Below are 144,179 nucleotides of genomic sequence, written 5' to 3'. Positions count from 1 at the left end.
TAAAGGGGAAAATAGGGATTAATTGGTAATGGGTGAGGGGTTTCTCTTGGGGTGGCTAAAATGTTCTAAAATTAGATTTTGCTGATGATTGCAGAACCCTCTACATATACTAGAAAAAGTAGAAATGGACACCGCAATTGGTTAAATTATATAGTATGTGAATTATGTTTCGTTAAAGTACTTTTATAAAATACATTTGTGCACATATAACTTTGCATGTCTTCATGATAATAGCCTTAGGATAAATTCCTGGAAATAGAATTACTGGATCAAAGAAGCATATTTTTTAGAACTTTTAATGCAAATGGACAAATTCTCCTCTTTGAAATTATATCAGCTTATACCTTTGCTAGAACGAATTGCACTCGGACAGTATCCTTTTTAGAAAACTATCTTTTGATGAGGGTATTATCATTTTTTATATTGTGCAGATATTGTTCAATTTTATAGATTCTAAATCTGACTTCTATTCAGTTTTTAGGTTTTTGAATTTATACTTAACATACAAATCCAACTACAAGAACAGATAAATATTAAATTATGTATTCCTCTAGTTCTTTTACTTTTCTAACTTTTGATCTTGAATTCATTTGAAATTTATCTGTGGGTAGACACAAATTTATCTCTGGATAGATAGAGCTCTAACGTAAATTATTCTAACATGACTTATTACATAAATCATGCTTTTAATTTTTTATTTGAAGTGCCATTTCATCATAAATTTATGTCATTTGCCATATTGAATTGGTGTAGGCATTCTGTTCTCTCTTTTGGTTTTAATCACATACTTAACAAAGTAATATGTCATTTATTGTATTTTTATGACATTTTAACTCGATGCTAGGTTCCACATCATTTAAAAAATGTTTAGGGAAATTTTTCCCTTTCATTTTTCCAGGTACATTTTTTTCTTTATTCATTATTCCCCCACAATTTGACTGTTTTGTGATGTAATAATAAAAGTATAGAAATTTATAACATTTGATCTTCACATTCATAACTGTCATTTGTTACAAAATGATTTTCTTTTTTAATACATTTTTTGGTTGATTCTCTTATGTTTCCATTAGACAATCATGTCATGTACAAATTGGGATGAACATCATTCTGTCTTTTACAATATTCCTTTCTTTTAACTTTTTAATTAAATCTGCTCAAGTTAATAGGGAAATGTTAATAGTGGTTATGTAGGCATTCTTATCTTTCTGAATTTAATAGGAATATTTCCATTTTGGCATTTGTTTTAATTAATTTTATAGAAAACTAGTGCCCAAAACTGCTCCAAAATGAAAGGATATAGTCATCAAGTAAGGAACAATGAGTTTTAGAGCCACTTAATTCTCTGTCCTTTTTGTGACATGTGAAAACACATTTGGATGGCAAACAATATGAAAAGGATTGCTATTTGCCAAAATTTGTTAAAGCTGTCATTTTCATATCTATTGTAACAGAAATTTTTGATGACTAAATATATTAAAATTGAAGAACGGTTTGGAAAGTGGTGTCATGAAAATTTTATTTCTCATATTAAGAAATAAGTTTGACTTCTAATAACTATGACTCTTTTTTTTAAACAATGGATGTGAAGTTTTATTGAAGGCTTTTTGGGCTCTACTGAAAGTATCAGTTATACTTTAATTGAACTTTTGAGGACAAGGTATTATATTATAGATTTCCTAATTTTAAAATATCTCTTATCTTTAGGGAATAAACCCTATTTTTTCATAGTCTTATTATTTTTTAAGTGTAGAATTTGATACTTTATTTAGGATATTTTCCTGTGTGTTCACAAGTGAGATTGATAGCACAGCAGGTTTTGTTTTTGCTGTGATTTTCTGTTGTAAAATTTTGTTAACATGGGTTATGTTAGTGTTGTGATTTGTGATTCAGTTTTATTTTTAACAGACAGTTCTGAATGTTTGAAAGCCTCATAGGATCCAATGAATAATATGTGATCCATAGAAAGTTTATGTATACTCAATTGTAAATTGTTAACTCATCTATACATCTAGGTTCAGTTATGAATTGTCAGTGTCCGGCATTGTCAGACTTTTTAAAAGCATTCAGAAGAATGTGTAAATTAATTTTGTTTCTTAGGTTGCTAGCTTTAGCAATACAGGAGGATGGTGGGGCTGTGAGACACATGAGACATGGGGCAGGGTTAGATTCCAGGATTGCAGAAAAGGTTGAAATGATTTACTTGAAATGAGAGGTCTTGGGTCTCAATGGCTGGAGTTGCTTTGCAGTCAGTCTCATTTATTCAGTAGAATTGGAATTAATGAATGGCAGCTCTTTTTATTCATGCCTTCACTCTGTAACACAACTCAAATTCTAGGAAGAAAATAAGTATTTGCCATAGCATGGATTAATGTTTCTCCCTTTGGTGCAGCAGGCAGTACCCCTTGTTATCAACACCTGTATCATACATTTTCAATTGCTAAGGGGGAATTCCCAAAATTGAAATTTGATTGCTATTGCTAAAAGAAGATGGACTAGATACCAGGTAGTAAAAATTCTGAGAATATCTAATAAAATATGTATCTATGCTAACTTCTTTAGGATACGATTTTCTTCCCATTACCAAATTTCAAATTTATAGTGTATATATATATATATATAAACAAATATATATATATTACTTCTTATGACTGTTTGCAAAATTTAGTTAATTTTATTGGAGATACGACCAACAAAAATGCCAAAAGAAAAGAGAATTTGGTTCAGATGGTATAAAAGTACTTGAAAATACTGAATGACCCCAAAACTTGATGCCTGTTCTTGTTATTTCAGAAGTACAGCAAGATATTTAACACAAGATCATAGAGGCTACTTATAATTGTTATTTGAGTGGGTGAACTATTTAGCCCAGTTGCATTAAGAGAATCCCTGCTTGGCTATATTTTAGCTGTATGACTGTAGAAAATGTCTGTATGTTAGCTTCCTTATATGGAAAATGTAGAAAATAATAATAGCACTTGACTCTTAGGGTGGAGATGAGGTATAAATATAAATTTAGTTGTATCAGTATGCTATGCCAGTTAACTAGTGCTGCATAACAAGTTGAAATTTAGTAGCTTAAAATGCCAAATACTTATTTGCTCATGTTTACACAACCTGGACCAAACTCAGCTCATACTTGCCTTTACTCCATCATGGAAATGGATGTGGGCTCCCTTAGCCTGTCTCTTTTTTGGGGTCTTTTATCCTTCAGGATTTCCATTTCTATATATATGGCCTCTCATTTTCAAGGGCATTAGCCCAAGCTTCATTGTATGGTATCTCAGGAAAGCAAGAGAATGAAAGCAGAAGCCATATGCTTGAATTTAAAGAGACCATTTTGTAGCAATTTATCAGAAGAACCTAGCAGAGCACCTGGTATATCATAAGCACAGAATACATTTTATCTGTGATCAGCAGTATTTATTGAGTATGCACTAAGTTTTAGGGGGTCTGACTTTCATTGTATTGTTTAATTGTCACAAACCACTTGAACATGTTTACAAATGATGAAACAGACTGAGAGAAATTATGTAATATCTTCATACTGCATGGCTGCTTAAGAACAGTTCTGTGATGTCACCCTGTTCTGATTCCTAAAGACTTACTATTGCTATTACATTGGCTTCTGACCTCATTCTCTTTCAGCCTGACCCAAGGGCTCACAAAATTGAGTCTCATCACATGAGGAGAGGTCTATTGGCCTTTTCCCTTTTCCTCAGCCTTGGACTAAAGCATGCATTTGCCCTGTGTTTCTGTAATGAACACACTAGACAGGTTCTCACAGAACTAAGTCTGTTGAGTCCTGTGTAATTGTTTTAGGTAGAAGAACCTTCTACTCTGTGACAAATGTGCAGAATTTCTGAATTTCTGCTTCAATGTTTCTTATGCTATGAAATCATGAAGTATTAATCCAACTTTGTATGTCCATTATGTCTTTTAATCAAATTTTAATATCTCACATGACATGCTTTTCTATGCAGCTCAGTGAGAATATAAAAAATCACATAATTTGTGTGACTATCAAAAATCATTCTTGCACTTCTTAAATATATCAGGAACCCTGTGAAATTGCAATGGATATGTGACTATATTTTTCCTTCAAGTGTATGATTGCTTAATATTCTCTGGAAGCTATTTGAAAGTTTTATTTTTTTAAGTAATGAGATTTTTTTCACCTGTGGTAAGAAAACAGCTGTGATAATTAAAAGGATGTTGTTAGATATCATAGGTTTCCACGCAGTGTGTGAAAGTTATTTTTTAAAGAGATTCCAAGTTATTTAACTGGAGGAATATTTATTATTAGAAAATAGGTGCTGTCAGAAAGGAAGTATGTAATTTTATTGCTGTCATGTGTTTTAAAAATAATTTAAAAGAATCATAGTGACTTTATTTGAGACTTAATAGGAATCTACATGATACCACCTAGTGGGCATAGTCATAATTTTAAGTATTTACAAAGTTCACTTAAGAAGAATAATTGATAAAGTAGTATCAAATATTATATATATATATAAATATATACACACACATGCATACTTACATGCATATTGTGTTTGTGGTAAATACAGGAATGAAGCATGGTAAATATTGCTTCAAAGTATTAATATAAAATGTAAATACATAACTAAAGAAATAAACAGAAACCAAGTACTACATTTTGAGCTTAAGAGCAGTGCAGAAGTGAGATGCCATACAAAGCACAGAAGAGACTGTTCCCTTCTCCCCATCCATGTTTCCTCTCCCCTGTCTTCCCCAGTCAGATCTTAAGCCTCATTTAAGTTCTGGTAAAGAATAAAAGAAAAAAAAATGACCTAGAAGGAGTATAATGCTTGATAAGATACAGTAAAGATATTTGGAAAGAAGGCCAAAAAAATCAGAAAGATCAATAACTGAAGACAGTCCATGTGTCCATCAACAAGAGAATGGATAAACTGATATAGTCTAAAATGGAGTACTGCCAGCACCAAGGAATAAGATAGAAAAATATTTTAAAAATTATGTTGTGTGAAAGAAGCCTTATACAAAAGGCACATACAATATGGGTTATCTTTGTGAAATTCTACAACAGAAAAAATAAATTTATACTGTAAAAAAATAACAGATCAATGGTTGCTGAGGTGGGGTGGGGAGCAGGATTGACAGAAAAGATGCAAGATAATTTTTCTGGGTTGTTGGTAATTTTCAATATCTTGATAGTGGTTTGGTTTACACAGGTATTTGCATTTGTCAGAGTTCAGTGAAAACATTTAAAATTTGTTCATTTCCTTGTTTTTAAATTGTATATCAAATTAAAAAGAAAATCCCATATTAACAAAAAGTATATTGTCTTCAGATTTATGTTTGAGTTGTGATCTATTGTTTAGCAGCTGTGTCATCTTGTGGAAGCTACATACATAACACTGTGCTTCAGTTCCCTCTTCTGAAAAACTGAGATGATAATATTGACTTCTGAAACTTACTGTTTAAGATAATGTTGTTTAAGACAATGCAGATGATGTGTATAAAGTTCTTACCACTCATTGATGATGCTTAGGACAGATTGCCACTCTATAGAAATTGTTCCATCTTTCTTGTCTTGATCAGTGAAGAATAAGGGACATGAATGAATATCTTTAAAATGCAGATGGCAAAATCCTGAAGTGTTCAACAACTGGCAGCCAAAACCGGATTGAGAGAAGGCTGTGTAATGTACAAATCTGACTCTCCTGGAAGGTTCAGAGGTTAACCTGAGTAATGATAGATATCACAGAAATAACAGAAAAGGGACAGAGAAGAAGGTGGGCCAGTTACTGTAACCCCATGGCAGTTACAATTTTAAAAGGAAATAGAGAAAAGTCAGGCTCACAAGGTGACCTATTTTAATGTGTTAGATTACAAGGGGTAGAGCAGCTGGACATCCACACTTGCATTTACCCTAACCTGAAAATTACAGAAAGATGACTAGAGGCCAAAGAAGAGATGCTCATCAAATGTCCATAAGTGCACTTAATTTCACCATCAATTTTCTACAGTATTTTTTGATGTGAGATTTTCCAGTAAGTGATATCATCTTCCTTCAGCTAAAAATATAGAGAGCCAGTGCAGTCTTACCTCCTTAGAGCCAAAGATGACTTGTGTATATTTACATATGCCTTCTTTCCCTCAGATAAACTGGAGTGAGAAGAGAAGTAAGAATAGTGCTAGGAATAGTCAACTGTTTCTCTTAGACTATTTTTTTAGCTCCAGACACTGGATCATATAGAGGATGAGCAATGGAAAGAATGTTTTTCACTTTCAAAGGCTGGGGGTGCTACATGAATAACAAAAATGTCATCCTGTTTTAAGGAGGTGATATTATTTTAAATGTACTTTTAATAGTTTCCTTATGTTCTTTATCTGGAGTCAGACTTGTAATCATTATCGTATGTCCTGATGGACAGACATTTATATATCTTTTGTTCAATGTGGTCATCAGCCTGAAAAGTCTTCTTTTGAAAATATTCACAGGCTTATTGACCCCTGCTGGGCTCCAGGACTCACCTTTCCAAAATGGCAGCTGCATCAAGCCATGATCTTCCAGAATGCAGAGTTGGTAGACTGTTTTCTTTCCAGACAGGACTAGATCAATGATATCAAGAGTAGCAATGTCAATAATGGCTGCACTGTAATAGTCATTGGTCTAGGCATATAAAAACTCTCTGCATCAAAAAACTATGAAAGTTCTGCAGTTTAATTTGCATTTTCCCAGAAGCTGACCCTGAGCCTATATCTTGAGTATAAGCAAGCAATTTGTTGGGACACAGGTGGGACAAGGGTAGTTAAAGGAAGAAAGAAAGGCATCTACCACTGTATACCTGCTGTTTCTGGTTCATTTTGAATAGATTTGTTTTCTACTCTGGGAATATGGTGCACCCTGGTTTTCATACATAGTTATATAAGGAATTCTGCTTTCTACGGGGGTGGCAAAAAAGTCAAGAAAAGGTTTTAGATTAATTTCTTGGCTAAGAATTCCTGTATTTAAATAGGTACTGCAGGTACATGGGGACTCAGACATCAAGTTTTGATTGTTTAGGGAGATATATTCCCCCCCAACTGACCAAATATTGGAATTTTTTTTATCTCTAGTCAGTCTTCATTCAAGGCAGAATTCTAGACTCCTGGAATATTAGGATGAGATTTGGGTGCTTTTATCTTCTTTACACTGTTCCTTTCAATTTTAGAATCATGATTCTACTAATTAAAATTAAACTGTTGTACTTTCATTGTCTCTCTAACCTCTGGAATACTCTTTATATCTATTTAATAGTTATTATTTTTAATTGATTTTTGTTGAAATGATTATAGATTCATATGGATTTGTAGGAAATAATATAGAGAGGTATCTGTGCCCTTTACCCAGTTTCCCCCAATAGTAACACCTTGTGAAACTATGTATAATGTACCTTGATGCAACCAGGATATTTACATTGAATAATTCACTGACCTTTCTCCAGATTTCCCAAACCTTATATAGACTGTTGTGTATATCTCTGTATGTGTGTGTGTGTTCTATAGAATTTTATCACATACCTAGAATTGTGTAGCTGCCACCACAGCCAACATATAGAACACTTCCATTACCCCAAGGATCCCTCATGTTGCCCCTTTACAATCACTCTTACTTGTCCCTCCCCAATCCCTAAACCCCAGCAACCATTAATGTATTCTCCATTTCTGTAATCCTCTGGAGATTCATCCAGGTTGTTGCATATATCAATATTTCATTCATTTTTATTGCTGAGTAAGCTTTCATGGGATGAATGGAACACAGTATGTATAATCACTTACTCGTTGAAGTTTATCAGCACTGTTTCCAGATTTTGGATGCTTTAAATAAAACTGCTATGAGCATATATGTAAATGATTTTGTGTGATCATATATTTTTGTTTCCTGGGATAAGCATTCACTTGTGTGATTACTGGGTTTCATGGTAACTGCATGCTTAATTTAAAAATACCTGCCAAACTGTTTTCCAGAATGGTTGTACTATTTTACATTTCTAATAGCAATGTACAAATTTCTCAGCATCCTCACCAGGATTTGGTGTTTCTACTATTTTTCAACTTAACCATTCTGAAAGGTATACAGTGTTATCTTATTTTCAATTTTTGTTTCCCTGATGGACAGTAACACTGAACAAATTCTCTTCTGCTATTTGACATCTTCATATTTTCTTTGGTGAATTGTCTTTTCAAGTCATTTGCCCATTTTCTAATGGAATCATTTGTCTGTTTGCCGTTGACATTTTGGAGTCTTTTATATATTGTAAATATTGGACTTTGTCAAGTGTGGTTTGCAAACATTTTCTCCCATTCCATAGTTTTCCTTTTTGTCCACTTTACTGGGGCTTTGGTACAATTTTGATGAGGTTGAATTAGTCAAAGTTTTCTTTTGCAAGTTATTCTTTTATGTCAAATTTAAGAACTTTCTGCCCAACCTTAATTCCAGAAGATTTTATCCTATTGTTTTTTCTTTAAGCTTTAAAATTTTATATTTGCATGTGATCCATTTTGTGTTGCATGTAAAGCATGAGGTTTAAGCTGTGGTTTTTTATGCCTGTGGAGATCCAATTGCTCTGGCAGCATATGTTTAAAAGGCCATTCTTCTTCCATTGAGTTGCATTTACGCTTTGCCAAAATTAATGAGCAAATTTGTATAGGTCTACTCCTGAGTTCTGTATTCTTTTCAATTGACCTACACATGTATTCCTTTTCCAATAACACACTTTATTATTATTTATATACCTTTAATCTTAATATTGTGTAAAGTGATTCCTCCAACTTTATTCTTGTCAAGATCACACATGATTATCTTATTTATTTATTTATTTTACTCCGCTGATTTTTAAAAATTTTTGAAATATATAATGCCTTAAAAAGCATGTAAAATGAAAATGTATAATTTACAGCACAATAATGAAATGAATAATTGCATATCCACTTCCAAGTTTTGAAATAGAACATGATAAGATAGTCATTGTGTTTCCTTCATGTTTGTTTTCCTTTGATTCCACCACAATCTCTCTATTTAGATTTTTTTCATTTTTGATGCGTACTTCATATCTTTGTATTTTATGGCTGTATGTATCAGTAATGCACTGTTTAATTATGAACAATCAAGCCAACAAAATCTATGCAATAAGAAAAGGACATTTTCCCATTAGATAAAACCTCCCAGGAAAAGGTAGTCTTTTGTCAACTTCCCTGAAACTTTACAAGAATACTTTCTGGAGATGTCAGTGGGCCAGGTTGAAATTAGTCTTAGGAGACTTCAGAATCATTATAGTCAAGGTATGCTGTGATGTAGGTCAGATTCTCAATATCCAACAGAATATAGTCAGGGATTTTTATTGAAAACTTTCCATTTCCTACTGCCAATTCCCATCAGTAAGTAAAATATCCCCTGCATGCAGTGAAATGAGTGTCCTCAGGGAATACAAGCAACAGGCATGGATAGGGAACAGAAATTTTATCCTTCAGCATATGGTGCTGAAAGCCAAGTAGAAATATAAATCTGGGCCAGGTTCATCCAGAAAATTTTGTCCTGAGGTTATAAAAATAGCATGTTACAAGTGAGGGTTTTGCCAATGACTGTCTTCAACCTATGTCTCAATAACATTTCTCCATCTGCAGTGCTTGCTTTCTACATCAGTGCATTGTTGGCATCCTTGTCTCTCTTTTTACAGTCTTTCTCAGAATTTCCTTTATCACTCACCCATATTGTATGCCTTTTACTATTCCCCACGTGCTCCTCTTTCTTCATCTATACCAGTATACTTCCTATGAAAGACTGAATGGCAGACAGATTTTTGAGAACATGTCTGAACACGTCTTTTTCTCCCCTCACACTTAGTTAATAGAAATCTAAGTTTAAACTAATTTTCCTTTAGAACTTTGAAGGCATTATATCTTTGCATCTATTCTTGCTGTAGAGATGTCCAGTACAACTTTGATTCCAGGTCCTTTGTTTGTGCCCCTGTTTTTCTCCATCTCTGGATACTTACGCAGTATTCTCTCCAAACTCAGTGTTCTGAATATTTACCCTAGTATACCTTTGTGAGAGTTTATTTTCAGCTATACACGGACATTTAGTAGTCCATTAAATCTGGTAATTTATATAATTTGAAAATTTTCTTGGAATTGTATTTTTGATGATTTCTGCCCCTTTGATTTTGGAACTCATTTTTTGAATGATGGATATCCTGGATTGGTCCTATAATTTTTATCCTTTTTCTCCTAATTTCAATCTGTTTTTTCTGTTTTCCTGGAGATTTCTTCAACTTTCTCTTTAAGCCTCTGTTTTCTTGAATTTTTCATTTATGGTATTGCGCATTTATTTTCTAAGATTAATTTCTGTTTGTTTTTGGAATGTTTTTTGATGCATGGATTCATGATAAATGAATCTTATTTCTGCCAGTAGTAATGATTGAGTTTTTGTTTGTTAGTTCAAGAAGCTTTTTCCTTCCCCCATGTAGTTTGATTCCTTCAGTTTTTTCCCCTATGTTTGTTTGTCTAAGTTTCTATTTTTCATATCACAGAATTTTCTTACATGTCTTGCATACCTTAATTTTATGTAGGATTAAATTATAAAAGTTTAGGTTTAGACTGATTGTCAATTTTGAGCTGCATTATCAAGTTATCTCTATTGACCATTTGTTAGTTGAAGAAGCTCCAATATTAGTTTCTTTTGATCTTTCTTCTTGGGCTTGTGAGAACCTAGAGAGAAGCTCATTTCTCCATTCAGCCTAGATAGTAATTGTCTCTTTGCCATATTCCAAGAAGACAAATGTGGGAAGAAGACTTGAAAAATAAGAATTTGGCTCTGAGAATTCATATAGATATTTAATCCCTCTTTTTTCTGTATACTATATTGTGCCTGATATCCCCAAATATAAAAAAAACATCTACAGAGGATAAAATTCAGAGAATAAGGTCTTTTGGAGGGAAGCATTTGTCTCATGTCATGGAGTTAGAGAGGTATCTAGGGATCTACCTGCTTCTCAAATAGCTTTCACATTTCCTTCTTATTTTAGACCCTCTGATAATCTGACCTTCCAGTTCTGAACAGCTTTTAGCACTGCCAGTTGCTATGTTGGTAGGTTTTATATTAAAAATCAGTTTTTTTTTTTCCTGGCGATTATTCATTATTCATCAATTTACTTGGAACTCTCAAAATTTTATTTTTGTCTTCTCTCCTTTTATCACATTCCTTAAGATTTTGTCTTTAAAAAAATTCTTAAATGTAATTACAGCAACATTTCCTTAGGGACACACTGTTAAGAAGTATGTGTTCAAGCCTCCTTAAATGAGAAACAACTGGTGACTTACTGAGAAATGCATTTTTTGACTACTTTCACAATTTATTCTATGATGTGATTTTATTTGATGGCATTCTCTCCTTAATTCAATCTAGATAATTTACAATTTTACAGTAAAATAGGCCATTTTATATTTTTCATTTATATTTTCAAAATTTTGTGATCCATTCATTGATGTCTGCATCTCTAATTTTATTCCTTTTCTTTTTCTATATGCACTTTTTCATTTTTCAGTTTCTTTTGTGAATAATGATTTAACTTTTGAGTTTCTTCATGAAAATTAAATCTTCAACTTATCTATTATTTTTTCTAATTTATTAATTTATGTTTTCATACTTTTACAATATCATCTTCTATCTTTCCTTATAGTACAAGATTTTAATCCCTGTACTATAGGAATTAAAGTCATAATGGAATGCGAAAAAGAAAGATTTTCTTCTTCTTTCTGTCCTCTTCCAGATCCCAAGAGGTACTTTCTGCCTGAAGTTGAAGGATATAGCAGAAAGGGTAGGGAAGGTTCAGAAAAGATTTCTCTAACAAACCTTTAAAACTGGACTTCACCTCCAGTTCCCTATCATAGATCTCAGACATCACTGTTTCCTATTTGCTCACTTTTCAAACTGATAAATATCAGTTATTACCTCCACCTCTTAATGGTGTAACAGGTTGTTTTTGTTTATTTGGTTTGCAATAAATTATTTTACTCCATAGACTGAGATTTTTTTTTTTGGTTTGAGAAAATCTATCACTTTTGGGAGTTATTATTTCATGTTGTATATTAACAGTTCTCTTTTATTTAGGAATAGCAGTTTTGACACATTGTACATTCATTGTCTCTTCATTATATTGAATAACTTCTACCTTTATTCTATCATTTTTCATTTTTCTTTTGTGTTGTTCCGCATGGATCATCCAGTCTTTTATCCATGCCATTGTTTTTTTTCTAAAAGGATTATCTATCTCATTTTTAATATTAATTCTGAAAGTTTGTTTCCTTAAATTCTTAGCCCTAGCCATCTATTTCCATCTCTATGCACACTAATATATGTGTGAATATGCACTTTTTGTCTTTGTTTTTTTTTGGTCAAGTCCATATTATCTTTTATTTTTTTGAGTAAGTGAAGCAGTTGCTGTCTAAAATGTTCTACATAGAGTAGATTATATTAAAAACATATGCTCTTGATTTTTCTTTTAAATTGTAGGCCTAATTTCTTATCTTTCTTACTACAAACTTTTTCTCTCTTCTTTCTGGGTATCTATCTGTGAATAATGATAAGTCCATCCAAGTTATTATTTGTCCCTTTATATTGGAAGGTGTGCTGTCTTTGGGACTCTTTCTGTTCATCTGAGAGACATTTGAATTCTCATCATTGAGATAATGTCTTGTAGTTTTTTTATCTTTGGATTGGGAAAAATTTTTTGTCTCACTACAAGGGTATCTTTTTGGATTAGGGTGAATCACCAAATTAAGATGAGCTGGTTGCCTTGATAAAACTTTGGATTAGAGAAAAGGCCTACAATTTGCAAGTTTTCTGATTGTAGCTTTCCTTTCTTCCATCCTTGATCATCCCAACCCACATCAACTCTTTTTTCTCCTTTTGATGTTAAGGGGAGAAAATCGTTCTGAATTGATTAGTTCATATCTCTCTCATATTCCTTTTCCTCTTTAGATTGGTTCTCAACTGTGATCGAGTAAGCTGAAACTACTTCCAGAAGGGCAGTCTTGGTTTACCTTAAAAGAATGACATCTGTGTTAAGTACACCAGCTCTTGAGTCCTAAGCTTGTCTTCTAATCCTAACTCAAAATGAGTGAAACCAGAATCTTAGAAGTGGTTAAATGAGTGACCTATTGAGAGCATCTTTGTGAAGGAAACCAAGTCTAATTTATCACTTTTACCCTAGGATAATAAATGCCATCTTTTTGTGTTTTCCCTTTCTATATCCTTTCTGAATAATCTGCAAAGCTGGCAACATAGTGTGTCTCAGAGGTATATAAAAAGGAGGAATGAAATAATGTTTACCAAGGACTTAATCCAGTGTGTGAATCATAATAAACATAGTAATCAATCAACATTACTTTTTCCTATAAAAGGAATGGAGACATTTTAAAATTGGCCAATATCTTGCAGATGAGCTGTGGAGGTCTCCTCTGAGGGGCAGAACTTTCCATCTAATGCACTGAACCAATAGGGCTGCTTTGATGACAAGGGTGATGTCTGAGATACCATGGTAGATACAAGGCTTGATGGAATCCAGAAATTCCATTCTTATACTGGCTCAGCTTCCCAGCACTCAGTTATAATTCATATCTACAATCATTGCCTCCCATGAGAGAAGGCATCCCCACCAAAGGGAACATCTCAGCTTTTGGGAGTAGATAGTGTTTGTCTCAGGCATCCTGGAGGAGGAGTTTCTAATATATAAATCCAATTGCAAAATAGCCATATCATTTCAGAACATTTTAAAATTATAGATTAAAACTCACTAAGAGCATCAGAATCTTCTAAAGGTCGAGGCTGAGATGAAGGATTTATTAATAACTCTGCTTTTATTGTATTGATTTCTTAAGAAGAATATAGAGATTTGCAAATCAAATGTGGATCTTAGACTAGCAGTAACAATATCACCAGGGAGTTTATAAGAAATGCAGAATCTCAGGTCTTACCTCAAACTGATTTAACAAGTCCTTCCAGTCATTCATATGCATGTTAAAGTTTGAGGAGCTCTTGTATAATTTAGTGTTGAACAAACTGCCTGTGTGTTTAAGTCACCTGCAGAGCTTAGGAAAGTGCTGCCCAAGCCCACCACCAGATATTCTGATTTAGTTGTTTGATGGGGAACCCAGTCATGAGTATTTTTTAAAGGCTCCTCTGCTGATTCTAATAACTAGCTATGATTAAGAACTGCAGGTTTAATCATATGGTAGGCAGCCACTGCATGATGTCAGAGGTTCCTGACTCTGTTGAATTCAACCCAAACCATATAAGCATTACCTTTGCCCTTAAAGCAGAGAATATGTTGAACTGCTTATCACAAGGCTGGCAAGCAGCAAAGTCCTAATGGACCCCACAGGGCTAGGATTGTTCTTGGTTACAGGAGATGATAGCAACCAACAGCAAAGGATGTCTCATATGCCCAGTGCTCTTCTGAGGATCTATATCTAGTGCCCTTCAAAGGGCAGAGCAATGAAGATTGTCCTGCTCTTAGCTGTCTTTATTTCAAATTTCTAGGGTTTAACTTTTATATATCTGATTATGTCATTTATACCTTCACTAATGACACTGTCAGAAAGGTCTACCCACCCTCTCCAAGACTGTCTTCAGTAACATAAGAAAAATAAAATGTCACTGATTGATTGAATTTTTAAATTCCTATACTTCAAATTCAGGGTGGGAGAAGTTACAAAGCAACTTTAAACTGGTAAGGAAATGGTTTAAACTGAGCTTTTTACAGTTATGCAGACTTAGTTCCAGGTAGACAAAGTTTAGAGTCTTCTTGAAGGCAAACAAAAATGCCATTATATTCCAAAGAAACTTCTCTCAACATCCCAAAGGAAGGGATCTCTTTTCTGCCTGAGAATTCCTATAGAAATTATTGCTTGCACACATTTGTTTAATCATTAATAATGAACTGACTTGCAATATTTCTTTTGTTAATCTTTTGGGTTATTTTTTAAGTTTTATCATTATTTCACTTTTCATGTTTATACTTTGTTTCTCCAAATAGGTCATAAACTTAAGACAGGGACTTTATCTCCTATTTACTGATATCCTACCATTACAGAGTGGATCATTTTTTCCAGCACAATGAAATCTAAAATTTAACATGTTTTGACTCTTTGGCTTTTCTTGTTTTCCTCATGGAGATTTCCCCATTTTTCTTGCATATGTATATATGTATGTACATGTAAATGCATGTACAATGCTCTTTTTATGATATTAATTGTGTACATTAAAATGTTGCACATACACTGAACCGATCTTCAAACTTTTAACAAGCCCTGATGGTTAGACCATAGTGAACAAAATATCTGTCCATCTTTACAGGAAACCATCTACCTTGTCAGTACTCAGATGTGAGCACATAGCAAAGGGAAGGTCCTCATCCAGGGAGAGGTGGCTCCAACATTCCCATGGGAGAGTTCTACTTTGCATTCCACAAAAATAGAAGGCAGATTGACATATTAAAAACCTATGCTTTTTTTTATACATGGGCAGGCACCGGGAATCGAACCCAGGTCCTTGGGCATGGCAGGCAAGCACTCTTATCTGCTGAGTCACCATGGCCCGCCCCAAAACCTGTGCTTTTTAATGCATTTTCCATGAAAAGGCACACCACATTGTATTGAAGGGATCACTCAGATTTCCACTTCCAATCTTTCTGATGCCATGATGACATTATATTTAGAATGATTTTTAAAATATGAATTTATCCTTGAAGAATTAGGTAGCTCTAGAACAAATTCAGATCTCAATCAGGTCAGATAATGTTCTACTCTCTCTTTATTTCTTGAATTATATATATGCCACCACATAAGTAGCTCTACATATATTTAGTGTTCAAAAACATCTCTTGGGTGGGCCATGGTGGCTCAGCAGGCAAGAATGCTTGCCTGCCATGCCAGAGGACCTGGGTTCAATTCCTGGTGCCTGCCCATGTAAAACAAATAAACAAACAAACAGACAAAAAATCTCTTGATTAGTGATGGGCATTCTTCAGCAAATGGTGGAGTACAAGATTAACACAAAAATCAATAAAGTTTCTGTAAAATATTAATAAACCATCTGAAGAGGAAATCAAGAAAATAATTCCATTTACAATATGAACTAAAGTAATCAAATATCTAGGAATTAATTTACCCAAGGATATAAGGGCCTTGTATGTGGAAAACGACAAAACATTGTTGAAGGAAATCAAAGAATTCCTAAATAAATGGAAGGATGTTCCATACTCATGGATTGGAAATCTAAATATTGTTATAAATTCTATTATATTCAAAGTGACTTAACATATTAAATCGCAATCAAAATTTAAACAGTCCTTCTTTGAAGAAATGGAAAAGCCAATCATCAAATTTATATGGAAGAATAAGGGGCTCTCAATAGCTTTACCACCTTCAAAATGAAGACTCGATTTTGGAAGACTCACACTCTTTCCAATTTTAAAAGTTATTACAAAGCTATGTAATCAATACAGTGTTGTATTAGCATAAAGACAGATATATAGACCAATGGAATCAAATTGAGAGCTTAGAAAAAAGTCTTCATGTCTGTGGCTATTGATTATTTTTGTATGCTGTATGGTGGGGGTCACTTTTCGCTCCTTTTCCATTATTGCAGCACCATTGTTTATTATTATTATTATTTTGCAGAGGTGGGGGGGTGAAGTGCATGGGCTGGGAATCAAACCCAGGTATTTCCTCTTGGCAGATGAGAATTCGACCCCAGAGCTACCCTTGTAATTGATTACCCAGGCTAATTGATTTTTGACAAAGGTGCCAAGTCCACTCAATGGGGAAATAATAGTCTTTTCAACAAATGTTGGTAGGAAAACTGTATATCATATTCAAAAGAATGAAAGTGAGTACCTACCTAATACCATATATATATATATGTATGTATATAAAAACTCAATATGTATCAAAGATCTAAATATAAGAACCAGAAATCGATAAAACTCCTAGAGGAGAATAATCTTTAGGACTGTCCTAAAAAGTCAATATTTTCTTAGACTTTGCATCAAAAGTGCAAGTAATGAAATAAAAAATATAAGTGAGAATTCATATCTAGTGTGCATTAAAGGCCTTAATTATGAAATTAAAAACACAGCCTACAGAATGGTAGAAACTATTTGACAGGGGTTTAATATGTGGTGTATATAAAGAAATCCCACAACTCAATTGCAGAAAAATAGCCAACCTAGTTATAAAATGGGCAAAAAAGTTGAATAGGCATTTCCTTAAAGAAGATATACAAATAGTCAAAAAGTCACATCATTAGCCATTAGAAAATTAAAAACCCAGTGAGATAACATTTCACACTCACTAGAATGGCTAGTATTAAAAAGAAGGTGGGAGGGGAGAGGAATAACAAGTGTTGGAAAGGATGTGGAGTAAAGGGGAAAATTGTACATTGTTGATAGGAATATAACGTGGTACTACCACTGTGGAACACAGTATGGCATTTCCTTAGAAAGTTAAGTATAGAATTATATGACCTGGCAATCCACTTATAGGTATTTACCCAGAAGAACTGAAGTCAGGGACTCAACCAAATATTTGCACACTGTTGTACATAGCAGCATTGTTCACAATCACCAAAATATTGAAGCAACCCAAGTGTGCTTAACAGATGAATGGATAAATAAAATATGAAATATCCACCTGTTTAATTTTCTAGGCTGCTCAGAGCAAATACCATGAAATGGTTTGGCTTAAATAATGGGAATTTATTCACTTACAGTTTTGAAGCCAGGAAAATGTCCAAATCAAAGTAATGCTTTTTTCTTGAAGGACAGCTGCCAGCCATACTTGGCTCATCTGTCACATAGTAAGGCACATAAATGCTGCTCTTTCCCTTTTTGTCTGGATTTCATTGATTTCAGCTTCTTTCTTCTGTGGTTTTCCCTCCCTCTATTTGAATTTCATTAAATTTATAAGGAGTGCAGTAATTGGATTAAGATCCACCTTGAAGGCAGGCCACGGTGGCTCAGCAGGCAAGAATGCTTGCCTGCCATGCCAGAGGATCCACGTTTAATTCCTGGTGCCTGCCCATGTAAAAAAAAAAAAGATCCACCTTGACTGAGGTGGGTCACCCCTTAACTGAAGTAGCTGCATTAAAAGGTCCTACTTACAATGGGTTCAAACACACAAGAATGAATTGACTTTAAGAACATGTTTTTCTGGAGTACAAACAGTTTCAAACCACCAAAAATGGAATAGCATTCAATCAAAAATGGCAATGAAGTTCTGGTATACACAACCACAGTGATGAACCTTTAACACATCAAGTTGAGTGAAATAAGCCAGACATAAATGAAAAAATGCTGTATGGTCTCACTCATAAGAAATAGGTAGAATATGCAAATTCATCTGGTTAGAAACTAGAATGAAGGTTTCCAATGCAGATGTAGAGGTAGTGAATAAGAGTTAAAGCTTAATTTGTGGAGTTTCTGCTTGGGGTGATAGGAAAATTTTGATAATGGATGGTGGTTATGGTAGCACATTATGAACGCAGCTAATGCCACTAAAATATGTGGTTGAATGTGGTTAAAAGGGGAAAGTTTAGGTTTTATATGTGTTAACAGAAGAAAAAATTATAGAAACCTGAAACTGTGCAACGCAAACAGTAAACCCTAATGTAAAATATGGACTGTAGTTAACAATAAAAGAATTAATGTTATTTTATCAATTGTAACAAGCATACCACACTATTCCAAAACATTAATTACAGGGGAAATTGAGTGTGGTGGGAGTTGGAATATAGGAAGTTTGTACTTTTTGTATAATTTTTCTGTAAACTTAACTCTTCTCTAATTATTAAATAATAATAAAGTAAAAGAATAAACTAGGAGCCTAGGAGGAAGTGGAGATTCTTAAAAGTGTAAGTATGTTTAGTGGAAACTTGTGGGTTGGAGACTTACAAGAGATGTCAGTCAGGGAAGATTTCAGAGAGAGACCATGTTAAGGCATGTGAAGGAGAAGAGAAAGGAAATCAAGAAATTATGAGTGGATTATTCAGAGTAGGATAGATCTATAAGTGAAATTGGAAGTTTCTGGGGTGATAGAATTGGGTTGAGATAGATAGATAAAGGCATTAAGCAATACATCATTATATCATATATGTTGCAATATGATTAGAGGGTGCCAGAACACGCAGCTGCTGACCCCCATTTTCCTATGACTGTGAGGTGTCCAACCTTGGTGCCATTTACTATCAAAATGTCTGTTTTTTCAGCAAATAGAGATAACACTAGACCTACTGTTGTTCAGGATATTTTCACCTGAACTGGTACTCATCTAATACTTTAAAGTCACACATTATTTTTTTATTTTTTTGTTTGCTATCTATATACCTTCCTAACTGCCATTTCTTCCATGAAGCTTTCCTTAATCATCTTTGCTGAAATTATTCTAGTTTCCATTTAGTTTTTCTGACCTTTATATCTCTGGTATAATATTAGTCATAGTTTCTCTTATGTTCTGATTATTTATAGAATAATATATGTTTCTTGAAGATACAACTTCATCTTTTTCTTCCCCATACCTCTGGCACATTGTCTTGTGAAAATCAAGTATTCACTAAATGCTCTTTGAATTTAAACATTATCTCCTTATTCTTAATAGTTTGCAAGATTTATTGGCTATCATTTAGTAAAGTCTAAAGCTTACCAGGTATTAGGTATGCATGAGAGGAATTGGAACTGAATGGTCTAGTCACTTGAAGAATTTTCCTCTTGATTCTGAGAAGCTGGGAAGAGTGTAAAACCACTGAGCACTATGGAAGGGACTACAGGAAAAGAGCCATGAAGGATATGTGCCCAATATCTGTACCAGCATCACAATTTTAAATTGGGAAAAAATTATTTCTACAACCAGTTTTCTACATGAGTCTATGAATCCATTGGGATTGTTTAGAGAGGAAAAATTATGTCTGTGTATATTTATGCGTGAGTGTGTGTGAGAGAAGGGCAGAGAGTTTCATTTCTCTGAAGCTTCTGTCTTTGTTTCACTGTAGATTGCTTTTTAAAATCTCTTAAGTGTTTATTGTAATTTTTCCATTCATTGCTCTACCCACCTCACCCTTACCTAATTTAAGAAATTGGTCTTAAGCTTGTCCTAGGTCCTTAATAACACTAATTTAAATGCCCCTCTTTTTCTTATTGCACATTTTACAGGAGGTTCACTTTAATCAGGTTACATTCATGGGGAAATAAATCCTGTAACTCTCCCCTAGTTTGAGCTCAGTTAAGTGCCACAGGCCTCTTTAAGCAGCTGATGGGCACACTTCTCCAAAATTAATAGCTGCTTTGACACTGGACAACAGGGTCAGAGTAGCCGTTAGTCTGCAGTCCTCTCAGAGCCTCTGCTTCGAGTTTAACTCCTACGACACCTTTGTGAACTAGACAGAGCTTTCATGTACTTGAGGGTCACAGATTAACAAATCAGAAAAAAAAAAACCTTTGTTGTCTCATAGTCATTTCCTGGTCACTTTTTCACAGCTTGTCTTAGTTTTTGATATTATTATGTGTAACTTAACATCATATTTTATAATACAGAGAGTACCTACATTATGATATCCTGTTTATATGAAGTGTGTATTTTAAGATCCATCAAGGATTTCCAAATATGGACTTTGACTAAGTAAATAGATACCTTTAAGTTACAGTTGCTAACCTAAAATTATATCCTAATTTTAATGACAAGTCTGAATCATGTTATTAAACTATGATAGCAAACAGATTTTAAAAATTTAGTAGTCTGAACCATCATCCTGAAAATTGCATTCAGATAAACATATACAAAGATTGATCTACTTATCTATCTATAGCTCTCATCCATCGTCTATTCATCTATCCATCCAACTATATATCTAATCTATATTGATCATCTCTACTATCTATCTTCTATCTCTCCAACCATCTGATCTATCTATATCTGCCAATATCTATATATTCAAAATGATAGATAATGTCTTTAACTGTTTTGAATAGAGTTAAATGGAACACAATTTCTGGCTTCAAAGAATGTAATATTGAGAACCACAAATCAGAGGATACAAAGTACACTGCAAAATCTGTTTTTGCTTTTGTTTCCATTTTAATTTGTTTTAATGTGTGGTAGTTAGGTTCAGGTGTCAACTTGCCAGGTGAAGGTGCCTAGTTCTGTTGTTGTAGACTGAGCCAATGGCATGTGAATCTCATCTGTAGCTGATTACATCACTGGTGGCCTAGGGGGGTGCCTGCTGCGATGAATGATGTTTGACTTAATTGGCTGGCTGCTTAAATGAGAGAGGTCAATGTAGCATAGCCCAAACAGCTCAGCATACCTCATCTCAGCACTTGCAGTTCAGCCCAGGCTTTTGGTGATGTAGAAAGGAATCACCTCAGGGAAAGCTACTGGAACCCAGAAGCCTGGAGAGAAGGCCAGCAGAGATCCCTGTGCCTTCCTGTGTAAGAGAGCACCTCAGATGAAAGCTGCCTTTCCTCTGAAGAATTATATGTTGTTATCTAAATAAATCCCCTTTTATTAAAAGCAAATTCATCTCTGGTGTGCTACATTCTGGCAGCTTTGGAAGACTAAAACATAATGGAACCCTATTTGGGGCAGATATCTGATCCCATATTGGCTTCTTTTTAATGCAGTCCTCACAGTTCATGCTACTGAACACATCTGAGCCTGACTCATATTAGGAAAAAATCTCTTATAATATTACCTTCTTGCCATGAGGTTTACTCAATGTGAATTCCCATCTAGATTGCCTAATGCTATTATTCCTGTCACATACCACAATTTCTCTTTCCTTCCCCACCTTCATTTTTATATATATTTTTCTTAACCCAAAGTAGAATAATTTGAGTATTGATTCTAAAATAACCAAACTATAACTTCTGTTGATAAGATCTTGTTGCTTTGTTTTCTAATACTAAAAAAAACTATTAGAGCAAAGTAGATTACTGACAATAGAGGAATGGCCTATCCACTTGAGGTAGAAAGGTGATTCCCAGCCTGCAAAAACACGTTGTGGGCTATAGCTACATGTGCAATTCATTTTACACCACCGGTACAAACATATCATGATACATTCATTATCACTATTATTTCTTGTATTAGACTCCCAGATACCTATAGAATATGTCAAATTCAGATTGACCCAAACATTAGATTATTTCTTAGATATTTATTTTGGATTTATTTAATTTCCTTTCCCACTGGCACAGGCCTATAACAGGCGGGAATAATTTGTGTAAATTAAGGCCACAGCTGCCTGTAGCTCTTTTCTTTCTTTCATTTATTTTATTTTACTTTAATTATTTTTTTAATTAAAGAAGTTGTGGGTTATTTTATTTAGCAATCATTTAAAATACAGGATTTCTGTAAACTGCACTATTATTAACACCTCACATCTTTTTTGGTGTAGTACATTTATCCAAATTGATGAAAGAGCATTATTTTTCCAACATACCACTCTATTACTAACTTTTTATATATATGCTTTCAAAAGACCATTTTTATAGTTGTACTGTTATTTGTAGTCCATGATTTAACTCTGGGTCCACAGTTTTTGTAGTGAGGTTTCATGGATTATTTTTTTTCCTTCTGTCTTCTAATTCATTCTTCAACTGTTCCTGAACAAATCTTCAGAAGATTAATTTTCAGAGAAGCAGAATATCTGTATAAGGTAAACATTAATAAATATAATTGATCATTAAAATTAAGTTTAAAAGGGTCATAGTGACTTGTCACATACATAAAACATATAAAATGCAAAAATTGGAAATGTGGCCTAGTTTAACTTTAAACTTATTTGTTTACTCTCTTACAGTCTTCTGCCTTTTCTCTTCCTCCCTCCATAACATATATTTCTATTCCAGTTTGAGAGATGATGTCATAAATTTACTGGGTTTATTATTTAGGTCTTCCTTACTTAATGTCACTATCTCTTTCTTAGTTCTTTTTAAGAGAAAATAACCAAATTTCTTTAACATTTACTCAAATGTTATACTTTTTAAAAATTCTTAGTTATTTATATGCTCTTTTCAGTATCTTACTATTATTTCCTTTGCAAGTAACTGAAAGACTAACTGGAATTTGATAACTCAGTAAACAGTAGGTAATGACTTATAACAAGAGCAGGGGAAGTAATTATACCAGAGCAGGAGCTCACAGTCTAAGCAGATGCTGCCCGTGTGGTGGAAAAACAGCCACTGGTAGCACAGAGGATACATGTTCCTGGCTCATTAACTAAAAGCAATAGAGGTGAATTTTACCCCCGTATTTCTATGTATCAAAACTCACAGAACACTCCATTTGTATTTCCTAATACAGGAAATATATTCAGGAAAAATAGGCTTTTGAAATGCACAACCTAAGTTGTGCCCAGTTCTGGAGATTGAATGGAATCATATTGATAGACCCATGGATACTCATGAGGAGAGGCAGGGAGGGTCTAAGATAGACAGGATCCTGTTTGACATAGAGTTGTTTGTCCTCTTCACTGATGTGATGATAGCATGGTTATGTTGTTCTCTGTACACCAAAATTGGCCAACCTACCCACCACCTCTGTGCTGACTCCTAAACTCCCCTAGCTCAGTCACAGCTAATACTTTCCTCATTCTTCCACAGCATCCTGGACCCTTTGTCTTACCTGATTCTATTAGTGTAAGTGTTAAGTTTCTGTGTACATTGTAGGTGTATTTGCCGAGTAACTTAATCTTAGATACATTACCCAGAAGAAAATTGAGTATATTTCAATACTTTTCTCATAATAAAATATGCCCATTCTTAACATTTGCCAGGAAGGGATACTGGTTTAATTTCTAAGAATTTGTGATATGGATTTTTAATTCCAGCATGAAATAGATAAAGGTATTGCATTTTACGGTCTACACAGGATCAGGGATTGTATGAACAGTATGCTCATTTACTAGAATAATATATCCTAAATGGCTTCAGTGTGTTCATAGACAGAGAACACTGAAAATAGTAACTGAACAAATGCATTACCGGTCCAAATGTTCTTGCAGTCTTGGGTTGGAGTCTTATCTCACTAGTCTTTTTGTAGTCAGAATAGAATATGGTGGAATCATTCACTGAGACTCACATTTTAAGCAGATTATATTATGAAATATAAAGCATACACATGGACCCATATCTTAAACAGAACCAAATAGTCTTAGAATCTCTCTTTTTTGTCTTTATAAGAAAAGTTGTGGGTTTACAGAACAATCATGCATAAAATACAGGATTCCCATGCACCACCAACTCCTTGCATTGATGTGGAACATTTATTACAGTTGATGATAGCACGTATTTATAATTGTATTATTAACTAAAGTGCATGGTTTAACTTGGGGTTCATGGTTGTATAGTAAAGTTCCATGAGTTTTGTTTAAATTTTTTATTCTGTTACCATATATACACTCTAACATTTCCCATTTTAATCATATTCACTTATATTTTTAGTGCTGTTAATTGCCTTCACAACATTGTGCTATCATCATCATCATCCATTACCAAAGCATTTCCATCATTCCAAATAGGGATAATTCATAATTTATGCCATAATTTACTATTCCCCATCCCCACCCCAAACCCTGGTAACCTATATTTTTGATTCTGACTCTGTGATTTTACTTATTCTAATTATTTCAAATCAGTGAGATCATACATTATTTTTCCTTTTGTGTATGGCTTATTTCACTCAACATGATATCTTCAGGGTTCATGAATGTTGTCAAATGCTTCAGGACTTCTTTTCTTCTTACTGCTGAATAATATTACATCTTCTGTATATACTACATTTTATTTATCCATTCCTCAGCTGATGGATACTTGGGTTGCTTCCATAATTTGGCAATTGTGAATAATTCACTTCTTTTGGGTATACTCCAGGTAGTAGGATTGCTGGGTCATGGTATTTCTGTACTTGGGTTTCTAAGGAACCACCAAGATGTCTTTCCCAGTGTCTGCACCATTTTACATTGCCACCAGCAATGAATGAATGTCCATATTTCTCTGTATCCTCTCCAATATTAGCTATTTAAAAAATATATCAGTAATTCTAATAGGTGTGAAATGTTATCTCATTGTGGTTTTGATTTGCATTTGCCTGATGACTAATGATATTGAACATCTTTTCACATGCTTTCTGCCCATTTGTGCATCTTTTCTGAAGGGATGCCTATTGAATTCTTTTACCCATTTTTAAATTGGGTTGTTTGTTGTTAGGAAGAATTTCTTTTTATATTCTGGATCTAAAACTTTTATCAGATACCTGGTTTGTGAATATTTTCTCCCATTGCATAGGTTGTCATTTTACTTTTCTATAGAAGTCCTTTGAGGTTCAAAAGTTTTAAATTTTTATGAGGTCCTATTTATCTACTTCTTCTTTTGTTGTTTGTGCTTTGCTGTAAGAAACCAGTACCTAACACAAGGTCCTGAAGATGCATCCCCATGTTTTTTTTCCAGGGGTTGGATAGTTCTAGCTCTTATATTTAAATATTTGATCTACTTTGAGTTGATTTTAGTATATGATATAAGGTATGGATACTACTTCTTTTATTTGCAAATGGAGATCCATTTTTCCCAGTACCATTTTTTGAAGACACCATTTTTCCACATTGAGTGGTCCTTGCACCCTTGTCAAAAATCAATTCACCATAAATATAAGGGCTAATTTCTGAGTTCTGAATTCAATTTCTTTGGTCTAAATGTCTGTCTTTGTGCCAGCACCATGCTGTTTTGATGACTGTAGCTATTACAAAGCTTTGTAATAGCTTTGTAATATGAATCTTACAACCCCATTCTTCTTTTTCAAGATGGCTTTAGCTATTGAGGGCTCCTTACCATTCCATATAAATATATTGATTGACTTTTCCATTTTTGTAAAGAAGGTGGTTGGAATTTTGACTGAGATTATATTGAATCAATAAACTGCTTTGTGTAGGGTCGACATCTTAATGATATTTAGTCTTCTAATTCGTGAACAGAATATCCTTCCATTTATTTAGGTTTTCTTTGATTTATCTTTGCAAATGTTTTGTAGTCTGTGGGCACAATTCATTTACATCCTTGGTTAGGTTTATTCATAGATATTTGATTCTTTTTGTTGTTATTGGGAAAGTAAATTTTTTTCTTGATTTATTCTTCTGATTTTTCATTGCTTTTATATACAAATACTACCGATTCAGCCAGTTTGCTGAATTTGTGTATTAGTTCCAGGAATTTTGTTGTGGATTTTTCACAATTTTCAGTATATAGGATCATATCATATGCAAATAGAGGATTTTTTTACTTCTTCCTTTATAATTTGTGTGCTTTTTACTTCTTTCTCTTTCTTAAGTGTTTTAGTAAGAACTTCTAATACAATGTTGAATAACAGTGGTGATGGTGGGCAGCCTTGTCTAGTTCCTGAAACTTAGAGGGATAGCTTTCATTCTTTCATCAAGAAGGATGTTAGTTGTGGGTGTTTCATATATTGTATTTATAATGTTAAGGAAATTTCATTCTGTTCCTAGTGTTCTAAGTTTTTTTTTCAAGAAAAAGTGCTGAATTCAGCCAGATGCCTTTTTTGCATCAATTATGATGATTGCTCTTTTCCCCATTCATTTGTTAATGTGGTTTATTACATTAATTTATTTCCTTATATTAAACCAATCTTGCACACCAGGAATACTTCACATGATTGTGACATGCAATTATTTTAATATGCTGTTGGATATGTTTTACTAGCATTTTGTTGAAGATTTTTGTATCTATATTCAGGAGAGATATTGGTCTGGTTTTCTTTTCTTCTAGTATCTTTATCTGGCTTTGGTATGAGTGTGATGTTGGCCTCACAGAATGAATTAGGGAATATTCCCTCCTGTTCAATTTTGTTGAAGAGTTTGAACAGAATTGGAGTTAGGTCATCTTGGAATGTTTGGTAAAATTCCCCTTTGAAGCCATCCGGTCCTGGGCTTTACTTTGTGGGAGGTTTTGACCACTGGTTCAATGTCTTTACTAGTGATTTGCTTGTTGAAATCTTTTGTTTCTTCTTGAGTCAATGTAAGTAGTTTGTGTGTTTCTAAGAATTAGTCCATTTCATCTAGGTAACTATTTCATCTAGATGACTAGGTTACACTTCATCTAGGATACTGTGGTAGTTAGATTCAGTTGTCAGCTTGGCCAGGTGAAGCTACCTAGTTCTGTTGCTGTGGGCATGAACCAATGGCACATGAACCTCATCTGTTGCTCATTATGTTTGCAGTCAGCTAAGAGGCATGCCTGCTGCAATGAATGATGTTTGACTAAATTGACTGGCACTTAAATGAGAGAGCACAATGTAGCACAGCCCAAGCAGCTCAGCATACCTCATCTCAGCATTTGCAGCTCAGCTCAGGTCTTTGGAGATGCAGAAAGAAATCACCCTTGGAAAAGTTGTTGGAACCCAGAGGCCTGGAGAGAAGGCCAGCAGAGATCACCCTGTGCCTTCTTGCATAAGAATGAACCTCAGTTGAAAGTTAGCTGCCTTTCCTCTGAAGAACTAATGAAATAAATCCCCTTTTATTAACAGCCAGTCCATCTCTGGTGTGTTGCATTCCAGCAGCTAGCAAACTAGAAGAGATAATACTGTTCATAGTATTGTTCATCCACTTATAGTCCTTTTTATTTCAGTAGGGTCAGTAATAATGTCTTGCATTTCATTTCTGATTTCAGCTATTTGAATCACTTCATTCTTTTCAACAGTCTAGCTGAAGGTTTGCAGTTTTATATCCTTTCAACAAGCCAACTTCTGGTTTTGTTGATTCTCTGTGTTGTTGCTGTTTTTCCTATTTCATTTATTTCTGTTCTAATCTTTGTTATTTTCTTCCTTCTGCTTTGTTTGAGTCTAATTTTCTCTTTTTCTAGTTTTTGCAGTTTTGACATTAGGTCTCTGATTTAAAGTTTTCTTCTTCTTCTTTTTTTTTTTTGGCATGGCCAGGCACCGGGAATCGAACCTGGGTCTCTGGCATGGCAGGCGAGAACTCTGTCTGCTGATCCACCCTGGCTTGCCCTCTTCTTTTTTAAAGTAAACATTTAGAGCTACTAATTTCCCTCTCAGAAATGGCACTTTTTTTTCATTTTCATTGACCTCAAGATATTTCCTAATTTTTCTGATTTGGTTGCATGCTTTTCAATTTTCTATTTCTTGTTCTGTTTTATATTTCTAGCCTCATTCTGTTGTGGTCAGAGAGTATATATATTATTTATATCATATATATTGAAATATGTATTATTTCAATATGTTTGAATTTATTAAGACTTCTTTTTTGACCTAGATATGGTCTCTCCTGGTGAATGATCCATATGGACTTGGAAAGAATGTGTTTTCTGTTTTTGTTGTGTGAGGTTTTCCATATATGTCTATTAGGTCTAGTTGATTTAGAAGTGTATCATTCAGTTCTTGTATGTTTCCATTACTTAGAGTGGTATTAAAGTATCCTACTATTAATATAGTATTTCTCCCTTCAAAGCTGCCAATATTTGCTTCATATATGTTGGGCCCCTGCTGTTTCATGCATATATATTTATAATTCTTGTATCTTCCTGTTTAATTGTCTTCTTGATCAGTATATAGTGGCCATCTTAGTCTTTGATGATGGATGGTCTTTGATTTAAAGTTTACTTTAGCTGATATTAGTATAGGTACCCCAGCCTTCTTTTGGTTACTGCTTATATGGTCTAGTAGTAGTAGTACACACATGCATACACACACATGCACACACACCCCTATACACATATTTACATTCATTCACTTTCAACCTACTTATAACTCTGAGTTTAAGGTGAGTCTCTTGCAGGCAGCATGTAGTTGGGTTATATGTTTTTGTATGCTGTATGATGGGGGTAACATTCCATTCTTTTTCCATCTGAGTATTCTGTTATTGCAGCACCATTTGTTGAATTTTTGTTGTTAGATTTTTTTGTTTGTTTGCTTGTTTTTTTTTGGAAGTGCATGGACTGGGACTCGAACCCAGGTCTCCTGCATGGCAGGTGAGAATTCTACCTCACTCTCCTGGATTATATATTTTATCCATTTTTTCAACCTCTGCCTTTTGACTAGAGATTTTAATCCATTTACACTTAAAGTTACTACTGATAACACAGGACTTTCTTCTGTCATTTTGCTATTTAGCCTATGTAAATATTATAATTGTTCATCATTTCTTTTAATGCCTCTTTTGTATTTCATTTGTTGTGTATGCCGTACCATAGTGAGTGCCTTCTCATTCCTATCTGGATATATTTTTCATTTGTTTTCCTATGGTTTCCATGGAGCTAAAATTTAACATCCTAAATATTTAGCAATCATGTTTGGCTTGATACAAACCTAACTTCAACAACATGCCATATACTTTTCTTATACCTATCTGTTTTCCCACTTTTCTTTTTTATACTTACCCCTATATCCTTGCATATTTTATGCCCAAAACCTTAGTTTTATCACTACTTTATATGCATTTGCCTTAGCACCTGTAGGAATTAAGAAGTGTAATTACATATGAAACATTCACTACCATGAAATGCATTTAAAATTACCCTACAGGTTACCTTTACCACAGGTCTTTATTTCCTTACATTGCTTTGAACCTCTCTCTAGTGTCTTTTCCTTTCAGTCTGAAGAACTCCCCTTAGCATTGCTTCTGGGGTAGATCTAGGGGTGTTGAACTCCATTTTCTTTTTTTTTTTCATCTGAGAATTCTTAATTATCCCTCATTTTTGAAAGAAAGTCTTATGGATTTAAATTTCTTAGAAAGCATTTTTTTTCTTTCAGAACTTTAAATATTTCATTTCACTGCCTTCTTGCCTCCATGGTTTCTGATGATAAATTGGCACTCAGTCTAATTGGGACTCCCTTGTATATCACACCTTGTTGTTTTCTTGCAGTTTTCAGAACTCTCTCCTTGTCCTTTGTATTCAATAGTATGATCAGTATATGAAGGAGTACTTTTTTCTTCATGTTTATCTTGGCTAATATTCTTAGATATGCATAATTATGTCTTTTGCTAAGTTTGAAAAGCTCTCTTTCTTCTCATTTTTTTTAATATTACCTCTGCCCTTCTCTCATCATCTCTTCTGAAACTCCCATAATGCATATATTGGTGCCTTTGATGTTATCCCAGAGGGGTCTTAGGCTATTCTGACTTTTCATAATTCATTTTTTTTCTTTCTACTTCTCTGTCTGACTCATTTCAAATGTCTTGTCTTCAAGTTTACTGAATCTTTTTTACTACCACCTGCAATCTGCTCTTGTAAACCTCCTGCAAATTTTTCATTTCAGTTATTGTGTTTTCAACTCCAGTAGTTCTTTTTTGTTACTTTTGAAAAACTTCCCTCTCTTCCATAAGAGTTTCATATTGCTCATTCATTGCTTTCCTGAAATAGTTTGGTTCATTCTCTGTATTTTCCTTCATCTAGTTCAACATTTTTAAGCTCATTTATTTAAAAGCTTAGTTTGGTATGATTACCTTCTTGTCTCCCTCTTTTGTATTTCCTGGACCCTCTTCCTTAGGATGGGCCATCATTTCCTGTTTCTTTCTTTGTCTTGTATTATTTTGTTGCACTCTGTGCCTTTTAATATTTTAAAATGTTAACTCTGGGAGTTATTCCCTGACATGTTTATTTCTTGATATTGTAACCAGCTGACAATAAGAAAGAATTTCTTGAGCTTCAGCGCTCCTATCAGGAAGGTCTGCTGAAGTCAAATGCAATGTGTAGGATCTCCCTGCCTTTCTTGGCTTCTGTCTGGTCCCATGCTTTTGCCTGTGAGTTGTTATTGGAGTCCCCATTTCTGGGATTCTGGTAGTTCCCTCTGTTTCCCAGGAAACAGACCTCCAGTTCTGGTTCTCGGGTGGTTGAAGCCATGAAGCCTTTGCCCCAGGCTACCCGCCTCTATAGTTTCTTACATTCCTTTCATTTTCTTAAGAGGCTTTTGCCTGAAGAACAAATTCTGGGAAGAGGGGCATGCCAGAGACAGTTTTCCCAGTCAAAACAGGGTCAGGGACCCAATAAGGGAGTGCAGACCTGCTCCAAAGTGCCCTGGAAGAGGATTGGAAGGTCATAAATAGCTTTTCCACTGGCTCTCCAGAGCTGAGCTTTCCTAGTCTGCCCAGCAAATGCAGCCCTTCAGCTGTCTCCCTCAGGCCTGGGAAAGTTTAGTGTCTAGGTTTCTCCATTTTGTGCCTCTGTCCAGGGAGGGCTGAAATTAAATGCTGCTGCTTTTGTTCATAGAGGTTGAAAAAATAGCTACTCTTACATCAGTGATCGCCAGTGCTCACTCCTGTTCTTGCAGAAGAAGATTTTTATGTTCCTTTCTCTCATCAGCAAGATGGCCAAGGACTGAACCTCAGGACATTCTGCCAGAAAGGTGGGTAATCTGTGCAGGTGGCCATAGCACAGAGAGAAATTTTCAGTTTGTAAATATATCAACTTCTTCCTTCTTTCTCCTGCTCTTTCCTGGATGTTTATACATTATTCTTCTTCCCTCTGGAATTTCAACATAGTTGCTACAGAGAGTTTCTGCCTGTGTTGGTGGAAGGACTGAGTCCTGGAGCTCCTTATTCTGCCATCTTCCCACAATCCTCCTCTATTAGACTCTCTTAATTTAATAATTTTATTGTTTGTCATGTTATTCATCTAAAAACAGTTTTTGTATGAGTGACATAATAGAACTCTAAGGACAGAGTTTGATATGCTACCATAAAGTGGAATGGATATGGAAAGAAGCATGAAACATTGAGTAATGGTAGGAATAATTGTTTTGTTTTTGAGTGAGCAGTGTATGTTTGCCCCCATGATTCAAACACATCAAAACCATGAACATTCTGAGTAGATAACATCCTGTGAATCTCATAGTACTAGTTAGGTCATGCAAGCTGTTGTAATGGAGAAGACCCTTGAATCCAGAATCATGGCTTAATAAAATGGAAAATTGTATCTTGTTCTCAAAAAGACTGGAACAACTGTTCTTAATTGAAGGCAGCAGGAATTTTCCTCCATTAAATTTTGCAAGGAACCTGGCTGAAGGGGCTCTGCCATCTTCAACATGTGGCTTCCAGGTTATACCTGGGGGTCAAAACAAGAATGTGACCCTTAAATTCTCAACAAAGGACTATGGACATTGTGCATGTTACATAGCAACTCACATATCCAGGGTAGAGTCAGGGTAGAGCCTCTGGTTCCTACCTGGCTCTGAGCAGCACTTTGCAAGTAACCTCAGCCTTGATGGTGATTTTGATCTTGCTGGGACTCAAGCCACCACTGACATGAAATGTCATGAAGATGATGAAGTTAAGAAGAAGTAAATGACTGTCACTGGAGATGTACTTTTCTAATTGTCTAAGATCTGGCTACTTTGTTTGGCACAATATGGTAGAGTAATAAAATTGCTTTTTGTATTAATTACCCTAGGATGCATATTTAAATGCTTATCAGTTCTCTTTGAAACCATTTTTTGACCTTACCATTTGGCAAGTGTGTTTGGGTTTGGAGATTTAAGAAAAGAGTGAAAGTGACATGGATCATTAGAAGAACTATTGAACCCTTACCATGTACCAGACTCTGTATTATGTATTTTGTTCAAAATATTGCATATAAATCCTCACTAGATTTTGAGTAGATAGTATTATCACCATTTTATAGATGAAGAAACTGAATCTCAAATCTAAAGGAAAATTAATGACTTTCTCTTGATTGCTTAGCTTACAAGTGCAGGGCCTTGTTTCAAACTTAAGTTATACTTACTCTAAAGTGTAGATTCTTAGCCATTAAAGTAAAGACTCTTTTTTTTGTGTGTGGTCAGGCACCAGAAATTGAACCCGGGTCTCTGGCATGTCAAGCAAGAACTCTGCCTGCTGAGCCACTATGGCCTGCCCAAACTAAGACTCTTAATTAAGTACTTAATAAATACTAGATTTTTTTCACATAAATTATCTAATAATCACTACAGCTTGAGAATAGGGAATGTTAACACAGATGCAAGTAGAATTTAAGTGAACATTCTAGTAATAAATGCTTTGGCCAGTGACCAAACCCAGACCTGTTTGATTATAGGGTCTAAATCTTTCCCTTACTATATTTCTTCTGAGGCTTTTAACTAAGATCTTAAAGATGAGTAGGAATTTACTAGAAATGACCAGCATAGGGTGGAAGGGGAACATGTTACACATTCCAAAGAGAAATTTCTGCTAATTCCTGAATGATTATTAGCATAAACTTGTTCATTGGGTAATGAAGCCTCATTTTATAGTTAAGCTTCTTGAAAAAATTCTCATGGATTGGTCACATCAATACCTACAGCTGTATAGGCATCTGCACATTTAGAAGCATGACATTTCTTAATCAAATAAATGTCCAACCCTTATCCAACAACCACAATTATTGTCTGGAATTATTTTTCAGTCTGAAATAAAGTTAGCAGACTTTATATCATTTTTAAAGAAGTTGATGAAATTAAGAGTATAAAATATTTTATTTGGAGCTGAATAAGTACATCCATGCAGGAACCATTAAAGAATAACAACAAATAGAACTTCACATTTCAAGAGACATTGGAATATTGATCTCTACTAAAGTATTTGACATTTATCTGATAGTCCAGAATCATTGTGTTAATCATCATGTTGAGTATATTTGTATAAGGAGCTAGAGAATTATATAAGCTTCATATATTATAAATTATAGTGGTTTAGAAGCTGTATATACCCCAGAATAAACATGTTCTTAAATTGAATCCTATGATGTTAAGTGTGTGGCCTAGTTCAATCAGAATAAGACCTAATCCTATTAGTAGCACCTTTTAAAAACAGAAAGAGACAGAGTGAGAGAGAGAGAGAGTGAGTGGGTGCTCAAACATGAGCACATGCCATGGAAGCAGGAAGCTGAAATCATAAAAGAATAATTTTCTTCAATAAAAGAAGGAGAAGGAAAAGGCCAGCAGATGTTGCCATGTATCTTGCCATGTGAGCAGCCAAGGATTGCTGCCAGTCAGTCTTCAGGAAGGTAGCATTGCCCTGATGATGCCTTGATTTGGGCATTTTCTCAGTCTCAAAACTATAACCTAATAAATTTACATTGTTCAAGCCAAATGATTTTATGGTATTTGGTTTAAGCAGCCCAGGAAACTGAAGCAATTATTAATTTAATTGGTATCTTAAAGCAAGTTTTGCTTATATGAAGAATTCACTTTTATGCCACATCTAGATAAATGAGATATTATTGTGTAGTTGAGATGTTTTCTGTTTATATTTGTGATATTTCCAATATTCCTTGATATAAAAATACTGTACAGATGAGTCATTTATAAGTATCCAGTGGTATACAGCTTTTGATTTGGAGTAAAATTCTGGAAGTTTACCACTTAAGGAAAACTTGGAACATGATCTCAGATACCTCACTCTGCTTCCCCAATATATAGGAACTACACAAACAAAAGAATATTCAGTTTTCTAAAGTTTGAGTCAGCCAAACATGCTTATAGACATCTCAAGAAGCTATTTCTTTAACACTGAGTTACTGTTATCAGCAAACTGGAGTTACAAATTTAACGACAAGGAAATCAGTATTTGAAAACACAGTTGACTAAAGCCAGTTAACAATGCTCAACTTGGCATCTTGACTTCATATAGTGTGAAATAAAACCATGAACAACAACACCCAATTAGAAATATCAAGAATATAGTGTCTTAGCAGAACCTTGTTAAATTTTACAGTTATTATTACATGAGGGAAGATGCACTTTCTCAGGAATGAGTAGGGCAGGAAAAAAGTCTTTTCCTGGCCTTGGCAGAGAATCCATCAATGTTCATCTGTGTTAGAATCCTTGAAAATATAAGAATAAATGACATATGCAAAAGATAATTGGTTAGTAATAAAATTCTGTTTTGGTTAATTGACAGTAGCATGATTGCCATTATTATCAATTTTTCAAAAGCATTGTGGAAAACTGGTTTATCTGAAGCAAGGAAATAAAAATGATCTGTCTGTCTCAGAGCCAGTTTGGAATCATCACTGTTATTTAAACTCAACAGGAGCAAATATGGCCAGATGCATGGTGGCCTGGAAGAGGAAGTAGATTCCTTTTTCACCCAGACCCTGAAAATGTTAATCTGGAAGTAACTGGTGGAAGACAAAGCAACTTCACAAACAAGTGCTGTGCATGAGGGTGATTGGGAGGACTGGCTAGATAGTGTGAACTCCTCTTCATTATTGCTTGTTGCGATGAGTGCTGCCCCACTAAAGGAGAGTCAGACACATTTTCCTCTCAGACATAGATGGGTACATAATCTTTAGTAATTCAGTCAGCTGATCAGCCTTGAAACTGTTTTCAGGTATGCAAAGAAAAAGAAGAGTTAAACAGACAGGTAAAGATGATCATAGTGATGAGGCATTGGCAAGGGTCAGCTTGATGCTGCAAAATTCATCAGATGCTAAGGAAGCTTTCTTTATGGATGCTTGAACTATGCATGGAACATATGTTGTAGGTGTGCTTATTTTTGTCTTCTGATTATTCATGTTTTAGTTTTCACTTGTGCCTTCCCATAAATGAAAGACTATAACTTTTTTATTTCTGGATATAAATGCTTTTGCCATAAGTGTTCAAATTATATGTTACCTTGATACATGTGATGGAGAGTAGTTATTCTTGTCATATAACATCAATTTCTGCCAATCTTGTTTTATTCAAAGTTCCCTTTAGTTGATGTGAAAATGTAGATTATGTTTACTTGAAATGGGGGGGGTGAAAAATATATTTAAGAACATTTCATTAGGTCTTTATTTCTGCCTTCTTATTTCCATTTATTCTATTGTACTTATTAGTGAATGGGTTCAGAGTATTTCACTTGCAGCCTTTTCTCATCGAGGCATATACTTCCAAAACCCCATTTTCAGAATGTGTCTGTTTTAATTGCATTTCCATGTGGTGATAGATGCAGTACTATCTGCCAGTCCCTCCCCAGACTCTATAATTCTCAGCACAGATGGTTTTTATTACTATTTCTTCCTCCTACCTTTCAACACTCTGACACTAAATACTGATACAGTACCCTGAGATATTCATTCATCTCTCAGACCTCCAGATGAACCAGACACATAGCTTGGATGAGTGACAGTGGGAGGACAGGATCATTACAAGAAATTTGAGCATACCCAGTCACCACCCTTGGGAATTGAAGCAGACAGTATGAGACAAAAATGGATCAGCTCTCACTCCAGTCAAATTTCGAGCTTAGTGCTCCTTAAGACTTTTTTTTTCCATTCCTAAGAGTATAGAGTGAAATGGAATACAATAAGAAAAATGAACTTTGAAAGATTCTCAGGAGCATGTGTGTTTCAGGAGGATTGGCAGAGAATATGGAAGAAGCTGTGGTTAGTTGGTGTGTTAGGGGGATTTATACATTTATGTAATGGTAATGGAGAAGAATTAACCATGGGAAAAATAGTGAGACCTGACTTTGAGTGCTTTTCAAACCACATTCTGTGCCTCTCTTTACCATCACCAATATGTATCAGTCCATTAGGGCTCTACTCATTCATCTTATCCATTCAGCAAATATTAGTTTATCAGCCATTCCTGGGTAGATATAGAGATACAGTGGTGAGCAAAAACATTTACCATTCTCATGATTTTTCATAGCAGATCATCACATATAAATTCACTCTTGAAAACCATGATGAATGTCATGTAAGAAGGGAGCATATTTTCATAATAACATGAACAAGGATTCTAATCTGGAGTGAGGAGAGAGTGATCTGGTCAGGCTTTCCTTCCTGAAGTTTGAAGGGTGAGTGAAATTAACTAGGTATATTTATTATTGGAATGGAGAAATGAGAAAGCATTTAAGATGGAGGGAACATTATAATCAAATGTTTAAGTCCTGATGGGTAGTCCATTATCAAATCTGATAGCTTAAGAGCACAAAAATTAAACAAGGTGAAAGTGCTGCTTATGCATATATGTTCTAAGAAGTGGAAGTATGATGCTGCAAAGATGGCTAGTCTAGCCTAGGCTACCCTAAGTGTCCCCTAAAATGCTTTGAAGAAATTCAAGGAAGGTAATTATTACCTGCCATGATGGATTTCAGTGTAAAGGAAATCAGATACGATTGGGGGTAGCAGGATATAAGATAGCATGTGTTTATCATAAAATCAAGAAGAATCATATTTTTTTAAATATCTAAATGATTACTTAAACTTTTACCAAGTAGAAATGTATGCAGGGATTTTAAAAAATAAACCCCACTGGTTTTGCCAGACTGACTGTCTTTTAAAAACTAATCTAAATCCTGAGAAGCACTAGAATTATTGTTGAAGATTGTTTTCCATGTCTTCATTCCTCAGTTTGAAAACTATTGTAATCAGAATAAGTTAACTTTAAAGCCATATTTATACTTGATAATGTCCCTGAGTATTCATCTTTTTTGGAAGGATTACCACTCCAATGCCTTTCTCATTTATATGCTTCCTAATACCTCTTCTGTTTTTAAACCCATAGACTATTTCTTCTTTTCAGAAACACTGAGACTAACCTTCAAAAAGGCAAACATGGCAATAGATTAAGGTAGGAGACTGACACAGAAGAGAGTTTAGGAAGAAGTAATTTGAAGAAAGCCACAAAAATTTGCATATTTACTAGCATAAGGTTATAAATGTAAACAATGGTATATGGGGTATTTTTACCCTCAGTTTGTGAATTATTTTTAAATGGTAGAGAGCTGGGCAAAGAACTTGATCTAAAGTTTTCAATGTTACTAAGTATTCATGTTTAGGAACTGAAAGAACAGAATTCCAATAGACCTGAAATCACAAAGTTTTAGAGACGATATTACTATCTTATGAACAGGCTGACTAGTGTTAAACATTTAATATGCCGTTACTATTGGTCTCTCTTCTTCCATTGAAAAGTCATACTGTGCATGCTTTGTTTTGTTTTTTTATAAGAGAACTATAACTAAGAGAGTTATATGAGCAATTTGTGCATATAGGAGGTGCTTTTCATAAGTGTATTTAGGATAGAAATAAAAGACCCACAATGTAAATATCAATGAGTAAATTTTAATCAGGTTGTTTTAAAGCACAGAGTTAGAACCTATGTCATCAACATCATAGTTCTCCATAGTTCAACTTTCATAAATCTGTGCACATTTGTGAATATACAGTATCTCTTGGCAATCCAATCAAATTGACTTATTAGCTATCTTTCTGAATCTAAGTAGTTTGTAAGTAGATCCAGTTTTAAATGATCATGTCACCAATTACCAATTTTAGTCATGATTCGATCAATGAAAACTTAACTGATTTTGACACAATTTTCACCCCAAATTTCATGCATTTATTTTTATGTTTACTCAAGTTATGAAATGGTATAGAGCACAAGCTGACTGTTTCTTTCAAGACATAATACTGTATTTTACCTAAATTCAAGGGAGCCTTATAAAACATAGCAGCAACAAGAAGTGGTCTTGGGTTTTTTGAACTGATTAGCTTTCACAGTTCACTTGCTAATCAAATTCCACTTAAGAAAAAGCACATCAGTAGTTATAAAGGGGATAAAATATGACTCCTCAACATATCTCACAGTAGAGATGCTACTTTGATTTTTCTTATTGGTATTTCTACTTGAGGTAACATATAGGCATATGTGTTTCACAATAATAGTTCCAAGATAACAACTTTGATCAACTTATTTAAAGAAAGAGCTGAACTCTTGTGCATGAAATCAAGTGTACTTTGTGATGAGGTGATACCACTTTCTAAATAATTGTAAAAATTCTAGCATTCTTTATAATAGAGATTGAAAAAAATATTCTAAGTACTGGGTAAAAGATTTGGTTTCAAAGAATTTTCATTTTACAGATTCCATTTTCAGTAGTTATTCTGAGTAGCCTTGCTCTGTGAAAAATGCCTAACCTGTTCAAAGAAAATATGCTGACCAGAAATGCTGGGGTGCTGAGACGAACTGAGTAAATAGGAACATGTCTAGACAGAACACCAGGAAGAAGAGGAAATGAGGGCAGAGCTTGGAATCGTTATCTTATATCAAGGTCTCTGGTTTTAAATTGAATTTCCACTCCAGTTGTCCTGTAGAGTTCACATGAACTTCTAATAAGCCCAGGAATAAAAGACTACTTGAGTAGACAGAACTAACATATTACCCATAAAATTTTGATAGAATATGATACCTTTCTTCTGTGTCCCAGAGTAATAAGTGTGGAGATCATGTGTGCAGATGTCGTTTATTTGGATTCCCTAGAGAATAAAGTAAAAACTTATAAACCCTGGGACACCAGCTAAAGCAATTATAGAATCAATGTCACCATCCCAAGGAATAAAAATTTAGATCATGTCATTTTTATAATATAAAGCATATATTGTTTTGGACAGGATAAAATCCAACCTCCTTAACACATTTTAATTTCTTTTCACTGAAGTCAGACAATTAATTAAACAGTTTCTGAGCTTGCCATTAATGACGCTACTCAATCTAGCTTTTGAGTACTTACCAAGCATTTTTGAATCCCACTTGCATGCAGTAATTAGCCCCAGTCTAAACTTCCAACAGAACTGCATCTCTACCTAACTATGTGTGCTTACCATACTATCCTAATATCATGGGTCTTTAAGAACTTGCCTTAGATTTCTATTAGAGTACAATGTATTGGAGATAGGCTTAATAGCTGACTAATTCTGGCATTACCCAAATTTCTCTTATTTCTATTAAATGCTTACATGTGAATGAATGAACTCATAACTAACCAAAAGAATAAATCAACTTGAAGCTATTCTGGAAATTTTTAATTTGAGAAGTTAACTATAGATTGAACATAAAAGTCCCTTCCAAATTTAGTAAAACTTATTTGTCTTTTTGAAAATCTTAGTCACGTTACTTCTGTTGAAATCATTTTGGCAGATAGCTGGAAATCAAGCACAGTTACTGAAATTCCCATTCTGTAATTTACTATAAACCTATGCAAAGAAAGCAGTCCCTTAACTGTGGACCCTGATCACAGATAATGAATAGTGGAGATTCCTGGTTTGTGTGTCTATTATATATGATTTGGTGGCAAAATATTATTTAATAGGCCACCTAAGAGTAGAAATACAGAAAATAATTCTGGTATAACTTAGAGTGGCTTTTTATTTAATAGACAACCTAAGAGTAGAAATATAGAAAATAATTCTGGTATAACTTAGGATAGCTTTGAAAAGACCTAACAATCAAAGAGAAAGACCTCTAAAAGAAGTCAGTGGTTTATGCTATGCAAAGAAAAGAGACAGATAGTTTCACAATCAAGAAAGAAATATAAGAAAACTTTCAAAATTTTTTTTCATCAATTTGCTTTTAGAAGATTATAATTTGTAAAGTGAGACACCTATTACTTCCTCCAGGGGTGGGGTTTCACCTTGTGAAGGGTGGCAAGAGCATAAAAGTGACTGTCACTATGAATTCAATCCTAGGAGAACCAACCCCCACACCCTGGTTTTCAGGTATTGGGGTTACCATCAGAAGCACACCTGACATAGCACTGGATGGAACATTTTGCTCTCTTAGAGAAGAGACAGAGTAAAGTCAGCTTCACAAATGGGTGTCTATCACCCATAGCCAGCAGTTCTCAATCCATGTCGTATGCAGGGAGGTGTTTTAAAAGTGCAGCACCCGTCTCTCGTGTGTGTGTGTGCTGTAGTGGAGGAATCTGTTCCCTCAATGCCAGATATGCCAGCAGGGTGTGAGCCACATATCATAAAACATGTCTACTTTAATCACACTATCTTCAGTGAATGGTTACATAAGTTTGGGACAGAAGGGGATGGAATGTATGGCAGTACCTTCTCTATTGGTGGATTGTGTTTTATCCTGCCAGGTGACAGCATCTGTTCTTGTGCATAGAATGTATTTGTAGGGACCCTGGTAAAGGTGACAAACCATTTTATAACTGTCCCTTATCACATAAGGCATAAAGACAAACTAGTAGAAAGAAAACAAACCCTGATATAATACTTTTATCTTTATTAAAGTAAATTAAATAGTTCATGTATCCATTAAATATATACTAATAAAAAACAATTTGATCATGTTATCTTTAGGTTTTAACTGGAAATCACATGATCCAGAAGTATGTTTTTGAAATACATTAAAAACTAAATTAAAGTATACATTTTTAAACCATACTTAATTTCCAAATGAAAACAAATAAGTACACATTTTTTTATTTTACCTGACAGTACTCAACTGTCCTGCATATAACTGGAAACACATTAAATCTCTCCAGAATAGGGTGCAAATCCTTGGGCAACATTCTTAAACTTGATATCTTACAACTTAAATAGTATAACATGAACAAAACAGCATTACAGTCCTCGTTTCTGTAAATGATCATGTGGTCAAAGTTCATATTTATCACTACCTTCTTCCACTACCCATTCCATGTTCCCTTCCCCTCAGCAAGCACTTCAGCTGGCCGTGGTTCTTTGCCTGGTGGGGTGACCCAAACTTTATTCCTGAAGTTTCAGAGCCATTAGTGGTCCTGCCTGTATTGTATTGCTGCAGTTTTCCATTGATTTTAATCAGAGGGCATAGTAGTACTAATAGACGCCCTAGGGGATCTCCTGTATTCCAAGAAAACTCTTCTTTCCCTCCATTATGTAGTTGCAGTCCTACTTCCTTCTGATATTCAGGGTCAATTACCCCAGACAAGAATGTAATCCCCTTCTTGGCTTGTTGATCCAGGGGCATAAGTAGCCCAAAGTGATCAGGTGGCAGTCTTAACTTCCAGTTCAGTGGTATCACTGTTGTTTCTCCTGGAGGAAGCACACCCCATTTTGGAACTAAAACCTGTAGACCAGCAGAACTCAGGGTAGCAGGGACAGGAAGCAAAAATTTTCTTAGTGGATCACTAGGGGTAATAGTGAGTGGTACCATACCCATTTCCACCCCTTGGTTCCTGGACCCATGGATCCTGGCTATGGGAGAAACAGCACCGTACAGCGGATGCTGATTCAGAGCATACACAGCTTCCTGGAGAACATTACCCTAGCCTTTCAAGTTTTTGCCACCTAGTTGTCACCGTAATTGAGTTTTCAAAAGGCTATTCCACCGTTCTATCAATCCAGCTGCTTCTGGATGATGGGGAACATGGAAAGACCAGAGAATTCCATGAGCATGCACCCATTCCCACATTTCATTTGCTGTGAAGTGTGTTCCTTGATCCGAAGCAATGCTGTGCAGAATACCATGATGATGGATAAGGCATTCTGTAAGCCCATGGATGGTAGTTTTGGCAGAAGCATTGTGTGCAGGGAAAGCAAACCCATATCCAGAGTATGTGTCTATTCCAGTTAGAACAAATCGGTTCCCCTTCCATGAAAGGAGTGGTCCAGTGTAATCAACCTACCACCATGTAGCTGGCTGGTCACCTCGGGGAATGGTGCCATATCGGGTGCTGAGTGTGGGTCTTTGCTACTGGCAGATTGGGCACTCAGCAGTGGCTGTAGCCAGGTCAGCCTTGGCGAGTGGAAGTCCATATTGCTGAGCCCGTGCATAACCTCCATCCCTACCACCATGACCGCTTTGCTCATGAGCCCATTGGGCAATGACAGGAGTTGCTGGGGAAAGAGGCTGACTGGTATCCACAGAACAGGTCATCTTATCTACTTGATTATTAAAATCTTCCTCTGCTGAAGTCACCCTCTGGTGTGCATTCACATGGGACACAAATATCTTCATATTTTTAGCCCACTCAGAAAGGTCTATCCACATACTTCTTCCCCAGACCTCTTTGTCACCAATTTTCCAATTATGGTCTTTTAATGTCCCTGACCATCCAACCAAACCATTAACAACAGCCCATGAGTCAGTATACAAATGCACCTCTGGCCAGTTTTCCTTCCAAGCAAAATGAACAGCCAGGTGTACTGCTCGAAGTTCTGCCCACTGGGAGGATTTCCCTTCACCACTGTCCTTCAAGGACACCCCAGAAAGGGGTTGTAATGTTGCAGCTGTCCACTTTCAGGTGGTACCTGCATATCGTGCTGAAACATCTGTAAACCAGGCCCGAGTTTTATGGTGTATTAGTGTCCCCAACACTCAATAGAAGAAAAAATATCAATTTTCATACATTGTTACAGTCATGAACTCACACTTGTATTGATTAATCCAATGTAGGCAAATAAATTCTATTTTATGAACAAATGTAACAGAAGATAAAAAAGATTCTATGCCCAATGTTCATATTATGTTGAGGTCATGCAATTCTGATATCTTGAATATCTCATTTAATATGCAAAGGAAATAATTGAATTGTCTTAGAAAAATCCATTGCCATTGAATGTACTCATGTAAACTAGAGTTACATTATCATGGAGACTGATATTAGTTGAATTTGTTTATAAAGGCTCTTGAAAAATCACCAAAGCAAAATTTCTTCCCAATCCTGATTGAATAGTTTTGCTTTATCTTGTTGTTTCAGCAGTTCATTATTTAATATAATCAAATATCTTCTTTTTCTGTTAAAAATATTTTACCTAATATTTTTTGGTACAGGTGCAAAATTACCTATTAATTTATTTACTGAAAAGGTGAGTGTCAGATTGTAGCATGAAAACCAGGAACGAGTCTGCAGGCCTCCAGGAACATTATGTGAAATTAGAACAGGCTGAGACTAAGGGCCCACAGTTTTGGGAAGCAAGTGATTTATTAGCTCATGCATACGGGGCTCAGCTGAGTCACCTCAAAAGTCTGAGCCCCGAACAAAAGGCAACATTGGCTTTTATAGACACTGTTACATGCTAGATATAGGGCAAACCTGATTCAGCAAATAGCAACAGTAAAGGAAAGGCAATTGGTCAGTTTAAGGTGTGAAGTAGGTTCACAGATGAGCTGTTAGAGGAGGGGACCCTACCCCAGAAATGTGACTTATCTTTGTTGCCTGCTGTTCCATCCATTCCCAGAGGTCAGGAGAGGAGGTCTGGGGTTTTCTATAGAGGAGGCAGCTGAATAAGAAAGAGAAAGGGGGAGGCCTGTTTGCTATATTTCCCCCCTTTGATGCTTACCCCAACTTAATAGGGAGGGGTTATAGCAACACTTAAAATTTAATGGTTTATACATTTTCATTAGGAGGATTCATGCTGTGGCTCACCAGATTACAGTATTTTCAATGAATATGATGAGGGCTCTGATTACACAGGGACCTGCAGTGATTAGAATTAATAAGGTAAATAGGGGACCGGCTAATGGCAGGATCCAGCTGGTTCAGGTTTTTGGGTCCCAATTCTACAAGGTTTTTAATTTTCTTCCCCAATTTTAGATCCAATTTCTAAGGTCCTGAACCTTAGCAGTGTAGGAGCCAAGGGTTAAAAGGAGACCCACAGAATTTGTTGGGAGAAGCTGGTGTCAGGGTGGTGACAACAGTAAACTGTGGAGATTGTTATGTAGAGCAATCTGTGAGAAAGAGAATGTTTACCCCAAATGGTTAAGTATGAAGGAAGAGAGCACTGAAAATTAAGCACTCTGATTCCTCAAGAAGTGCATGTATGCCTTTCATCACCCCTAGCATATAGGCTGGATCTGGTTAAGAATAAAGTTGTCTGTTGTTTGTTATGACTGATCTTCAGACCCCCTGATCCTGTGTGCCTTTCTTTCTCATCATTCCTTAGTGTCCTTCGAACTCTGTTTCATAGGAAGCAACATCTGGCACCCAACGTGGGCCTCAAAGAAGAAAACTCTGAAACAATATTAAGGAACCAAGGAAAAGTCTCCATTAGAGGGGCATTTGTCCAGCTGATAGAAGAGGACTCAAGTCATATTGGTAAGTAAGCATTTTCCTTGTAGCATTTTATATGACATATAATATATATTTAATAACTGGTGTCCTTCCAGCGAGAGAAGCACCAGCTGCAGGTGGGTGAGGCCGACCTGAACATCCAATCCTGAGGACCTCCCTGCTAAGTGGGAGAGAGGACAGGTGATGCCCCCAGAGAAAATGCCCAGCCCAGCTACAGAAACATGAAAAAAACACTGTGGTTTAAGCATTTAAGTTTTAGGATGGTTTTATAGAAAAATACATAAGGAAAACAGAAATAAGTAAATCAATTAAAAATATCTATCAGATCAAAAATTGGCTTTAGTCCTGCTCCACCTTTTCTTCTAAATAGATCTGCTTTAAATGTGAGTCAATAACTTTAACCTGCCCTTGCTTCACATACTCAGAAAATAATATGGACATGTGGCACACGGACTCCTCAAGCCACCCTGTTGTGGCCTCCTACAGGAAGCAGGAGTCTTTGGGCAATAGCAGCATCCACAGCTCACCAAAGGTTATTTTTGTTAGGGGATCTACCACTGTGAGAGGCCGGGTGAAGTGCTGTTGGCAGTAATACACCCCGACGTCTTCAGCTTCCACTCTGTGGATGGCAAAGGAGAAGTCAAAGCCATAGCCACTTCCCTGGAAGCTGGAAGGGGTTCCAGCAGCCTGAGCAGAAGCCCCAAAGAGTAGCAGCCAGGGAGCCCAGCTGGGTTTCCATTGGTACCAGGCCATGGAGGTACCTACCTGGAGCTGCTTCGGTAGGTGATGGAAACAAAGCTGCCTCGAGGCACTGCCAGGGTCTCTGGAGACTGAGTCAGAATGGTCTGCACCCTGCAACCTGGAAGGATGCCCCATCCTGAGAACACAAAGTGTTCACTTCTCTCAAAGGCTTAGAGGAAACACATCATGTTTAAACATGACAGAAATTAAGCACTCTTTGGTCTTCCTGTGCACTAGAATCTAGAGAGAGAAGGGTGTGGATGTGGCATCAGGAAGACACAGGAATGAAGGTGGCACATTAACATAGCACTGCCCCATCCTGGAGGACTGACAAGTGAGTCCATTCTTTGCAGCCTCTACTGAGAGGGTGGACATAGGACAGAGCATGGAGACAGAACTTCCTGGTCTCCAGTGAGGACAAAAAAAATTCAGTGCTACATGCACCTCCACCTTAGTTGTGGACTCTGTACCTGCTTCCTAATAATAATTTAGTCAAAACAACTCTACATGGCACACTATAGTTACAAAGTCCATTCCAGCACATTATCTATGTCAAGGGATAAAATTGTAGTTCATGATCTGTAATCAGAACTGCACTTACCCTGAAAACCAATCACCAAGAGGCAATGGAGCTAGGCTGTGGAGCTCATCTTGTGGTGTCCACAAATTCTACTACTTCTGGCCTGAAGAACAAACAGGATGTGGATTGCTCAGGTGGTTAGCAGTTGGGCTTCTCTGGAGTTGGGGTCTGTGCCCCAGGGATTAAAAAAGATGAGGCATCCTTAGTTAATTTGCATGTCTGATGCCTTACCCAAGGGTCTCCTGGGGCCTCTCCAAGCTGACAAGCTCAGATTCTGAAAGAGGCTTGACTAGCTGGGATCAGGTGCTGTCCCATTTACAGGGCTCCTTCTGGTGGCTGAGACTGAGGTCAACCAGATGCCCACTGGAGACCACTGGCTCTCATGGACATTGCTGGCTTGTCTCTATCTGCTCCAACCAGATACCACATGGTCATTCTTTAAAGGCCAAACTGAGGCAATCTGATATCTCTTGAGACCAAACCCAACCTATCTTTGTCACAGAACATAGTTCACAACATAGCTTTTACAAAACCCCACAACCAATAGCACAGAGATTGGTAAGGAAAATTAAAATAAGGTTGCTTTTGAAAGAAACAGAAATATGAGAAACTAGACACCTGCTGAGAGGACCTGGTGCCAGTTGCTGGGAAGACAAGGCAGGCACATATCTGCCCAGACCAAAGGGGAAAGGGGTGCTTTGCTGCCCATAGAAATCACATCCAATGCCCTCAGCCTCTCCACTGCATGGCACAGGTCATGCCCTTTCAGATTGAGGTTGCACCTTGGAGTGAGGCAGAGAAGGACTGGCCTGATGTAGGTGGGACCCAGCAAGGGCAATGGGGCTCAGTTCTTGGGGACCTTCCAGATGTCAGCAAGTACCCTTCAGCACGCTCCTGTTCCCACAGTTACAGACAGTGGCCAGGCCCGCTAAAGGAGTCCCTGTCCAGAGCATGGCAGGGAAATGAGGTGGTGTCCAGGGGCTTGACACAAACTGGGGTCACCCTGACTGATCTGGTCTGCAGCCTACATGTGCCCAGAGATCCTGAGACCTGGGAAAAGAAATGGGCTGAAATTCAAATACTACTTCTTTAAGAATCCACCAGGAATTGAAGGAAATATTTAGGAATTGACTATTTCTCCTAACTGAATATAGAGAATATTACAAGCTCTACAAAGAACCTTGGAAAAGGGAAGAAATTGCCATGTTTAGGAGGGCTTAAAAGGACAAGGTACATGACATCATATGAAGCACAGGGCAGGATCTGAAAGGCATTAGGTGGCCATAGAGCAGATGCTGACAGATTCCAAGACTGGACCATAACTGCGAACCAAAAGCTAACCTTAACCTAACCTCAAAGCCAAAAACAAACATAACCCTAACCCCCCAACCATACCCATAACCCACATTCCAACTCCAACTTTAACCCTAACCCGAACTCCAATCTCAAACCCCAACCCTAACCATAACCCCAACCCTAACTGCCCAACTCCAACCCCAACCCTAACCCTGACCCCAACACTAACACTAACCCAAACCATAACCCTGACTTATGACAGAAGTCAACCTACCACTCAAAGAAAACTGGCCCCAAACACAATAGGACTGTCTCTGCAGGGGACATGAGCAGAAGGGCAAAGCCTGAGTTTATAAATAAGTATTGTCTCACATAACTGTGTGGGGATGAGCAAGTCCAAATTTTACAGGGGAGACCATGAGCTGAGCATTTTGTTGGAGGTTTCTATGGATCCCTGGAGAAACTAGCTGAAGTAGAGGTAGAAATTCTCTCTTCTGCCAGTAGAAATCATCAGCTCTTCTTTTAAGACCTTCAAAGGATTGGGTGAAATGTCTCTCACTGCTGAAAGCAATCTTCTTTGCTGATTGTAGATGCAATCAGCCATAGATGCAACCAATTTACTGATGGTTTAAATCCACAAAGTGTCCTCATAGTAACAATTAGGCCAGTGCCTGCCTGACCAGACAACTGGATCCCATCACCTGGCCAAGTTGACATGGAACTCAGCCATCACAATCCCAAAAGCTTTAAGTCATTCCAGTAACAATGCTAAGTACCAAAATTAGTTATGGTGCTGTCTGCTCAAGGGCACAATTCCCTTCTGTCTGTGAACCTGTGAAATCTACAATATACAATGGAGGGATGGCTTAGGATAGACATTCTCCTTCCAGAAAGGATAACTTGGAAGGAAACCAGGGGTCATGGGTTCCAGTTGATCCCAAAACCCTGCAGGGCAGATTCCCTCAGTTTTCAAGTCCTGAGAGTTGTGTATGGATGGAGCAGCCCTTCTAGGCACCTACCCAGTAGCCAACCTCTCCCCATCACTGGTCAAGTCTCTGCCCTTCCCAAGCTTCAGGATGGCAACCAGGCCTCCAACTCTTGGCCTCACCCCTGGCTGGATGGTGAGAGATCTCTCATCCAGCTGTCCTTCCCTCCACTGGGCTGGCTCTCATGTGGCCCTGAAAGCGGGCTTCTGAACATGGGCTGGTTTACTTTCTGGGTTCCAACAGCCACAGCATCCCTGTGATGGCCCTCTGCAAGCACTTGGAGCAATAAGAACCTGGCTTAGCAATGAGCCAGGAGAGGGACAGAAACAGCATATGTGGGAGGTAAAGGTGAGTCGGTATCAAATAAATCAGAGTAAGAAAAAGGACAAAACACACCAAAGCACTTCATTTTAGGATCCAGACTGCATGTACTAGGGAGAGAGAGAATGTGGGAAAGAGGTGAAGCAAAGTGGAGGTAGTTTCAGAGTTCTTGAACCGGTCCCACTCCCCTGGGAAGGGCTGGGACAAATGCACTGCTCTATCCTGACCAACAGCCTGGACACGGCTTCACTAAGTTTTTATTACTTACTAAGTAAGTGATAATTTTGCTAAGTAATTAATTTTACTAAGTAATAACTTTACTAAGCAAGTAAAAATTAAGTAATAAAAACTTAATTTTACTTAATTTTAATGAATTTCAATTTAAATGTATGTACCTGCCACATTGCTCATTTGGGTGTGCTACTCTGGCCCATTTACTGAGTGACCCAAAAAGCTGCTAGTCTTGTGTGGGGACCAGAACAAGAGGAGGCTCTGTGACAGGTCCAGGCTGCTATGCAAGTTGCTCTGCCACTTAGGTCATATGATCCAGCAGATCCAATGGTGCCAGAAGTGTCAGTGACAAATAGGCAACCTAGAGCCTTTGGCAGGCCCCTATAGGAGAATTACAACACAGATCCTTAGGATTTTGGAGCTAATCCTTACCGTCTACTGCAGATAATTACTCTCCATTTGAGGAACAGCTTTTAGTCTACTACTGGGCCTTAGTAGGTGTATTAGGCAGGGTTCTCTAGAGAAGCAGAATCAACAGGGAAAGGGAACACTTGCAAATATAAAATTTATAAAAGTGTCTCACATGACTGCAGGAATGCAGAGTCCAAAATCCACAGGGCAGGCTGTGAAGCCGACGACTCTGATGGATGGTCTGGATGAACTCCACAGGAGAGGCTCACCAGCCAAAGCAGGAATGGAAACTGTCCCATCTGAGTCCTCCTTAAAAGGCATCCCATGATTAGATTAAGCATCACTAATCATAGAAGACACTCCCCTTTGGTTGATTACAAATGAAATCAGCTGTGGATGCCGCTGATGTGATCATGATCTAATCCTATAAAATGTCCTCATTGCAACAGACAGGCCAGCACTTGCCCAATCAGAAAACCAGGTACCACAACTCGGCCAAGTTGACATATATCCCCAACCATGACAGTCCACCCCGTGTCAACTTGGCAGCCATATACATATCATCTTAAACCATACCTAATTTCCAAATGAAAACAATAAAGCACACATTTTTTTCCTTTTGCCTGACAATACTCAGTTGTCCTGCATATACTGGAAACACATTAAATCTCTCCAGAATAGAGTGTAAATCCTTGGACAACATTCATTCTTAAACTTGATATCTTACAACTTGAATATTATAACATAAATAAAACAGCATTACAGTCCTCGTTTCTGTAACTGATCATGTGGTCGAAGTTCATATTTATCACTACCTTCTTCCACTACCCATTCCATGTTCCCTTTCCCCTCAACAAGCACTTCAGCTGGCCATGGTTCTTTGTCTGGTGGGGTGACCCAAACCTTCATTCCTGAAGTTTCAGAGCCATTAGTAGTCCTGCCTGGATTGCATTGTTGCAGTTTTCCATTGATTTTAATCAGAAGGCATGGTAGTACTAATAGACGCCCTAGGGGATCTCCTATATTCCAAGAAAACACTTCTTTACCTCCATTATGTAGTTGCAGTACTACTTCCTTCCGATAGTCAGGGTCAATTACCCCAGACAATAATGTAATTCCCTTCTTGGCTTGTTGATCCAGGGGCACAAGTAGCCCAAAGTGACCAGGTGGCAGTCTTAACTTTCAGTTCACTGGAATCATTGTTGTTTCTCCTGGAGGAAGAACACCCCATTTTGGAACTAAAACCCGTAGACCAGCAGAACTCAGGGTAGCAGGGACAGGAAGCAAAAATTTTCCTAGTGGATCACTAGGGGTAATAGTTAGTGGTACCACACCCATTTCCACCCCTTGGTTCCTGGACCCATGGATCCTGGCTATGGGAGAAACAGCACCATACAGCGGACACTGATTCAGAGCATATACAGCTTCCTGGAGAACTTTACCCCAGCCTTTGAAGGTATTGCCAACTAGTTGGCACCATAATTGAGTTTTCAAAAGGCCATTCCACTGTTCTATCAATCCAGCTGCTTCTGGATGATGGGGAACACAGTAGGACCAGAGAATTCCATGAGCATGTGCCCATTCCCACACTTGATTTGCTGTGAAGTGTGTTCCTTGATCCGAAGCAATGCTATGCAGAATACCATGATGATGGATAAGGCATTCTGTAAGCCCATGGATGGTAGTTTTGGCAGAAGCATTGTGTGCAGGGAAAGCAAACTCATATCCAGAGTATGTGTCTATTCCAGTTAGAAAAAATCGGTTCCCCTTCCATGAAAGGAGTGGTCCAATGTAATCAACCTGCCACCATGTAGCTGGCTGGTCATGTTGGGGAATGGTGCCATATCAGGGACACAAATATATTCATGTTTTTAGCCTGCTCACAAAGGTCTATCCACATACTTCTTTCCCAGACCTCTTTGTCACCAATTTTCCAATTATGATCTTTTCAAGTCCCTGACCATCCAGCCAAACCATTAGCAACAGCCCATGAGTCAGTATACAAATGCACCTCTGGCCAGATTTCCTTCCAAGCAAAATGAACAACCAGGTACACTGTTCGAAGTTCTGCCCACTGGGAGGATTTCCACTTACCACTCTCCTTCAAGGACATGCCAGAGAGGGGTTATAACGCTACAGCTGTCGACTTTTGGGTGGTACCTGCATATCGTGCTGAACCATCTGTAAACCAGGCCCAAGTTTTCTCTTCCTCAGTCAGTTCACTGTAAGGAACTCCCCAAGAGGCCATAGCTCTGGTCTGGGAAAGAGAAGGTAATGTGGCAGGAGTGGACACCATGGGCATTTGTGCCATTTCTTCATGTAACTTACTTGTGCCTTCGGGACCTGCTCTGGCTCTATCTCGTATATACCATTTCCATTTTACAATAGAGTGCTGCTGTGCATGCCCAACTTTATGGCTTGGTGGGTCAGACAACACCCAACTCATGATAGGCAACTCAGGTCTCATGGTAACTTGGTGGCCCATGGTTAAGCATTCAGTCTCTAGTAAGGCCCAGTAGCAGGCCAAAAGGTGTTTCTCAAAAGGAGAATAGTTATCTGCAGCAGATGGTAAGGCTTTGGTCCAAAATCCTAAGGGTCTGCATTGTGATTCTCCTATAGGGGCCTGCCAAAGGCTCCAGACAGCATCTCTATTTGCCACTGACACTTTCAGCACCATTGGATCTGCTGGATCATATGACCCAAGTGGCAGAGCAGCTTGTACAGCAGCCTGGACCTGTCTCAGAGCCTCCTCTTGTTCAGGTCCCCACTCAAAATTAACAGCTTTTCTAGTCACTCGATAAAGGGGCTTGAGTAGCATGCCCAAATGAGGAATATGTTGTCACCAAAATCCAAAAAGACCAAGTAGGCATTGTGCCTCTTTTTTGATTGTGGGAAGGGCCAGATGCAGCAACTTATCCTTCACCTTAGAAGGGATATCTTGACATGCCCCACACCACTGGATACCTAGAAATTCACTGAGGTGGAAAGCCCCTGCATTTTTGTTGGATTTATCTCCCATCCTCTGACACGCAAATGCCTTACCAATAAATCTAGAGTAGGTACTACTTCTTGCTCACTAGGTCCGATCAACTTGATATCATCAATATAATGGACCAGTGTGATGTCTTGTGGGAGGCAGAAATGATCAAGTTCTCTGCGAACAAGATTATGACATGGGGCTGGAGAGTTGATACACTCCTGAGGTAGGACAGTGAAAGTATATTGCTGACCTCACCAGCTGAAAGCAGACTGTTTCTGGTGGTCCTTACTAATAGATATTGAGAAAAAAGCATTTGCCAGATCAATAGCTGCATACCAGTTACCAGGGGATGTATTGATTTGCTCAAGCAATGATACCATATCTGGAACAGCAGCTGCAATTGTAGTTACCACCTGGTTGAGCTTATGATAATCCACTGTCATTCTCCAAGACCCATCTGTTTTCTGCACAGGCCAAATAGGAGGGTTAAATGGGGATGTGGTGGGAATCGCCACCCCTGCATCTTTCAAGTCCTTAAGAGTGGCAGTAATCGCTGCATTTCCTCCAGGAATATGGTATTGCTTCTGATTTACTAGTTTGCTTGGTAGGGGCAGTTCTAGTGGCTTCCACTTGGCCTTTCCCACCATAATAGCCCTCACTGCACAAGTTAGAAAGCCAACATGGGGATTCTGCCAGTTGCTCAGTATGTCTATGCCAATCTTACCAACGTAAGATGACTGCTATACTATGCTATGCTATGCGATGCTACGCTATGCGCACTTGTGCACCCTTGGCTCCCTATAAGTGTAAGATGACTGCTATGCTATGCTGTGCACATTTGTGTGCCCATGGCTCCCTAGCAGCGTAAGATGACTACTCTGCTATGCTATACACTGCTCGGCTATGCTCTGCGGAATTGTGCGCCCATGGCTCCCTACCAGCGTAAGATGACTGCTATGCTATGCTATGCTATGCTATTGGCAGTTGTGCGCCCATGGCTCCCTACCAGCGTTGGATGACTGCTATGCTATGCTATGCTATGCCATGCTATGCTATGTTCACTTCTGCACCCATGGCTCTCTACTAGCGGAAGATGACTGCTATGCTATGCTATGCTATGCGCACTTGTGGGCCCATGGCTCCATACCAGCGTAGGATGTCTGCTATGCTATGCCATGCTGTGCTATGCTATGCTATGTGCACTTGTGCACCCATGGCACCCTACCAGCGTAGAATGACTGCTATGCTATACTGTGCTATGCTATGCGCACTTGTGCTCCCATGGCTCCCTACCAGGGTACGATGACTGCTATGCTATTCTATGATGTGCTATGCTATGCTATGTGCACTTGTGTGCCCATGGCTCCCTACTAGCGTAAGATGACTGCCATGCTATGCTATACGCACTTGTATGCCCATTGCTCCCTACCAGCATAAGATGACTTCTATGCTATGCTGTGCTATGCTATGCTGTGCTATGCTATGCTATGCTATGGTATGCGCACTTGTGGGTCCATGGCACCCTACCAGTGTAAGATGACTGCTAAGCTATGCTTTTCTATGCTATGCTATGCTATACACACATGTGCACCCATGACTCCCTACCAGTGTAAGATGACTGCTATGCTACGCTATGTTATGCTATGTGCACTTGTGCTCCCATGGCTTCCTACAAGGCTACGATGACTGCTCTGCTATTCTATGATGTGCTATGCTATGCTATGTGCACTTGTGTGCCCATGGCTCCCTACCAGCGTAAGATGACTGCTGTGCTATGCTATGCTCTGCTCTGCTGTGCTATGCGCACTTGTGCTCCCATGGCTCCCTACCAGGGTACGATGACTGCTATGCTATTCTATGATGTGCTATGCTATGCTATGTGCACTTGTGTGCCCATGGCTCCCTACCAGCGTAAGATGACTGCTGTGCTATGCTATGCTATGCTCTGCTGTGCTATGCGCACTTGTGCGCCCATGGCTCCCTACCAGCTTAAGATGATTGCTATGCTATGCTATGCTCTGCCATGCTATGCTATGTGCACTTGTGCACCCATGGCTCCTTACCAGCATTAGGTAATTGGTATGTTATACTATGCTCTGCTGTGCTATGCGCACTTATGCTCCCATGACTCCCTACCAGCATAAGATGACTGCTATGCTATGATATGCTATGCTCTGCTATGCTCTGCGCTTTGTGCGCCCATGGACCCCTATCAGCATCAGATGACTGCTATGCTATGCTATGCTATGCTATGCTATGCTATGCTATGCGCACTTGTGCGCCCATGGCTCCCTACAAGCATAAGATGACAACTATGCTTTGCTATGCTATATTATGCCATGTTATGCTATGCGCACTTCTGCGCCCATGGCCCCCTACCAGCGTAAGATGACTACTATGCTATGCTATGCTGTGCCATGCTATGCTATGCTGTGCGCACTTTGCACCCATGGCTCCCTATCAGCGGACGATGACTGCTATAGTATGGTATGCTATGCTATGCTATGCCCACTTGTGCACCAATGGTTCCCTACCAGCGTACGATGACTGCTATGCTCTGCTCTCCTATGCTATTATGTGTGCCCTTGTGAGTCCATGGCTCCCTAGCAGCGTACGATGACTGCTATGCTATGCTATGCTGTGTGCACTTGTGCACCCATGGCTCCCTACCAGAGTACGATGATTGCTATGGTATGCTATGCTATACTATGCGCACTTGTGCACCCATTGCTCCCTTCCAGCGTAAGATGACTGCTATCCTATGCTATGGTATGTTATGCTATGCTATACTATACTATGCTATGCTGTGCTATGCTATGCTATGCTATGCACACTTGTGCGCTCATGTCTCCCTACCCGCATAAGATGACTGCTATTCTATGCTATGCACACTTGTGCGCCCATCGCTCCCTACCACCATACAATGAATGCTATGCTATTCTATGCTATGCTATGCTATGCTATGCACACTTGTGCGCCTATGGCTCCCTACCACCGTAAGATGACTCCTATGCTATGCTATACTATGCTATGTGCACTTGTGTGCCGATGGCTCCCTACCGGCGTAAGATGACTGCTATGCTATGCTATGCTATGCTATGCTATGCTATGCTATACCATGCTATGCTGTATGCACTTGTGCGCCCATGATACCCTACCAGCATAAGATGACTGCTATACTTTGCTGTGCTATGCTATACCATGTTATTCTATGCACACTTCTGCTCCCATGGCCCCCTACCAGTGTAAGATGACTGCTATGCTATGCTATGCTATGCTTTGGGCACTTGGCGCCCATGAATCCCTACCAGCGAAAGATGACTGCAATACTATGCTATGCTATGGTATGCTATGCTATGCTATGTGCATTTGTTCGCCATGGCTCCCTACCAGCGTAAGATGACTGCTATGCTGTTCTATGCTATGCTATGAAATGGGCACTTGTGCACCCATGGCTCCCTAGCAGCGTAAGATGACTGCTATGCTATGCTATGCTATGCTATGCTATGCTATGTGCTTTTGTGCACCAATGGCTCCCTAGCAGCGTAAGATGACTGCTATGCTATGCTGTGCACTGCTCTGCTGTGCTTGCGCATTTCTGTGCCCATGGCTCCCTACCACGTAAGATGACGGCTATGCTATGATATGCTATGCTCTGCTATGCTCTGCGCACTTGTGCGCCCATGGCTTCCTACCAGCGTAAGATAACTGCTATGCTATGCTATGCTATGCTATACTATGCGCACTTATGCGCCCATGGCTCCCTACCAGCGTAAAATGACTGCTATGCTATGCTCTGCTATGCCATGCTATGCTATGTGCACTTGTGAGCACATGATTCCCTACCAGCGTAAGATGACTGCTGTGCTATGCTATGCTATGCTATGCCATGCTATGCTATGCGTACTTGTGGGTCCATGGCTCCCTACCAGCGTAAGATGACGGCTATGCTATGCAATGCTATGCTATGCGCACTTGTGTGCCCATGGCTCCCTACCAGCATAAGATCACTGCTATGGTATTTTATGCTATACTATGCTATGCTATGCACACTTGTGCCCTGATGGCTCCCTACCAGTGTAAGATGACTGCTATACTATGCTATGCTATGCCATGCTTTGCTGTGCACACTTGTGCACCCATGGCTCCCTACAGCGTAAGATCACTGCTATGCTATGCTAGGCGCACTTGTGCGCCCATGGCTCCCTACCAGCGTAAGATGACTGTTATGCTGTGCTATGCTATGCTATGTTCACTTGTTCACCCATGGCTCCCTACCAGCGTAAGATGACTGCTAGCCTATGCTTTGTTATGCTGTGCTATGCTATGCACACTTGTGCGCCCATGGCTCCCTAGCAGTGTAAGATGACTGCTATGCTGTGCTATGCTATGCTCTGCTATGTGCATTTGTGCGCCCATGGCTCCCTAGCAGTGAAAGATGACTGTTATGCTATGCTATGCACACTTCTGTGCCCATGGCTCCCTACCAGCGTAAGATGACTGGAATGGTATGCTATGCTATGCTATGCTATGTTTTGCTATGCTATGCGCACTTGTGCTCCCATGGCTCCCTAACAGCGTAGGATGACTTCTCTGCTCTGCTCTGCTCTGCTCTACTATGCGCACTTGTTCTCCCATGGCTCCCTACCAGCGTAAGATGTCTGCTATGCTATGCTGTGCTATGCTATGCACACTTGTGCGCCCATGGCTCCCTACCAGCGTAGAATGACTGCTATGCTATTATGTGCTATGCTATGCTATGCGCACTTTTGCGCCCATGGCTCCCTACCAGCGTAAGGTGACTGCTATGCTATGCTATGCTGTGCACACTTGTGCGCCTATGGCTCCCTACCACTGTAAGATGACTCCTATGCTATGCTATGCCATTCTATGTGCACTTGTGCGTCCATGGCACCCTACCAGCGTAAGATGACTGCTAGCCTATGCTTTGTTATGCTATGCTATGCTATGCACACTTGTGCGCCCATGGCTCCCTAGCAGTGTAAGATGACTGCTATGCTATGCTATGCTCTGCTATGTGCATTTGTGCGCCCATGGCTCCCTAGCAGTGAAAGATGACTGTTATGCTATGCTATGCACACTTCTGTGCCCATGGCTCCCTACCAGCGTAAGATGACTGGAATGGTATGCTATGCTATGCTATGCTATGTTTTGCTATGCTATGCGCACTTGTGCTCCCATGGCTCCCTAACAGCGTAGGATGACTTCTCTGCTCTGCTCTGCTCTACTATGCGCACTTGTTCTCCCATGGCTCCGTACCAGCGTAGAATGACTGCTATGCTATTATGTGCTATGCTATGCTATGCGCACTTTTGCGCCCATGGCTCCCTACCAGGGTCAGATTATGGCTATGCTATGCTATACTATGCTATGCTACACTATGCTATGCACTCTTCTGCGCCAATAACTCCCTACCACCGTAAGATGACTGCTGTGCTCTGCTATGCTATGTTATGCTATTGTATGCTATGCTATGCGTACATGTGCGCCCATGGCTCCCTACCAGCATAAGATGACTGTTATGCTATGCTATGCTATGCGCACTTGTGCGTCCATGGCTCCCTACCAGCGTAGAATGACTGCTATGCTATGCTGTGCTATGCTATGCTATGCGTACTTTTGCGCCCATGGCTCCCTACCAGCATCAGATTACTGCTATTTTATGCTCTGCTCTGCTATGCTGTGCTATGCTATGCTGTGCTATGCTATGCTATGCTATGCTATGCTATGCTATGCTATGCTATGCAGTGCACACTTGTGAGCCCATGGCTCTCTTCCAGCATAAGATGACTGCTATGCTATGCTATGCACTGCTCTGCTATGCTCTGCACACTTGTACTCCCATGGCTCCCTACCAGCGTAAAATGACTGCTATGCTATGCTATGCTATGCTGTGCACACTTGTGCGCCCATGGCTCCCTACCAGCGTAAAATGACTGCTATGCTATGCTATGCTATGCTGTGTGCACTTGTGTGCCCATGGCTCCGTACCAGCGTACGATGACTGCTGTTCTGTGCTATGCTTTGTTGTGTGCTCTTGTGCACCCATAGCTCCCTACCAGAGTACGTTGATTTCTATGCTATGCTATACTATGCTATGCGCACATGTGTGTCCATGGCTCCCTACCGCGTACGATGACTGCTATGCTATGCTATGCTATACGCACTTGTGTGCCTATGGCTTCCTACCAGTGTACTATGACTGCCAAGCTATGCTAAGCTATGCTATGCGGACTTGTGCACCCATGGCTCCCTGCCAGCATAACATGACTGCCATGCTTTGGTATGCTATGCTATGCCATGTTATGCTATGTGCTCTTGTGCGCCCATGGCCCTCTACCAGTGTAAGATGACTGCTATGCTATGCTATGCTATGCTATGCTGTCCGCACTTGTGTGCCCATGGCTCCCTGTCAGCGTACAATGAATGCTATGTTATGCTATGCTATGCTATACTATGCTATGCTATGCTATGCTATGCTCGCAAGTGCGCTCATGGCTCCCTACCAGCACCCGATGACTGCTATGCTATGCTATGCTATGCTATGAGCACTTGTACACCCATTGCTCCCTTCCAGCATATGATGACTGCTATGCTATGCTATGCTTTGCTCTGCACAGTTGTGTGCCCATGGCTCCCTACCAGTGTAAGATGACTACTATGCTATGCTCTGCTATCCTATGAGCACTTGTGCGCCCATGGCTCCCTACTAACGTACGATGACTGCTATGCTATATTATGCTATGCTATGCACACTTGTGCACCAATGGCTTCCTACCAGTGTACGATGACTGCTGTGCTATGGTATGCTATGCTCTGCTATGCTATGCACACTTGTACGCCCATTGCTCCCTTCCAGCGTATGATGACTGCTATGCTATGCTATGCTATGCTATGCCATGCACACATGTGCGCCCATGGCTCCCTACCAGCGTAGAATGACTGCTATGCTATTATGTGCTATGCTATGCTATGCGCGCTTGTGTGCCCATGGCTCCTTACCAGGGTCAACTTACTACTATGTTATGCTAGGCTATGCTATGCTATGCGCTCTTCTGCGCCAATGACTCCCTACCACCGTAACATGATTGCTATGCTCTGCTATGCTATGTTATGCTATTGTATGCTATGCTATGCGTACATGTGCGCCCATGGCTCCCTACCAGCATAAGATGACTGTTATGCTATGCTATACTATGCGCACTTGTGCGCCCATGGCTCCCTACCAGCATAAGATGACTGCCATGCTGTGCTATGCTATGCTATGCTATACGCACTTGGACGCCCATGGCTCCCTACCAGCGTAAGATGACTTCTATGCTATGCTGTGCTATGCTATGCTATACAATGCTATGCTATGGTATGTGCACTTGGGGGTCCATAGCACTCTACCAGTGTGAGATGACTGCTAAGCTATGCTTTGCTATGCTATGCTATGCTATACACACTTGTGTGCCCTTGACTCCCTACCAGTGTAAAATGACTGCTATGCTATGCTATGTTATGCTATGTGCACTTGTGCTCCCATGGCTCCCTACAAGGGTACGATGACTGCTATGCTATTGTATGATGTGCTATGCTATGCTATGTACGCTTGTGTGCCCATGGCTCCCTACCAGCGTAAGATGACTGCTGTGCTATGCTATGCTATGCTCTGCTGTGCTATGCACACTTGTGTGCAAATGGCTCCCTACCAGCTTAAGATGACTGCTATGCTATTCTATGCTATGCCATGCTATGCTATGCGCACTTGCGCGCCCATGGCTTCTTACCAGCATTAGATAATTGGTATGCTATACTATGTTCTGCTGTGCTATGTGCACTTGTGCCCCCATGGCTCACTACCAGCATAAGATCACTGGTATACTATCCTATGCTCTGCTATGCTGTGTGCACTTGTGCACCCATGGCTCCCTACCAGCGTACGATGACTGCTATGCTATGCTATGCTATGCTATGCTATGCACATTTGTGCGCCCATGGCTCCCTACCAGCGTAAGATGAATGTTATGCTATGCTATGCGCACTTCTGTGCCCATGGCTCCCTACCAGCATAAGGTGACTGGAATGGTATGCTATACTATGCTATGCTATGTTTTGCTATGCTATACGCACTTGTGGTCTCATGGCTCCCTACCAGCGTAGGATGACTGCTATGCTCTGCTATGCTATGCGCACTTGTGCACCCATGGCTCCCTACCAGCGTAAGATGTCTGCTATGCTATGCTATGCTGTGCCATGCTATGCACACTTGTGCGTCCATGGCTCCTTACCAGCGTAGAATGACTGCTATGCTATTATGTGCTATGCTATGCTATGCGCACTTGTGCGCCCATGGCTCCCTGCCAGGGTCAGATTACTGCTATGTTATGCTATGCTATGCTATGCTATGCTATACTATGCTATGCTATGCTATGCGCTCTTCTGCACCAATGACTCCCTACCACTGTAAGATGACTGCTATGCTATGCTATTCTGTGCTATGCTATGCTATACAATGCTGTGCTATGCTATGGTATGCACACTTGGGGGTCCATAGCACCCTACCAGTGTAAGATGACTGCTAAGCTATGCTTTGCTATGCTATGCTATGCTATACACACTTGTGCGTCCATGACTCCCTACCAGTGTAAGATGACTGCTATGCTATGCAATGTTATGCTATGTGCACTTGTGCTCCCATGGTTCGCTACCAGGGTACCATGACTACTATGCTATGTTATGCTATGCTGTGCTGTGCTATGTGCACTTGTGCCCCCATGGCTCCCTAACACCATAAGATGACTGGTATACTATGCTATGCTATGCTATGCTATGCTGTGTGCACTTGTGCCCCCATGGCTCCTTACCAGCGTACGATGACTGCTATGCTATGCTATGCTATGCTGTGTACACTTGTGCGCCCATGGCTCCCTACCAGTGTATGATGACTCCTATGTTATGCTATACTATGCTATCCTATGCGCACTGGTGCTCCCATGGCTCCCTAGCAGTGTACAATGTCTTCTATGGTATGCTATGCTATGCTGTGTGCACTTGTGTGCCCATGGCTCCCTACCAGCGTACGATGACTGCTATGCTATGCTTTGCCATGCTATGCTATGCTATGCACACTTGTGCACCCATGGCTCCCTACCAGCGTAAGATCACTGCTATGCTATGCTATGCGCACTTCTGCGCCCATGGCTCCCTACCAGTGTAAGAACCTGCAATGCTATACTATGCTATGCTATGCTATGCTATGCTATGCTATGCGCACTTGTGCGCCCATGGCTCCCTACCAGCGTAAGATGACTGTTATGCTGTGCTATGCTATGCTATGTTCACTTGTGTGCCCATGGCTCCCTACCTGCGTAAGATGACTGCTATCCTATGCTATGCTATGCGCACTTGTGCACCCATGGCTCCCTACCAGCGTAGAATGACTGCTATGCTATGCTATGCCATGCTATGGTATGTTCACTTGTGCACCCATAGGTCCCTACCAACGTAAGATGACTGCTATGCTATGCTTTGCCATGCTCACTTGTGTGCCAATTGCTCCCTACCAGCATAAGATGTCTGCTATGCTATGTTATGCTGTGCTATGCTATGCTATGCTCACTTGTGCGTCCATGGCTCCCTACCAGTGTAGAATGACTGCTATGCTATGCTGTGCTATTCTATGCTATGCGTACTTGTGCACCCATGGCTCCCTACCAGCATCAGATTACTGCTATTTTATGCTCTGCTCTGCTATGCTGTGCTATGCTATGCTATGCTATGCTATGCTATGCTATGCTATGCTATGCTATGCACACTTGTGCACCTATGGCTCCCTACCACCGTAAGATGACTCCTATGCTATGCTATAATATGCTATGCACACTTGTGCGCAGATGGCTCCCTTCCGGCGTAGATGACTACTATGGTATGCTATGCTATGCCATGCTTTGCTATGTACACTTTGCGCAGATGGCTCCCTACCAGCGTAAGATGACTGCTATGCTCTACTATGCTTTGCTATGCTATGCACACCTGTGAACCGATGGTTCCCTTCCAGCATAAGATGACTGCTATGGTATGCTATGCTATGCTAATGGCAGTTGTGCGCCCATGGCTCCCTACCAGCTTTGGATGACTGCTATGCTATGCTATGCTGTGCTATGCTATCCTATGCGCACTTGTGCACCCATGGCTCCCTACCAGCGTAGAATGACTGCTATGCTATTATGTGCTATGCTATGCTATGCGCACTTGTGCGCCCATGGCTCCCTACCAGGGTCAGATTACTGCTATGTTATGCTATGCTATGCTATGCTATACTATGCTATGCTATTCTATGTTATACGCTCTTCTGCACCCATGGCTTCCTACCAGCGTAAGATGACTGCTATGCTATGCTATGGTATGTACTTTTGTACTCCCATGGCTCCCTACCAGCTTAAGATGACTGGTATGCTATGGTATCCTATATTATGCTATACGCACTTGTACGCCCATGGCTCCCTACCAGCGTAAGATTACTGCTATGCTATGCTATGCTATGCTATGTGCACTTGTGTACCTATGGCTCCCTACCAGCATAGGATGTCTGCTATGCTATGCTATGCTGTGCTATGCTATCCTATGCGCACTTGTGCACCCATGGCTCCCTCCCAGCGTCAGATGACTGCTATTTTATGCTATGCTATGCTATGCTATGCTATGCTATGCTATGCTATGCTATACGCTCTTCTGCGCACATGGCTCCCTACCAGCGTAAGATGACTGCTATGCTATGCTATGGTATGTGCTTTTGTACTCCCATGGCTCCCTACCAGCGTAAGATGACTGGTATGCTATGGTATTCTATATTATGCTATATGCACTTGTACGCCCATGGCTCCCTACCAGCGTAAGATTACTGCTATGCTATGCTATGCTATGCTATGCTATGCTATGCTATGCTATGCGCTCTTGTGCATCCATGGCACCCTACCAGCGTAAGATGACTTCTAGCCTATGCTTTGCTATGCTATGCTATGCACACTTGTGCGCCCATGGCTCCCTACCAGTGTAAGATGACTGCTATGCTATGCTATGCTATGCTATGCTCTGCTCTGCTATGCTATACACACTTGTGCGCCCATGGCCCCCTACCAGAGTAAGATGACTGCTATGCTATGCTATGCTATGCTATGCAATGCGCACTTGTGCACCTATGGCTCCCTAGCAGCGTAAGATGACTACTATGCTATGCTATGCTATGCTATGCGCATTTGTGCGCCCATGGCTCCCTAGCAGCGAAAGACGACTGTTATGCTATGCTATGCGCACTTCTGTGCCCATGGCTCCCTACCAGCGTAAGATGACTGGAATGGTATGCTATGCTATGCTATGCTATGTTTTGCTATGCTATGCGCACTTGTGCTCCCATGGCTCCCTAACAGCGTAGGATGACTGCTATGCTCTGCTATGCTATGCGCACTTGTTCTCCCATGGCTCCCTACCAGCGTAAGATGTCTGCTATGCTATGCTATGCTGTGCTATGCTGTGCACACTTGTGAGCCCATGGCTCCCTACCAGCGTAGAATGACTGCTATGCTATTATGTGCTATGCTATGCTATGTGCTCTTGTGCGCCCATGGCTCCCTACCAGGGTCAGATTACTGCTATGTTATGCTATGCTATGCTATGCAGTGCGCACTTGTGAACCCATGGCTCCCTACCAGCGTAAAATGACTGCTATTCTATGCTATGCTATGCCATGCTCTGCTATGCTATGCGCACTTTTGTGCCCATGGCTCCCTACCAGCGTAAGATGATAACTATGCTATGATATGCTCTGCTCTGCTATGCTATGCACACTTGTGCGTCCATGTCTCCCTACCAGCATAAGATGACTGCTATGCTATTCTATGCTGTGCTCTGCTATGCTATGCGCACTTGTGTGCTCATGCCTCCCTACCAGCATAAGATCACAGCTATGCTATTCTATGCTATGCTATGCTATGCTATGCTATGTGCACTTGTACCCTGATGGCTCCCTACCAGTGTAAGATGACTGCTATGCTATGCTATGTTATGCCATGCTATGCTATGCGCACTTGTGCGCCCATGGCTCCCTACCAGCATAAGATGACTGCTATGCTAGGCTATCCTATGCTATGCCATGCTATGCTATGCACACTTGTGCGCCCATGGCTCCCTACCAGTGTAAGATGACTGCTATGCTATGCTATGCTATGGTATGCTAAGCTATGCTATGCGCACTTGTGAGCCCATGGTTCCCTACCAGCATATGATGACTGCTATGTTATGCTATGCTATGCTGTGCACACTTGTACGCCCATGGCTCACTACCATCGTATGATAACTGCTATGCTATGCTATGCTGTGCGCACTTGTGCATCCATGTCTCCCTACCAGCTTACGATGACTGCTATTCTATGCTATGCTGTGTTGTGTGCTCTTGTGCACCCATGGCTCCCTACCAGAGTACGTTGATTTCTATGCTATGCTATGCTATACTATGCTATGCGCACATGTGCGTCCATGGCTCCCTACTGCGTACGATGACTGCTATGCTATGCTATGCTATGCGCACTTGTGCGCCCATGGCTCCCTACTGGTGTACTATGACTGCCAAGCTATGCTAAGCTATGCTTTGCGGACTTGTGCACCCATGGCTTCCTGCCAGCATAACATGACTGTTATGCTTTGGTATGCTATCCTATACCATGTTATGCTATGTGCTCTTGTGTGCCCATGGACCCCTCCCAGTGTAAGATGACTGCTATGCTATGCTATGCTATGCTATGCTATGCTGTCCGCACTTGTGTGCCCATGGCTCCCTTCCAGCATATGATGACAGCCATGCTATGCTATGCTCTGCACAGTTGTGCGCCCATGGCTCCCTACCAGTGTAAGATGACTACTATGCTATGCTATGCTATCCTATGCGCACTAGTGCGCCCATGGCTCCCTACTAACATACGATGACTGCTATGCTATACTATGCTATGCTATGCGCACTTGTGCGCCAATGGCTTCCTACCAACATCCGATGACTGCTGTGCTCTGGTATGCTATGCTCTGCTATGCTATGCGCACTTGTATGCCCATTGCTCCCTTCCAGTGTATGATGACTGCTACGCTATGCTATGCTATGCACACTTGTGCGCCAGTGGCTTCCTACCAGCGTATGAGGACTGCTATGCTATGCTATGCTATCCTCTGGGCACTTGTGCGCCCATTGCTCCTTACCAGCGCAAGATGACTGCTATGCTATGCTATGCTATGCTATGCTATGCTATGTTTACTTGTGCCCCCATGGCTCCCTACCAGCATAAGGTGACTGCTATGCTATGCTCTGCTATGCACACTTGTGCACTGATGGCTCCCTACCTGCGTAGGATGGCTGCTATGCTATGCTATGCCATGCTTTGCTATGCGCACTTGTGCGCCCATGGCTCCCTACCAGCGTATGATGTTTGCTATGCTATGCTATGCTGTGCTATGCTATGCTATTCGCACTTGTGTGCCCATGGCTCCCTACCAGCGTAGAATTACTGCTATGCTACGCTATGCTATGCTATGCTATGCTATTCTATGGTATGCTATGCTATGCGCACTTGTGTGCCCATGGCTCCCTACCAGCGTCACATTACTGCTATGTTATGCTGTGCTATGTTATGCTATGCTATGCTATGCTATGCACTCTTCTGCGCCCATGACTCCCTACCAGCGTAAGATGACTGCTATGCTCTGCTATGCTATGTTATGCTATTGTATGCTATGCTATGTGTACATGTGCGCCCATGGCTCCCTACCAGCGTAAGATGACTGCTATGCTATGGTATGCTATGCTATACTATTTTCACTTGTGTGCCCATGGCTCCCTACCAGCGTAAGGTGACTGCTGTGCTATGCTATGCTATGCACATTTGTGCACCCATGGCTCCCTACCAGCGTAAGATGACTGGTATGCTATGCTATGCTATATGCACTTGTACGCCCATGGCTCCCTACCAGCGTAAGATGACTGCTATGCTATGCTATGCTATGCTATGCTATGCTATGCTATACTATGCTATGCTATGTTATGCTATGCACACTTGTTCGTCCATGGCTCCCTACCAGCATAGGATGACTGCCAGGCTATGCTTTGCTATGCTGTGCTATGGTATACACACTTATGCACCCATGTCTCCCTACCAGTGTAAGATGACTGCTATGCTATGCTATGCTATGCTATGCTATGCACACTTGTGTGCCTATGGCTCCCTACCACCGTAAGATAACTCCTATGCTATGCTATTCTATGCTATGCGCACTTGTGCGCTGATGGCTCCCTATCGGTGTAAGATGACTACTATGGTATGCTATGCTATGCCATGCTTTTCTCTGCGCACTTGCGCGCCCATGGCTCCCTACCAGCGTAACATGACTGCTATGCTATGCTATGGTATACCATCCTATGCTATGCACACTTGTGCGCCCATGGCTCCCTACCAGAGTAAGATGACTGCTATGCTATGCTATGCTATGCTATGCCATGCTATGCTATGTGCACTTGTGCGCCCATGGCTCTGTGCACTTGTGCGCCCATGGCTCCCTACAAGAGTAAGATGACTTCTCTGCTCTGCTATACTATGCGCACTTGTGCGCCCATGACTGCCTACCAGCGTAAGATGACTGCTATGCTATGGTATGCTATGCTATGCACACTTGTGCTCCCATGGCTCTCTACCAGTGTATGATGACTGCTGTGCTAGACTATGCTATACTATGCTGTGCTATGCACACCTGAGCACCCATGGCTCTCTACCAGCATATGATGACTGCTATGCTGTGCTATGCTATGCTATGCTATGCTGTGCTATGCGCACTTGGGCACCCCTGGCTCCCTACCAGTGTAAGATGACTGCTCTGCTATGCTATGCTCTGCTATGCTGCGCTATGCGCACTTGTGCACCCCTGGCTCCCTACCAGTGTAGGATGACTGCTATGCTATGCTCTGCTCTGCTATGTTATGTGCGCTTGTTCGCCCATGGCTCCCTACCAGCGTAAGATGACTGCTATGCTTTTCAATGCTATGCTCTGCTATGTTATGCACACTTGTGCTCCCATGGCTCCCTTCCCGCGTAGGATGACTGCTATGCTATGCTCTGCTATTCGCACTTGTGCACTCTTGGCTCCCTGCCAGCATAAGATGACTGCTATACTATGCTATGATATGCTCTGCTATGCACACTTGTGCACCCATGATTTCCTACCATCGTAAAATCACTGCTATGCTATGCTATGCTATGCTATGCTATGCTATGCTATGCGCACTTGTGCGCCCATGGCTCCCTACCAGTGTAAGATAACTGCTATGCTCTTCTATGCTCTTCTATGCTATGCTATGCTATGCCATGCTATGCTATGCGCACTTGTGCGCCCATGGCTCCCTACCAACCTAAGATGACTGCTTTGCTATGCTATACTATACTTTGCTATGAGCACTTGTGTGCCCATGGCTCCCTACCAGTGTAAGATGACTGCTATTCTATGCTATGCTATGCGCACTTGTGTGCCCATGGCTTCCTAACAGCGTAAGATGATTGCTATGCTATGCTATGTGCACTTTTGCACCCTTGGCTCCCTACCAGCATAGATGATTTCTATGCTATGCTATACGCACTTGTCTGAGATGATGTGGTGCCATTAATTTCTGAAGACTCTCCCTTCCAGGGACATGGGGAAACAGAGGTGACATTATAGAATGCCTTTATTTAATTGCTTCAGTTTTCCAGTCACTGGGGCCTCAATTCCTTAAAGGAGGTGTTCCACTTGAGCCAGGCCCCACTTCCCCTTTCTTGAGAAAGATATAACCTTTAGTTAATTAACTCCTTTCATCTAACTAGTTTTTTTTTTTATCTCTCATACAAGCTTAATACTGACCTTGGTTGGAGAAGTGCTGGAGCCTGAGTTTCATGTAGGAGAATTTCAAGAATGGAAAGCACAATTTGGTTAACAATTTCAACAATTTATTGATTATTTAAAAGGCTTTTCCTTGAACTTTCTGATCATTAATTCAAACTGATTAGATAAACACTGCATGCATTGACATAAATAAGTATAACAAGCAAGTAAACATAAGAGGCTTTTAAACCTGGCCAGCAGACTCTAAAAGTGAAAATGAAAGAGAGAGAGAGAGAGAGAGAGAGAGAGATTCTCATCAAACTGGAGAAAGTTTCCACATGTGATAGTTCTGGCTGCGTAAATCCTGGACTTCAGCCAATCAGAGTCCTGGTCAGCCCACAGGGTCCTAGGCAGAATGTCTGTTCCTGGGTGAGACTTCTAAAGTCTACCTGAGTAAGGATCAGTATTTATATGGGGTCCTCTAGGAGTTGAAGTTCTTCTGTGCACATATTCAAGAGGTGTTAGTTCCTGGTTATGGGCATATGGTCTCCTTATTGATTAATGTATCACAAAGCATTCCAAAGGAGAGTTCCCATCTCCCTGTGAGGGTTTCTTGATGTCTGCAGATTATCTTTAACCAGGACCTGGGCCAAAATGTCTAATTAGCTATTTGTATCTTTACTTTGTCAGAGATAGTGTTGTTTAATTGTAACTTGAGTTGAAGATGTCACCGTCAATGATATGCAGTTGCCTGCCTCGGTTATGGTTCAGTCTCACTTCTACATTTATTTCCCTTACAGAGTGCTTCCAGTTCTATCTAGTGAGCTATTTAAGAAGTAAAAAGAAAAGTAAAAAAAGCCTTTTCAGAGCTGGAACCCTGCTCCTCAGGTTTGTCCATCAAGAGCTTGAGTTGGTATGTGGCTCTATGTATCTCCAGGCTCTATGTGCCTCCTTTTCTTGGGGTTAAGTCCTTTTCCAGTACTTTGTGATGTTCAACTCAAAAGCCTCTTTTTCTTCTCTGTTAGCTCTGTCCCCTCTCTGGTTGGACAAAAAGTCCTGGATCCTTTAGTACTTATTCCAGGTTTATCTGTGCTGGGGGCCTGTTTTAAGTAGTCAAAATTTGTTAATTAATTTCACAATTGGACTTGGTTGAGTTGAGCCCTTCCTGATAGTAAAGTATGTTTCCCTTCTCCTGGGGGAACAAACCTGCTATGTCCATGAGGGTAGGACACCAGCCTCCATGGCTTGGGGGACTTACAGTTCTGTGTGGGAACTCAGCCATTCCACTTGGTCCAGACTGGTGTATGTTGTGTGTCCTGTCACTAATGTTCTTCCAGCAGGTGTTTTGCATTGTTTCTGGATATTTACTAGCTGCTATAGAGGACAAACTAAATTCCACACCTTACTGTGCCACCATTTTTCCCACCTCCTGTTGACTCATACGAGCACTTGGGGCTCAAACTGAGACCCTATAAATGTTTCATGTACTAGGTTTGCCTTCTTGGAACATATAATTCCCAGATGGTTCTAGATTAGATAAATCCTGAAACTCAGGAGGACCAGCCTCTCTAGGCTTACCATAGTGTGGACACCCCTTGTCAACATGAAAAATTCAGAACAGGCATTCCCCAAAGTTTCCTATAGATTGGGAGAAGTATTAAAAGAGGAGGAGAAGATATAACAGAGAAAATGGGATTTAACAAGTGAGTATGACTGCTGAATCACTATATTAATATTCCTTCTGGACTCCAGTGTTTGGGAGCAGCTAGAAGGAAAAATCTAAGATGTTGGAATAAGAAACATTAAGCCCATAAGAAATTCTGAGCTCTGTTCTGTAACTGCTTATTGAAGTATGCTTTGAAAATTATTGCCTTTTTCTTTCTTTGCTTTGTATATATTTTATATTTTACAATAAAAAGCATTTTAGAAAGTGTATGCAAAGACAGTGGAACTGGCTGGCCTGAAGACAGTTAAAAATAGAAAATGAAGTGTGAAGGCTAGAAGACCTCTTTAGTTAACTTACAAATAAGTCTATTTTTCTGCAGTAGAAAAGAAGAAAAGGCTACAAAGTTCATGACTTGAGAGCTGAGTTCTTCAGTTTAAGAAAGTGATGAAAGTTCAGTCAAGGCAAATCTCTTATGCCATTGTCAGACCTCTTGGATGGTAAAACCTGGAACCCTGACAGATGGGAAGGGGGAATCTGGGTAGTTTCCCTGCAAAGACTTTGACTCTCTAGATCTTCTGAGTCCTCAGAGCCTGCAGAGGGGTCCTTGGCTACGTGTTAAGAGCAAGAAATTCTACTTCATGGAAAGATACAGCTAAGACCACTCTTTCACGAGGCAGAAAGCATCCCTTGGTAATCTGTTCGTACCCATTCTCTTAGTGGCCAGGCCAGTAACTAAGGATAAATCACAAAAAAGCTCAGCTAGTGATTTGCTGGACAAAATAAGAGAGGAAAAGAACCATACCCAAAAGAGTTGTGTACAAACAGGAGTTAGGGTAGACAGGAGTTAGGGTAAGTGCTCATGGAACTGGACTTTAAGGATGCTTAATCAAAGGAATGTAGGACACAGTATTGGATGAGGGAGAGTTTATTACCTGCAAATATGCTTTTGGGATACAGGATATAAGACTCTTCCTGGAAAGGACACCGTGCTGTTTTTTTTTTTTCGTTGTTTTTTTTTGTTTTTTCACATGGGCAGGCACCAGAAATTGAACAAGGGTCTCCAGCATGACAGGTGATAACTGTGCCTGCTGAGCCACCGTGGCCCACCCTGTGCTGTTTGGAAATGTTATGTACCACAGAAAAGCCATGTTCTTTTAATCCAGTCTTGTAAGGAAAGACCTGTTGTTGGGTGGGACATTTTGATGAGATTATTTCTATGGATACGTAACCTTGTGCATTCAAGGTGGGTTTTAATTAATTTACTGGAGTCTTTAAAAGAAGGAAGGGGGGGAGAGAAAGAGAGAGAGAGTTCAGAGCCGACACAGAGAGCAGAGAGGTGAAACCATGAGACTGGTGTTTGGAGATGCAGAAAGAAAATGCTCCAGCAGAAACCAGAAAGAGCCATTTGAAACCAGAAACCAGGAGAGAAAGAGAGCAAATGTTGCCATGTGCCTTCCCATGTGACAGAGAAACCTTGGACAGCATCAGCCTTCCTTCAGAATAAAGGTACCTTTCTCAGAATGCCTGTTTGGACATTTTTATACCTATAGAACTGTAAACTTGTAACTTAATGAATCCCCTTTGTAAAAGCCAATCCATTTCTGATATACTGCATTCCAACAACTTCAGCAAACCAAAATGGATTTTGGTACCAGAGAAGTGGGGTGCTTCTGAGTTTACAAATACAAAACATGTTGGAATGGATTTTAAATGGATAAGGGGAAGATTCTGGAAGAATTTTGATGTGCTTGATAGAGAAGTTCCGGATTATTTTGAAGAGACTCTTGGTAGAAAAATGGACTCTAAGGGTACTCCTGATGAGGCCTTAGACAGAAATGATGAATGTATCATTGCAAACTGGAAGCAAGGTGACTGTTTCAGCACAGAATTTGACAAATTTGAGTCTTGGTGCTTGATAGAAGGACATTGAAAATGATAACCTGGAATACTTAGCTGAAGAGATTTCCATACTAAATGTGGAAAATGCAGACTGGCTCATCCTTACATCTTATTATGTGACAGGAAAGGGATATGTTGGGAAGTGAAATCTTGAGAAAGAAATCAGAAATTGATGGTCTGTAAAATTCTGGGCTTCTAGAAAGTGAAACCCCAGAGAATAGTGTCCCACATGAGGATTTAACCAAACATGGAAGCAGTCAGTCCTTTCAGCACAAGACAGGATTGGAGATGAAGTTATCCAGGAAGGATTTGTGGAAAGTCCTATTGTCTGGTAGTTATGACCCTTGTGTGCTGCATGGCAAACTGAATAGTTTGTTGCAAAATCTGTATGAACAGAACCATGGCCAGCTTGGACAGAAAGGGACAGATTGTAAAAAGACAGAATCATAGATGCTAAGGCCTGGAGCCATGAAATCCCAACACTTCATACACCCACCCACCATGTGGGAGGGGCCAGTTGTGCACCCCCCTCCCAGCACTGTACTTGCTATTTTTTAACTTTCACTCATCAAAATTTCAAACATATGCAATAAAGTGAGTAGTATAATGAAATTTTGTTTCCACCACTCAATTTAAAAAAAAAAAATTTACTCATGACCACTCTGGAATCATGTGCACACATCCCTCACGTAATTCTCCTCCAGATTACTAGAAACAAATGTTGTCACTCAGGACATAGTCTAAAAGATAAGGATTCTTTTAAGTCTTACAACAATAACCCTTATCATTTTAAGATAATCAACAAAAATTCTTTAAAATCATAAGATATCCAGTCAGTATACAAGTTTTCCCAATTGTCTCATAATATTTTCACAAATTTGTTTGTCAGTATCCAAACTAAAATCCAAAAATTCCATTTTTTAATATATCTCCTAATATAAATCCCTTTTAGATAGCCCTTTTTTTTCCGCATGGGCAGGCACCAAGAATTGAACCTGGGTCTTTGTCATGGCAGGCAAGAATTCTGCCACTGAGCCACTGTTGCACTGCCCTCTCCTGAATATCTTTTAACCCATATGTTCCTGCACCCATATACTTTTATTTAATCTTGGTTTTTATTTACTGCAAAGCTGAACCATCTATCCTGTACATGTCCCACAGTCTGGACTTCGCTGATTGCATTTCATGTCATTTAACATATGTCCCCATATTTCTGTAAACTGGTGTTAGGTCTTGATAAAATTTGGTCCTGTTCCTTTGTCCCTTCATTTTTAGAGTTCTCTAGTATATCCTTTCAGGGCCTCTTCCAGTCAAGAAATTGAGCTTCTGTGCAAGGACTAAGGATTTATTTTAAACAATGAGGGGCAGCATTTCCAGTTATTTGCATGCATGTTCCAGGTGAATTTTCACTTCTCTTTTTACCTATTTGAGAACAATCTTAGAAGGTGGTCTTCAGATTGAAACATTTACTATAGCAGAATCATTTTTAAGCACAAAATTACTCCCCATGAACTTTTGGATTCCCACATTTGTAATCAAATTTTACTTCTCATTCCAAGATTGTAGTCCAGGAAACAAAGAATATCTTTTATTGTTTTCTTTAATTAATAAAAAATAAACCAGTTGTCTTTCCATTTTTCCAGACTATTTGGCTGAGTTTGGAGAAGGTAAAATAAATTGTTCTCAAAAAGTCCTCAGAGAACAGTAAGTGCAACCACACTGTCTCCTACCATTCTTGGTCTCTAAAATTCATTATCTTCATAAACAACTCATTGCAGAAAGATTGACATCTGTAATATTGCTGAAACTTCATTTCTATTTTGTCCTTTTTTTCTCTTTAAGAATGGAGGAACTAGACCTGACAAACTGAACAAACCTTAAAGGGCAGAAGAGGAAAATCGACTTTAGCTTGGCAAAAAGATCATCAGTCCACAGGGGCTGTGGAATCTCCCTACTTGGTCTGAGCATCTAAGGGAGTCACAGCAATGCTGCAAACACAAATAGAGCAGGGGAGTGCTTGGCCACACTTCTGAGCCTTTGGGGAGACTGTGGGAACAAGAGTGTATGTGGACCGCACACCCTTTTGGGAGCTGGGTTTTGCTGAGGAGGAAAGGTGCTTCTTATCTTCCTACTTTTACCATGTTTGGCAAGTTTTCCTACACGAAATACATTTGGGAGGGTATTTGATTCATTGCTTGTCATAGTCTTTTACAAATAATCATTTTCAATTGTCTTTCTTGTTTTTGTTTAAAGTACTTTAATTTGGTGAAATAGCCTTTAAAGTAATATCTAAATATTAATCAGGAAATAATTAGATGGTTGATTGACTAAATTAAACTTTTTTATTTTCAGACTGGTAAGAGTAGATATGGACACATGAAGAAAATGCTCTTTAGGATTGAGATACTAACTTTCTTCACAACTAAATCTTGAGTTTTCAAAAGCTGTAATAGGTCAGTTATTGAAGAGTCTTATTGATTGCAATCTGGAGCATCCTGGAACAGCAGGCGAGTAGTCTATTGTAAGCAGCTGACAGACGTAGTGACCAGACGGTGTTGGCCCTGCTCTTGAATGGGCCCATCTTTCAGGGCAAGAAGCAAGGCTGGTGGATGGGCCTGAGGGTGCCCAGCACTTTGGACCTGGAAGGGGCCCCAGGGTCATTTTGTTGATGTGAGAGCTGGGCATAGGGCCAAGCACCAGTCCAGCATCACGCGGCTACTCAGAGGCAAAGCTGGAAATGAGCTGGTGGATCCTGCCTGGCAACTCTGCAGAGTCCTGATGACACACTAAGTGCTTGAGGTCAGCAGTGAGACCAAGGCTATCACCACAGAATAGCCACACATGAATGTTATAGTGTGTTTATGGCACAACATAGACTTCATGTGTAAGGCTGCCTTATTAAATGTTTTCCTGCTTTTATGATTGCACATGTGGAAATCATGGCATGGTCAGGAAAGTGGTGGATGATACAGAAACCTACAGCAATACAGCACCAGTTGCATCTGTGGGGTGGCCCCAGGGGGTGACAGGAACTCTCCCTCTCTCCTCCTGTACAGCCATGTGTTCCCAGGTGTGACTTTCAGCCTCATCCCTCTTTCCTGTCTGGCCTGGCTGTGGTCACCATGGCTTCTCTATTTCTGGGCTTCAGGGGTTCATGGAGCTGCCAAGTTATGAGTAAATACTTTGCCTGTTAAAATCCTCAAGGGCACAGTTTCTTCAGGGATTCAGTGGCATGTTGGACATATTTCTACTTTAGCAGTTTTTTGCTTTGGAGTAGCAGTTCCACTCTAGCATAGCAACTCTGCCAGGATAGGGGCCTCAGCAGCCTCACCTCCTAGCACAATGCCCAGGACACAGCAGAGTTACCACAGCGTGCTGCCAGCTGACTCACAACCAGCCACTGCTGTGCAACAAGGAGGGTTCCTGCTGTATTCCAGTGTGCACACCTGAGTTCACTCACTCTCTTAGCCATGCTGCTGACTCACTCAGATGAGGCCAAGAGGGTGGAGTCTTTGCTCCAACTGGGAGCCCTCCTTGTATCTGTGCAATTTTTAAAAACAGATTTATATGGACATTTTAACATTACACGCTGTGCAGGGCATAGGGGACACGGAATGAGAGAAGCAGGGGTCACAAACAGGAGGCTTGCAAGCTGGGGGCGTCAGGGGAAGGGGTGAAGACCTGCTGCACTGACACACTGTGGGGGCAGGGCCAACCTTGGCAGTATCGGAGCACCCCCGTTCCTCCTTTTTGGCATGTGTGTTCTGTCTCACTAACAAAGGAAGTAAGGTAAATGGTCGATTCAAAAGTTCTAGCTTTTTTTTTTCCTACCTGGTAATATATGCATGTGGTAAAAAAAAATCAAATAGCAAAACAGGGCAAAATAAGCTTTGTTTTAAAAATGGCAAGCAAAATGTACCCTGCTTTAATTTTTCTATTTCATCATCACCATTCTTGGAGAGATCCTGCTGGTGCTGCCACTGGTTCTCTTCTCAGAGGGGTTTCTCTTCTGTCCCAATAGCTGCATGATGATAAGGTCTTGCTGTGTTTTCATTTTAAGTCAGTAAGACTTGTTGATGCCAAGCCAAGAATGACATTTAAAAGCAGACTTCCCTCCTTTGGTAACAGCACTTAGCTCCCTTTTATGGCCTCTCTAGTCCTGCTCTGTTGGGTCACGGGCTGGGAAGGTCATGGGCAGAGAGCTAAAGTGGAAGCCAGTGCAGGCCAGGCAGGAGAATCCCTGCTTCTGGCCATGAAAGCTTCCTGCAGGCAACTCCTGTGCAGGACAGGGAGCATCATGTCTACACTGGTCTGTACCCCATGCTTCTCCATGGTCTTCAGTTGTCCACCCTCCACAAGTGCCCTGGCCAGCTTGGCATGCTGGAATCGCACAGCTCACATCCCTGAAACCTTTGGTCAGTTGCACTGTTGTGCACAGACTGTTGCCAAGGGACAGGTGCTGCCAAAATGGCCATGGCTCTCCCCACTTTCAGGGGAGGACGAGAGGCTGATAAACCTGCACAGAGTCCTGAGGGGCTTGGGAGGAGCTCAGAGAACAGGAAGCCACAGGAAGAGGCAGAAAGGAGCTGAAGGGTGGGGCTCTCCTTCCACAAGTGCCCTCAATTACTTACCAAATTAAAACAACATTTCTTTTTTAATATTTTTATTGCTAAAACAACATGCAAATACAAAAGTTCTTAACATGCTAACATTTCATACTTCGTGTCCAGTCAATGGCTCATGATATCACGTAGTTGTATATTCACCACCATGATCATTTTTTAGAATATTTGTATCACTTCAGAAAAAGAAAGAAAAAGAAAAATGGAAAAACCCATACAAAACATACTCCTTACCCCTCCTTCTCATTGACCCAATTTATTTTAATCTTTGTTACCCTATTATTTTTTTTATTTTATCCATATTTTCAAAATATTTCTATTATAAATAATGAAGACATACGAACATTTTTGACATGCAAATATTCTTGACATACATTCTTGACATGGTTACAATCAATGGCTCACAGTATCATCACATAGTTGTGTATTTATCACCATAAGCATTTTTTTTTAACATTTGCATCTTTCCAGAAAAAGAAAAAAAAATCATACATACCATACCCCTTACCACTTCCTTTCACTGATCACTAGTATTTCAGTCCTCTCAATTTATTTTAACCTTTCTACCCCCTATTACTTAAAACAACATTTCTTGAGTGGCCTCTTTTGTTCCCAGAGGTTGTTCTAGGAGGCAGGACTCCAGCCATCATGGAGCTTACTTTAAGCAGGGGCAACATAATAACCAACCAAACCACTAGGCCATTTCAGCTAGCAGTAAGTGCTGCGGTGGGGATGCCAGGTCATGTGTGTGTAAGGTGTGAGTGTGTGTGATGTGTGATTGCATGTGAGGTGTGAGAGTGCATGTGAGGTGTGAGAGTGCATATGAGATGTGAGTATGAGTTGTGAATGCGTGTGAGCTGTAAGTGTGCTCCCATGTGGGGCTTCTTCACAGAACTGCTCAGGCTTTTCGAGGTCACTGTGAGCAAAGAACCTGGAATGAAGAGAAGAGCAAGTTGTGAATAATTTGTTTATAAAACCGAGAGGTTCTCTCCTTTTCCTCCTGCTCAGGACACACAAGTGTGTGGGGTGTCCTCAGAGTGTGAGACCCAAGCCCTACTCCCCACTCACAGGGGACCAGGGAACCTGAGCGCCGCGGGCAAGGGCGGAGGTAGGGAAGTTCAGCTGGATGTGGCGTGAGGGCGGGCCTGAGCAGGGTGGGGGCGGAGCCTCGAGTTCTCACGGAGCCACGGCCAGGGTCAAGGCGGGCACAGGAGCTGAGCAGGGCGGGGTGGGTGGTGCTGCGTTCGGCTGTGGCTGGTTCCCTGCCTAAGCTCTGTGCATTCTTTCCTCTATCTGGAGAACGTCTCACAGGCTGGGAGGTGCTGAACCCCACCAGTGCAGGAAGGAAGGGAGCGCTCCCAGCACAGGGAACCCTGGAGGCTGCACTGCTACCCCCCCAGCCCCCAGTGCTCCCCGCCCTCCCCAGGCCCTCAGTGCTGCCTGTCACACCCTGCAGCTCTCCCGAATGAGCCATGTCCATCCCAGGGCAAATATCCTGGGCTCTCCGGCTTTTCCTGACCCTTGAGAAGATTTCTTCCATAGGAATGGATGCATAGTTCTGTGCCCTTTCTACCTAGAGCTGAGAAAAAAAATACAAATTTAATCTTCCTTCAGAAATCTAACTATGACGAGCACATGGGCCTCTGTGTATTCAGAGAACTGCCTGACAACATGTGGAAAGAGGCAGAGACCTGGAGAACAGGACATGGTGCCCTTTCCACAGTGCAGCTTTCACGCCCAGGCCCTCCCTGCTTTCCCCCTCATCTCCCCATTCCCTGGCTCCACCTGCTCATTCAGCTACCCCGAAGCCTACCAGTTTCTGCAGCAGCCAAGCCCTTCCCTGGATGTTGCTCACTTAGCCCAGAGCCCAGCACAGGGGCTCCTGCTGTCCTGTTCCAGGCCCGCAGGGATGCATCCTGCAAGTCTCGATTTAGACTTTGCTTCATTCCTGGGCAAGGGGCACTTCCTGGGCACTAACTCGGCACCCACTTGCTTTCTTTTCAGACTCAAAGCAGGGACCTCTAGCATAGGGGCTGGGCCGACTGAACGTCTGCTTTTTGCTTTCTAGGAGCTTACTGTCTGGAACGGAGGGCAGAAAATCACATGGAGCCCTGCAAAGCAAATAAGCAGCACTTCTCTCCAGCAGGTTTCTGTGAGGCACCACCCAAACTTTAGCTGCACACAGAGGATGAGGCCAGAGGTGAAGGGAGAGGCTGCAGAAGTCCCCAGGGGTTACGGGTTTTGAGATGATTGAGGACAGTGAGGAGGCAAAGGAGAGCTTTACTCAAGTGGATTTGGCCATCCTTAAAGCTATCAACCATGAAGCAATCACATGCAAGGACCCAGGAAAGAAGTCCATCCCTCCAGCTTCTGGGCCCCAAAGCATTGAGCAGCCTCATAGTTTCCAGGCTCACTCAGATTTCTCAATCCCAGCTCTGCAGCTAATCAGAGTGCAACCCAGCATGTTAAGTTCTCTGAACATCCACACCCTCGTGAGAAAGACAGGAGCAGTGGCAGAACCTACCTTTAGGAGTGCATGTGGATTTCATGTGGTCATGTGCACAGAGACTGGAACAGAAAATAAAAGTAGATCACAAGTCTCAGGAAAGTAAACTTAGTATGTGAGAGGTTTGTAGAGTCTCAGTTTATGCACTAGGTGTTCTTTAGGGTTACCAGGAATGTTGGTTGGGGTTTGGCAAACCATGGCAATTAGCAGTGTCTAGCTGAAGCTTCCATAAAAGTAACCTCCAGAACAGCTTCTCAACTTCATTTGATCTTTCCCTTATTTTGTTATGTTTCTTCTCCCCTTTTTAATCCATAAAGCCTTGTCAACCCCATGGTGCTGTCCTATATTGTGACACCCCTTTTCAACATGAAAAAGTTAGAATGGGCATTGTCCAAAGACCCCTGTAGACTGGGAGAAGGATCAAAGGAGAAGGAAGAGGCATAACAGAAGACAGGATTTAACAAATGAGTATGCCTGCTGAACCACTATAATGCTATTCTTCTAGCTTCCAGTGTTTTGGAGTAGCTAGAAAAACCTGAAAATGTGGGACTGAAACCACATCAAACTTTGAAATCTATTGTGTAACTACTTGTTAAAATGTACTTTGAAAAGTATTGCTTTTTTTGTATATATATTCCACAATAAAAACATTTTAAAAAGTAAATTATAAGGATGGCAGTCAGTAGCCATGGTAGTAGTAACAGTGGTACCAGTAGTAGTGATGGTACTAGTAGTAATAGTAGCAACATCAGTAACAGTAGATAGCCACAACAATAACAGCAGTGGTAGAAATGGTAGCCATATTGACAAGAGTAACAGCAATGGTGGTAATGTCAGTAAAAGCAGTAGCAACAGCAGTAGTGGTAACGTCACTACCAGTAGGCATAACAGCAGTGTTGGTGACATCAGTACTGGCAAGAATATCGGCAGGGAGTTAACATTAGTACCAACAGGAGTAACAGCAGTGGGGGATAATGTCAGTACTGGCAGGAGTAACAGCTGTGGGAGTAATGTCAGTACCAGCAAGAGTATCAGCAGTAGGGTGGTAACATCAGTACCAGTAGAAGTAACAGCAGTGAGGGGTAACATCAGTACTGGCAGGAGTGATGTCAGTAGCAACAGGAGAAATCACAGTGGTGGTAATGTCAGTACCAGCAGGAGTAACAGTAGTGGGTGGTAACATCAGTACCAGCAGGAGTAATATCAGTAGGGGTACTGTCAGTACCTGCAGGAGCAATGGCACTAGTGGTAACATCAGTACCAGCAGGAGTAACAGCAGTGGGGGTCATGGTACGAGCACTCTTTTAGCAGGATAGCATAAAGAAGCTTTCCTAGAATTGTTCTCTGGAAAGTGTCAAAAGGCCCATGGTTTTGCAGGTACCATTTTGTTCCCTGAGGGCAGCCCTCTACCATGGTTCCCTCCCCTCTGCCTCTACAAGGACCCACCACTAACAGAACAGGAGTCTGGAAGGGGGAGTACAGGGGAGGAAAGGGCAAAGGCAAGGGGAGGACTGAAAGACACAGGGAGGGTGGGTGGCAATGTCCCTTCCACGCCCATGCATACTTGCTCACCAGCAGGCACGTGTTTGCACTCCCCTCTCCTGCACACCCCCTGAAGCTTTGGGACAAGGTGAAAGTCTGGTTCTCAGATTTGGGCCCACCCTCTCATCACCACGGGGTGGGGTCAGGGCCCGGTGGTGTGGGCCTTGTGTCTGTGGGGTTCTGGGTTTCCTGGGAGATGAAAATGCAGCAGGTATGCAAAGGGAGGCCACATCAGGGCCAGCTCTGCAGAGCATTGGGTGTGCTCCTACACCCCAGCGAAGCCCCTGCCCCAGGTTCAGTCTGCCCTGCACTCTCCCTGTTTCTTGTCCAGCTGCTGTGTGCCTGCAGGGCCCTGCCACTGACCAGCTCCCACTCAGGCCTTAGAGCAATGCTGCCTTCCCTCCACGTTTTGGGCCAGCAAGGCCTATGCCATGTTCGGCGGTAATGGGAAATGGGCAGGACGGCCAGGATGTCTGGCTGCAGATGGGTTGCAGGCCACCCCCTCCACCCCCAAGCCTCCACACTCCAAACTGGACAGTCCCTAGGGGGGTAGGCCATGCCCACAAGGCACAGCACATGCAGAGAAGTGCGTTGGTGCCACGGGAGATGCGGGGGCTGAAACAGAAAGAGAGAGAAGGAGAGAGAGAGAGAGAGAGAGAGAGAGAGAGATCTGACCAATGTATTAGATTCTGGTTTTCTAGCTCTGCTCAATGCAAAACAGGCAAGCAGACAGTTCCAGAGGGAGCTGTATCCAAAGTCATGTAAAAACTTAACAAGTTAGATCTCCTGTGCGAGCCAGGCATGGGGTCCCCACGTCCAGTGGGTCCAGTGGGTCTGTGGGCACTGGAGGGCTGGGGACACACCAGATGTGGCCCTGGGTTCTACCTGCCTGCTCAAGGACAGCAGGCTTGGAGGTCCTATCCCAGCTGCTAGTGCACAGTTGACAGCATTGGCAAGTGCCTGTGGATGTAAAGACACTCACAAGCAAGCCAAGGACATGCTGATACAAAGCACCGTATCACAGTCACCAACATGCCAGGACTGACTTTGGCTTGCTGCTGGACATGGGTAGCAGTGAGAGAGGTTTCAGCAGCAGTGAGCCACTCAAGGTGACTGAATGATGGCACAGCATAGCTCTGAAGTCAGTTTTTCCTAAACAAATATACAAGACCATCCATTCACAATGTAATGCCGCATCTCCATTCTGGCTCCTCCAGGGACCCAACAGCTTTATGATGCTCATTTAAAAAGAGCCTCAAAGATGACGCAAACCAACACTCCCTTTGGGTCAAATACTGGCCCTTTAAAGTATCTTTTGGAAAAAATGACATTCAGAACTAGGCTAGTGAAAAAAACATACTAGCTGGAGAATCTTTTTGATGCCTTCAATGCAATACAGATGCAAAGCAAAAAGATTGGTTTCCTTGGGGATGACTGGCTCTGAGGGCACCTGAGCATGTCAGTAATGCTGGAATCACTGCGTGATTTTCAAGCAACCATTGGCACACAGAGGACCTCTGGAAGCTTATTTTTAAAAAGCAATAAAATGCAGAAAGTGCACTGATAAGCAGTATAATTGAATAAATTGATAGTTTCCTTGTTGGCTACAATTCTTTTAGTAGCCAAACTGCTTCTCTTTTTGTGTACAGTTGGTCACCAGAAACCTACAGGAATTCCTTCCCTTTGCTACTTCTCTCTTTTAAGTTTAAAATAAAAATTTGCATTCTCCCCTGAAGATTGTGGCTCTTAAGCAGTTACTGGTCTTTTTAAATTCTCCTCTGTTCTGGGAAATATGTGAGGTTTAAAACCTAGTGATAAAGAAATGCAATGGACAGCTGTCAAGGTGCCAGAAGCTCTGATTCCAAAGGGCAGTCTACACAATTTTTGTTATTCTTGTTCCAAGTGGGTGACAATGGCTCCGTGCTAATGCTGATATGTAATGGCCACAGAAGGCAGCCCAGGAAAAACATCTCTGATGAGAACGAGGCTCTTTTCCCACAACCATCTGCAAGCTGAAGTTTGCTGATGAGCACTCCACAAATTGTCACGTTAACTACCCACCTTCCAGTTTCAGGAGGAAGTCTACTCCCCCCAGTTGCCTTGGGCTTGAGTAGGAGAGAGATAATTATGAATTACTTTCTCCCTGAACTTGCTGCTGACCAAGCTGGCCAAAGTTGACCAACAAACTCTTTTCCACTTTCTACAAATTGTTTTCCCTAAGAACAAACACCAACTGTGCACGCCCTTCCCAGGCTGCAGGGTGAGTCCCGGGGGTGCTGGTGCAACTTCCTGAAGCCAGCTTCCCACTGTCAGCAGGACTCAAGTTTCTTTATTCTCTAGCCTAGTGGACTCCTCAGGTGTCAGGTTTTCCTCTTCCCACAGGATGGGGAGGAAGAGGACAGAACCCATTTGGGGGGGCTCTGTTCCCTTCTTTAGCCGGATAGTGACCCTGGCTCTCCCTCTTCAGCTATCTCCATAATTGATGACCTTCTGAGTTTATTGGTTCAGTAAGGCTTCATCAACCTGACACCAACTAGTGGATTTAGTCTAGTCCCTGAAGAAAGTAGCTACTTCTGTGGGGGAAGGAAGTCAGTCCAATTGTGACTGATTGATAGGACCTGCCAGAGTAACCCTGATCTATAAGTAAAGAACCCAGTGCACAGGAAGCTTCAGTGTGAATGAAAGCAAATCTGGGACCTTTGCAGAATATTCCCTTGACTAGATGTCTTCCTCACCATATAGCAACTCTGTTCTTTCTGCCAACTAAGATGCCCATTATTTTCTTTTAATCATGCTTAAGGACACTTGAGTTTTGATAGTTCAGTCATGAACATTCCTTTTAATGCCAAGTTACTCAGGCTTTATGCCGTATGCTGCCCAACCTAGGAAACCATTCTGAATAGTAGGGTGGGAAAGCAATTGATTTAAGAGCCAGCATGACATCTTAGCAGAATCTTTCCATTCCCCTGGGCCTCCTTTCTAAGAAACCCTACAGTGTGGCCATCTTTTCTGGCTGGGACTGGGGAGTCTTATCAAGTCCCAGGCTTGAGTGCTGACCTGCAGAGCCACTCTGCTGCTCACTCCCTGCACAGGTCAGAGCTGTGATAGAACTGCAGTAAAGGAGACATGAGATTGAATCTGTGGGGACACTTCCAAGACAGGTTTTCCTGCCCTATTAAGAAGTGATGCATAAGGAAGACAATCCTTTCCTGCCTCTGAACAAGCATCAGTGAGGGAATGACTTGGAGTTGCTGCCTCCTGGCAACCACTGGTTGGGGAAGAAGCTTGGCAGAGGATGGCAGAACTGAGAGTCACAAGAAACCCATGAAATGCTGAGCTTTTCTGGAACCACCCTGCCCTTGGAGTTTTTGTCACCTGGGATGGTAACCAGCTTATTGTTCTATGCCTTTGCAGCCTGTTAAGCATTCTAGCAGCTCTAAGTGCAGAGCCACTGCAATGCTGCCAATGCCTCAGATGAGCCAATCTCCTGGGCTTTGGTGGTATCTGAAGTCCCCTTGAAGAAAAGACAAAAAGTTTTGCATTACACATCAGAAGCCAGGGAGTCTCTAGTTCACAGAGGAAGTCAAATCAAGAACTTCGCTGTGAGGGACTTGGATAAGCACATGTGCTCAAAGAAGCTGGATGATCCCACTGATGGGAGAACAGACAAATCCACACAGAGAGAAAGAAGATTAGGGGTGCAGGGACTGTGTGGGGGGAGGGAATGGGGAGTGACTTCTAGGGGCTGTGGGGATTTCCTTTTAGGGAGCTGAGAATGATCTGGAATAGGCAGGGACAATGGTTGCAGAGCATTGTGACTATACCAGAAGCAACTTTACAGGAGTTAATGGTAAATTTTATCTTATGAGTACTTTACCACAGTAAAAGAAAAGCTGGGATAAACATGGTGGGCAATGACACATTAAGTAGAAGCATTGCTATTCATGAGTTAAATAAATCATTAAAGTTTTGATAATTTCCATGTTTTGATTTTTCAAAAGTTTTAGGTTAAATGGTGACTACAACATATGTTGTCAATTTACTGCTTATGTTTATTCTCTTTTCAGTTTTACTGAAATAAATTGTTCTTAAGACAATAAATATAGCACTTGCTTTTGGCAGCTGTATAACTGTTATGTCCTAAGGGCTATTGATCAGTTATGAACGTTTATTAAGAACTTAATATACACCAGCACTGACCCTGACACCAAACAGGTGAAGCCCTTGAGTTGCTTAAGAAAAATCTTGTCTGAAGATGAAAGTGTTGATCCTGCAATATATGCCTGTTTAATGGAAAACAGTTATACAAATAGGAAAATTTATTGACCCATGGTGGAGTGAGATAAAAATATTTAGCTGTAATTGGGAATAAATATGAGGTTTTGATTTGTATATTTCAAGTTATATAGGAAGCAGGGATTAACATGGCCAATATATTAGGCAGTCCGTTAGGGTAAAGCAAAATTTTCAATTCCAATTCAATATGGTTGGTCAGTATAGAAACAGTCTATACTGTTATAGACTAAGCTAGCTGAAGAGGTGCACAGCTGAAAGCATACCTATAAGTTATCGCTAAGGCAAAGAGACAAGTCACAAAGATGCTAAGGTACAGAGAGACTTGGCCAAAAATAAATAATCCTTTCATGTCTATGTAAAAGCAGAGCAGCAATATCCTAGAACACTGAGTATTACAGCTGAAAAGGTTAAGATTTCATTAACTTATTTAAGTGAAATGAGTGATATATTTGAAGCAGTTACTGTTTCTCAGTGAGGATTAATAATTTTATTTCCCTGAAACATTTATTTAGGAATGTAGATGAAAGTTGACCAAAGAAGACCAGAAGAAATGGAAGGTTGCTTGGAGAAGCTGACCTTCCAAATTGGGCTGGAATCTGAGTACTTTTTCATTTCACCTGAAATGTACTTGGTTTTAACAACATCTCTTTCAGAGGGCATGTGCTCTGATGTCCTAAATGTGAAACAACTTCAGGTGGACAGGGGTCATCTTCATCAAAATTTGCTGTGTTTTGAGTCTCTGTCTCTGGAAGTGTTAACCTGAGGATGCCTGTGAAACCACTTCTGTCTGTAATAAACTTTCCACCTTAGATGAGGGCAAAGGAACCATTATGATGCAAATTTTCTGCTAGGGCTTGGGGCCTCCCAGTTCATAAGTTAGCAGCGTGTGGATAAGGAAACTCTTTCTGATATTTAAACACAAGATTGGATCTCAATAGCTGTTGGGAAGGATGTTTTCTTGTTTTGAGTGATGGGCAGGCCCTGTGGCTGAGTTTCTCCATTTCTGAGTATGGAGAGAACATGCACTCTCTGAGTGTCTGTAACTCCAGCAGTCTTCACATCCCAGGCAAGGGGGTTTCCTTGCCTCCTGGGGGGCACAGCTGACCCTCTCTGTTTTCTCTCCTTTGGGACAACCTCGCTTTGGTTTCAATGCGGAAGGAGAAGGCAGGGTCAGAGGCTTGTCCAGGCACCTGGCTTGCCCCTCCCTGCCTTGGCCAGGCCCCAGCAGTCTGTGGGGTCCACAGGGCCAGCTCTTGGCCAAGACCCAGAACCCGGGGCATTTTAGTAGACCCAATGGCAAATGCTCTGATGTGGGCCAGAGGGCAGCCAGGGACCTACTCCTGCCCAGGACCTCTGTCCCCTGGGGTGTGGGAGGAGCTGCAGATAGGGACATCCCAGGAGGGCCCTTGGATGATGATTCCAGAGCCCCTCACTTCCTCTCAGAGCTGAGATTGGGTCCCTTCTTAAGCCTGCCTCACTGCCGCCCCTTCCCTGAAGGTGTCCTGCAGGCTAACCTACCACAAACTTAACGAAATGACCTTCTCCCATGTTCTGTCTTCAGTAAAGATGTCACAAATCACTCCAGCCAGAGTGTGCTGCACTTGCAGCTAAAATTAATGGGACTCTTCGATTGTTCTAGACCATGCCTACTAGAGAAATTCCTTCCAGAGACAGGAGTACACTGATGAAATTTTATCATTCCACTAAATATTTAAAAATATTTCCTATTATTCAAGTCATCCTAATATTGTATTCTAACTTGAGTAATATATAAAAAATATCTCTACCACTACATTGAATATTTGGTTTAATGAAACATGTACCATTTAAGTGAAGTGTTTTATTGAGGGGCCTCTTCCCACACCCTTGACAACTGGGAAGGAAGCTCATGCTACAGGCCCAGCATTCACCATGCATCTTGTCTGCTTTATGTGACAGCATCTGGATGGGCAGGCAAAGTCCAGAGATGCCACACTAAAGCCTTGGGAAGTCTGATGTGCTGCACACTCATTGCTTGCTTTCTAAGTGTATTAACTGTGGGATTAAATTAAATAGCAAGAACCCATAATACTATTTTCTTTTTTGTAACATTAATTGTATTTCATAATATTAATCATAACAGCTATATTTACTGTAAAATACTTAATGCATTCAGAAAATATCAGGAAAGGAACAAATATCACCATTGTGCTAGTCAGGGTTCTCTAGAGAAACAGAACCAACAGAGGGCATCTGTACATATGCAGTTTATAAAGATGTCTCATGCAACCGTGGGGATGGAAGAGTCCAAAACTCACATGGCAGGCTGTGAAGTCTGGACGAACTCCACAGGAGAGGCTCGCTGGCTTAGGAAGCAGTGAAAGAGTCTCTCTTCTTCTTAAAAGCCTTCAACTGCTCAGATTATCTCATTGTGGGAGACACTCCTTAGTTGATCGAAGATGTAATCAGCCACAGAGGCAATCAACTGACTGATGACTTCATACACAAGCCTTCTGGTTTATCAACCACCACGCAATATCCTTACAGCAATGGTCAGGCCAGTGCTTATCTGACCAGATAACTGGACACATCACCTGGCCAAGCTGACACCAGAACCTACCATCACAACCATTAGTCCCATATTCTAGGGAAAAGCACTGTAAAATTTGGTACACTTCCTTTCAGTCTCTCTCTCTCTCTCTCTCTCTCTCTCTCTCTCTCTCTATATATATATATATATATATATATATATATATATATATATATATATATATAAATCACAAAATTGAGACCATTCTTCATATGTGCTTTTGTGTCCTGCTTTGTCATAACTCTGTAGTGCCTTTTACATTATTAATTTTAAAGATTCTGGAAATCATTTGTTGCTGAAGTTTCTGCTAGGACACGGCAATATTCTAGGAGGTTATTAGCATTTGTTCCCACTGCTACATTCTCCATGTGTAGAGCCGAGCTGTGTCTTCTGGCCTCTCCTGCCAGCTACCTGCAGAAAGGTGAATGTCTCTGCTCTCCTGCCCCTTGGCCCTCTGCAAGCCAGGGCCATGGGTGTGTGAGAGCCACTCAGCAACTTTGTGCCACCCAGTACATTTTGGAATCTTCTTGGGGCAACTGGGTCCCCAGGGCTGATGCGAACAGATGAGACACATATACTATAGCTGATTCTATCCTCAGCTCCATCACCCCACTAATGGGCTCCCCAGCTGGGAAAGAGAACCTTGGTGTCTTTTCCTAAAAAGCCAGCAGAAAAGGAAACATTTAACCAAATTTTCTTCTTACTCTTCAATATCATCCAATGATATGTTTCAATGATATACACATAGAATCCATTTGAGAAACATTTTATTTTTATGTTGACTGATTTTACCCAAAGCTACACCACCTTAATGAAAAGTAAAGCATTCAGCTCATTAGCTAGATTTGGAGATTTTAAAATAAAATGTATAAAAACTTCAATTTACTTGTGGAATTCACCTGAATCATTAAACAAGATAAAATGAAAATTTCACCCCTTCTTCCAGTGCACTGTCATTGTGTCGGTGTAATTTTCCCTCTTTTGCATCTCCTCCTGAAGGTATTTTATTGCCACACTCTTCATGGTTATGAAGAAGTGTTGCCCATCTGGTGTCATTTCTCAGCTTCCAGGAACAATCACAGCCCCGTCCACTGGCAGGCAGGTGTGGGCCTCTGGTCCCAGGTGGGACTGTGCATTGGAAGTTCAGTAATGGAATTGGATGTCTGTGGTCACCACCTGTGGGGTGCACTCTGCCCTTGTAGGTCAGTCAATCTGGGGATGGCCCAGAACCAAGTGGGTCATGGAGGGCACTTATCCCAGAAATGGAATTTAGCAGGGGGAGGGGAGTGGGAGCAGGTGAGCACAGGTGCACACAGGTCCCCAGCACAATCCCCATAGGTGAGTTCAGGTGTAGGTGGGTCCCCATCAACTCCCACAGGTGAGCACAGGTGCAGGCAGGGTCCCCAGCAGCTCCCACAGGTGAGCACAGGTGCAGGTGGGTCCCCAGCAGCTCCCACAGGTGAGTGCAGGTGCAGGTGTATCCCCAGAGCAGCTCCCACAGGTGAGTGCAGGTGCAGGCAGGTCCCCAGCATGCAGCCTCACAACTGAGTGCAGGAGCAGGTGGGTCTCCAGCTGCACATCAGGAAGGCTAAGGCCCTGATGCCTCGGGTGGAGTCAGGGCAGCCTGGCGAGCTGGTGGTTTTGGTGGTTTGCTTAGGAACAAATCACAGAGTACAAATGGATGAGATCATCCAGGTTGTCTAAAGGTGACCAGCTCTGAACTCGTTATGCAGTAAGCTGTCAGAAAATTAAAGGGCTTGTGATAGAGAAGAATGAACACTGGTGATCATGTTTCTAAGCATATAAATTGACATACTGTTTTAGTCACAGAGATTATGCACCTTGATTATTTCGTTCATTGTTAATAAATTACAATGAATGATGAAAACTTTCTCCAAGCTTTTTATTCTTTTCTTGGCATACAAAGAAAAGGATAAGTCAGAGGATGTTTTTTCTAACACTGAAAAGAAGTGCTATTTGGAATGCTGAAAACAGCTCTTGATAATTTCAACGTTTTCTAGGCAAAAAGTACACTTAGGTCTTCTAAACCCTTTATCATATCTTTAGAAATATCATGTAGGTTCTGGGGCTGTGACAAAGGAGAAATGATCAGTTATTTCTGTCAGATGGCAGCATACAAGTGAACACCCCCTTCTAACTTCTTCTGTTCACTCCATGATCTCAGACCAAATCCATTAACTTATCCTGGTCAGAAATGACAGCTGAAAACATCTGACTTTCATGGTCTCTGCTTCAGCATGTCTGAGTCCATTGGGCACTTTTGGTAGAAAACAGGTGCTCAAGAAGTATCATTTAAACTAGAAATCTGTGAGGCGTGGTTGATTTCAGGGTACCTGTCTCCACAAGCTTAGACTTTTTCTACCTCTGCTTGAGCCTTCCCACTTCTTTTCTGATGTGTCCTCTTTCTTTTTCTTGTGGATGCTGCCAGGCCAACATTTCCATGCACAACTCTCGACATGCTATTCCTGGTTCAAAAACATTTAATGCCTCTGCAAAGAGTTCCCAAATGGCAAGTGAGAAGGCACAGTCTCCATAAGACTTAGGAGTTTTTTAAAATTATTTTGGCTTGCAAAAACTGCCACAATGCAATATACCATTGGGTTGGCTTTTACAATGGAGATTTATTAGTTAACAAATTTACAGTTTGAAGGCCATAAAAATGTCCAAATGAAGGCATCAAGAGGAAAATACCTTCTCTGAGGAAAGGCTGCTGGCATCTGGGGTTCCTTTGTCACATGGGAAGGCACATAGCTATATCTCCTGGTTCTCTTTGTCTCTAAGTTCTCTCCAAGCATCTCTGGGTGTTTTTCTCTTTCTGTATTCTCTCTTGTTGCTTCTGCCTTTTATCCTCTTGTAAAGGGCTCAGGTAAAGGATGAAAACCTATCTTGCACTGGTGGGTCACATCTCCAGGGAAACAACCTAATGAAAAGGTCCTACCCACAACAGATCTGTCCTGCAGGAAAGGATGAAAAGGTGCACAACAGCTCCAAACCAACGCAATGGTCCCAGCACACCCCCAGTTTTGCTAGTTTGCTGGCAGGACTCACAGAGCTCCTTGGAAGCTCTTATGCTCCTGGTTCATTAGGGAAAAGGTCACAGATTAAAATCAGCCAAGGGAAGGGAAGGTTGGGATAGGGTCTGAGAGGGTTCCAATGTGGAACCTCCCTTCAAGAAGCTGAGACAACAAGAGATGGCTGCCAACCTGGGATGCACACCCAGCTTTGGGTCCAGACTTGTCACTGAAGCTCACTTACCTGTTGCCCACAGGGCTGGCCTTTGGCTCTTGCCCCCCCTGGAGGCTATCCAAGTACTGTAGTGGCCTGTTCCTCTGGAGGTTGGAACTGACACCACTGGCCAAAGTCACATTGTTGGACTGTCTGGTGACACTCCCAAGTGGCAGTTAGATTCAGGCATCAACTTGGCTAGGTGAAGATGCCTAGTTCTGTTGCTGTGGACATGAGCCAATGGCATGTGAACCTCATCTGTTGCTGATTATCTCTGCAGTTGGCTAGGAGGTGTGCCTGCTGCCATGAATGATGTTTGATTTAATTAGCCGGATGCTTAAAGGAGAGAGCCCAATATAGCGCAGCCCAAACAGCTCAGCATACCTCATCCCAGGACTCACAGCTCAGCCCAAGCCTTTGGAGATGCAGAAAGTAATCACCCTGGGGAAAGTTGCTGGAACCCAGAGGCCTAGAGAGAAGGCCAGCAAAGATTGCCCTGTGCCTTCCCACATAAGAAAGAATCTCAGTTGAAATTTAACTGCCTTTCCTCTGAAGAACTATACATTAACTAAATAAATCACCTTTTATTGAAAGCCAATCCATCTCTGGTGTGTTGCATCCTGGCAGTTAGCAAACTAGAACACCCAGGCACAAGGAGACAAAAATTGCAGCTCTTTGGTGAGGCCATTCCCTGCTGCAGTCCCCTCAGACTGAAGGCCAGTTCCTGGGTGACACCAGCCCTGCCCACTGCAGCACCTCTCCAGGCCCCTCGGGCATGGCCTGTGCCACCCCTGGGTCCCACCTTGCCCCTGCCTGCTTCCAGGCTGTTCAGCCTCTGCTGCATCTCAAGCCATGATGGTTCCCTTTGACCTCAAGGACAGTTCCTGCCATGGCAATTTCCTGAAGTCCCACCACATGCTCGCTCCTCCCTTGAACCCAATCGCATGGTTACATGGCCATGGTCATGGGAACAACTGGGGCTCTGTCCACACTGGATGCTACACTGTGGGGTTCTCAAGGTGCTAATGCACTTTTCTCCCATTTCCACCTGGGCAGGACTCCATGCAGTGTCGGGTACCCACAGGTGCACAAAACAAGTCTTTAAATGAAATTTCCATTTATCCTTTATGATACTTTATTAAAATGCTAATGTCCCTGGGGAGCCTTTCTTCTTTCCCACTTAAAGCAAAATTATTTCCAGAAAGCATTTTTAATTTTAATTTAACATTAAATGTATTGTTCACAGATATAATACACACGTGTCACTTGAAAGCTTCAATAGTGTAAAAAGGCTTTTAACAAGAGCAGTGGTTCCTGGCCTCATCTCCATCTTCCCTGCTCCAAAGTAATCACTTTCAAACTTTTTAGCTCTTTCATGTGGTTTTTAATAAGAAGAGCTATTGGGCTCAAGTCCACTTTGATATAACCTTAATAATTCTGAAGCATTGTAAAACTATGAAATGAATTAAAAGATAATTTAAAATATGATATTAAAAGAAGAACCCTTGAAATGTCAAAAAGTAAAAACAAACAGTAATTCCGTTATCTAGAAATAATTTATGTGCATATAATGGTGTGTTACATTCTTTTTAAACAGAATTGAGATATTTGAATATACAGTTTGAATCAGGCCATCATAAAATTTTTTCAAAACACCTTTTTAAATTATTCATATTGTTTCTTAGTTTAGTTAACAAGACATCCATTACTGAACATTTTGATTGTTTCTAAATTTTCCCTCTTGTAAAAAAAGTCATGGTAAATATCACTACCATTATAGACAAACCTTTATTCAGAGGCCAGAAGAGCAGTCTGAGCTCTACCCCAGGAGTCGCGAGCCGCGGTGTGTGCTGACTCCTGTGCATCTCCAGAGTGATTTCCTGAGAACTTTCACCAAACCACAGTGAAGGACAGATTCCTGGTGAGATGTTCGGCTCTACAGTGGAATGATGGCATGTATTAGAAACTATTAATCATCTTCAGATGTCCCGAGACTACGGCCAGTGAGCTCATCGTGACCTGTGGAGATTCTAGAATGGATTCTTGAAGGAATGGCTTCCCAGTTATCGGGGAGGATCGCACATCAGCATCAATTGCCTCAGAACAAATTGATCATTTTTATTAAATCCAAACAGTACCTGAGATGGCACATGCTGGGCTAACATCATCATTTCAGTAGGTGTGCAGATTGCTGGACCACAGAATGATGGAGTGTTTCTAGGTTTCTATGAGGTAGCAAACTTGTGCCTGACACCCCTGGGGGTAATGTATACTTTAATAAGGCAGACCTGGTGTCTACACTCCAGAAATAGAGCTGAAGTGGGTGTCTGCAGGATTCCCATTCCACCAGCGTGGAGCACAGTCTCTGACTTGGAGACACTGGCACATGGCTTGAGGGAATCTTGCTGGGGAAAGTGCAGTGGGGGTTTAGGTACTGGGTGCCTCTTGGGGCTCCCTATCCTTAGGAGTTCTGGTCCTTAGTCTAAGACTCCTGCTGGATGACACATATCTTCAGCTCCCCAGTCATGGTCTCATGGCAGGTCATCAAAGGGTATGAAGAGAGAGAATAGAAGTGGGGGAAAAGTCTCCACCACAGGAAAAGTTGAGCAAAACACTGACAGTGACTTCGAAGTCCAGGCTAGCTTGTGTGCTCTCAAAGCCACCTTCTTGGGAGGCCACCAGGCTGATCTGCAGGGGGCAGTGCATCCCCAGCCATGGAGGCAATCCCAACAGGCCAAGATAAGAACTGGTCCAGGACACCTTACCTGAGGGCATAGGCTGGACTCAGACTGTTTAAGTTCCTGTATGTCTAGTGACTCCAACACAGTGACTCAGTGACCCAGAAGGAATGAGGATTTCCTGGTAAACCAGGACCCTGGGCCAAAGCTGACCACCCACCGTCTTCCAACTCCCAGGGAGAAAAGCAGCATTTTCTACCTCCAAACCCACAAGGCAGCAGGAGGGCTCTGGGCCTCAGAACTTCTGCTGGCTGCACTCTGGAGGAAGCAGTTGCCCAAGACTTTGAGAGTAGCTAATAGCATCCTGCTGACTTGTTGGCCTGGGGCCTGCCCCACCACCAGGCCTGGTTAGCGCTAAACACATGGAGTCTGGCTGGCTGGCTTCTGCAGGCTGGGTTGGGAGGCTGAGCCACAACCTGCAGTTTGGGGAAGTCACTGGGTCATGGCTATCCTCTTCGTTTTCTTGTGCCTGAAGCATCATTTTGAATAAACAGACCCTTTCCAGATATGAAAAATACTTCTGGGTCCTGCTTGCTGCTTTCTGTGCTCTGTTCTATCACATTCTGTCTGATTTCTGTATTTTGGGGGTGCATGGCTATGACTCATAGCATGGGGCAAATAGGTCATAACATTAAGAGTATTCCATTTTGGGGATGGTTGAAATTACAGGAATCTCTTCTGTGCCTTCTTATAGGTCTTTTCCTTGCAGCAATCAAGATTTTTAGAATTCCACAAAGAAATATTTCCATTCTTGGTCATGCTTGATATTATGCATCACTTAGAACTGTATGCACATAATTAAAACAAGCCAGAGATTCAGATACACTTAGAAAAATCAAGACTTCTGAACATGAGCACAGGAATACAAATTGGTATCTCTCACCACTGATGCCTCCATCTGTTTTCCCACCAATGACCACGTGTGTCTGCACAGACAGCAGGCATACACTAAAAGAACAGGCGCTGCCAACTGCAGCAGACCCCTGGATTCTCTATGGTGATTATTTCTTTAGGACAAACAAACATAAAATTCTTGGAGAAAAAAGTGTTCTTAAAATGAAATAACATTTTGAATACCAGTTTGGTTGCTGCATGATTAAAATTCACTGTGTTTCTTGTTTCCTTACTTAGAAACCACTGAGCTTGGAAATTTAGGATGTCACCTACTCGTTGAGCCTTCTCTTGGAGAAGTACCTATGTGGCTCCCTGCCTCCGAGATGTGCCTGCCCAGAGATGGGAAAGCTAATATCAGTCAGTTTCTGGTTTCTTGCTTGATTGACTGATTGAGTGGCAACAATTTCATCCTCTTGAGTAGCTGTCCCCTCTACCCCACCCTCACCCAAGCTGTCATTTCTTCTTGCCTGAATGAGCAACAGTCTTTGTAACTGCCTCCTCACCTTAATCTTGGTCCCTATAGTTTATTCTCCACACAGCAGCACAGGGAATTAAAAAAAAAGAAAAGGAAATGAGGTGATGGGATTCTCGTTCTTAAAATTAAGTAACACAGGGGTGCAACGGTCGCTCAGGGGCAGAATACTCACCTGCTATGTCGGAGACCTGGGTTTGATTTCCGGTGCCTGCTCATGTAAAAAAAAAAAATAATAATGCACTTCTAAGTAATTCATACATCAAAGATGAAAACACAAGGAAATTTGAAAAATATTTTAAATTCATTGAATATTGTCATGGTTAGGGACAGGTGTCAACTTGGCCAAGTTGTGGTACCTGTTCATCTGATTGGGCAAGCGCTGGCCTGTCTGTTGCAATGAGGACATTTCATAGGATTAGGTCATGATCACGTCAGCTACATCCACAGCTGATTCCATTTGTAATCAGCCAAAGGGGAGTGTCTCCTGCAATTAGTGATGCTAAATCCAATCATGGGAAGCCTTTTAAGGAGGACTCAGAGGAGACAGATTGCATTCCTGCTTTGGCTGGTGAGCCTCTCCTGTGGAGTTCATCCAGGCCATCCATTGGAGTCATTGGCTTCAGAGCCTGCCCTGTGGATTTTGGACTCTGCGTTCCTATGGTCACGTGAGACACTTCCATAAATTTTATATTTGCAAGTGTTCCCTGTTGATTCTGTTTCTCTAGAGAACCCTAACTAATACATCTTGATACCAGGAGTGGTTCTTAAGAAACAGAACTTAAAAATGGGTTTTTATGAATGGTTTTCTACTCTGACTGGACTCAGAGACACTAAGGACTCTGATTCCCGTAATCAGAATGACACTCCCAATCCATGGACTGAGTTGGCAAAGGAGATAGTCAAAATATCATCATTCGATTCTCCTAATGCTTCGCTTGTACGAAGCCAGACTCTGGGGGATAATGTTTTTGACACCTTTACAGAGTTTTGTAGAAATAAGAGTTATAGAGATGTTGGTTGGTTGTTGTTAGATACACTGTCTACATTAAAGGGTGAAAGGAATGGGCTTAAGGCTTCAAACAAGAAGCTTAAGTGCCGTCTGAAAGATGTAGAGGTTTCTATGAGTATCCTGAAGGAAAATTTTATTTTCTGTAGCTGTAGACTTGAGATCTCTGAAAATCAAACTCAGAATCTTATTGTTAGAGTAGCAACTTTACAACGTAAACTGAAATCTCAGTCTTGCATGGTGTCTGCCGTTAAAGTGAGGGCATTGATTGGAAAGGAGTGGGACCCTGAAAAATGGGATGGTGACATGGATTCATAATGATGTTAGGGGTGAGGTTGAAACCCTAGACCATGCTGAGCCTTCTTTAGATAACCCTGTAATAGTCTGCCCTGAGGACATAGCTGCCCCACCTCCAGCCTGCCTTGAGGAATTGGCCACCCAACCTCCTCCTGAAGGGATTAGCCCTAGAGTTATTAATCCTGTTTCACCAGATGAAACTGCAAATGAAAGCCCTGAAGCAAATGGCTTGGAAGATATTTCTAATTCTTTTCATGACCCACCCCCACCACCCCTCATTTCTTCTAGACCTATAACTAGACTAAAGTCCCAACAGGCCCCTAAAGGTGGGGTACAAAGTATCACACATGAGGAGGTACATTATACTCCAAAAGAACCATGTGAGTTTTCCAATTTATATAGACAGAAATCAGGGGAATATGTGTGGCAATGGATTTTAAGAGTGTGGGATAATGGTGGGAGGAATATAAGGCTGGATCAGGCTGGATTTATTGATATGGCCCACTAAGCAGAGATTCTGCATTCAATGTTATAGCTAGAGCAGTTAGAAAAGGTGTTAACAGCTTGTTTGGGTGGCTGGTTGAAACATGGATCAAAAGGTGGCCAACATTACCTGAGGTTGAAATGCCAGAAATGCCCTGGTATAATGTAGATGAGGGGATCCAGAGGCTTAGAGAGATTGGGATGTTAGAGTGGATTTATCATGCAAAGCCTGCTCTTACACCCCAGGAATGTCCAGAAGATGCACCTTTTACCAGAAACAGTTTGCTTTCAGCTGGCAAGGTCAGCAATATACTTTCACTGTACTACCTCAGAGGTATATCAACTCTCCAGCCCTATGTCATAATCTTGTTCGCAGAGACCTTGATCGTTTCTCCCTCCCACAAGACATCACACTGGTCCATTATATTGATGATATCATGTTGATTGGACCTAGTGAGCAAGAAGTAGCAACTACTCTAGATTTACTGGTAAGGCATTTGCATGTCAGAGGATGGGAGATAAATCCAACAAAAATACAGGGGCCTTCCACCTGAGTAAAATTTCTAGGTGTCCAGTGGTGTGGGGCATGTCGAGATATCCCTTCTAAGGTGAAGGATAAATTGCTGCATCTGGCCCCTCCCACAACCAAAAAAGAGGCACAACGCCTAGTTGGTCTTTTTGGATTTTGGCGACAACATATTCCTCATTTGGGTGTGCTACTCCAGCCCATTTATCGAGTGACCAGAAAAGCTGCTAATTTTGAGTGGGGACCTGAACAAGAGGAGGCTCTGCGACAGGTCCAGGCTGCTGTGCAAGCTGCTCTGCCACTTGGGCCATATGATCCAGCACATCCAATGGTGCTGGAAGTGTCAGTGGCAAATAGAGATGCTTTCTGGAGTCTTTGGCAGGCCCCTATAGGAGAATCCCAATGCAGACCCTTAGGATTTCGGAGCAAAGCCTTACCATCTGCTGCAGATAACTACTCTCCTTTTGAGAAACAGCTTTTGGCCTGCTACTGGGCCTTAGTAGAGACTGAACGCTTAACCATGGTCCACCAAGTTACCATGAGACCTGAGTTGCCTATCATGAGTTGGGTGTTGTCTGACCCACCAAGCCATAAAGTTGGGCGTGCACAGCAGAACTCTATTGTAAAGTGGAAATGGTATATACGAGATAGAGCCAGAGCAGGTCCTGAAGACACAAGTAAGTTACATGAAGAAGTGGCACAAATGCCCATGGTTTCCACTCCTGCTGCCACATTACCTTCTCTTTCCCAGACCAGAGCTATGGCCTCTTGGGGAGTTCCTTACAGTGAACTGACTGAGGAAGAGAAAACTCGGGCCTGGTTTACAGATGGTTCAGCACGATATGCAGGTACCACCCGAAAGTGGACAGCTGCAGCATTACAACCCCTTTCTAGGGTGTCCTTGAAGGACAGTGGTAAGGGGAAATCCCCCCAGTGGGCAGAACTTCGAGCAGTGCACCTGGTTGTTCATTTTGCTTGGAAGGAAAACTGGCCAGAGGTGCGTTTGTATACTGACTCATGGGCTGTTGCTAATGGTTTGGCTGGATGTTCAGGGACTTGGAAAGACCATAATTGGAAAATTGGTGACAAAGAGGTCTGGGGAAGAAGTATGTGGATAGACCTTTCTGAGTGGGCTAAAAACATGAAGATATTTGTGTCCCATGTGAATGCACACCAGAGGGTGACTTCAGCAGAGGAAGATTTTAATAATCAAGTGGATAAGATGACCCGTTCTATGGATACCAGTCAGCCTCTTTCCCCAGCAACTCCTGTTATTGCCCAATGGGCTCATGAACAAAGTGGTCATGGTGGTAGGGATGGAGGTTATGCATGGGCTCAGCAACATGGACTTCCACTCACCAAGGCTGACCTGGCTACAGCCACTGCTGAGTGCCCAACCTGCCAGCAGCAGAGAACCACACTCAGCCCCCGATATGGCACCATTCCCCGAGGTGACCAGCCAGCTACATGGTGGCAGGTTGATTACATTAGACCACTCCCTTCATGGAAGGGGCAGCGATTTGTTCTAACTGGAATAGACACATACTCTGGATATGGGTTTGCTTTCCCTGCATGCAATGCTTCTGCCAAAACTACTATCCGTGGGCTTACAGAATGCCTTATCCATCGTCATGGTATTCCACATAGCATTGCTTCGGATCAAGGAACACACTTCACAGCAAATGAATTGCGGGAATGGGCACATGCTCATGGAATTCTCTGGTCTTACCATGTTCCCCCTCATCCAGAAGCAGCTGGATTGATAGAACGGTGGAATGGCCTTTTGAAAACTCAATTACGGTGCCAACTAGGTGGCAAAAACTTGAAAGGCCGGGGTAATGTTCTCCAGGAAGCTGTGTATGCTCTGAATCAGCGTCTGCTGTATGGTGCTGTTTCTCCCATAGCCAGGATCCATGGGTCCAGGAACCAAGGGGTGGAAATGGGTGTGGTGCCACTCACTATTACTCCTAGTGATCCACTAGGAAAATTTTTGCTTCCTGTCCCTGCTACCCTGAGTTCTGCTGGTCTACAGGTTTTAGTTCCAAAACGGGGTGTGATTTCTCCAGGAGAAACAACAGTGATACCACTGAACTGGAAGTTATGGTTGCCACCTGGCCACTTTGGGTTACTTATGCCTCTGGATCAACACACCAATAAGGGGATTGCATTATTGTCTGGGGTAATTGACCCTGACTATCAGAAGGAAGTAGGACTGCAACTACATAATGGAGGTAAAGAAGAGTTTCCTTGGAATATAGGAGATCCCCTAGGGCGTCTATTAGTACTACCATGCCCTGTGATTAAAATCAATGGAAAACTGCAACAACACAATCCAGGCAAGACTACTAATGGCTCTGAGACTTCAGGAATGAAGGTTTGGGTCACCCCACCAGGCAAAGAACCACGGCCAGCTGAAGTGCTTGCTGAGGGGAAAGGGAACATGGAATGGGTAGTGGAAGAAGGCAGTGATAAATATGAACTTCGACCACGTGATCAGTTACAGAAATGAGAACTGTAATGCTGTTTTGTTTGTGTTATACTATTTAAATTGTAAGATATCAAGTTTAAGAATGAATGTTGCCCAAGGATTTGCACCCTATTCTGGAAAGATTTAATGTGTTTCCAGTTATATGCTGGACAGTTGAGTATTGTCAGGTAAAAGGAAAAATGTGTGCTTATTTGTTTTTATTTGGAAATTAAGTATGATCTAAGGTGATATATATATATATATATATATATATATATATATATATATATATATACATATATATGCCAAGTTGACAAGGGGTGGACTGTCATGGTTAGGGACAGGTGTCAACTTGGCCAAGTTGTGGTACCTGTTCATCTGATTGGGCAAGCACTGGCCTGTCTGTTGCAATGAGGACATTTCATAGGATTAGGTCATGATCACATCAGCTACATCCACAGCTGATTCCATTTGTAATCAGCCAAAGGGGAGTGTCTCCTGCAATTAGTGATGCTAAATCCAATCATGGGAAGCCTTTTAAGGAGGACTCAGAGGAGACAGATTGCATTCCTGCTTTGGCTGGTGAGCCTCTCCTGTGGAGTTCATCCAGGCCATCCATTGGAGTCATCGGCTTCGGAGCCTGCCCTGTGGATTTTGGACTCTGCGTTCCTATGGTCACGTGAGACACTTTCATAAATTTTATATTTGCAAGTGTTCCCTGTTGATTCTGTTTCTCTAGAGAACCCTAACTAATACAAATATTCAAACAAAACTTTGCAAAATTTATGGGCTGCAGCTAAAGCAATGCTTAAATACAAATTTATAGATTTAATGCCTATATCAAAAAAGAAGAAAAGCATCCTTTACAAAACCTGGAAGAGCAAATCAAACTCAAAACAAGATGAAGGATAGAAGGAAATAATGATTAGAGAGGGGAAATCAATGAAATAGAAGCAATAGAGAAAATAAATATAGACAAAAATAAATTCTTTGAAAAAATTAACCAAATTACAAATTCTTAACTGCACTGACTAAGAATATGAGAGAGAGAAGCCACCAAATACCAAAATCAGAGAACAAAACAGAGAAATCATTACCAACCTTATAGATATAAGAGAATTCTAAGAAAATATTTATATTAATTAGTGAGCCACTGGAATGCAATATACCAGAACTGGAATAGCTTTTAAGAAGGGGAACTTAGTAAGTTACAAGTTTACAGTTCTAAGGAAGTGAAAGTGTCCAAAGTAAGGGACCAACAAAAGGTTACCTGCCAATGGGTCAGCACAGCTACTTTATCAGCTGGGAAGCCACGTGGCTGGCATCTGCTGGTCCCTTGCACCTGAGCTCCATTGCTTTCTGCTTCAGTTCCTGTAGGGGTTCCTCACCTTGCTTCTCTGGGACTGGCTTTCATTTCTTGGCTTCCCTTGACTCTCTCCAGGTTCTGGCTTCCTTACCATCTCATGGTGACATCTGCTGGGCTCCAAGCATCTCCAGACATCCGTGTCTCTGTTCTCCAAGTGCTGGCATCTGTGTCAGCTCTGCTCCAAAGTTTCTGTCATTTCTCTAGGCCCTCTCTCTTGCTTCTGTCATTTCTGTCTTTCTCCAAAATGCTTCCTCTTTTAAAGGATTCCAATAAACTAATCAATGATAGAGGAATGATAGAGTTGCATCACAATCAGACATGCCACCTCTCCACTGACATAATCTAATCAAAAGTTTACATCCTACAGTATTGAATCAGGATTTTAAAAATGGCTGCTCCTACAAGATTGGATCAGGATTAAAACATGGCTTTTCTGGGTATATAACACTTTTGAACCAGCACAATATTATAGCAACTTTATGACAACAAATTAAACAATTTAGATTAAAGAAACAAGTTTCTAGAAAGACACAAAGACATAAACTCTTTCAGAAAATAGAGGAAAGAGGACTTTCAACTCACTTGTGTGACAGTCCTATCTCAACACTAAAGCCAGGCTCAAGATCACTGAAAAGAAATATATCACTACAAGACTCTGTCTCTGTTGGATACAAGCATAAAAATCCTTAACAAAGTTTTAGGTGGATTCCACAATATACAGTAAGGGTTACACTCCACAACCAAGTGTGATCAGTTCCAGGAATGCCAAGTTGGCATTCAAGTAATGTAATATACCATATTAAAAGAATAAAGGACAAAAATCACCTGATCATGTCAACAGATGCAGGAAAATGCATAACATGACTATAAGCAAATGAGAGAAAATACCAAGTATGACAAAGATGTGGAGAAACTGGAACCATCATACATTGATTATGAGAATGTAAATGGTTCACCATTTTGGAAATCTATTTGACAATTTATTAAAAAGATAAACAACAGCTAACCATATAACCATTCTTAGAAATCTACCTTAAAAAGTGACAAAGTAACCACACAAAAACTGTGGTAGTTAGATTCAGTTGTCAACTTGGCCAGGTCAAGACACCTAGTTCTGTTGCTGTGGACATGAGCCAATGGTACATGAATCTCATCTGTTGCTGGTTACATCTGCAGTCAGCTATGAGGAATGCCTGCTGTAATGAATGATGTTTGACTTATCTGGCTGGTGCTTAAATGAGGGCCTCAAGATAGCACTGCCCAAGCAGCTCAGCATACCTCCTCTCAACACTCATAGCTCAGTGTAGGCCTTTGGAGATGAAGAAAGGAATCACCCTGGGGAGAGTTTTTGGAACCCAGAGGCCTGGAGAGAAGGCCAGCAGGGATTACCCTGAGCTTTCCCACATAAGAAAGAACCTCAGATGAAAGTTAGCTGCCTTTCCTCTGAAGAACTGATGAAATAAATCCCCTTTTGTTGAAAGCCAATCCATCTCTGGTGTGTTGCATTCCAGCAGCTAGCAAACTAGAACAAAAACTTACATGGCAGGTTCGCCCTGCTCCATGGAACAAGATGGGATGGGGGGGTGACCAGGACCACAGTCCAGGCTGAGGAATCCGGATGGGTCTCTAAGCAGCTTGGGGGAGAGGATGGGCAGTCGGGAGGGGGGAGTGGAGGGGGGCCGAGGTCCCCATTGGGCTCTAACATGGGGTGGTGCAAGAAGAGGAGCTCACCTGGGAGACCCCATGCTGGGTCCAGTGGACAGCACCGTGCAGGCTGAGGTGGACCACAGTGCCCACTGCAGGGTCGGGCCTCAGGGAGGGGTGCACTGCTGGGCCATTTTGAGGACAGCTGACTCCCAGGTGATGCTCAGCTCTGCAGTGCCAGGCACAGGTGGGAAGTCCAGCCCCCGAGCATATGGGCCTTGAGCCACCAGCCAGAAAGGTGTGGCTGAGGTAGGAGGAGCCTCAGGGCACCGTATGCAGGTGAGAAGGAGTAAGTGCAGGCAGGCAGATGCAACAGCTTAGGTTTTATTATTTTATTTTCTATTTTATTGTTCTCTCAACAGTCTTTTTCTTTTCCCCTCTTTAAAATATATTCCTTCTATACATTTTTATTAGTAGTATATTTGTTTTAAATGCTTATAGTTATTTTATATTTTATATTTTTATTGAATATTTTCTATTTCTTATTTCACATATATATATATATATATATATATATATATATATATATATATATATATATATATATATATATATATATATATATATATATATATATATATATATAGGGGGTGCATGGTCCAGGAATCAAGCCTGGTTCTCCCACATATTATTTTTTATTATCCATTTCATTTATTTTTATTATTTTTTTCTCTGGAATTTTCTCTTCCTTTGGTGGGCGCCAGTCTGTCTACATTCCCAGTATATCTTGGGGTGTCTCCTTTTGATTCTGGGGCCTATTACTGCTGAAGTGTGATTTTTTGTTGTTCTTCTTATTGTTTTTCTCATGTTTTTATTATAATCTTATTTTATTTTATTATAATTGTCTTTTTCATTGGGGGATCATGGGCCAGAAGTCAAGATTGGATCTTCTGTGTGTCAGGCTAGTGTTCTGCCACTGACATAATGGTGCAACCCAGCCTTGCTTCTAATAGAACCTAGAGTTGAACTGTATTCCCTACATGAGATCCAGACCTTGATTTGATGGAGAATAACCAACAAACCAAGGGCAAAAGGAAAGCGTCAATGAAAACCAAGTAAATATAAAACTTTCGATGAGTGGAGGAAGTCAACTAGCAAAGTAACCATGTAATTAAATGCCCTGAATACAGCAGAAAATTGCAAAGCACATGAAGATCCAAGCAGAAATGGCTCAGACAAATGACTAAATGAAAACATCAGAGGGGACACAGAATATGAAACAACTACTCAAGGATATTTATAAAGAAATAAAGGATATCAGGAAGACACTAGAAAAGTATAAGGAAGAATTTGTAACAGTAAATAGAAAAATGGCACATCTCACTGAAATGAAAGATACAGTAGACCAAATTTGAAATATATTAGAGACATATGATAGCAGATTTGAAGAATCCAAAGGAAGAATAGATGAGCTAGAAGACAGAACAACTGAACTAGAGGACAGAAAACAAATGGAAAAATATGCAACTGGATCTTAGGGAAATGATGGATAACAAGAGGGTTGCAAATATAAGAATCATTGGTGTCCCAAAAGGAGAAGAAAAGAGCAAAGGGTTGGAAAAGTTAGTTGAAGATGCAATTTGGAAAAACTTCCCAGCCATTATAAAAGATGTAAATATGCAAATAAAAGAGGTCAGATGAACTCCAAATAAAATAAACACTAACAGGTCTACCCCAAGACACATATGAATCAAATCATCAGGTATTCAAGAGAAATAAGAAAGTCCTGAAAGCAGCAGGAGAAAAGCACTCTACAGCATATAAGGGAAAATATATAAGACTGACTTCAGACTACTCAACAAGCACCATGAAAGCAAGAAGGAAGTGGTACAATATATTTAAATCACGAACAAGAAAGGCTTCTGTTCTGGTTTGCTAGATGATGGAATGCAACACACCAGAGATGGATTGGCTTTTAATAAAAGGGGATTTATTTTGTCAGTTCTTCAGAGAAAAGGCAGCTAACTTTCCACTGAGGTTCTTTCTTATGTGGAAGGCACAGGATGGTCTCTGCTGGTCTTCTCTCCAGGCCCCTGGGTTCCAACAACTTTCCCTGGGGTGACTTCTTTCTGCATCTCCAAAGGCCTGGGCTGAGCTGCTAGTGCTGAGATGAGGAATTCCAAGCTGCTTAGCTGTGCTACATTGTGATCTCTCATTTAGGCACCAGCCAATTAAGTCAAATGTCACTCATCGCAGCAGACACGCCTCCTAACCAACTGCAGATGTAATTAGCAACAGATGAGATTCACATACCATTGGCTTGTGTCCGCAGCAACAGAACTAGGTATGCTCACCTGGCCAAGTTGACAACTGAATCTAACTAACACAGCTTCCAACCAAGAATTCTTTTTCCAGCCAAGTTATCCTTCAAAACTGAAGGAGAGGGTGGGCCATGATGGCTCAGGAGGCAGAGTTCTCACCTGCCATGCGAAGACCCAGGTTCGATTCCTGGTGCCTGCCCATGTAAAAAAAAAGTGAGGGGAGATTAAAATTTTCAAAGACAAAGAAAGATTGAGAGAACTAGTCAACAAGAGACCTTCCTTAAAAAAAATACTAAAAACAGGAGAGGGCATTCTGGAGGAGGGCACAGAATTGAAGAATATGTGTAATGGTAATTTGAAGGAAAAAATGAAGAGTAGAAAATAATACATAGATCTGACAAATAAAAACTAAAGGACAAGAAGGTAGAGTCAAGAACCACTTTTACAGTAATTACTTTGAATGCTGATGGACAAAACTCACCAATTAAAAGATATAGACTGGCAAAATGGATTAAAAAACATAATTCATATATATGCTGCTTGCAAAAGACATATCTTAGACTCAATGGCATAGCTAGATTGAAAGTGAAAGGATGTAAAATGATGTTTCACACAAGCTGTAACCAAAAGAAAGCAGTAGCAGCTATACTACTATCAGGCAAAATAGACTTTAAATGTAAAGACATCATAAGAGAACAAAGAAGGACACTTCATATTAATAAAAGGTACAATTCACCAAGAAAAACAATCATCAATGTGTATGCTCCCAATCAAAGAACACTGAAGTACATGAGGCAAATATTGGCAAAACTGAAGGAAGCTATAGACATATCAACAGTAATAGTGGGAGACTTCAATACACCAATCTCTGCTATAGACAGAACAACCACACAGAGGATCAACAAGGAAACAGAAAACCCAAACAGTGGGATAAGTGAATTAGATCTAATAGACATATGTAAATCATTACACCCAAAACACCAAGATATACATTCTTCTCTAAGACACATGAAACAGTCTCCAGGATAGGTCATATGCTGGGTCACAAACTAAGTTTTTATAAATTTAATAAGATTGAAATTATCAAAAGCACTATCTCTGATCATAATGGAATAAAGATGGAAATTAATAATCACCAAAGAACCCGAGCTTTCACAAATTTATGGAAGCAACATACTTTATTTATTTATTTATTTATTTATGTATTATTTATTAATAAAAAAACAGCAAACAAAAACATTAACATATCATTCCATTCTACATATATAATCAGTAATTCTTAATATCATCACATAGTTGCATATTCATCATTTCTTAGAACATTTGCATCGATTTAGAAAAAAGAAATAAAAAGACAACAGAAAAGGAAATAAAATGATAACAGAAAAAAAAGATTTTACATACCATACCCCTTATCCCTTGCTTTCATTTATCACTAGCATTTCAAACTAAATTATTTTAACATTTGTTCCCCCTATTATTTATTTTTACTCCATATGTTCTACTCATCTGTTGATATGGTAGATAAAAGGTGCATCAGACATAAGGTTTTCACAATCACAGAGTCTCATTGTGAAAGCTATATCATTATTCAATCATCAACAAGAAACATGGCTACTGGAACACACCTCCTCATTTTCAGGCAGTTCCCTCCAGCGTCTCCACTACCTCTTGAACAACAAGGTAATATCTACTTAATGCGCAAGAATAACCCCCAGGATAACCTCTCAACTCTGTTTGGAATCTCTCAGCCATTGACACTTTGTCTCATTTCCCTCTTCCCCCTTTTGGTCGAGAAGGTTCTCTCAATCCCTTGATGTTAATTCTCAGCTCATTCTAGGGTTTTCTCAATCCCTTGGTGCTGAGTCTCAGCTCATTCCAGGATCTCTGTCCCACATTGCCAGGAAGGTTCACACCCCTGGGAGTCATGTCCCACACAGAGAGGGGGAGGGTGGTGAGACTGCTCGTCATGTTGGCTGGAGAGAGAGGCCACATCTGAGAAACAAAAGAGGCTCTCTTGGGGGTGATTCTTAGGCCTAAATTTTAAGTAGACTTAACCTATTCTTTGTGGGGTTAAGTTTCATATGAACAAACCCCAAGACTGGGGGCTCAGCCTATAGCTTTGGTTGTCCACACTGTTTGTGAGAATATCAAGAATTCAACTTGGGGAAGTTGAATTTCTCCCCATTCTCACCATTCCCCAAAGGGGGCTTTGCAAATACTTTTCCACTCACTGATTGAATCACTCTGGGATTCATCGGGGCATTACTCTGGACAAACCAACAAAATCTCATGTCCTACCTGAGATTCCAAGTACTTATGGCATTCAATCAAACTATCTACATAAGTTATATTAGGAAATGCACTAGTCAAAATATAAATTTTGTACCAAATAAACATTTTCTGGAAGCAACATACTTTTAATTAATAAGTGTGTCAAGAAAGAAATTGTTAGAGAAATTAATAAATATCTGGAGATGAATGATAATGATAATACATCTCAAAACTTATGGGATGTGACAAAGGCAGTGCTGAGAGGGAAATCTATTGCCCTAAATGCTTATATTAAAAAAGAGAAATGAGGACAGTGTGACAGTGGCTCAGTGGCAGAATTCTTGCCTGACATGCCAGAGACCCAGGTTTGATTATCGGTGCCTGCCAATTCAAAAAAAAAAATCCTAGAATGAGAAAAACTTGAGGATTTAGCAGCTGAACTGGAGAATTTAGAGAAAGAACAGCAGACTAACCCCAAAGCAAATAAAAGAGAAGAAATAATAAAGATTAGAGCAGAAATACACCAACTGGATATCAGTTAAACAATAGAAAGAATCAACAAAACTAAAAGTTGGTTTTTTGAGTAAATCAAAATCAATGGACCACTATTTAGACTAATGAAGAAAAAAGAGAAGGCACAAATAAACAAAATCAGAAATGAGAGGGGGATCATTACTGCAGATCATGAAGAAATTTAAAATATCATAAGAGAATATTATGAACAACTAGACACCAACAAAAGACGACTTAGATGAAATGGACAAATTCCTAGAAACACATGAATTATTTATACTGGCTCAAAAAGAAATAGAAACTCTCAACAAACCAATTGTAAGTGAAGAGATTCAATCAGTCATCGAAAATCTTTGTTTAAAGAAAAGCGCAGGACCAGATGACTTCACAGGGGAATTTTATCAAATTTTTCAAAAAGAACTGACACCAATTCTGCTTAAACCTTCCAAAAAAATTGAGAAAATGGAGCACTACCTAACTCATTTTATGAAGCTAACATCACTCTAATACCCTAATCAGATAAAGACAATATGAGAAAACTCCAGGCCAATCTCCCTAATGAACATAGATGTGAAAATTCTTAACAAAATACTAGCAAATTGAATTTGGTACCATATTAAAAGAATTATACATGATCACCAAGTCGGATTCTTTCCAGGGATGCAAGAGTGGTTTTACATAAGAAAATCAATCAATGTAACAAAATGAAAAGGAAAAATCACTTGGTTAGGAAGGTTGAATGCTGTTTAGATGTCAGTTCTACCCAAATGGATTTACAGATTCAATGCAAAACAAATCAAAATCCCAACAACCTACTTTGGAGACTTGGAAAAGCTAGTTAATCAAAATTATTTGGAGGGGAAAGGGACCACTAATAGCTAAAGATACCCTAAAAAAAAAAGAGCAAACTGGGAGGACTAACACTTCCTGACTTTAAAGCTTAATATAAAGTCACAGTAGTCAAAACAACATGGCACAAATATAGAAGGATTGGCCAATGGAATAGAATTGAGAATGCAGGGATTGGCCACCAAATTTATGGGCATTTGATCTTTGATAAGGCCCCCAAATCAATTGAACTGGTACAGAATAGTCTTTTCAATAAATGGGCCTGGGAGAACTGGATTTACATAAAGAAATCATACAACTCAACAATAAAAAAACAAACATCCCAGTTATGAAATGGTCAGAGGACATCAATAAGCACCTTTCTGAAGAGCAAATACAGATAGCTAAAAAGCACATAAAGCACTGCTCATCTTCACTGGCTATAATAGAAATGCATATCAAGACCATAATGAGGTATAACCTCATGTCTTAAAGAATGGCTGCTATTAACAAACAGGAAATTATGAATGTTGGAGAGAATGTGGAGAAATTGGAACCCTTATTCAGTGCTGGTAGGAATGTATAATGGTTCAGCTGCTGTGGAAGTCAGTTTGGTGATCCCTCAGAAAGCTAAATATTGAGTTGCCCTATGATCCGATGATACCAATACTGTTTATACCCAGGAGAGTTGAAGACAGTGACACAAACAGACGTTTGCACACTGATGTCATAGTGGCACTATTCACAATTGCCAAGAGATGGAAACAATCTAGGTGCCCATCAACAGATAAGTGGATAAACAAAATGTGGTATACATATGTATATATGATGGACATTTAGACAAAGCAGCATTTAGACAAAATGATATCCTGAAACATTATATGATAACATGGGAGAATCTTGAGGACATAATACTGAGTGAAATAAGTCAAACACAAAAGGAAAGATACTGTTGATTCTGATTTGTGGCTCTGATAAAGCTGCCAGTGTTTTGGAGCAGTAGAAGGAAGAATCTGAGATCAGGGCATTGTAGCCCAAGACAGTCTCTGGGAACTGTTCTGTGCTGCTTGTTGGGGTGTGCTTTGAAATTTATAGCTTTTTTCTTTCTTTGCTTTGTATATATACATGTTACATATTACAAAAAAAAGTAAAAAAAAATCTATTGGCAGCTATAGTAATATTAGGTAAAATAAGTTCCTAAAATAAAAAATTTGAAAATGTTTAGTAACATAGCTCATCACTATAGCTACATTCATATTTGTATTAGCTTTCTACTTGGTATTTTGAGAATGCACACAGTTTTGAAAATTAATCAATGTTATTTAAGATTGTGTTTAATATTTAGAATTTAAGAAACTCTGTTATTTGAATTGTAGATTTTTTCTTGTTGCCTTAATTTTAAATTGGTTTATGAAATTTACTATGCAAACACAGGTTTTACAAAGATTATCTGGATACTCTATTTAAATATGCCTATGGATAAGCTAAATAAGATATCCATTTTTGCTGGTTCTAAGTGTATTGTTTGTTTTCTTAACTAAAAATATTTTAAAAAACTTGTATGTGGGCAGGCCACAGTAGCTCAGCAGGCAGAGTTCTCAGCTGCCATGCCGGAGACCCAGGTTCAATTCCCGGTGCCTACCCATGTTAAAAAAAAAACTATATGTGAATGCTTGTAACAGCATTTTTCATAAGAGCCCAAAACTGGAGACAATCCATATATCTATCAACTGCTAAATGGATAAACAAACTGTGGTATTTAGAATTTTTCGGTAATTATAAGGAATGACATTTTGCTACATGCTACAACATGGATAAATCTCGAAAACGGGATGTTAAATGGAAGAAATCAGATTCTTATCATCTGATTTCTTATAAATGAAAATCAGATTATAAGATTTCCTATACAATATATAGTATACTATATACTATATATTGTATGACCCCATTTATAAGAAATGTCTGGAAAAGGTCAACACATAGACAGAAAGTAGACCAGTGGTTGCCTGGGAGCATTTCCCTGAGTTAGGTGACTGGAACTGAAGACTTAAAAGGGTCTTAGAGAAAGCCTCAGGAGTGAGAATGATGGGTACTTTCAGAGCCTGAGCTGGATATGCATGGGTGCACTGCAGGGGGTGGGGCCGGGGAAGGTGGGGACATGGCAGCACCAGACGCCGTTCTTCAAGCCACTATTGTCTACCTTCAAGAAGGGACCCCAGCTGCCCACTGGCCTCGCTGCTTTCTCCCCAGGAAGCAGCAGTGTGGCAGGGGACCTCAGTCTGGAAGGTGAGGGCTCTTGGGCTCATGGGACAAGCTGCATTTCACCCCCTTTCATTTTCCCTTCAATGCTGTCTTCAGGTTTAACCCACAGAAGGTTTCCTCTTTGAAATGTGCTCTGTGCAAAGAGCAGCTGAGGAGAATGGAGCCCACATGGAGCCACTCAGCAGGTCCCCTGGGCTCCTGGTGACTGGTCAGGCCAGGGCTGACTCTGGATGCTTTGAGTTTAAGCCCTATAGACAATACCTTTGAGATGTGATGCTTGTCTTCTCTTTGCAGTGCTCCTCTCCTCGTCCCTATCTAGGTTGCCATAATTAATCTCCACTTTTTAATCTAGACTCTCATTACCTGTGCCTGGATTTCTACCCTAGTCTTACCAGCAAATCTGCTTGACCTCTAAAAAGCTTTATGGGGCTTCCTAGTTCTTATTGCCTGCAGTGCACACATTCATGTCTAGCTGTAATGTCATTTCCCCTCTGACTCCTCGCTGCCCTTCCAAGCACATCCCTTGCCACACTCCTCATCTCAGACTCTCTGATCCCATTAGCCAGGACATGCACTGTCCCCAGTCTTTCCTCTGAAGCCTTACTTGATTTCTTTTTAAATGGAATGCCATCTTCCCTTCCTCCCACCTGCTGAAACCTGAGCCTTCAAAACCCATATTCTGAGAAGTTCTCATGCACATCCATGCCCTCACTCTCCCAAGACAGTGGTTATACCAGTAACTCAATGCAGCTCTCACTGACCACTAATAGGGTCCAAGCTTGTTCTTCCAGTTAAACAACTGATTTTTAATGACAATGGTTCTATTATATATTTCTTCACTGTATTTAATGTGGCCAAAACAGTCCTGGGCCCATGATAATTATTAGTAAATACTTGTTACGTGTTCAAAATTGAGGAAAACAGCAGTGAGTGCCATGGTGTATGAATCCCTTCCACATGGTGGTTCTGAGAGGGTTGAACTGCCCTTGAGGTACTCATGGATTCTCTGAAATACTTTCACCATCCTTGGTGCCTCCACAGTTACTCCAAGGTACTTTAACTGTCCTCAGGGGCCTTCACAGTCACTCTGAGGTCTTTTGATCACCTTCAGGGTCCTCCACAGATGTTCCAAGGTCATTTACACACACTTGGGGGCATCTACCCAGAGTTAAAGTAACTCTGAGGAACTTTAACCATCATCAGGGGCAACTAACCTAAGGTATGTGAACCATCCTCAGAACCTTCATGGTTCCTCCAAGATTCTTCAACCATCATCAGGGGCCTTCATGTTTACTTCATGGCCTTTAACCACCCTCAATGCCTTCATGGTTACTCAAGGTGTTTGACAATCCTCAGAGGCCTCCATGATTTTTTCAAAGAAATTAAACCATTATCGATGCATTCACAGTTACTTTAACCATCCTCAGGGGTTTCCATGTTTCCTCCAAATCACTTTAACCATCCTCGGGCCCTTCACAGTTGCTCCACCATCCTTTAACCACCCACAGGGACCTCTGCAGGTTCTCCAAGTTCCTTTAAACAGCCTCAGGGCTTCATGGGTACTCCAAGGTCCTATAACCATCCTTGGTGCCTCCACAGCTACTCCACGGTCCTTTAACCTTCTATTCCGAGGGGACTTCCCAGCTACAACGAATGTCCTTGGGGGACTGCTCAGTTGGCATTAAAGAAAGAGGATGGTGAAGCTAAAGCTATCCTGTGGGGATATTTTACTATTTTAGTCAGTTTTTTTCCATTCGAAATGCTCCTGAGGCCCCCTGTCCCCTCTACCGTGTAGGGTTGGTGAGAGACACCCTGGACCAGGATTCCCACTTGAGTGCTGGGTTGTTGCTGTTAGGGCCTGACTCCAGGAGGGTAGATATTAGCTAATGTTAATTTCTCAGAAGTGGGTGTTGCTTTTAAGCTATAAGGCATCATATCACTACTGAAGAAAACTGATTTGAAGAGGTTTATTTTGATGGAACATTCATAATGTAGAATGCGTGATGTGTTCAACACCCGCCACTTCACTTGGGAGTGTCTTTTCTGTTCCTTCCTTTGACAGGGAAGTCTCCCAGCCACCTTACTCTGTGTCTCCACTAAGACTAGATTCCCTCACACTCCTCCTCCTGCCCTGAGATTTGCACTGTGGAGCAATTGGAGACACTTGAACATGGACTAGATAATTAGAGGATATGAGAAAATTACTGATAATTTTCGTGAGAGTGATAATAATATCGTGGCTACATAGGCAGATGTCTTTGTAGGAGGCATATGATTACAGGAATAAAGTGCCATGATGTCTGTATTAATTTCAAAAAGTTCTGCAATATCAATTTATTATCTATTACCTAACTATTTACTCATCGATCTAGATTAAACAAACATGACAAAATTTTAAAACAATTTTGGATTCTAGATGGTGGTTTGATGTGTGATCATCATAAAATGCTGGGAGCATGAGTTGGCCCCTTTTTGTGACCGTAGGGACAAATGAGGCCCCAGAGGTCATCAGGTCAGGACCTGCCAGAACCATGAGTGTCAGGAACCAACTTCCCTCCCTTGGTCCTCTTTGGCACCCTCATCCATATTTTCACAATCTTTGCTTTCAAGAAGTTAATTCTTACTTTCATTTTAAATGTTGACCAAAATAATTGAGGCTCTTTGCAATTGGGGGTTTGGCTAAGGCACTAAGCCTTCAAATTGCTTCAGGATTCAGATTCCTGTGCATGCCCTGGAATGACCATTAAGGCAGGGTCCTCTTCAGGGTGGCCTGATATTTATCTGGACACTATAAAGGGAAATAGAATACATGCCCTTTTCTTTGCTTCAATCCAACTCTGTCCTGGGTCCCTTCTTCCTGGTTGCCTGACATCAGACAGTGTCTTCACCACTCTCTGTCCATTCCCTTCATTTGCTTTTGCAGATAGCCTTTCTTCTTGCATGGCATCCCATCACACATTTGCCATTTCTCTGTTGCCTGCCTAGAATGCAGCCTCTGTAAGGGGGCCGCTGTGTCAGCGGTTCTCCATCTTGAAAGAACATCAAAGTCTCTTGGAGGGCTTGTTAAAAATCAGACTTCTGGGGTTCCACCACCAGTAGTTCCGAGATGGAACACAGGATTTAAATTTTTAACACATTCTGCAGTGATGTGCCTGGGGACTGCCTTTGAGCACCATTGGTCTCTTATTCACCAGTGTTTCCCTAGCATATGGACTGGTGTCTAGACATAGCAACTGCTTCCTGGATACCTGTTGAGTGGGTGGATGAGTGAAAGCTGGTTTGCTGGTATTCTCACTGGGCTTAGGAAATGGGAGAACTCTGAAAACCAAACAACAAGCATCTGAGAAGACCAGTGAGTTTCCCAATGGGAGGCCTCTGACTTGGGCCTTTCCTGGATTGGACTTGCCAGGCAGTGCCTGAGCCTACAAGACCACTGCTGTAAGATGTTTTCACAGCCTTTGACAAGGAACTTGGGATGTTTGGATATTTTAAACTTGTGAGCACCAGAAGGCACATTCTAATCTCCTTATCAGGAGGAGAGAACAGGCAGTCAATATTTGTGGGGTATCCCTCTCTGTTGGATTTGCTCTTGCCTGGGTACCTGTCCTTTGTTAGGGATGTTTTCTTCCAGTCAGCTCCATTCTAAAGGGGTACAATGATTAGAGACTCTTCATTTGGGGTAACATGCTTTAGGTTACTTGGGTGACCCCCAAAAGCTATTCTCCAATCATATTTGATCCTTAGAATCCTACAGCAACAGCTAAAATACTTGTTCTAAAACTGTATTTCATTGTTTGCTTCCTCATAATATAAACTAAGTATGCTGCCAACATGCAGAGAGTTGGAGAATAAGAACAGAACATGCTTGGGTATTCTTAATAGCAACTTGTTACGTTTGTGTAAAACAATCATTTCCCGATGTCACAAATGATCTCCTCATTCTTAGAATTATTCCGTGGTGGACACCTTGGTCTTTAAGGAACTTTGGGTGAGTTGAGCAATCTGTTTCCAGATGCATGTTTGCTGGGCAATGCCATGCATACACACACTCTGAAGGTAAGTTCTACCTGAAAATGCAAGCACACACACATATACGAGACCAACTGAATTCACAAGTCGTCTTCCCCCTGGAATGCAGCCCAGATGTGCTCAGATGGGGGGAGAGTGGGGGTCTGGTATGTTTTCAAGGTTCTGTTTTGGTGTCAGATTGAGTGGAGCTAGAGAGTCCACTAATTGCAGAGCATCTGGGATCTGTAAAGCCAGAAAGGATCTTACAATTTATTAATCTTAATTTGCTCGCACTGCAGTTAGAGCAGATCCCAAGAGAACTGACAGAACACGGTGTTCTCCCAGACCCAAAAGGTTGCACAGTCGTTGCCCCAGCTGCCCCAGTTTTTCCCCAGGCAGTGCTGATGCCCAGGCAGCCTCACCCAGGCATCCTGGGGTAGTCATCCTGGCAGCAGGAAACTACCCTATTGCAAGCCAGTGGCACTGGGGGCCAGGACAAAACTTCTCATCTAAAAAGTATTTGTGTTCTTAACTGGAAGATGGAGGGACATCAGACTCAAAAGGGCCTTCCCAGGCCAGCCAAGGGTTAGCACTCCTGTCTCTGCCTGAAGGTAGGTGAGTCTCTTTTATCCCTACAGCTGCTCCTCTAATGCCTTCTAAGGAGTGCTCAATTCATGCGTATGGCTGAGCAGGAGTATTGGGCTCTCATGCACTTAGCCATTTCTATACATTCATCTTCTCCTATTAAGTACTTCTTGAAAATTGGGTCATCACCTGTGGTTAAAAGCAAACAAACATACAAATGGTGCATCTCTTTACCCTGGAGTGAGACTTGTTGCTCTGGTGCTGAACAACCCTACACACACCAAAGGCAGGCAGGAGGTTCAGGGAGTCCCCTCCAGGCACTGGTCCCTTGGCACCCCTTTTTCTGTTCATTAGGTTATGGATTTCCTACTGTGCACCTCACCTAGCTCAGCTCTGGGCAAACAGAAGTAGGCAGGAGTGGCAGCATTTGGGGCTCAGCAATTTTAAATCCTGGGATTGGGACAGAGCAGGAGTGGTGAGCTCTGTGGGGGCAGGAAGGGGGAAAAAGTGAAAAGACCAGCAGGCTCCTCATTTAGGAAAACCGTAAGTTCCTGGCTTCCTATTCAGCTCTGAAATAGTTAACAGACAACTGCAAAGTCCCTTGTTTCTTATCTAACTGCAAAGGAACTAATGAGAACTGCAAACTTCAGCTGTAAAAGTTCCTGGGACAAAAACTTCACTAAAGCCCCCAAATCTCCCCAAATCATCAAACCTCCTAAAACCAGAAAAGCTTGTAAAATTCTGGGCCCAAAACAAACTCTTAGTTAATAACAGGAAGCACAGGGCCATAAAGATTGCTAACTAGCTGCCCAAAGACAAATTTTAGTTATGTGACACAAACCATGAGTTCTGTTAGCTATCTCCTACTAGAACAAAGAAGACACTTAGCACTCAAAGGTTTCTATGGACACCTGCTACCTACAGACCTTTCCTGTGGAAGGAGCTGTCCCATGCCAGTCAGTGGTGTCCTTCTCTTATGCATCCTCCCTCTTTTTAATAAACTTTACGATTTGTTCCTTGTGGCCTCTCATCATAAAATTCTTTAGTGTCAAGAATAATGGATACAGAGAACCTTACGGGCTAGGTGGGAAGCTCACCAGCCAGGAAGAAGGAAGGTGGCAGTGTAGAAGTCAAAAAGGATCTTCCGGAGTGGTTTCTGAAAAATAAAGAGTGAATATATGAGTAAGCAAGCACAGTGATCTGGAAAACCACAGGTCAAGAGATAGACCATTTCCAGCACCTCAGAAGAATTTCTCTCTTCCTTTGCAGTCAGTATTCACTACCACCAACCACAAGGATCCAATCCAGGATTCTACAGTGCTTTTAGTCATCATGTCTCCTCAGTCTCTAATTCTGAGACAGTTCCTCAGTTCAAAGAATGTTTGTTAAAAATTCTTCTCTAGGAGGTTCCAAGATGGCAGCTTAGTAAGGTACGTGCGTCTTAGTTCCTCTGACTCCAAATCAACTAATAGGTGAACAGAAACAGTGCAGAACAGCTCCTGGGGCTACGGCAGGGAATGGACACACAGTGTAACCCAGTCTGGACTGGCTAGTATGACTGCAAGACTCAGCTGCGGTGAGATCCCCGAGTGACGCACGATTTCCTGAGCAGCGGCAGCTGCGGCGGTTGGAGCTACTCCCTCCCTCCTTCCCGGGCTGGCTGAGAGTTTCGGAGAGGCAAGTTTCCCAAGCCGAGGCAGCCGGCGCCCCTCTTTTGCGGGCGGCTTCGAGTCCGCGGCTACGAGTCTCAGATCAGAGGGCTATCCAAAGTCTGGACTGGTTAGTCTGACTGCGAGACTTGGCTGTGGTGAGACCCCCGAGCGGCGCGCGACTTCCCGAGCAACGGCAGCTGCGGCAGTTGGAGCTACTCCCTCCCTCCTTCCCGGGCCGGCTGAGAGTCTCAGAGAGGCAAGTTTCCCAAGCCGAGGCGGCCGGCGCCCCTCTTTTGTGGGTGGCTTCGAGTCTCGGCTTTGAGTCTGCGGCTACGAGTCCCAGATCAGAGGGGTATCCAAGCCGCGATGGCCCCGCCCCCTGCGGGAGTCTTCCTGGTCCAGTGGGGAATTCCCCAGGCCCGCTGCGGCTGGCGACCAGCCACAGGGTCCCCTCAAGCTGCGGCAGCTGACGCCCCCACCACGCGCGGTCCCTGAACCAACGGAGAGAATTGGATTAGAAATCCCCAAGCCGCGGAGATTGGTGACCGGGGGGGACCCATTCCAAACACTTGAGACAAACGTGTGCCACGTGCGCCACCTACTGGGCAAGATAAGAAAAACAGATCCCAGAGATTTCACAGAAAAATCTTACAACCTTGCTGGGTCCGACACCCGGAGAAATCTGAATAAATGCCCAGACGCCAGCAGCAGAAGATAACTGTCCACGGTCAAAAGATTGAGAATATGGCCCAGTCAAAGGAACAAACCAATAGCTCAAATGAGATACAAGAGCTGAGACAACTAATGCTGAATGTACGAACAGAAATGGAAAACCTCTTCAAAAATGAAATCGATAAATTGAGGGAGGACATGAAGAGGACATGGGCTGAACATAAAGAAGAAATAGAAAAACTGAAAAAACAAATCACAGAACTTATGGAAGTGAAGAATAAAGTAGAAAAGATGGAAAAAATAATGGATACCTACAATGATAGATTTAAAGAGACAGAAGATAGAATTAGTGATTTGGAGGATGGAACATCTGAATTCCAAAAAGAAACAGAAACTATCAGGAAAAGAATGGAAAAATTTGAACAGGGTATCAGGGAACTCAAGGACAATATGAAGCGCACAAATATATGTGTTCTGGGTGTCCCAGAAGGAGAAGAGAAGGGAAAAAGAGGAGAAAAACTAATGGAAGAAATTATCACCGAAAATTTCCCAACTCTTATGAAAGACCTAAAATTACAGATCCAAGAAGTGCAACACACCCCAAAGAGATTAGACCCAAATAGGCATTCTCCAAGACACTTACTAGTTAGAATGTCAGAGGTCAAAGAGAAAGAGAGGATCTTGAAAGCAGCAAGGGAAAACAATCCATCACATACAAGGGAAACCCAATAAGACTATGTGTAGATTTCTCAGCAGAAACCATGAAAGCTAGAAGACAGTGGGATAATATATTTAAATTACTAAAAGAGAAAAACTGCCAACCAAGACTCCTATATCCAGCAAAATTATCCTTCAAAAATGAGGGAGAAATTAAAACATTCTCAGACAAAAAGTCACTGAGAGAATTTGTGACCAAGAGACCAGCTCTGCAAGAAATACTAAAGGGAGCACTAGAGTCAGATACAAAAAGACAGAAGAGAGAGGTATGGAGAAGAGTGTAGAAAGAAGGAAAATCAGATATGATATATATAATACAAAAGGCAAAATGTTAGAGGAAAATATTATCCAAACAGTAATAACACTAAATGTCAATGGACTGAATTCCCCAATCAAAAGACATAGATTGGCAGAATGGATTAAAAAACAGGATCCTTCTATATGCTGTCTACAGGAAACACATCTTAGACCCAAAGATAAACAGGTTGAAAGTGAAAGGTTGGGAAAAGATATTTCATGCAAATAACAACCAGAAAATAGCAGGAGTGGCTATACTAATATCCAACAAATTAGACGTCAAATGTAGAACAGTTAAAAGAGACAAAGAAGGACACTATATATTAATAAAAGGAACAATTAAACAAGAAGACATAACAATCATAAATATTTACGCACCGAACCAGAATGCCCCAAAATACGTGAGGAATACACTGCAAACACTGAAAAGGGAAATAGACTCATATACCATAATAGTTGGAGACTTCAATTCACCACTCTCATCAATGGACAGAACATCTAGACAGAGGATCAATAAAGAAATAGAGAATCTGAATATTACTATAAATGAGCTAGACTTAACAGACATTTATAGGACATTACATCCCACAACAGCAGGATACACATTTTTCTCAAGTGCTCATGGATCATTCTCAAAGATAGACCATATGCTGGGTCACAAAGCAAGTCTTAACAAATTTGAAAAGATTGAAATCATACACAACACTTTCTCGGATCATAAAGGAATGAAGTTGGAAATCAAAACAGGCGGAGTGCCAGAAAATTCACAAATACGTGGAGGCTCAACAAAACACTCCTAAACAACGAGTGGGACAAAGGAGAAATTGCTAGAGAAATTAGCAAATATCTCGAGGCGAATGAAAATGAAAACACAACATATCAAAACTTATGGGACGCAGCAAAGGCAGTGCTAAGAGGGAAATTTATTGCTCTAAATGCCTATATCAGAAAAGAAGAAAAGGCAAAAATTCAGGAATTAACTATCCATTTGGAAGAACTGGAGAAAGAACGGCAAGCTAATCCCAAAGCAAGCAAAAGGAAAGAAATAACAAAGATTAGAGCAGAAATAAATGAAATTGAAAACATGAAAACAATAGAGAAAATCAATAAGGCCAGAAGTTGGTTCTATGAGAAAATCAATAAGATCGATGGGCCCTTAGCAAGATTGACAAAAAGAAGAAGAGAGAGGATGCAAATAAATAAGATCAGAAATGGAAGAGGAGACATAACTACTGACCTCACAGAAATAAAGGAGGTAATAACAGGATACTATGAACAACTTTACGCTAATAAATACAACAATTTAGAGGAAATGGACGGGTTCCTGGAAAGACATGAACAACCAACTTTGACTCAAGAAGACATAGATGACCTCAACAAACCAATCACAAGTAAAGAAATTGAATCAGTCATTCAAAAGCTTCCTAAAAAGAAAAATCCAGGGCCAGACGGCTTAACATGTGACTTCTATCAAACATTCCAGAAAGAATTAGTACCAACTCTCCTCAAACTCTTCAAAAAAATCAAAGCGGTGGGAAAACTACTTAATTCATTCTATGAAGCCAACATTACCCTCATACCAAAACCAGGCAAAGGTATTACAAGAAAAGAAAACTACAGGCCAATCTCTCTAATGAATATAGATGCAAAAATCCTCAATAAAATTCTAGCAAATCATATCCAACAACACATTAAAAGAATTATTCATCATGACCAAGTAGGATTCATCCCAGGTATGCAAGGATGGTTCCACATAAGAAAATCAATTAATGTAATACACCATATCAATAAATCAAAGCAGAAAAATCACACGATCATCTCAATTGATGCAGAGAAGGCATTTGACAAGATTCAACATCCTTTCCTGTTGAAAACACTTCAAAGGATAGGAATACAAGGGAACTTCCTTAAAATGATAGAGGGAATATATGAAAAACCCACAGCTAATATCATCCTCAATGGGGAAAAATTGAAAACTTTCCCCCTAAGATCAGGAACAAGACAAGGATGTCCACTATCACCACTATTATTCAACATTGTGTTAGAGGTTCTAGCCAGATCAATTAGACAAGAAAAAGAAATACAAGGCATCAAAATTGGAAAGGAAGAAGTAGAACTATCACTGTTTGCAGACGATATGATACTATACATCGAAAACCCAGAAAAATCCACAACAAAACTACTAGAGCTAATAAATGAGTACAGCAAAGTAGCAGGTTACAAGATCAACATTCAAACATCTGTAGCATTTCTATACACTAGCAATGAACAAACGGAGGGGGAAATCAAGAAACGAATCCCATTTACAATTGCAACTAAAAGAATAAAATACCTAGGAATAAATTTAACTAAAGAGACAAAAAGCCTATATAAAGAAAACTACAAAAAACTGCTAAAAGAAATCACAGAAGACCTAAATAGATGGAAGGGCATACCGTGTTCATGGATTGGAAGACTAAATATAGTTAAGATGTCAATCCTACCTAAATTGATTTACAGATTCAATGCAATACCAATCAAAATCCCAACTTATTTTTCAGAAATAGAAAAACCAATAAGCAAATTTATCTGGAAGGGCAGGGTGCCCCGAATTGCTAAAAACATCTTGAGGAAAAAAAACGAAGCTGGAGGTCTTGCACCGCCTGACTTTAAGGCATATTATGAAGCCACAGTGGTCAAAACAGCATGGTATTGGCATAAAGATAGATATATCGACCAATGGAATCGAATAGAGTGCTCAGATATAGACCCTCTCATCTATGGACATTTGGTCTTTGATAAGGCAGTCAAGCCAACTCACCTGGAACAGAACAGTCTCTTCAATAAATGGTGCCTAGAGAACTGGATATCCATATGCAAAAGAATGAAAGAAGACCCATATCTCACACCCTACACAAAAGTTAACTCAAAATGGATCAAAGATCTAAACATTAGGTCTAAGACCATAAAGCAGTTAGAGGAAATTGTAGGGAGATATCTTATGAATCTTACAACTGGAGGCAGTTTTATGGACCTTACATCTAAACCAAGAGCACTGAAGAAGGAAATAAATAAATGGGAACTCCTCAAAATTAAACGCTTTTGTGCATCAAAGAACTTCATCAAGAAAGTAGAAAGAGAGCCTACACAATGGGAATCAATATTTGGAAACGACATATCAGATAAAGGTCTAGTATCCAGAATTTATAATGAGATTGTTCAACTCAACAACAAAAAGACAGCCAACCCAATTACAAAATGGGAAAAAGACTTGAATAGACACCTCTCAGAGGAAGAAATACAAATGGCCAAAAGACACATGAAGAGATGCTCAATGTTCCTGGCCATTAGAGAAATGCAAATCAAAACCACAATGAGATATCATCTCACACCCACCAGAATGGTCATTATCAACAAAACAGAAAATGACAAGTGCTGGAGAGGATGCGGTGAAAGAGGCACACTTATCCACTGTTGGTGGGAGTGTCAAATGGTGCAACCACTGTGGAAGGCAGTTTGGCGGTTCCTCAAAAAGCTGAATATAGAATTGCCATACGACCCAGCAATACCATTGCTGGGAATCTACTCAAAGGAATTAAGGGCAAAAACTCAAACGGACATTTGCACACCAATGTTTATAGCAGTGTTATTTACAATTGCAAAGAGATGGAAACAGCCAAAATGTCCATCAACAGACGAGTGGCTAAACAAACTGTGGTATATACATACGATGGAATATTATGCAGCTTTAAGGCAGGATAAACTTATGAAGCATGTAATAACATGGATGGACCTAGAGAACATTATGCTGAGTGAGTCTAGCCAAAAACTAAAAGACAAATACTGTATGGTCCCAAAGATGTGAATCGACACTCGAGAATAAACTTGGAATATGTCATTGGTAACAGAGTTCAGCAGGAGTTAGAAACAGGGTAAGATAATGGGTAATTGGAGCTGATGGGATACAGACTGTGCAATAGGACTAGATACAAAAACTCAAAAATGGACAGCACAATAATACCTAATTTTAAAGTAATCATGTTAAAACACTGAATGAAGCTGCATCCGAGCTATAGGTTTTTGTTTGTTTTGTTTTGTTTTGTTTTGTTCTTACTATTATTACTTTTATTTTTTTTCTCTATATTAACATTCTATATCTTTTTCGGTTATATTGCTAGTTCTTCTAAACCGATGCAAATGTACTAAGAAACGATGATCATGCATCTATGTGATGATGTCAAGAATTACTGATTGCATATGTAGAATGGTATGATTTCTAAAAAGAAAAAAAATGGTCAGCACAATACTACCTAATTGTAATGTAATTATGTTAAAACACTGAATGAAGCTGCATCTGAGCTATAGTTTTTTTCTTATATATTTTTGTACTTTTTATTTTTATTTTTATTTTCTCTCTATATTATCATTTTATTTCTTTTTCTGTTGTCTTGCTATTTCTTTCTCTAAATCGATGCATATGTACTAAGAAATGATGACCATACACCTATGTGATGATATTAAGAATTACTGATTGCATATGTAGAATGGAATGATTTCTAAATGTTGTGTTAGTTAATTTTTTTTAATTAATAAAAAAAATTCTTCTCTAGGGATTATGGCTGTAGTGAAATACGTTTGAAAATATAGGAGACTAAGAAAATATAAGAGCATTTATTATGAAAGTAAAAATTGTAATTTAGAAAAAAAAAAAAGAACAATGGATGCAGATGATCTCAACTGGCCCCTCGCCAGCTGGCCAGGCTTGCAGCGAAGGAGGTGTGATCTCTGGGACTGGGGGGTGGGGCGCTGCTTGCTAGAGTTGAAGCCGACAGGGAAGCATCAAAATGTGTACTGTCTGTAGATGAGAAAGGCTCACAACGCCTGGTTTTACAAAAAGGGAAGTTCAATACAAAAGCAATGCAATTGAGAAGGAAATCCGGATGTTTCTGTGACTGGTAACATTTTTAAAGAATAACTGAAATTATGAACCACTAATATTGTTGTCTAATATTAAGCATATCAGTACTAGGATATTCATGGACAGTGAGGATATTGACAAATCTCTAGGAACGTTATATAATTTCTGAAATGTTTGTATTAATAGCATTTTCCCAAACAAATTTAACGAATTGACGGTTAGAAAATCTTGCTTATTTTGACAATACTTCATATGGAACTTGTATTAAATAAGCCTAATTATTTCTAGCACCTCTCTTTTTATAAGGTGAAAGAACAAATCCTCTGAAAAATCCCGAACACGGTTTGGGTGTCATTTAGGCTTCTATTTTGGGAAGGCAAACTGTCAAAATTTGTCAGGTTTGCAATTTGTTTAATTGGAAATGGGTCACTGTGAAATAATATTTCTTTCCTTATTTAACCAAAGTGACCAAAAAAAGATTTTAAAAGTAAATAGAAGACACAAAGGAAAAAGTAAACAGAAGTTCACATGATTGTAAAAAACAATGTTCTTTTATAAGTGTGAAGACTTGTTCTATAAAACAATAAAGGGTGATAAGGTCAGTATTAATGTCAATAAGGATATTATTCTGATAAGACGTAGAACCTTTGCTTCCTAAACAGGTTACTCAGATGGTTAAGAATAACCTTTTATGGTCTCTCAGCTAGAGCAGACCAATAATCCAAGAAAACTTAGTCATTTTTAACAAAGAAAACACCAAATTCTGAAGATAATGTCTGATAAGAAAACTCTTCTAAAACTCATAATCCTATCAAATCTTAGCCAATCTTAACCACCAAAAATAAAATTCCTTTCCTGCAAACCTTTACAACTTCCTATATCCCTCAGGCTTTGACCCACACTTTCATTCTGCAGCAAACAGTTATCTTACTTTAAGATAAAACTACTCTTTTATCTTAATAAAATCACGTCCTGCATATCTTACATGATTAAGTGGCCAAAAAGATCTTGGAAACTCTTCAAATGGACATCTCACAAAAATGCAATTATTATTAAAATAAGGTTTGTTATAATAATAACTCAAATTAATTAGACACAATTTTACCTTTTTTATCATCTTAAAGATCTAGTAGATATAACGGCAGCTTATTTATGATGTGCTTGTGCTGTTCTCAAAATTGATAACTCAGAAGACATAGCTGTTTTTACTTAACTTACAATATTAAACTAGTCCAGTTTATCAAAACTACTCTGAATCATGTGAACTTGAATAAAAAAACATTTGGCTTTAGGGTTATGAATACTCCTTTTTCACAAGAAATATTAAAAGTTTAGTTTTCTTAATTTCTAGGACTTTAGGAGTATTAACTTTTATATAAGCACTTATTTATCTTTAAGCTGATTTGAGTAGAGCTCTTGTAAGAAGTTTTATAAGTTAATATGGTAATATATACAGTGGTAGGAAAATGTTATACATCAAGCATACAGCACAGAGGGTTTATAGATTCAATTAAAAATTTTTCAGCAATGAGTCAGACATAAAAAACAGAAACACAGAGGATATAGAAATACAACCTTCATGAATTTATAGGCTATATCAGAGGCTTGCAGATTCAGAGTCAAATTGAAATAAGCATTCCATTCAGCCTAATTCAGGAGCCCTTTTCTCAGTTGCACTTCTGAGATAAGTAAAAGTGACTACTGGCAAAGTGCAACTGTAGGTTGTCTTTGATGAGATTTTGTTCTTTGGTTAGAAAAGCACAGCTTCTAGCCTTGTAAGTTTTGAACATGAAATATGCTGAGGTGTCAGAGGGCAGAGAACCCATTTTTGCAGTTTGAGGATCTAATCTTTATTCTTTCATTTCTTACCTTGTGTGGGGATCCAGGGCCTGGGATTCCTCTCCATGAGAGGGTGAGTGTGGTCACTGCATGTAGCCACCTGCAGGACCAGTACTAAAGGCCATCACAACTCCTCAGGGGAAAGAATGTACAGATGGTATCACAAACAAGGCACTGACACTCCCCTCTGCTGACCACACCTCCAACCCCCTGCATCACGGACCCTCCTGGAATGCTGCTGTCATGCCCTATGGAAATGCTTTGTCCTGAACTTTTATAAGCTGCCCTCTGGTACTGCCCACATTTGTAGGTTGCTAACTTTCATTTTTCATGGCCGACCACCACCGTGGAAAGTCTCCTGTACAGATGTCTTAACAACATTAATGTCTAACTCTTTGCCTGATGTGACCTTTGGTTCTCAGGCTTCCCTGACAGAAGGTCTCCAAGAACTGGGCTGGAACACCTTGTACACAAGGCAAAGAAACCAGAGATAGCAGTGATGAAACTGTGGACTGAACCAAAGGCTTGGGCCCAAACACAGAATTTGAGCCCAAATCACTGGTAGTAGCCAAATCTCATGAGAGTATGCTGAAACCCATTGTAACCAATCTCATGAAACTGTTAAACTTCATAAGCTGCCCTCTTGACACGTCCCTGCCCTTTTGGTTTCTGGCATGGAGGGCTGACCTTCCTGGCCCCACTGCCACTTGGAAAGATCCTCCTCCTGTCTATAAGACCCTAATTAAACTCACGGGTAATTGTCTAACATGTTCTTTGGTCTCAGGGTTGTGCTTGGCTGGAACATTGGGTGAGCCTGCCAGGAGAGCAAACAGCCACTGGTGGTAAGGAGTATGAGCCTGGGGAAGGGGATCTCTGCGAGGATAAGTCCAGGGTATCCTGCTTCCCTGATAGGGAGGGGGTCACCTCCTTGTGTGACTGTGCGGCAGTGGGGTGGCCTTTGTGTATGGTGTGGCTAGCTATGGCAGGTTGTCTTGAGGAGGACAGATCTGCAAGTCCATGAAAGGGTATACTTTCCCTGATTGGGACCCAGAGGCTTAGAATCCTATAGATTCTTTATCTTATACTGAAAAGGAGGAAAAAGAAGAAATTTGGAAGACAAAGGGTGGACTGATGCACCTTGGTATGCAGTGTTTCCAAAGGTTGCCTCTTTACTTCAAGGGATTAACACTCAATTTTTAAGTATTCCCTTAAATAGGGCCAGTCAACCCATTTAAACCCTCCCCTGGGAAGAGCAAAGAATTTTCACTGTGGTCCCATGAGGCTATTCACATAGCCTGACCATCTGCTTGAGCTTGTAGCAGAGGATTTAGCTAAATGGAAAAATGTGACTTTATTTCATTATACTGATGATATCATGTTAACCAGTAACTCTTTTCCAGAACTAAAAACACCTCAATATTATTGCTATTTCATCTTAACAGCTGGGGATGGAAAATTGATCATGGTGGACTTCAATGCCTTGGCTGCCCAGTCAAACCCTTGGTAATTGTGTGGTTGGGAAAGGCAAATTTTATTCCTTTTGTAGTAATTGATAAGGTACAATTTTTCTTATGCTGCTGTTGCTAGTTGCTAGTTGCTGGGATGTGATATACCAGAAATGGAACAACTTTTAAAAGGGGGAGTTTATTAAGTTGTAGTTCTAAGGCTGTAAAGATGTCACAATTAAAGCAAATCTATAAAAATGTCCAAATTAAGGCACCAACAAGAGGTTACCTTCACTCAAGAAGGGCTGATGAAGATCAGGGTTTCTCTCTCAATTGGAAAGGCACATGGTGAACATGGTGACATCTGTTAGCTTCCTCTCCAGGCTTCTTGTTTCATGAAGGTCCCCCACACTGTGTGGGCTCTCATGGTTCTCATGGCTCTCTGGTTGTCTTCAAGCCTTTTTTCCCAAAAATGTTTCCTCTTTGAAAGGATTCCCGTTAAGTAATCAAGACCCATCTGGAATGGGTGGAGTCATATCTCCATTTAATCAAGGTTAATACCCACAACTGGTGAGTCACATGTCTGTGGAGATAATCTAATCAAGCTTCCCACCTATAATACTGAATAGCGAATAAACAAAAACAGTTGCTCCAGCAAGATTGGATCAGAATTAAAACATGACTTTTCTAGGGTACATAATACTTTCAAACTGGTATGGCAGCATATGTAATAGCTTTCTTGGGATTGCTGGCATATTGGAAACCTTTCCTTCCTCTCTCAGCTCAAATGTTAAAACCTGTGCATGCCTTTATTAGGAAAGTCTATTCTTAATAATGAGATAACTCCTAACAGGTTACTTTTGAGAAAGCCAGATGAACTATCCTACTGTCTCAGGCTTTATGAGGGGTGGGCACAGATGTGCTTTGTGAATTGGATGTGGCCAGTACAGATACTGGCTTTGGGTGGGGCTTGTGGCAAAGGCAACAGGCAAAGCAAGTTGAAAGATACAGTCCCTTAGGAAAACAACTATGTGTTGCCTATAATTACTTACTGCAAGTTGAAGGACTAACTCAGAAATGCCCTGTATCTCTGAAGAACCATCTCCATACAGGGGTGGTACATATTTATCTGCTACAGTGTAGCATTTTCAACAACAGCCCTTTTAGTGTTGAAATACATGCACCGAGACCAGTTTTCCATGTGGAAGAATAATGCTTGCCCTTCTCTGCTAATCCTCCCAAGGTGGCTTTCTCTATGCCCACCACTGAAAGATGTAGCAATGTACCTATGCCTTCCTGGTTTACTGATGAATCAGCACATGGGCAGCCTGCTACCTGACAGCAATAGCCATAAACCTAGCTCAGACACTATATGGTGGCAAAGTGAGACTATGCCAAGCAGCCAATGGGCTGAATTAAGGGTTGTATGGATTTTCATTTTTCATGAACCAGGAGATGCATTAACTACTTATTATGACAATTGGGCAAGGTAGTTTGTAAGCTGCCAGAAAGTGATATACCAGAACTTGAATTGCTTTTTAAAAGGGGAATTTAATGGTACAAGTTTACAGTTCTAAAGAAGTGAAAATGTCCAAACTAAGGCACCTGGGGAAAGATACTTTAATTCAAGGAAGGTCATTGCATCTGCAACACCTGTATCAGCTGGGAAGGTACACTGGTCCATTGCTCCTGAGCTCTGTTGCTTTCAGCCTCTGTTCCTGTGGGGTTCCTTATTTTACTTCTCCAGGACTGGTTTTCATCTCTTGGCTCTCTCCAGGTTCTGGCTTGCTTAACATCTCATGGTGACATCTGCTGGACTCCAAGCATCTCCAAACATCTGTGTCTCTGTTTTCCACATGTCTGCATCTGTGTTAGCCATACTCTGAAATTTCTGTTGGCTCTGAGACTTCTGTCATTTCTCTAGGTTCTGTCTTTTCTGTCATTTCTCCAGGCTCCCTCTCAAAAATGTTTCATCTTTTAAAGGATTCCAGTAATCTAATCAAGACCCACCTGTAATGAGAGGAGTCACATCTAATTAAAGTTAATACCCAGAATTGGACCTGTCACATCTCCCTGGAGAAAATCTAATCAGAAGATTCCAAGCTACAGTATTGAATCAGGATTGAAAGAAACAGCTCTTCCACAAGATTGGATCAGGATTAAAACATTGCTTTTCATGGGTACATGATACTTTCAAACTGGCAAGGACAATGGACAATTGTTTGCTGCCCCTTATGGGGAAAAGATATGTGGGAAAACATCTGGGCTACCACTACAAGTGAAAGGTGTTTTATGTCTTTGCCCATAACACTGTCTCTTTATCTGACAATATTGAAGCAGATATTTTAACAAAAATTCACAGCCTAAAGGCAACATCACATGAGGCTGTTGAATGGTTGCACAGAAAGACAGGACTCTGCAGGTTACCAGACTGTGGAGACTGGCACAGCAATCCCTGCTGCCCATCAGCAGACAATCGAAGGAAGTCGTGGATACCTGCCCCTCTTGTTCGCTCTGACACCTAAGGATGTTCCTCATCAACTTGGTCATATTGGTCATGAGAGGTTCCTATCACCAGGTGGCAGATAAGTTACACCAGGTCCTTTCTTTTATCTGGAGGTGTAGAGCATGCCTCCACAGCCACAGATACAATCAAGGACTGTTGCTGGCCTTCCCAGTAGGAAAAGCTAACCAAAGAGTTATAGTATGCAGTTAGAAAAGGTAGCACATGTGGACAGTGATGGGAGACCCCTCTTCTGGACAATTACCCTAAGCCTGTGCTACTGAGCAAAATGTGTTATGGAAATTTCATTTGCCTTATAAACGCACAGTAGAGCGGTTGCCTGAAAAGATGAATCAGCTCTTAAAAGAACAATTAAAAGGTGATAAGCAATCTCTGCAGCAGTGGACAGGCTGGTTGCATCTGGCCTTCACCAGCTTCAATTCACACCCTCCAAGCAGGGATTTTCACCTGTTAAACTGGCCTGTGAGTTCATGTGGAAGGACCAGCAACACTACATCCACAAAGAGGTAATTAACATACCTTGCTCTTGCCTGCGCCACAAGCATTAGAAATTGGGGAAAATAAGGTCAACTGGCTGTGGTCCTAGCCAATGAAGCTGTGCTGGTTGGGAATCCTATATCTCTGAGTGTGCTGGTTTGAATCTGTGGTGGACCCCAGAAAAGCTGTGTCCTTAAATCCTCATTCAATATTGCAGGGTGGGAGCTTTTTGATTATCCGTGGAGATGTGACCCACTCACATTCTTTTTGCCCTTAGCATCATAGCAAATGCCTTCCTGAAATAGGCTTCTGCAGTAACCTATAAGCACAATAGGTCTCAGTGCTGTGTGTGCACTGAACTGCTACCATCGGGTGCCACTGGTCTGTTGTGGACTATGTCCCTGATGAATTGGACTGCGTAGAGCTGGCTGGCCTGGTCAGCACATCGGAAAAACCTGGATGAGAATCTTCTGATGTAGGACAGAAATCCTACAGGTTTCTACAGTTATCAGTAGAATTATTTAATTCTTTCTTGGCTGTGGCAGCCTCAGTCTGTGGAGTTGTCACCTCTGTGTAGGGGACCCTTTGTGTTCTGTTGTCTCTTGCACTGTGAATGCGGTGCAGTGTCTATAGTCAATGTTGTTTGCTGTGAGGGGTAGACAGTAAGGATCCTGGGCCCTGCTCCCTCCTCCATTTTGAGAGCAGGTCACACAGCCACCCATATGACAGGAAGGACATTAAAGGTCAAAGAATGAAAACCCATTCCCCTAGTAACCAACTCTCACAACAGTCTGCTAAAACTCCATTGTAACCAGATTTCACAAGACTGTTAACCTTCATAAGCTGCCCTCTCAACATGCCCGTGCCCTCTTGGTTCCTGGAGTGGAGGGCTGACCTTCCTGTCCCCACAGGTGGCCGTGGGGAAGATCCTCCTCTGTCTGTGAACCCCTCATTAAACTCTGGAGTAAGTGTCTGTCCAGTGTGTGCTTTGGTCTCCAGTTTGTGCTGCACTAGAGCATGCTGGGACTGTTGGGTGCTGGGGTGCTGGGTGCTGGGATGCTGGGTGTCCTGGGAGTCCAAGTAGTCCTGGGGTTCTGGGCTCTTGGAGATTCTGGGGGTGCTGGGGTTCAGCAAATGTTCACCCTGGTTTGTCACATGCCTTTAGAAATCCTGCAGCTCCAGGATGGCCTCAAAGCTCAGGCCTCAGGTCTGGGTACTGACCTTGCTCTCTGGGGGGATCTAGATGGGGGTCATCAGCCTGCTGTGGCACAGGACAGCTGTGGGCCAGGATGGCAGTGAAGTTGGGCAGAAAAAGGCTTCTGTTTGGCCCCTGTTGCTATTCTAACTTACACTTGGTGCAAACGTAAGTCCTGCAAAAGAGAACTTTCCACGTTCATAAAACAGGGATCCTAAGTTGTTCGTTATTCTTAGAACAAGAGTGGATGTGACAGGCTGCAGACAGGAGACCTGATGCCCCATGGGGTGTGTGCTGTCCACAGAAGGGGTGAGGAACTGCTTATTCATACCACGATGCCCTTTCCAATGTTTAAGGGCCAGGGAAGGGGTTTTCCCGACCAGCTCCAAAAGCAAGAGTGCCCGAACTCCCAGGTCCTTGTTGAGGCTTTTCCACTTTAACTCAATCCAGTCCCACAAAACACCATCGCCTGAAGCCAGCAGGGAAAGTGGCACAGTTAGGGTTAAGCCCTGCTGTCCAGGAAAAGGGAAGAGGTTAGCAGTTCAAATTCCACCGAGGATGGCTGGAGCTAAGCCTCCCAAAGGGTACTTCTCTAGGTGGGTTATCTCCTGGGGTGGGCATCTTTTTTCATGTGGTGACCACTTTTAACCTCTCAGTAGAAATGGCAGGAAAATGTTCTGGGCATTGGGAGCAAATCAACCATAAATTCAGCTTTCATGGGTGACTTGTCAGATAGGGAGAAAGTTTCTCCTTTGTTTGAGGGACAATTTCTGAGTATCTGTGGCCTCAGGAAGCATGCAGGAAATGGAATTTCTCTAAGATGCCACTACAGTGTCAGGATGTCTTTGGGCAGCCACTTCTGCTCTGAGTTTACAAAATGAAACCCAGATTTTCCTTGTAGAGATGTAAATGGAATTACCACCCTATAGAAGCATGGCTAGGGGAGTAAAAATGAGTGTTTCATTAGCTTCCAATTGTGTTTTATTATTTAATGTGTCTGCATTCTAGAATACAGTCAGTTCTCTGGGAAGGGAAAAAATGAGACATGCTACTTAAATCTCTTAGCATGGGAAAATACCTTACTAAACAACCCACAGCCAAAAGCCCAAACTTCCAAATCAGAGTGAAATTGTCTGATGGTTTGAAGCTGTATCTGTCCCAGAAAAACTCCTGTTCTTTCAGTCCATTCCTGTGGGTGTGTACCTTTGTAGTGGGGCTTTGTTCGGATGTTTCCCTGTTGTGTGTCCCAGGTGGGAATTATGGGGTCCTTTCTGAGTGCACAAAGATGCTCTGGGAAAAACCAAGAGAAGCTGTGAGAGAAAAGGACACAAACGTTCAGTGAGAAAGACATGCCAATGGGACACTGGGAGTGGAGGAACCAGGGAGAAGGTGCAGCACGTGTTACTACCCATAATTGGGTGGGTCACACGTGTGCCCCCATGTGACAGAGGCACTGAGCATGCAGCAGCCATCTTCAGAGACCAGGTATCATCTTGATGATGCCCTAATTGGGACATTTTCCTGACCTTATACTGCAAATCGTAGGCTGATAACCCTGTGGTAGAAGCTGCCTATATCTGGTACCTTGCATTCTGGCAGCTTCAGCAAACTGAGCCAAGCTCTGTGCTCAGCCCCCACATCCATGGGCAGCCTGGACCTGCCCAGCCCCGAGGGAGGCACAAGCCCCAGGCAGCACCTGTGGGGCCTTATGCAGAGCAGAAGGAGCCCCCAGTCAGATCAGGGATGTGGGCCCTGAGGGTCAGGCGCAGGGCACAGGAATGACACGATTGCCAAAGGGCAGTAAAGGATGAGAGACATTGAAGGGAGCTGTTCTAGTTTGCTGGCTGCCAGAATGCAATAAACCAGAAACAAAATGGCTTTTGAAAAGGGGAATTTAGTAAGTTGCTAGTTTACAGTTCTAAGGCTGAGAAAATGTCCCAATTAAAGCAAGTCTATAGAAATTTCCAATCTAAGGCATCCAGGGAAAGATGCCTTGGTTCAAGAAAGCTGATGAAGTTCACGGTTTCTCTCTCAAGTGAGAAGGCACATGGTGAACACAGTCAGGGTTCCTTTTTCATCTGGAAGGGCATATGGTGAACATGGTGTCACTGCTAGCTTTCTCTACTTCCTCTTTCATGACACTCCCTGGAAGGCATTTTCCTTCTTCATCTCCGAAGTTCACTGACTGGTGGGCTCTCTGCTTCTTGTGGCTATGTCATTCTGCTCTCTCAGAATCTCTGGCTTTCTCCAAAATGTTTCGTGTTTTAAAGGATTCCAGTAAACAACTTTACCTCCAATGGGTGGAGACACACCTCCATGGAAATCATCTAATCAAAAGTTACCACTCACAATTGGGTGGGTCACATATCCATGGGAACAATCAAACTGTTCCCACCCAGCAATATTGAATGAAGATTAAAGGACTTGGCTTTTCTGGGGTCCACCACAGATTCAAACCAGCACAGAAGCCAAAGCAGTAAGCAAGTCATGGCAACAACAGTCAAAAATGAAAGCAGACCTGGACAGGGCAGCATGGGGTGGGACAGCTGCTGCTGATTTGATGGGTCTTTCCAAGACGCTGGGGTGGAGAGAAGATTCAGAGTCACTCCTGGCATGTCTGAGCAATGGCAGGGGGGATTGACATTGCAGTGGGGGGGATACTCAGGATGGCTGTGGGGGTCCAAGACAGACTCGGCCTTGACTCAGATAAGCACTGTCAGAAGCAGTAATTTGGGGACTGCAGCTGGAAGTAGAACCAGAGGCTGGAGGAGGATGAGGGTGCCCCAGGGCCCTAGTGCTGATGAGCAGAGAGAAGAAAACTCCTTGTCAGGCACTAAAAGACTGTCACAGAGCGGCAGAGAGGCCACAAAAAGGCTCAACCATGTGGGCAGCAGGGGACATGCTGGGAGGGTTTGCCAAAGCCAAGGCTCTGCTGTTTGCAAGGAAGAGAAACCCACTACCCCATAGGGGAAAAAGACAAAGAGGGAACTGACTACCAGAATTCAAGGACACATAGAGGTCAGAACCCCAGGGGCCTGGGGTCAGGACTGAGGCATTTACTGGCCCTGGAACTGTTCTCTGCGGGCTGTTGGGAACACACCATGTGCTTACTTGAGCCTGTTTTCCTCTGAGGCCCATAAATAAGCAAGGCAGGGCTCTGGGCTTCCCAAAGAAGCTCTCAGACCACCCATGGCCAAGTGTCTGGGGCCCCAGGGAGCCAGGCAGGGACAGAGTGAGGGGCCCAGCCAGGAAGGTGGTAGGACCTGATCGGGAAGTCCAGCACTGCCCTGGCACTGAACTGTGAGGGGTTGTGCCCTGATGTGAGGTCTCGCATGCTGGCTTCTCTCAATGCCACTGCTGCATCCCCTCCCTGGACAGGGACAGACAGAATGCAGTCCGTGTGTCTGCACACCCTGTCTACCACGCAGACCCATGGTCAGAGCATCAGCACGTTTGGACCCCAGGATGAACAGCACCCATCTGAGGTCAACACTCCTTTGGGGCCAGAGAGCAGGGAGGCCCTAAAGGTGCCAGCTCAGGGTGTTTCCAACTATGGCCAGAGAATTCCCTGATTTAGCATCAACTGATGATTGGGAAATTCCTGGGGGTGGGGTGGCTCCAGACATCTGTATTTTTCACCTGCTCTTCAGGTGAAGCTGATACACCTTGAACTTATATTTCAGTGCCTGACCTTGATGAAAGTGCATGCAAAAATCAACCATGACACAGTTTAAAATCCTACTAGTAAAGGTCACCAGCAACGGGAGCAAAGAAGCTCTCTGTGACTTAAAATATATGCTATTCCCTCCCAGGTAATCAATTCTCTTGAAGCACATCAAGCTTCTTTTTTATTGTGTTCTGAGGATTTAAGTGAGCATTCCAAGCTCAAGGGCTTTTAGGGGCCAGGCAGGCATCAAAAACAAAAGCTGCAACAGGATTTGCGACAATTAGGAATGAGGGGGCCCAAGGGAAGTGGGAGAGCATGTGCCCAAGCCCAGGCCTGCCCCTCGGACCCGATGCAGCCCCAGCACAGGCTTCTGGGCCAACTCTCTCCCTTCACTGTGGTCAGAAGGCAGCTCTGCAAACCCTTCATCTGCACCCACATAGAGGGCACAGGGCCTCTGCCAGATGTATTCTTGCTACTGTTGTTAGACCCTCCTGTCTCCCTTTCAACAAGGAAAGGAGAAGGAAGCTCTGCAGAAGGGAATCTTCTAACATGAAAGCAATCAGTGCTGAGAAAAGTTCTTTATTTTCAATTGCCATCATTTCTTATCAAGATATATAAGCCATGTGTTTGTTTAAAATTGTTACTTATTTTTCATTATTAAAGTGATATATAAGTCTGAAAGAAAATTTGGGAGAGATAAATGAAAAAAAAAAGCAAAATTCTCATCATTGTTCCATCCAAAAGAAACCATGGGGAACTCTTTGACATATTTTCTCCTAGTCTTTTTTTATTAAAAAATAATAAAAAATTATTTTTAACCTCACTGTGTTCCTGAAAGGATAAAAAGCAACAAACAAGGAGTTTCAGTGACTGCTGACACTCATCTGCATGTGTGCACATTTATGAGTCACTTTGTGTGTGTCTGGCTCTGCTCTGAGAACTTCACTGTCTCATTTAATTCTCTCAGTGAGGCCGGTGCAGCTGCTGGTACCCACATCCTCGTGGCCACTGCCAGAGTCAGCATGACCAGGAGACTCCAGCTCAGATTCCACGTCACTGAGCTCGACCCCCCTATTCCATGCTTCTGAGCTTGACTCTGCACAGCTCTATGTCTCATGGTAACTGCTGCACTGTGTTTTGTAGACACTGCCACAGTTTTTAAACTATTGATGCTAATTGACATTTAGGTATTTCCCAAGATTTTTCCATTGCAAATAATGTTACAGAGATAGTATGGTGCCTGACTCTTCATGCACATACTTTTCTAGAATGGATATCTAGCTAGGGATGCTGCTGAGTCAAAATTGATGGCTGTTTAATGTATTATTAGATACTACCCCAAAGCTCTACCAGTTTGCTTTCCAACACACAATAAGTGAGAATACTTGTTTTCTTGTCAAGGTATGAAATTGATCTTTTTAATTTTTTACTAATGTAATTGGTAAAGGATGACAATTCACTTAAAAATTTGCATTGCCTAATTACTAGTGAAGTTTTGTATGTTTCTTGATTTTACTGTTCTCTTCTAAGTGTCTTTGCCCATTCTTCTATTGGGTTATTTATTTTTCTCACTGACGTTAGAATTTTTTCCTTTATTCTGGCTATAGACCAGTGCCTCTTTCAGATAGAGGGCACAGGGTGAGCAATGTCCATGGAACCACCTGCCTGGACTCTGTGGCTGGTTGTGCCACTTACCAGCAACTCACTTGCTCTCTGTGCCTCAGTTTCCCCACCTGGAAAGTGATAAGGGTGACAACAGAACCCACCTCATGTTGCTGTTGCAGGATTCAAGGTACTGGGACAAATTCCAGTAGCATCTGGCACAAAATGAGCACCATATGAAGCAACTGCCATTCATGTTATTTGTTGCAAATATTTTATCTGTTGCTTGTTTTAAAGTTTCTGCTGGCTTGTGCAATAAGGAGGTTAAAAATTTTTACCTAATAAATTAATCTTTTCTTCTTAGAACTTCTGCATTTTAACTTTTCTTAGGGAGGACTTCTCTACCCCCAGGTCATTAACTTCTCTTTATCTTAATACCCTGTGTAGCACTTTTTTTCTCTCTTTACCCCATTTGGAATTCATTTTTGTGAATAATGTGAGGTAAAACTTTGCATCCTCCATGAAAGGGTTGTCCAATGTGAACCATGCCTCCCAGAAGGCGGGGTCCCAGGTTGGCCTCAGGGGAAGTACATTGTTGAGCCCAGTGGGTCCCCCCACTGCTGCAGTCCAGAACACACACCCTATCTTGTCCTGGGGGCTGACCCCCAGGGCCTGCCTTGCCCAAAACTTTGGTCCTCTGGTGTCTCTTTGGGTTTGGTCAGTGAGAGGTACAGGCAGGAGGTCAAAGGATGGAAAGTCAGTGTTTAGTCCACAGGTCACAGATTGGCCAGCCACAGATAATCCTTCTTACAGTGCTTTAGTTCAGTGCTTTGAATGGTGTGTAACTGTCCTGTGGGACTTTGATTAAGATAGCAATAAAAATGGATTTGTGCAGGTTTAAAATGATGTGTGTACCCTAGAAAAGCCATGTTTTAATCCTAATCCCATTTTGTAAAGGCAGCCATTTCTTCTAATCCTTATTCAGTATTGTCTGTTTGAAACTGTAATTAGATCATCTCTCTGGAGATGTGATTTAATCAAGAGCAGTTTTTAGGCTGGATTAGGTGGAGACAATGTCCCCACCCATTTGGGTGGGTCTTGATTAGTTTATTGGTATCCTATAAAAGAGGAAACATTTTGGAGAAAGCTGGAGATTCAGAGACAGCAGAGCAGAATGATGTAGCCACAAGAAGCAGAGAGTCCACCAGCCAGTGACTTTTGGAGATGAAGAAGGAAAATGCCTCCTGGGGAGCTTCATGATACAGGAAGCCAGGAGAGAAGACTAGCAGATGACACCATGTTTGTCACGTGTCCTGTCAGATGTGAGAGAAGCTCTGATTGTGTTCGCCGTGTGCCTTCTCACTTGAGAGAGAAACACTGAACTTCATTGGCCTTTTTGAACCAAGGTATCTTTCCCTGGATGTCTTAGATTGGACATTTCTATAGACTTGTTTTAATTGGGATATTTTCTCAGCCTTAGAATTGTAAACTAGCAACTTATTAAATTCCCCCTTTTAAAAGCCATTCTATTTCTGGCATATTGCATTCCAGAAGCTGGCAAATTAGAACAGGGTTAAATAGAAATGTGAAACTAGAACAGGGTTGAATAGAAATGTGAAACTACAAAGAAAAGTTTTGAATGGGAGGAAAGTATCTAAGGTTGACACATGTGATGAATTTGTTGGTAATCCAGCCCAAAACCTGTGGTTAGAAGAGAATATATTGAACAGACTGTAGTTGGCAACCACTTGCTCATTTTGATAATGTGGGCAAATATTAATACTTGTCCAGCAATATGAGGGGCTCATGAGATTTAAAACTTGTGGTCATGTACTGTAGCTCATAATTATCTTCCAGCATGAATGTCTGTGATATTTCTGATGGGGGAGAAAAGTGAAGTAGAGAAGGAAGGAGTGAGTGGTGCTGCTGTCAACACATAATTAAAGTATTTTTTTCAAGGTCATGTTTTTAAGGGAAAATGATTCTTGTGAGATAAAGCTGATATTAATGTGACTTGAGCTGCAGAAGCATTAGAAGAATTGTTAGTGATTGTATACAAACCCTTCAACCTGTGCCCTAGAATTGCCATACACTTTGAACTCCTCTAGAAATAACCTCATTACCCCCATGTGGAAAGGGGCTACATTCTCACTACCTCTGAAACACAGTGACATAGATTTGGTCAAGATGGTACAGTAGAAGGACTGATTTAAGAACTCAAACTCCTTATGTGCTGGTGTCTTAATTGTGGATAGATGGTATATAAAGACTGGGAATCCATCCTATAATTGCCATTATCTCCTTATCTCCCCTTCAAATGACTTATGGAATCACCCCGTTTTACCCTCTAATTTGTTCTTAGTGGTTTTATATGTCTCACTAATTGATGCTCCATGAGCTTAGTTGTGAAGTGACTAAAATGTAGGTACCCATGGGCCTCTGTTCTTGTGGGGTGGCTGTGGTTTAAGGATGCCCCATGGAGAGCCAGACTATGCCTGTTCCTGGCCACAGGAATCTGTTTCAGCTGCTTCTTCACCACCTCAGGCCCCTCCTTTCAAGGCTCATCACCTGGGGCAAGAGCTCAGGTTAGAAGGAGAGAGCAGCCAAATCTCAAAGTCACAGCCAGAATTTTCTAAACCAAGTTGGAGAAACAGATAGCATTCTGTAAGAGCAAACTAATAGTGAGGGAGGGAATGAGGTTGTGCTATATGAACCCAAATAAAACAAAGTTGTGGTATCTGAACCTGCAGCCTTGACAGGTGCAGGGCTTGGGCTCCAGAGAAATGCCATGTCACCACAGCCAGGAGTGGGTTAACTCTACCTGTTCACTCTTCTGAATTACACATTATCAAACACAAAAAGAATGATTCTACATCAGAAACCATTTATGGGCACAATCCAAATGGCTGGATGTTTGTGTTCTGCTTTAGGGTATGCAATTAAAAGAATGATACTTTAATAACTGACATATGCGTGTACTTAACTGGAAGACTTAAGAACAAACCACAGGTATTATGTGTCTGTTTTGGTATGTATTGTAAGTATATGTGTTTACTTGGCTTGAAAAGGGTCTTAAGGAAATTGAGGAGGAGGAATTTTAGCAACCCACTGGGCAATTGGAAGCGTATAGTAATACCACTGTAGAAACAGAGCTGAAAGGAGCTTCCTTCAAAGGATGTGAAAATTGCTAACACATCATCAATTTATAGTCACATCCATATATACTCGCCCACACAATATTTCAAGAGGTTTGATCCATGTATAATAGGTATATGCTTCATTATAATAATACCCTGATGTAGTCACCTCAGAGGCACTTTTCCCTTTCCTGCATGAGAACCTTCCTCTAGTAGATATCAGGAGAGATGGGTGCTCTCAAGATGCTGCCTATAATGGGAAAAGGGTGACTTCCTGGCCCCCGGGTTGCCATGTGCCTCCTCTGGGACCACCAGGAAACAGCCCTTCAGTGGCATGCAGTGGAGGTGGGATTTCAGGGCCCACCTGTTTCACTTTGTCTGCCCTGAACCATTATCCTCCAGAGGGTGGCAGAGTGGCTAAGTGGACTCTGGATTTGGGACTCTGTCCTTCCATCAGGAAGTTGAGTGGACCCCAGGTTCGGATTTGTCCTTCCATCGGGTGGCTGAGTGGACCATGGATTCACTCAACATAATGTTTGCAGCAGATTGTTCAGCAATCAGAATGAAGTTCTGACACATTGTGCAGCATGGATGAACCTCAAAAAGTACATAATATTTAAAGTAAAAAATAACTAATTTATAATGCTATGGCATTAAAGTCCAATGGAGATCAAAATTATCTACCATAAAAATAATAAAAAAGACATAGTAGGAACAGATTATTTTTATTTTTTTTTCTTTTGTATGCTGTGAGGGGTGTCACATTTCATTCTTTTTCCATGTGAGTATCCCATTATTGCAGGACCATTTGTTGAATTTTTGTTTCTTTGTTTGCTTTTGTTTGCTTGTTTTTTGGAGAACTTCATGGGCCAGGATTCAAATCTGGGTCTCCCACATGGCAAGCAAGAATTCTACCACTGAACTACCCTTGCACCCCTCTTTTTATTTTATAAATATCAAAATATCTGTTTATATAACATGTCTGATCAATCTTATGGAGTTTTATATAACCAAAAAAATTAATTTTGGATTTATTTCCAAATCAAAATTTGGATTTGCTTTTAATTATTTCCCTTATTTTTTGAAATGAATCATGTCCCACACAAAAACATGCACATGTCTTATTCCTGGTTCTGTGAATAAGCAGTCATTGTAAATAGGTTCTTCAAAGATCCTATTACTTAAATTAAGGCCAAATTAATCACTGTAGATTTAATGCAATATGAATGGAGACTTTTTATGCATAGGAAATTTAGACGCAGAAGGAGACACACAGGGAGAGAGAAGTCCATGTGACAAAGGTAGAATTTGAGTCATGGAATACTGGTAATCCACAAGCATTATTCTATAGTATTCAGAGAAAATGATCATGCCAATATGTAAATTCTGACCTTCTGAAAATATGAGGAAATAAGTTACTGTTGATTAAGTCAACTAATCAGTGGTACTCTGAAATAGCAATCCTGATAAATTAAGAACATGTCATGGTCAGGTTCATGTGTCAATTTGGCCAGGTGGTGGTGCCTGATTGCCTGATAGGTCAAGCACTGGCCTGTATTGTTAAAAGGATATTTCATTGACTGGAAACATTACCAGGTTGGCAGCATCCACAGCTGATTGCAAATGTGAGTGTCTTCTGCAATGAGTGATACCTAATCTAATCACTGAAAGGATTTTAAGAAGGACTCAGGATATCAGATCAAGGCTGGGGCCAAGATGGTGGCTTAGCAATGTGCACGTTTAAGTTCATCCTCCAGAACAACTGCTAAATAACAAGAAACAATACAGAAGAGCTCCCAGAGGGAAATCAGTGACTGGATACACAGCATACTCCAGTCTGGACCAGCTGAACTGGCTGAAAAACTCCCCAGAACAGTGAGTACCCCAAGCCATGGTGGCCAGCGCCCCTCCCCCACAGGCTGCTTCCCAGAGGGAAAGGAAAGAGACTCTAACAGCAGCAGGGGCTGAGTCCAACCAAACACCAATTGTGGCATTAATTAACAAATTCTGACTACTAAAAATAGGCCCCCAGCTCAGGTGACCCTAGTCAAGGCAGAGGTTGCTCATTGGGCTAACAGGAAAAGAGGAAAGGGGAGGAAATGGAGTTTTTTGTGGCTGTGTTTCTAATTCAGTAGCGGGACTTCTTGGGCTGCAACTGCCCCAGGCAAAGGTAGAAACAGACTGCTTTCAGGGCTGTCTCTCACCTGTGCCTTCCCCAGGGGAGGGGTGAAACCCAACTTAGGTAGAATCCCAAATCCCTCCCTCAAGGAATTCGGACCCCAGAGCTTGACAACTTGAAGCCATTAAAACCAGCATACAACCTCTCCTCTGTCTCCACCATGCCCCCAGCAGGGAGAGTCTTCCAAAGTTAAAGCTGCCATAACATCTTTTTCTGGTGGGACCCACAGGTAGACAAGTGCCACATACTGGGCAGGATAAGAAAAACAGAGCCCAGAGACTTCACAGGAAAGTCCTTTAACCTGCTGGGTCTCACCCTCAGGGAAAACTGATGCAAGTGACTCCTCCCCCCTGATAGGAGGTCAGTTTAGTCCAGGAAAACCCGGCTGGAGTCTATAATACCTACGTAGATCGTCATAAGGGTGGGGAAGGAAAAGGCACCATGCAAGTAGGGCAAGAAACAAGAAAACAAGAACTGAAAAGCTATCCTCTGTTAAACAAAACCTAAGCTAGATGTCCAGAAAAAGCTGAACAGAAGGTCAAAGAACAGATAGCAAATTCATCTAGCAAGAAACTCCAAGGTAAGAGAAGTGAAAACAATCTCCAGAATAAACTAATTAAGGTAATTAAATGTCTAGACACCAGTAAAAAATAACAAATCGCACCCAGAAAATCGAAGATATGGCCCAGTCAAAGGAAAAAACCAATAGTTCAAATGAGATACAAGAGCTGAAACAATTAATTCAGAATATATGAAGAGACGTGGAAAACCTCATCAAAAATCAAATCAATGAATTGAGGGAGGATATGAAGAAGGCAAGGAATGAACAAAAAGAAGAAATGGAAAGTCTGAAAAAACAAATCACAGAACTTATGGGAATGAAAAACACAGTAAAAGAGATGAAAAAAACAATGGAAACCTACAGTGGAAGATTTAGAGAGGCAGAGGATAGGATAAGTGAACTGGAGGATGGAACATCTAAAATCTGACAAGAAACAGAAACTATAGGGAAAAAATGGAAAAATATGAGCAGGGACTCAGGGAATTGAATGACAATATGAAGCGCACAAATACACATTTTGTGGGTGTCCCGGAAGGAGAAGAGAAGGGAAAAGGAGGAGAAAAACTAATGGAAGAAATTTCAATGAAAATTTTCCAAATCTTATGAAAGACCTAAAACTACAGATCTTAGAAGTGCAGCATAACCCCAAAGAGAATAGATCCAAATAGATGTTATCCAAGACACTTACTAGTCAGAATGTCAGAGGTCAAACAGAAAGAGAGGATCTTGAAAGCAGCAAAAGCAAAGGAATCCATCACATACAAGAGAAACCCAATAAGACTATGTGTAGTTTTCTCAGCAGAATCCATGGAAGTGAGAAGAGAGTGGGATAATATATTTAAATTACTAAAAGGGAAAAACTACCAACCAAGAATTCTATACCCAGCAAAATTGTCCTTCAAAAATGAGGGGGTAATGAAAACATTTTCAGACAAAAAATCACTGAGAGAATTTGTGACCAAGAGACAAGCTTTCCAAGAAATACTAAAGGGAGCACCAGAGACAGATACAAAAACACAAAAGAAAGTGGTGTGGAGAAGAGTGCAGAAAGAACAAAAATTAGATATGACATATAAAATCTAAAAGGCAAAATGGTAGAAGAAAGTACTACCCATACAGTAATAACACTAAATGTTAATGGATTGAACAGCCCAATCAAAAGACATAGACTGGCAGAATAGATTAAAAAACAAGATCCTTCTAATGCTGTCTACAGGAAACACATTAAGACCCAAAGATAAATATAGATTGAAAGTGAAAGGTTGGGAAAAGATATTTCATGCAAATAATAACCAGAAAAGAGCAGGAGTAGCTATACTAATATCCAAGAAATTAGACATCAAGTGTAAAACAGTTAAAAGAGACAAAGAAGGATACTATGTACTAATAAAAGGAACAATTCAGCATGAAGACATAACAATCATAAATATTTATGCACTGAACCAAAATGCCCCAAAATACATGAGGCAAACACTGCAAACACTGAAAAGGGAAATAGAAACATCTACCATAATAGTTGGAGACTTCAATTCCCCACTCTCATCAATGGACAGAACATCTAGACAGAAGATCAATAAAGAAACAGAGAATTTGAATATTGCAATAAATGAGCTAGACTTAACAGACATTTATAAGACATTACACCCCACAAAAACAGGATACACCTTTTTCTCAAGTGCTTATGGATCATTCTCAAAGATAGACAATATGCTGGGTTGCAAAGCAAGTCTCAACAGATTTAAAAAGATTAAAATCATACACAACACTTTCTCAGATCATAAAGGAATGAAGTTGGAAATCAATAATAGGCAGAGCGCCAGAAAATTCAAAAATATGTGAAGGCTGAACAACACAATCATAAAAAACCAGTAGGTCAAGGAGAAATTACAAGAGAAATCAGTAAATATCTTGAGGCGAATGAAAATGGAAACACAACATATCAAAACTTATGGGATGCAGCATAGGCAGTGCTAAGAAGGAAATTTATTGC

The 144,179-nt window shown here is 41.0% G+C and overlaps 1 long non-coding RNA gene across 2 annotated transcripts; it reads left to right on the top strand.

Moving 5' to 3' along the window:
• Positions 1 to 31,370: 31,370 nt before the first annotated feature.
• On the top strand, positions 31,371 to 94,834 carry LOC143679187 (uncharacterized). Of its 2 annotated transcripts, none has more exons than XR_013173579.1 (3): positions 31,371 to 31,446; positions 44,730 to 44,881; positions 94,510 to 94,834. It is a non-coding gene; the product is annotated as an uncharacterized LOC143679187 (long non-coding RNA). The 2 variants fall into 2 exon arrangements; XR_013173580.1 differs by lacking the exon at positions 94,510 to 94,834 and adding an exon at positions 78,550 to 79,616.
• The last annotated feature ends 49,345 nt before the right edge of the window (positions 94,835 to 144,179 follow it).

This window comes from Tamandua tetradactyla, chromosome 4 (genome assembly GCF_023851605.1).
Source record: "Tamandua tetradactyla isolate mTamTet1 chromosome 4, mTamTet1.pri, whole genome shotgun sequence".
Taxonomy (NCBI): Eukaryota; Metazoa; Chordata; class Mammalia; order Pilosa; family Myrmecophagidae; genus Tamandua; species Tamandua tetradactyla.
This window is presented reverse-complemented; position numbering and strand designations above follow the sequence as displayed.